The 117934-nt window shown below is 39.1% G+C and overlaps 4 protein-coding genes across 11 annotated transcripts; 1 reads left to right on the top strand and 3 right to left on the bottom strand.

The window, feature by feature from the left end:
• Positions 1–2566: 2566 nt before the first annotated feature.
• heg1 (heart development protein with EGF-like domains 1) lies at positions 2567–18292 on the bottom strand. The gene is made up of 14 exons (XM_042495160.2): positions 17826–18292; positions 10684–12031; positions 9124–9614; positions 8583–8696; positions 8269–8391; positions 8045–8148; positions 7886–7941; positions 7481–7641; positions 5973–6107; positions 5677–5719; positions 5538–5575; positions 5308–5395; positions 4826–5003; positions 2567–3995 (listed from the first exon to the last, which is right to left on the bottom strand). The coding sequence occupies exons 1-14, from the start codon at positions 18094–18096 to the stop codon at positions 3852–3854; spliced, it is 3294 nt and encodes a 1097-aa protein (XP_042351094.2). The 5' UTR covers positions 18097–18292; the 3' UTR covers positions 2567–3851.
• Positions 18293–21119: 2827 nt separating this feature from the next.
• slc12a8 (solute carrier family 12 member 8) lies at positions 21120–41878 on the bottom strand. 3 transcript variants are annotated; one of them, XM_042494081.2, is made up of 14 exons: positions 41723–41878; positions 40936–41070; positions 39437–39583; positions 36954–37145; positions 36175–36406; positions 30447–30560; positions 29777–29864; positions 29178–29265; positions 28166–28312; positions 24270–24921; positions 23851–23948; positions 23629–23746; positions 21738–21798; positions 21120–21633 (listed from the first exon to the last, which is right to left on the bottom strand). In XM_042494081.2, the coding sequence occupies exons 2-14, from the start codon at positions 41062–41064 to the stop codon at positions 21465–21467; spliced, it is 2235 nt and encodes a 744-aa protein (XP_042350015.2). In that variant the 5' UTR covers positions 41065–41070; positions 41723–41878; the 3' UTR covers positions 21120–21464. The 3 variants fall into 3 exon arrangements, with proteins under 3 accessions (XP_042350015.2, XP_087939239.1, XP_042350014.2); XM_088083113.1 differs by having other exon boundaries at positions 41719–41869; XM_042494080.2 differs by lacking the exon at positions 41723–41878 and adding an exon at positions 41159–41313.
• A 2033-nt stretch (positions 41879–43911) lies between these two features.
• znf148 (zinc finger protein 148) lies at positions 43912–57708 on the bottom strand. 5 transcript variants are annotated; one of them, XM_042494669.2, is made up of 7 exons: positions 57551–57708; positions 53428–53801; positions 52294–52419; positions 52063–52186; positions 51853–51936; positions 51410–51528; positions 43912–49252 (listed from the first exon to the last, which is right to left on the bottom strand). In XM_042494669.2, exons 2-7 carry the CDS (start codon positions 53776–53778, stop codon positions 47615–47617), a joined length of 2442 nt encoding a protein of 813 aa, XP_042350603.2. In that variant the 5' UTR covers positions 53779–53801; positions 57551–57708; the 3' UTR covers positions 43912–47614. The 5 variants fall into 5 exon arrangements, with proteins under 5 accessions (XP_042350603.2, XP_087939238.1, XP_087939237.1 ...); XM_088083112.1 differs by having other exon boundaries at positions 52294–52421; positions 53493–53801; XM_088083111.1 differs by lacking the exon at positions 57551–57708 and adding an exon at positions 57385–57408.
• A 968-nt stretch (positions 57709–58676) lies between these two features.
• Positions 58677–117653, top strand: LOC121949546 (polyprenol dehydrogenase). Of its 2 annotated transcripts, XM_042495262.2 has the most exons (8): positions 58679–59380; positions 75285–75517; positions 77403–77510; positions 88245–88313; positions 103356–103457; positions 105200–105407; positions 107432–107639; positions 113039–117653. In XM_042495262.2, the coding sequence occupies exons 2-8, from the start codon at positions 75412–75414 to the stop codon at positions 113216–113218; spliced, it is 981 nt and encodes a 326-aa protein (XP_042351196.2). In that variant the 5' UTR covers positions 58679–59380; positions 75285–75411; the 3' UTR covers positions 113219–117653. The 2 variants fall into 2 exon arrangements, with proteins under 2 accessions (XP_042351197.2, XP_042351196.2); XM_042495263.2 differs by lacking the exon at positions 77403–77510 and having other exon boundaries at positions 58677–59380.
• The last annotated feature ends 281 nt before the right edge of the window (positions 117654–117934 follow it).

The raw sequence follows: 117934 nt of genomic DNA, 5'->3' as shown, positions 1-117934 counted from the left end.
TTTGTAGTACAGTCATTTGATGTAAATCACATTTAAGTTTGTACTATGTTTCTGCTTTAGGGGTTGTTTACTGTTAGTGAATACAATGACAGTATACGGTTACTATGGTAACATTTGTCATGTCCGCTTTCACTAGATATTCTTGATAATGTTTGAAAGAAGGCACAGTTAAACATTTTTGGACACAAGAGTTTTGTGAAATTATCAATAAAATTCTTATGTGTGATTAGGATAGTTAAGCATAAAAACTGTAGGCAGGGAAACAGCTAATCAAGTTGTTACAATGCATAGTAATGGTCAGAGTATTTGTACTTTTAAAATTATTTCTTTGTAAATTACATTTTATACATCTGCCAAGTGCTGCAGTGCAGTGAGTCAGCTTTTTCCTTGGCTACGTCATCATTGTTACCATGTTCTCCAACCCGACTGCCAGAAAAGATGTTGGCATTTTATTTTTCACATTTGCACGTTATAATGTAACACATACATTGAAACTTTACATTTCAACAACACGATGGTTAACACACGGTTATGTTTAAGCACAAAAAACACATGGTAGTGGTTGGGGAAAGATCATGTTTTGGGTTAAAATACCAGGTTTTGAGGCAAGACCCTCACTGTAAATGCAGCAATGTCTGTATAAAAAGTTTTTTGTGCTGCTACTTTTGCAGGAAACGCAGCAATGTCTCAGTAAAAAACAACTTTTTGTGGCATTATCGACACAGTCACTGAAAAACACCAGTGTTTTGGGGCTAAAGATGTGGGAAACAGAGAAACAAATCCCTAAAAAACCACCCTCATTCTGTGTCTGAAAAGCCACCTAAAAAACACAGCAATGTCTCATTAAAACACAAGTGTTTTAATGGTTTTAGTCCAAAAGAGTAGTTGGCAGCTTGGTAGGTGTCTCACTGAGGTGAATACCACCCACCATCCCCTCTACCTACGGATGGAAAATCAGCTTTTATTTTTATTTATCTATATATTTATTGGCTGGGCTCGTTTTCTTCGTTTTTTTAAAAAACTCAAATCTCTCTCTATCTCTTTTTTTCACAGATTACTTTTTTGGGATTTTATCCTTTATTTGTGATAGGACAGCTCAAGTGTGAAAGGCGTAGAGAGAGGGGATGAATTTTGTAGGGTTGCTGGTGCCTGGGGTTTATCCCAGCATGCACTAGGCTCTTAAAGTACCCAAATGAAGTGCTGAGCCACATGTTGCTTAGCCAGGGGCTGTACATCACCCAACAGAAAACCAACTTAAATGGACCACAGCACATGTAAAAAACAACAACTTTTATTATCTTTGTGCAGATTATGGTTGATCTCTTTTATTAGGAACAGATTGCCTCAGTATAATAACAATTAGCTCTAGCATTTTAGATGTAACAGAAAGTACCAGAGTGCTGTGCAGAAGAGACACAAAACAAAACAATGGATTTTCATATCAAGTCAGGCTACCTATAATCATATTGTTGTTTGTGACGTAAAAGCACTCAGCCTTATGTTGTGTTCACACTATGAGCAACACAGCAATGGGGGTGTTTAAAATCTGACAACCTGTCCACAGGCCCAGTAAGGTATTTTTTGATTACTGAAATATGTAAAACATCTGAGGTATTCATTGTCATTTAAGTGGTACAGTCATACAGCATATTTGGGATCCAGGATATTGGATTTTTTGATGAGAACAACAACCAACAAATAAACAGTTATTACTTACCTCATGAAGTGTTATTGTGATCCAAGAATCCACATATGTAACCATTTTCCAACAGAAATGCTGCTCACAAACACTCATGCATCAACATGATCTAAATCAAGTGACATATTTCGTTTCAACCCATTATTACATCCATAGATATCAACAGACTGATGCATCATTTTAAAGATTCATCTTTCTATAACTTTGGTGTAATATATTTTTTTGTTCTGATTCATTAACATTTGAATCATTGCCGCCATATAACAGAACAGGTCATATGCTTTCAAAAGAGCCAGTAGGGGCTTTGAATAGGGTACCAGCTGACCAATGGCCAATCACGGCCTGAGCTGAAGACTGGAAGTTCCTGCAGTTTCAAGGTAGAATTTCACTATAATACATCATACCAAAGACATCAATACAGGAACAGAAATTATAAACACATGGCTCCTGGGTTATTTTAAGAGAAAAACAATCTTTCTTATCATTTGAGCTTTTGTAGACTTGTTTTTTTTATATACTTATTTGCTTTTTATGTAGCTTTCAACTGCATGGTCTTCATCACTGTTCCTCCTAATAGGTCATTTATTTATGTTATAATAATTTCATATTGTAATGAAAGCTTTTTCCATGACAACTGGAGCAGTGAATTTTTTATCATAATGTAGGCTTAAGTACATTTTAATTGTTTGTAACTACTCATTACTAAAACATGAAAAAAAAGTGCAATAACTCTTTGACAATACAATTTTTGAACAATTCTTAACTGTATAAATTCAAATTCAAAAAGTAAAATAATACAATTGTATTGATTACAAATTTTTTAAAAATTATAATTTAAAAACCATTAGAATGGAGCCAGAGAAACACTGCTGTGCAAAAGTATTTATTTAAATAAGCACGTCTGACTAAAACGCCAGAATCAACAGATCATATATAAAAACAAGAAAAAAACAGTCACATAAAAATAATATTCCATGTCAAATACAGCAAACTTATTATGATACATCTTTACATTCTTTACAAACACTCACTGACAGTTATGATCCTTCTCTTATACAGTTAATTACTCCTCACACACACACACACACACACACACACACACACCAGAAACACACTAATACTTAAGACACACAATCGCTCTCTCACGCACTCATACAAACACACACACACACACACACACTTAAAGCCACGTCCCTCTTCATTCTGCCAGTGTGTAAATGAGATGTCAGGGAGTTGGAGGAGGGAATAAATAAATGTTGGCATCAGAATTCAGTCGGTCTTCAGTTTCTATTGGCATGAATCTGGACTTTGTGCATCTTTCAGTGGTTGTTATTGTCTTGTCATATTAATACTTTGTTTTTTAGACAATTATCTAGGAAGAAACTGATTATTTTCAAATCACAGCAGTGGCACGCACATATTCATATTCCAGCACTTTAAGGACCTTATAAGTGTTTTTGCATGTTCTAGTCTCTTTCCTACACATCACATACATTTAAAAAAACTGCTGTTTTTTTCATGTTATCTAAAAGTGTTTTTAATAATTCACATTCCTATCTGTGAGCACAGACAGGAATGTGAATATCTGCCTATATTTATCATTTTGTATTCATGCTATCTGCAAAGCCGTGGTGCATTACCAGGCAACAACAAGGCAGATATGATTGTTTAATGTCATGGATCACCTACCTCAAGCACATTTCAAGCAAACTGTTTTGCATCATACAGTGAAGTAAATGAGAATCAGTGGCTGCCCTGCCTGAAGGCAGGATTTTTTCCTGCACACATTCAACAGCCTTAAACAACACGGCAGCAATATGTAACGTGTGAGTGAAACTTAATGAGCTAAAACATGCAAAAACACTGAAATGGCTGGACAATAACACTCTCAGGAAACATTTTACTTGCAAAAAATGTGCTCTACACAAACTGTAGACACACCCACACACACACACCTGCATTTTCATGGATAATGTGCAGAACATAGATGGTCAAATGGGCTTTCCAAAAAGGTGCAGCTCACACACTTTAGCATTATCACTGTGACAGATAGCCATCATTACACATTACACTTTTCAGTATAAGAGATGGTTTGTGTGTGTGTGTGTGTGTGTGTGTGTGTGTGTTGTGCGTGTGCCTCAAGATGGGGCATTTAGAAGTAGTCTCTTCTTCGTGAATCGTCACTAATGAAGGAGGGGTTCCACTGAGCGGGGTAGATGCACGAGTGGCGAGAACCCGGCAGGCCTGTGAACGGGTACAAACCGTTTCTCTCCAGGTCTGAGTTACGCAACGCAGGCTGATGAAACAGAGAGAGAGAAAATGTTTAAGGTGATTGACAGTTTCTTCTGGTCTAATACAGTGATTTATCAGATGTATCCAAACACAAGGATTTTTTCAGCCTGGATGTTATTTTCCAATGTTTTTGTGTCTAGCTGGCTATTGGGAACAACAGTTTTTAAAATTCGTCCAGCACTGAGTGAGGCTGTAGAGGCGAAACTGGCTGCAATGTAACTACTCAGGGCTTGTTCACACATGTCAGTTTATGTCTACTAAAAGTGCTTGTTTTTGCCACTGACAGGCTCAGAATGTTATTCTCTGTGTTTCATAACATTATCACTACAGAAATAGACCTTTTTATGAAAGAGCGAGATCCCTTTGGCTTAACCTGAAACATCCCTGAAATTACACCAAACCCCCTTGACTCGCATTTAAATAAAAAGTAATTTATCATAAAACACACTTCATTCAAAGTAGACAGAAACAAAAACCGTCTCACGGGTAGTTTGTTTGTCCACTGTTCTAACAATCAGCAACTCTGGTTTGGTTGAAATAAACCCATAGTTCACAAAAAGGATTTTACTCTTTAACAAAAAGGTCTGTCTCTATAGAGATTCTTTCCATAATGTTATCTGGCAAAAAAGAGCACTTTTAGTAGATATAACTGACGGTGCACAGCCTAAGTGGTTACCTTGCAGCCTTTTTTGTGGCTGCAGGCTACAGCACTCTCACTCAATAGTTGGTCAATTTCAAAAACAGATGTCTCCATTAGTAACTTAGACAGGATAAAAAATACTGAAGTTACCCTTAAAGAATGTCAGATAAAATCAAAGTTGTATTTTTGCTTACAGAGTAGTAAATGTCGGTCATCTGCAGCAGGTTCTTGGTGCTGCCGTTCTCTTGCATCTCAATGGTCTCCCTGCCCCACTCTGTGGATATGCGGTTATTTTTGGGGAAGTCTGCATACGGGGACATCTGCAGGTCTCCACTCTTGAAGATGATCTTGTTGATGTCATTCTTGTCTTTCCTTGGAGATTAAACATTTTTTAAAAGTTAAATCTTTGTCACATTTTTACCAAAGATTTTCACTTCACCAAACCACTGGAAGTGAGGAACTGTGTTTTTTGGTAATTTGGATCCTTTAAGTTACAAAATATTCTGTCAAGTGATGATTACAAGATAATAAAAGAATAGGATCCTTTGTTTTTTTAAATCATTTGTAGCTGAGCAAGGCGCATTCTGGCATTAATGAAGTGTGAGTATAAAACTTGACAAGTTGAGCTGCAGTGCAAACCAAGAGAAATGTTTGTCAGCAATAACAGCAGTCTTACTTGCAACAGGTGACAATGAGAGCGATGATGAGGATGAGGAGCAGAGCGCCCCCTGCAGGTGACACCACGACTGCAATCAGCTTGTAAACTGCAATTTTAAATAACACCACATTAACTGCTAAACTTTAAAAACATCATGTGAAGATCATAAAATCAAATTTGTGATTTTAGTTCAAAATATATCTTCTGTTAAAGCTGAATATGTTGTGCGTCATTTTAGGGCCACTTACAATTTCCACAGTTGAATCCTCCAAATCCGAACATGCACCTGAAAATCAGAGGCAGAATCTACAGTGAGAATGTGGACTGAAATCATACAAGTACAAATAGATCAATACTGTAAGAGAAAAAAAGGGAACCTGAACTTACGGGACACAGGTTCCATTTTCCAGCTTGTAGCCATCCCCACATTCTGAAATTGAAAAAAAAAAAAAAAAAGAAGTTCAGAGAAAAAGTAATATTACACAGTTTGATATAAGGAGCAGTATTGTTTTGCTCATAAACCTTGTCCTTAATTTTATCAATTTAATGTGAAATGTCTTCTTTTTCAATAGATTTGAATCAGGTAAATTGTAAATATATGTTTTTTAATTTACTTTTTGTTATTATTTCATTTAGTTATTTAAAAAGCCACATGCACTCACACATGCACACACGTAACTCACCTAGGCATGACAGATCGTCGGGGTTGTGTTTGTAGTATCCTTGAAGACACTGGCAGCGGGCCGTGCCGCTGCTGTCTGTGCAGGTGGAGCGCTCTGTATCACACTGAGTCTTCTGGGCCACACACAGACTTTCCACTGGAACACAATATGGACAAAATTAGTAACGTCAACACTAAAACACTCATGACTTGGAAAATGTGAGTGGCCCAAGACATCAAAAAACACCAAAACAGCTTCCTTTTTTCCCTCAGTTTATTATTAGAATTAGAGCTGAAATCAATTACGGTTCTGGTTTAGTTCTGAACAGTTCTGGTTCACAACAAGTATCCTACAAAAGACTGCTACTGTATCTGTGAGCTCACAGTGGTCTTATGGTGTTTTATGGGATTGCATGCTGTGACTGTAGGACTCCCTGCAGTGTAGGGTTGTGAAATATAGCAGCTGGTTGATGATATTTTCGAGTGATGCAATGATGTAGCTGTGGGTATATTTACAGCTAAACTATGCCCCCTAGTGGCTGTAAACACAACCTTTAGTTTTTTCAGTGTAAAGATCTCAATCGTCTCAGTCACTTCAGTTATGCAAAAGTGTAATGCATTCACTTGAGGAAAAATACTTGCCCTGTTTTTCTGAATTAACAAACTGTTATATCAGAGTTCTAAAAAAGAAGCTTTCATGGAACAACTAAATTACTGCTTCACCACTATGTGCATCTGTGAACTATATGGCTGCGACAACATAGATGCTTTACACACATCTTCCCCTCAGAGGCACAGATGATTTATATCAGTACAGTTTGAAGGTGGGCACCCAAGCTGAGTGTCACCACTTGAAATGTGACCAAATGTCTCTCCTTCTGTTTTTCAGTTGAGTAATAGCCAGAAATGTGTTTTTGAAGAAAATTATTATTATTATGTCACAGTAAAGACCTTTAACCTTTTGTAATATATGTGTAAATATATATATATATATATATATGTGTAAAATATCAAATGTCATTACTTCATCATTTTATCCTATTACACAATTGTGTGAATTTTGGTCATAATTAGCATATGGATTCTTGAGTTAAGGCCAAAAACATGTTTTCTGAGGTCATAAGGACCTGTGACCTTCGACCAGCAAATTCTAATTCGTTCATTAGTGAATCTAAGTAGTCATTTGTGCCAAAATTAAGGAAACCTCATCAGGGTGCTCATTAGATATTGTGTTCACGAAAATGATAAAGATGCAAGGTCACAGTGACCTTCGATCTTCAACCACCAAAATCTAATCAGTTTATAGTTCGCGTGCCAAATTGAAGAAATTTTATCAAGGTTTTCTTGTTGATCTTTTTTTATATTAACATGTTTATTATCTTTTTAATTAAAAAAAACGAACATTTTTTTCTACTGTGAATGCATTATGCTTCCATGCATTTTAAGTAGGTCAGTCAAAAATGTTTAAACCTTTGAGTGAAAAGATAAACCCTGATTATGTTTAATACGATTACTGGCTATTATATTTACCATGATAAGAGAGCTGGTGGTGCAGCACCATCCGGCAGTGGGCCACCGAGGAACTGCAGTTGCTGAGAGACATCTGGATGCTGTTGTAAACCTCTGTGCTCGTCACATCAGCGGAAATGGAAAACATGTTGACAGCCAAAATCCGAACTCCATCCTCTCCTCTGAGGAGAAGAGATCAGAGTTCAACATAGAGGTCTACACTGACTAAATGTTAATGTTGCATCATTTAAACTTAAAAAAAAATCATGTGTTTTCCTGAGTTTAGAATTACTCAAATAAAGTGGGATGTGAACACCAACTATTACCTTATTAAATGGGGTAAATATAATATATATATAACATGGCAACAAATTACAAAACTTTTTTTTTTTTAAATGGAATAGTTTAGCAATGATGAGAACTTACTTCTTACTTAGCGTTGATCGGCTGTAACCTCGGAGGACTGACAGCGAAGCATTGAGCTGAAATGAAGACAGGAAGACAGTGTGTAGCAAATATAATGTACACAAAAAACACATTTTTCCCAGAAGTGATGATGATGCAGTGATGCGGACTGCCTCTCACCAGCTGAATGATCTCTCTCTGAATCTCATGCATGGTGGCGCTCTTGAAGATAACCGGGTCATGAGGCTGTCTGTTAATACTGAAAGTTCCCAGAAAAGTCTTCGCTATGGAGTGGTGAAGATAAAGTCAGTGAATTCATATATATATATACAGTTTAAGTTTGCATATTTTCATCATCTGTGATTGAATTACTTTTCTAATGTTATGTATTAAAGGGGTTTTACCCCTGGTGCAGGTGCGTCCATCCTCCAGGTCAAAGCCGAGCGGACATTCACAGCTGAAGGAACCTCGCATGTTCACACACCTGGAGCCAACAGGGCAGGGGTCCCTCTCACACTCATCCACATCTGAACAGACAAGTATATGCAGGTACTAAAATATCATTTCTGAAAGGGCATGAAATCTTAACACTTAGGAATGTAAGATAAAAAGTATATTTTCCGTGGATGTTTTTTTAATGGATTTATTTCATTTGTTGATACACTAAATACAAAGGGTTAAAGTAGCATGCATGCTGACAGGAAGAAGAGGAGCTCACCATGGCTGCAGGTCGGTCCTGTCCATGCCTGCTGACAGTGGCAGGTGTATTCATGCCCTTTGTAGCTCACACACATCCCTCCGTTCATGCAAGGGTTTGACACACACGGGTTTCCTGTTCCGTTCAGGGAGGAGAGCAGATTTACCATAAAACAGAAGACACTGAACCATTAAAAGAGAGAAAAACAGTATAATCACACAGCAGTGCTTCTTTTGCATTGTTACTCTATGGTGAAAGATCACTGCAGTATAATCAGCATCAAAACCATTCATTTGAAGTTGCACATTAGAGAAGTTTCGAAATGCATCGTCCACAAAATAGCACCTTGCATTTTACTTTTCTCTCCTTACATTGAGTAGTTTAGCTCTTCCTTAGATATTACAGCATACATTGTGCAGGACATCAGTTAAAGCTTTAATCTCAAAATCAAATTTCGTCATATGATCTGAAATTGTGATGCTTTTTTGAAGCGCATTCTTGCTGTGAAAACTGCATGTCAAGGGTCGTCACTTCAAATGAAGATAGAGTGTAAAGCACTGACTTGGCAGTGGTGGTGCCTTGGTTGGCGACGTTGTCCCCATCAGCTGTGTAGTTCCTCTGTCTGTCTGTCTCCTAGTGGTCTGAAGAGTCTCTGTACTCTTGGTTGGGGTGCTGTGGGTGTAGGTGGTAGTGATGCGCTGGCTTTGAGTCGTTGTGATTCCTAGAGTGCTTGTGCTTGTTTCTATCGGCAGGGTGGGGGCGTTTGTGGGGTTAGCCATCCCAGTTGAGGGAGCCTGGGTTTGGCTGGGCGACACGTGTTGAGTTGGGTGCACCGCAGAGGTCAGCAGGGCCAGGGTGGAGGCTGTGGTGGAGGGTGTGGTGTATGGGATGGTAGCCTCAGTAAGTGACTCTGGAGCAGAGCTGCTAGCAGGGCTACTAAAGCTGGAGCTGGAGGTTGAGGTTGCAGGTAGAGGAGGGATGGAGGTGATGGTGGCAGCGGTGGTGGAGGCAGAGGAAGTGGCTTTGAAAGTGTCTTCCTCTGTTATCTGTGATCTGTTAAAGAGAAAATTAATCAATTAAATCTCCTACAGACTTCTGAAAAAAATGAAAAAAGGGCATGAGAACATATTTACATCACATCACTGAAATGACAACTTTGGAGAAGGTACGCTCTCGAAGATCTATACAACCAGCACAGTTTCAAGGTGAGTGTCCAAGATCAGTATCACCAATTCGATATCTGACCAGATGTCTCCCCTCTGTTCCTGAGTTATGATGTTTGAGTAATGGCCAGAAATTATGCCGCAGTGAAGCTGAGCATTGACCTTTTGGATATCAAATGTTATCACTTAATCATTTTATCCAATTAGACATTTGTGTGAAATGTCATCATATATAGCGTATAACTTCTTGAATTATGGCCAAAAACATGTCTTGTGAGGTCACAGGGACCTTTAACCACAAAAATCCAATGAGTGTTCAGTCTTCAGTCCAAGTGGACGTTTGCGGCTATTTTTTAAAAAAAAATTCCACAAGGCATTTTTGGCATACACAAGAATGAGATGGATGCAAGGTCACAGTGACCTTGACCTTTGAACACCAAATTCTAACTAGCTTATCATTGAGTACAAGTGGATATTTTTGCAAAATTGAAATTAATTATGTCAGGCTCATTCACAGTAATGAGACAAACAAGGTCATAGTGACCTCGACCACTGACCACCTACATATGATCAGTTCATCACTGAGACCAAGTGGACATTTGTGCCAAATCTGAAGAAATAAAAACCGTCCCTCAAAGAGTTCTTGAGATATTGCATTCACAAAAATGGGATGGACAGACAAATGGACAACGCAAAGACATAAGGCCGCTAGCCGTGGCCGTCGCTGGTGCAGAGCCATAAAAATTAACATGTGGTAAACAGACACAATTAAAAGACATAACAGTTTATCCTCTTAAGGGTTGCAGGGGGGCTGGAGCCTATCCAGTGATAATAAATTAAAAATAAATATTACATGGCAATAATGATAAATCCTGCTCAGTGCTGCTGTGCTTGTGCAACAACCAAATACTTTTCCTTGAACATTATTCTTCATTTATTTAGAAGTTATAATACCGTACCTTTCTGTTACAGTGACAGGTGTGGTGGTGAAGAAGACCTCAGTGACCAGCACTGGAGTGTCTGTTAGGGAATAGTCCACTTTGGATGTACTGCTGCTGACTGTAGGGGAAGTTGTGGTCACACCCAAGTCCACGCTGTCCTCCCTGGTCTGGGATGAAACCTCCTCAGTGCCCTGCTGGTTCTGAGTGCTGGAGCTGTGGGCTCCGGTGGACGAGGACTCAGTGGAGGTTACAACACTGGAGCCCGACCCCTGCTCTGTCCCTGAGATGTTTGTAGGACCTTCTGCAGGTGAGGTGACAGGTGGTGTGGAAGAAACAGACACTTCAGATTGGTCAGTGCTGAGCTCGGTCACTCTGAAGGGTGGTGTCGAGTCGGAGGTCTCCTCTGCAGTCGATGAGTACTGATGATGGGTGGTGTTAGGTTGTCTGGTTAAACTTTGGGTTCCTCTGGGCCCTCCTGGAGTCCCGGTCTCTGAGGGAATCCCCCTGAAGGAGTGTGTCATGTGCTGGTCTGTTGTGTCCCTGCTGTCAGTTCTGGTGGACGGGGCACTGTGGGTGTAGCCCTCAGTCTCTGTGGCCCTAGATGAAGCACTCCAGGTGGAGGGGGGCTGATGGGAGTTGGAGTCCTCTGTGAAAGCAGAGGAGGTGCTGTTGCTGGAAGAGGAGGAGACAGACAGCAGAGTCCTCTCCCCAGCTCTGGTGATGGTGGTGGAAGTGTATGTGCTGTCAGTGTGGACGGCTGTGTGAGACATTGAGGCTGAGGTGTCTCCTAGTTGGAGGGTGGTGTCTGGGCTATCCTGGGGGAGTCTCGAATCCTCTGTCAACATCCAGGAACGAGCCTCCCAGGACACAGCAGGGGAGGTGTCTGACACCTGGTCTGTGTTAGTAAAATCCTTCCAGTCCCTGCTGCTGCTGCTGCCGTTGCTGCTGCTGCTGCTGCTGCTGCTGCTGCTGCTGCTGCTGCTGCTGCTGCTGATGCTACTGCTGCTGCTGCTGCTGCTGCTGATGCTACTGCTGCTGCTGCTGCTGATGATGCTGCTGCTGCTGCTGATGCTGCTGATGCTACTGCTGCTGCTGATGCTACTGCTGCTGCTACCACCGCCGCCACTGCTGCTGCTGCTGCTACCGCTGATGCTGCTGCTGCTGATGCTACTGCTACTACTGCTACCAGTGCCGCCACTGCTGCTGCTGCTGCTGGTGCTACCGCCGATGCTGCTGCTGCTGCTATCATCACTGCTGGCCTCAGTGGTGGCTACAACAAGGGTGGAGGTGAGTGGCTCAGTAGACAGATGTACTGCTTCCAATGACCTGCTGCTTGTTTCTGTGAAGGTTTGTGTCTGCTCAGCGTCTGTGGAAAAAGGAAAAAACATATAATATTATCGAGTCTGTGAAATTTTCTCTTCAGATAAGGCCTCTTTATTTCCATTTTACCGCATCATTGCTTTTTTGTTATTAACTGCTACTATACATTTTTGGCAAAAAGGCAAACACATGCATTTGCATTTGTATATACACATACTAATCACCCCATGGTGAGTTCATCCATTGGGTTTTAGTAACTGAGTGAAGTTTCTACTCGCAATTATTTTTTAATGCTGTTATATTTAGATCATGAATGAATTTTTTTGTTATCTCAAGAAAACAAAGCCTGTTTTTTCATGATAACAATTTACAAGAAAATTAAAGGCTGTTTTTCTTTTTAAATGACTTTAATTCTTGAGATCACAGAATAAATATGGAGAATTCCAAATTAAGTGTCTGGGTCATTTGATCACAACTGATTTCCGCCTTCAAGATCACTATCAGGAATGTCGGGGAGGATTCATAACTGAACTATTTAAGTTTATTCTCGTGCATTACTGGGGACTCCTTGAATAAACATTTTCAGCTTAAATCAGTTGCTACATTTGTCAAGGAGCCACCCATGCATGCTTGTGTGTCACTCCTGATCTCTGATAAACATGATAAGCAATAAGGGGAAACAAAACAACAATCCATCAATTAAAAACAGAAAACAACAGACATTGATAGTGGCATGGTATAAACTTTTAACTTTAATAAAAAAAAAAAAACAGTCACAAGAATTTGACCACTCATTAAAATTAGGGAGTGTTTGTGTCAATTCTCAGGAGCCTTAATGGCAAAAAAAGGGCATTCAAACCACTGTTACATGAACTGGGCCTACTTTACTTAATGCCCATGCTAACATTCAGGTCTTCAGACTTCATTCATGATGCAGCTGTCTCTGTATTTTCATTTACAAACTGTGTATTGTATCTCACTTCCAGCTGTGGCCCCCAGAGGGCGCTCATCAGGCTGAGCCTGGTCTGAACAGACCAGAGAGGGGGAAGATGCTGTCAGAAAGTTCTGCTGCTTGCTACAGAGACAATGATTTTGGGTGGAGGACAATTGGCAGCCGGACTTGTCTGCTCTAACAAAGGCTTGAGGTCCTAAATATGGCGGTGACTGTCTCCGTTGGGAATTCGCCACTTCCTTCCTAAAGCTGAGTGAGCACGAGGCACTGGCAGAAAACTGTCACCATGTATCTGGGCGTGTTTTCATGTTTAGTGTCTGTGGAGAGTTGTTTTTTTTTACCAGCTTTAAATTGTTGTTACGTCATAAATATAGCCAAAGCAGTATCAGAAGAGAAGCACCATAAAATAATGTTGGTAAAGAATAGGGATTGTTGTTTCAGATACATATATTTTTACAGTTCCCCTCTGACAGTTGACACTGGAGATAGACAAGAATCATGCACAGAGAAGAGCAAACAAAAGTTGCCAGCTGGAAACAACCCAGAAATGTTTCAATTACATAATGTGCGTCTTAGACAACTACAACTCTAGGACCCCCCGAAATTCCTTTTCAAACCTTGTCTAACCAGTGGTTACTGTCAAGTGTAAATAAGACTGTGAATCATTTTTATGTCAACTCATTACTTTAAAGCTGTAAAACAGTGGATAGAAAAAATGACAAATCAATTTTTTTAAACCAAGAAATTAAAGTTCCAGCACACACCAGGACACAAGGAGTGACACTACTTTAATTACAGCCCAAATAAATAAATATATATACTTTAAAAAAAAGGGTTGATTTTTTTTTTTTTTTTGGGCTGTACCCAACTCAGAATTATGCCAGTTGAATCGGATTTGGCTGGTCAAAACAAATATTCGACGATGTATTTTGTCTTCTACACAAAGTCTTAAAGTTTGAACACGGCTCAGTGGGACGTTCAGTGTGACAGCAGCATTATTAAGAAGCTAACAGCCCTAATGACTGTACCTATTTGCTCTGAGCTGTAAATTCACCACTTCTTCAACTTATGGTACGGTCTCTCTCCCTCCATGCTGCTGCCTGCATGTCTGCAGCTTCACACCGCAGCAAAATCTGGGGACCACGTTACCAGAAGTACACTGCACATAAAAACAAACTCACACTCAAGTCTGCCTAGTCTATATGTGTGAAGTCTTTCTTTCTTTCTTTGACCTTGAGGTCTCGAGGTCTTTTCTCTGCCCATCACTGATGCTGTGCTGTCTGACAGCCTGTTTTCTGGCCAGTGTCCAGCAGCCCAGGACTGGAACAACAGCACTCTGAGGATGAGCGTCGGTGCTGGATGGCATCCTGACAGCCAACATACTGCCACCAGCAGCCACCATCCAAAACCAGTGGAGGGGAGAGTTCAACAACAGAGCAGCCCGTCCGCTGGGAGTCTGTGAGCAGAACTGGGCCACTGGACTCTGTTTTTCTAACTCACTTCCTCTGCATGTGTCTCTCTCATTATTTCATTTTCTCTCTCTGGATCCAGTCCGGGCAGCAAAATTCAGACTGGAACGTGGTGTTGGCAACAATCGAGGAACACTCCCAGATTCTCCGCTGTTTATCTCTCAGCTCTTGACTGTTAACACGGCTGTCAGTGTAGTTTTTTTTAACATCTGTTATACACCAGAAGCTCTGTGGCTTGCATGTTAATTTAGGCAAATGCAGTAATAGGGTTAGCATATTAATGAGGATGCTGTGAATATATTGGTTGATATTTTATTGCCAACACGTTAAATAGGTCATTTGTTAAATGCTGCCAACTTTTGCTATATTCAGTGACCAAATTTTTATTCTGTATTCATCACCAGATGACTGTGACCTGAAGACCTGATTTGGGATATTGCAAGGTGAATCTGGGTGAAATCAGGGTGACAAAAGTTCATTTCACTTTGTCATTCTTTAGCAGAAACTAGTCAGATCTCTGTACAGCAGTCAGTTTGTCTCAGTTGTATTGCTGTGTAACGCAGTATATTATGGGTTTAAGTTGGCTTTGAATGCAGAAGCCAGTGATACACTATGCTGTAATATCCCTAGAGGAGTGTAAATCGATACAATATTTATAGTAACGGAAAGGTTTTTAAGTTTTCCTCACAAACCTGCTGTCCTTACATTAAAGTAGTTTCAGCTTGTACGTTATAAGTAGGGTATTTCATACATTCTATTGTGACCAATTTGCAACTGTAGCATGAGTAGAAGTAATGCATTTAATATTATGTTAATAATAAGAGTAGTATCTTACTGCAGTTGCATTGTAACTTTTCTAATCAGCCTATATTATGTAGTTGTGTAAAACTGTAAATCTATGACTTTTACATAGAGCAGGTGGGTCGCCTAAATTCAGTAACTGTCTGTCTGTCATACAGTTCTAGTGCTCTCTTTTTCATGAGGTACAGAGCCCAACCATTATTAGAGTTTTTGGTATTATGCTTCTCAGTGGTTGCATTATGCATCCTAATATTCTAATAATCTTCTGAAAATTATTTGTTCATCTCAGAGCTTAAACTGCTCCGTTTTTCCGCTGGCTGGAGTTAAGTGTGCAGTAAGCTTGTTTTTTTTTTTGCTGATTTTTTTTTAATTAATTATTTATCATTGAAAAAAAGATAAATGTGGTTATACAAACTGAGCAACTGCACAGTAAGCTTCTGAGGATTTTTTGGTCCCCAGATTTAAATACAGAGTGAGCGCTCCTAACTTTCATGCTGCTCTCTGGCACAGGCAGCTGCGGACTTAAGACCCAGAGTGAGACAGAGTGCGATGGAGGGCAGCTGACCAGTAGAAGAGAGGCGTTGCCAGGTCAGGCTCTGAGATAATGGTACTTTCGGCCTTCTGCTTAGAAGTGGCGAATTTACAGCTCACAGCAACGTTATACAAGATTGTCTCTGGCTTTTGTTTGATATCTTGTTTCTGCAAAAAATGTTGCACATTTCTGATCTTCCATTAGCATAGTTAGCACACATAAATTTAAAGGGCTAACTTGGCTCGTTATTCCATGAGCGTCGGTGTCACAATATCAAAATATCACAATATTTTTGACCATATACTTCGTTGTTGATATTGCGACAATATCGTAGGATTGAATATTAGTGCCTTTACAAAATATTTACACAATGAGATTTTTAATAAATAATAATCGGTACTGATTTTTATTTTGAATAAATAATAAACAGTATAATAACTGGTGAACAAATGAGTTTTTGTGACATTAGCAACACTTTAGCGCAAGTGCTAACAGGAAGTAAAAATCTCAAAAAGAGTGAGGGTAGTGATCATATTTATTATTTAGACCACGACAGGAGTGACACACTCATTAAAGTGGTTTCTGGATGTTCATTGGTTTCCTCAAACTAAGTAGACTATGTGTAGGTCTAAATGGGGTTCACATGTTAAAGGTTCAGTGTGTAGAATTGAGTGACTTCTAACTGTGAGATTGCAGAGCTAAAACTTCTCCTGTGTGCAAAGCATGTAGGAGAAACTATGGTGGACGATGTGAAAAAACAAATGGCCCTATCTAGAGACGGTGTTTGGTTTGTCCGTTCTGAGCTAGAACAACATGGCGGAATCTGTTGGAGTCCATATGAAGATATAAATGCCTCATTCTAAAAGTAACGAAAACACAGTTTTTATTTTGAGTTGATTAGACACCACTGTAAACATAGTTAAGTATACTATATTCCAGCTCGGCCAATAGCTGGCCCTAAATCCTACATAGTGGATCTTAAACTGTTAATTCCCAGTCTGCTGACAGTCTTCATTCATTGATGAGATCAGTCAATTTGAAGTGGTGGGAAGGCTTATCCTTCTTTATTACAGAACTACAGATAGGAGCACACAGTACTGTATGTACTACTATAGGCTACTTAAGTAGAAATTAAACAATGAATCAGGAAATTGAGTGATGACGAAAAACGGATTTGCATTCATCAGTTGATCAGAGGGATGTATGTTGTAAAACCCTCTTAGGCAAATTGTGCTTTGTGACATCAGGCTTTATGAATAAAACTGAATTGAACTAATAGTTTCTGATCTTAAAGCTAAAATGCCAGAAAATGTGCTGGTTCCAGCTTCTCACATGTAAATATATACAGTTTTTCTCAGTCGTTTACAAAGCTAAACTGAGTACCTAGGGGTTTTGAGCAGTTGGTTGGATAAATGAAGCAATTTAAAGAAATCAACGTAGCCTGTAAGAACTTGTGAAAGGTATTTCTCACTATTTCTGAAAAAGTACAAAGCAAGCGATAAATGGGGAAAACGACAAACATAAATAGTTGATGAAAATAACTTTAGTTACAGCTTTATACTTACGTATAAACACAGCACAAGTTTCTTGTGTTTTAGTTGAACTTGTGTATAAGCAAAGAGCAATGCACTTGTTTCATGAAACTGTCTATGGATGCAAAGTTGAACTTATTTTCTGCTTGCTATCTGTGGCAGAGCAGCACCAGAGAGTTAACTCTTTACTAAAATGTTTTATTCATAATTCAGCTAGCCTAGTTATCCCACAACAAGATGCATCAGGAAAATCACTGGATGTATAAAGTTTTAAATGAAATGTTATTGATATTTTAAACAAAATATTGGGTTATTTCCAAATGTTATAAATGAGCTTTGCTGATGGATCTCTATTGTAGGCATTCTCCAACTAAAGCCTATTTTAACTACAGTGAAATTAAAAATCTTTGAAAAGACTTTTACAGAGCTTTGCTTTGCTTTGCATTAAGTATAAAATATAGTTTACAATATTCTCATATACTGCGTGTAAACTCAGTAAATTGAACAAACTTTCTAAACAGTTTCAGTTACCATGCAGGCCACAGTGATCTTACCGAGGTTTGCAGCAGCAGTGTGTGTCTCAGCAGTGTGTGTGAGCAGGATGTTCCTCTGTGATGGTGATAAACTTTCGCTGGAGTATGAAGTGGAAGTTGCATTGTTTTCCATGTAACTGAGTTCATCTGTGCCGGCTGAATAATACAATCCTGCCGTTACCGGATCCGTGCTGTTGTTACCGGGGGTCCCTGCCCCGAGGGGCCCCGGCAGACCCAGCAGGAGGACCGACAGAGACACACCGAGGACGTGATTCAATAACCACGTTTCCATGATTTTCAAGACCCCCAAACGGTCGCCGATAGTTTCCGTGAAGTCGAGTAGAGGCCGGGGAGTCTCCCGGGGACACCATGGGAGGAGAGCTCCGGCTATGAGTGAAGTTTCATAAGAATGAAATAAATCCTGGTGCAGGTCCCGGATTGATCCGCTGCTCGGACGGCGGGGAGCGGAAGATAACAGAGCCGAAGCTGCAGCCTGTTATCACAGCGCAGCGGAGTAGCCCGGGCTCCTCCTCCTCCGCAAACACACACACACACACACACACACACACACACACACACACACACACACACACACACACACACACACACACACACACACACTGTAGTGGTTTTTACTCTGCCCTGTTATTCAACCCAGTGGCCGCCTTTGCTGCCTTCAGGTGTTGTCGGAAGTCCCGCATTTAAAAAAAGAGACACACAACACAACGCTCTCAGGCTAATTCATCCTCTCTGGGTGATATGGCACCCTTTAGTTGGTATTAAAATACGGAGAAATATATGCAGAAGAGTGAGAGACCCAGACTATAAAGACCTCCAGAGTCACAATAATGACACCCTGGGTGTTCATTATGGCATGTCCTATAAATGAAACCCATTAATACATTTTAAAGCCATAGGCTACTTTTTATTTTCAGAGCAATTACTATGAAATTTAATTTTAATGTGATATCATTTCTAACTTTAGGCTACTTGTCTTCCAAGTGGGACTGGGCTTGAAAAAGCCCAGACACACACAGGGGTCCACCATTGTAGACAGTGCATATGCAGGGGACCCTGGAAACTGCATTTGACTGTCCCAATAAAAACATGAAAGTAGCAGTGTTTTGTAATGGAACGTAAAGCATTTTTCTAGTTATTCGAACACTCAAAGCACTTTTAAACTATAAGTCGCATTCACCCATTCACACACTGGTGGCTGCAGTTACCTTGCAAGGTGCCACCTGCCTCTAAGTTTTTCAAACAGTCACACACGATGGCACAGCATTGGTTGCTATTCAGGGTTCAGTATCTCGTCCAAGGATACTTGGACATGTTGGCTGGAAGAGCCAGGGATCAGCCCGTTAACCTTTCAATTAATGGATGACCCGCTCTGTTGCCTGAGCCACAACTGCTCATCTATAGTTTTCTATCTATAATTTACACCATAAATTGATGCATGAAAATGTACCAGAATTTAGGAAATTATGTGTTTAATGCTGAAAATATTATTGTAGAGGACCCCCAAATCCGCTGTTTCATATGAGTCCCCCAAATGTTGACTCACCTACACCCTTGGGGTCTAGTCAGAGACAAAAAGTCCTCCTGCAATATCTCAACAAATTAGCTCTAATAACAGTAAAGCACAGTCAGTTTTCAGTGATATTCCCTTCTGGTCACACAGCAGTAAACTTTCACTGTCTACAGGAATTTAGATGAATTTAGATGTTAAACACTCCTTATTTAGGCTATAACAATCAGTTAATACAGAGAATAAATCTACTCAAGACATTCATCTTCAACACTGCATACCACGTCTGTTCGATAACTCTGATCAGTCGATGACAAGTTAACAAGGTACTAGTGTTTTTAAAGATAATTGTGTGCCTGTTGGCAGGTTGCAGTTCTGATAACAAAATGCTAAGAGGAAGTGGTTTTCACAGCTTTGCCGTTGAGCTGCTAGTGACTCTTTTAAGCTGCTCAGCACAAACAGTTCACCCAAACAACATCACCGTATGTATGACTGACATTTATTCAGCATGTTTAACAACTAAAACTTTCAGTAATTTGTTATTCCTTTCTGATACTGGATTTTCTCAACCAGAAATGTTTTTTTAAAAAAACAAGGGCTGTATGTTTGTGAAACAGGATGCTTGCTGTGATTTTTTATAGTGCATTTTGGTTTTGATTTAACCCACTATAAACTTGCATCTATAAAGATGAGTTTTCTCCTTTAACTTATTGTTATTAAGTAAATGTTGATTACACAGTGGGATGATTTTTAACATTTACACAGAGTACAATTAAAATGTTTGGTGATTCTGCTTTTAGCCATTACAAACCAAAACACTGTGTCTTACTATAACATTATTATGTTTTTTATGTGTTCTATTTTTTAAGATCCATTTTTGCTTATTTCACATGCTGTACTTGTTTTATGTCTTCAATCAAAATGTAAAGAACTTTGAATTGCACTGAACTCATTGTTTGAAAGGTGCTATATAAATAAAATATGATTGATGGATTGATATAAGCCTTGTTTTCACTATGCAATTCTTTCTGCCTCCGGTATGATCTCTAGGAAAATGAAGGCTTGCTTTACATCACAAAGGAAGTGTGTAAACCAACCAAAACAGGAAGAGGATAGCACTTTTGTTTTTCCTTAGTTGCTATCAGTGGCTATCCCCTAGCTACCATCAATGTAGTTTCTATGCAGTTACTATTGCAAGTAGCAGAAATGGTGAGTAATTGTGGACACAGTAATAATCGCTGGGCTCTGAGGAAAACAGAAAGTTGTCTTTGAGACAGCGGTGCCAAGGAAAACACCGGCTGAAAAGGCTCATCTGACACCACTGGCCTGTTTTAATCAGATCTGAAGAATGCATCTTTTGTAGCGTTCTCCATCATTTAGATGGCAGATTATGATGGGTGTGCCACTATTAAATTTTCCTTTTATTTGAAAACATATTATCCACACGATCAGTCATTCGTAGAGGAAACTTGGGAGTGGGCTGTTGTGTAAGACAGTGTTCACTTTTTTCTTCAAGCAGTTGGATCTAAAAGTTCATTTTACATCCTGATCTTGTTTTTATGATTTTCTCTAAAACGTTTTAAGTTAGATGTGCATTTTTCTCTCGAGTCTCATTTTGATGATCGTTGAATCAGGTGCCTCTGATGAATATGACAAATCCGTCGTTCCTTATTTCTAAATTACTGTAGGTCTGCTAGTATGAATGGGCCACCTTTGAAATGTGACTGACAACTGAAAGCAAATTAATGATAACCTGAGAAAAAAAATCACTGAAAACGAACTGAATATATGCAGAAGTGGACTAACATATTTTAATGTAACCTTTGTGTCATATTTGAGCCTCATGGGCAGCACATTGACTGGACTTCTTGGAAGTGACCCAGCGGTACAGTAATTTTAACACAAAAACTTGTTACAAAGATTGTGATACATAAGTCAAAAGTTAAAGCCATAAAGTACATCATGGCATAATAAATTAATGTTTAATAAAGTTTTTTTGAAAGAAAAATGATCTGAGCCACTGAAGGCTTGTTAAATACAATACGTGTGTCAATATGAGACACGGTTGGAGGCAGAAGATGTGGTTTGAGGCTGACAGCTATGACATGTAACAGAGGCAGTGTTTCAGTCTGTCAGTGGAGTGGTGGTTGCACCATCTTGCCTGCCTTGATGAATGAGGACTGGTGATAGCGGTGACGGGAGGCAAAGTCAGCATTTTCCTCTGTCAGCTGCTTGGTTTTCAGCCCGACCATGGACAGAGAGGGGGTGACTACGATCTCATCCCGAGGAGACCCTTTCCTCCTGATGGACAGGGAAGTACATTTAAATCTCTTATTCAGCTGTCACATACTCCTTATAAATGGATCCCTATCTGACCATTTTCTACCACAACAACCACACAGTACCTGAAAATGCTATTCAGTGTTGATCTGAGCCATGAGAAAAAGCTGAATCGAGCTGCGATACCTGCAAATAAATCAAAATCCACACTGTTATCTTGAAAAAATACATAATCATATTAAAACGGTGAAATCTGCCATGGAGACCCTTTTCATCGTGTAACGGTGCACAGAAGTACAGTAACAGACCGAGGAGACGCACACAGCAGCGCCTCGACCACCTGTGAGACAAGTGTTTAACACTTGCAGATATTGTGCTCAGAAATGTCGTGAGTCAGACAGCTCACGCACGCTGCACTGTGGTGAGTTTAACACACAGATGCTGGGTGTCGCAGCTATTCCAGAAATCCTAAGCCACAACAGCTGCCAGCCTGCTGGGCAAAAAGACCACAATGAAACTCCCAGAAATGTGCCTCAGTGTGCTACATTAGAAGTACACATAATGACTCAGCATTGGGTGACTAAATCTGAATGCTTAAAACAAAAAACAAAAAATTAAAAAATGCATGTCTTGCTTCAGATTTTATGCAGGCTTAACTTGCAGACTACTCCTACTGTAATAAAATGCCTAAAATTACACAAGTTTACTAAATGAGCTCGTAAACATGCTACAAAAATAACAGCAGACATAAAACAGACTTTTTGTCCTTTCAGCAGACAGTAAACCATTTTAAAAAACAGAGAATGTGAAATGAAATGCGTTCACTAAAAGTATGACTTATGGGATGCAAAATGTAATGCATAAATGGTCAGACATTCTTGCTCACTAAAAGGCCCAAAAGAGTCATCTATGCATATTATGGCAAGGTATAGTAGAAAGCTACTGTAATTATAATGGAATTTTCCTCCTATAAATTACAAGCCATTTTCCCAAATTTGTAAAATGAGCAAAAACTGTCAATACAGTGTCCCATACCTCGTCTGACACATCGAAGCCGTGAAAGGTAAATAAGGAAAAAAAAAAAGCAATCCATTTACTGAGTATTATTTACAAAGACATTTTGCGGGGATTTTCTTATAAGTTCATTCATGTTTTGTTCTGCCAGATAAAAAAAAAAATGTTGCAATTACCCTTTTTTTAATCGGCGAAAACAAGTGGAAAAAAGAGGTCACTAAAAGGCCACAGGAGGCTTAAGTGCACCACTATCCCTTGCTCTGGATAGGGCTAAAACATTTCTTTTTTCTTATCTGTTCTTAAGTCATTAAGAGAATTTTTTTTAGAAAATTTAGAAAGTTGATCAGGAGAGTTAGGGTTTCCATACAAACACTACACTTAAGAAAATAAAAAAATAAACAAAATCTTCTCTGTGGTTATGAAGCTAAGTCATAATTTTATTTCAATACAAATACTAGCCTATGTAACACACTAGCCTATGTAACACACTGTGCTTTGCAGTTATAAATTGCTTGATGATATTTCTTTAATGGCATCAAAAAAGGAATTTCAATAATTGGAATAAGTGTATGTGCAGTCCTTGTCTGTTTTTGTAGTTGTCTGTTTTGCAAAGATCAGATCAAACCAGTTGTACTGGACTATATGGATTAGGCCACAAGAGCAGGCTAACATTAGCTATAGGTGCTAAGCTCAGTGCCAGCTGTAATAAAGTGTCAACAAACTTTGTCCAAATGCATATCATGTCCAAAGCTGTGTTTGGCATTCTGCACTAGAAACTGCTGTACAGGTGCATGCAGTGCATTAATGAAAGACACAAAGACACAGGAAACTCACTCTGTGCTGCTTTATGTTAGTATAGCACATCATCAACTTGGATATCTAATTTTTAATGCATGCACTTTTTATGTTGGACTGTCCTGTCCAAATAAAGACACTGACCAGGACCTCAGCATAAAGACAAGCTACGTGTTGCTTAATGGGAAATGAACTGATTGAACTCACCTATAGGTAGTCCAGGACTTGTTTTCCCGATGTAGAAGAAGAGCAGCAGGGCAACAACTATGTTTGCTAAGGCATAAACCCACTGAATAACAAACATAATCAATATGGAGCTCAATGCCTGAAAGGAAAAAAAAACACACTCATTATATTCCGTCAATATTATCTAAAATGTAATCATTAGAACAAAAAGTAATAATGTGCAGCATGTAATGTGCAACCTACCCCGATAAGAGCGACCCAGTGGTTGGAGAACTTTGCATATAATGAATCCTGCATGGGTTTGATTTCAAAGCTCTGGTGCTCTGCTTTACCTCCAGAACCTGAAATATTAATAAGAAGGGTGACTTTACAAGCAAAGAAATACATCTGGCAAACCTCTACGACAGGCATGTCAAACCGGTCCACAGGGGGGCCGGTGTGGCTGCAGGTTTTGTTTCCAACCAAGTAGCAGCACACCAGACTTGACTCATTTAATCAACTGATCTCTGTCTTCAGACAGTTGATTGGTCAAACTGTGTGCTCTTGGTTGGTTGGCACAAAAACCTGCAGCCACACCGGCCCCCCTGTGGACCAGTTTGACATGCCTGCTCTACGATCTCCAGTATATTCAGGTCTAGTGTTTGATTGTGAAAAGCGATCACCTGTGCTGTGACTGTGAGGTTCAGCAGATGGATCCTGCTCTGCATGGTGCATTTTTGAACAAAATTTGTCTTGTAATTCCTCTTCAGTCCTGGGCTGCCTGCCTCTACACTGCACTTCGGGGTGCTCACATGAAGGAGCTGAACTCTCCTCTTCTTTTTCCTCTGAGAACATATTGCTGTTTAGGTCCAAGCCAAAGCTGTCCATCAGCTTCTGCTTTGTAGTAATATTAGCCTTTCTGCTCTTGCATCGACTGTTTAGCTCTTGCACAGGAGAGACCTTTTCAGCCCCAGCGTCAACATTTGACGCGGGTGGAAAGATCTGGTCCATGTCCTTGGTGAACTCCAACAGAGTGCCTTTACCTTGCGGACTCTCACCTGCACTCCCATAGTTTGGGAGAGAGGCCTCGATCAGGGGCTTCATTGACCCACGCTGGTTTCTTTTGGCTGGGACGGGGGTGTGCTTCTTCTCTTTAGTCTGTAGCTGGAAGGTCATGGCCACACTAAAGTAAGAGTAGTCGACAAAGCTGTAGGTGAGCATGAAGTTTATGGTGACGATGGGTGCCAGCACGTTGACCTGACCGATGAAAATGAAGGCCATGGTTAGCAGGCTGGTCAGAAAGATAGCTGCCACTGGAGTCCTGTTTGGGCCTCTCTGTAAAAAAGAGTGTCACAAAATAGGTCCTGGTTAAATGCCTCCACGAACCCAACAAGTTGCATTAACAGTTTAAATCCATGTGTGTAAAAACATGGATTTTTCACATGCATTGTCTCCCCAGCAACACAGAAGACCGATACAATCATCACAGTTTCAAGGTGGACATCTAAGATTTTTGTCATTAATTCAGTATTTGACCAAATGTCTCCCTTTAAGTTCCTATGTTACAGTGATGAGTAATAGCCAGAAGAGTTTTTATGCAGAATATTATGATGTCACAGTGAAGCTGACCTTTGAGGTTCTAAAATGTCAACACTTCATCATTTTATCCTATTAGACATTTGTGTAAATTTTTTGATATAGCTAGCATAAGAATTTTTGAGTTATGGCCAAAATTGTTTTTTGAGGTCACACTCACATTTGACCATCAAAATCTCTTTGGTTTATCATTGAGTCCCAGTTGACAGTTGTGTTAAATTTAAAGAAATTCCTGTAAAGTGCTCTTAAGATATAGCATTCATGAGAATGACGTACACTAGGTCTAAGTGACCTTGACCTTTGACCACCAAATTCTAATCAGTTCATTGTTGAGTCCAAATGGTAGTTTGTGCCAGATTTGAAGAAATTTCTTTAAGGTGTTCTTGATGTATTGCGCTCAAGAAAATGGGGCGAATGGACAACCTGCAAACATAATGCCACCAGCCTCAGATGTTGCTGATGTGGAGGCATAAAAAAACAAGCAAGTGGTGATTTTTTTTACCTCTCTGATGAAATTAAGTATTCCTTTAGGGGTTGAGAAAATAAAGACTAAATTTGCCTTTAAATTCTTAAGATAAATTTACTGTTTAAAATGGATTATGTGAAAAATGCATCGTCACAAAGCTGAAAACAGACCTGTTTTTAATTTACTCATGGAAAGTTGATGTTTTGGAGAGACATGTGTTTCACGTAACACTATGTAAAAAATGCACATGCTTTGTGTCCCTAAGTCATCGAACTGGGCTGGGACAAAAAAAGACTGTCCCACTCCTCCTGTTAAGATTCTGTAGCTTTTCAACTTGAGCCAAATAAAACTTATTTAACTAATAGAAATTAATAAGAAGCAGCCATGCACAGGGACCCATTAAAACAATCTGAACTAAAAGTTATATTTGAGTATTAAAAAAAACCAAACCTGCAGAAAGTTAGCAATTGTTTAAACATATGGTTTGCTAAGCAGCTTGCTTTCACATCCCAGGTCCTATCACACAGTTTAAGGAGCACTACTGTGTTACTGTGTGCCTGGCGGGCCTCCAGAGCACACAGCGGAGAAGGGCCCTGCCCGTCGCCCTTCCTGCGTTTGTTCTGAGGCTTTGATTTGGGCCAAGATGTCTAGGGCCTCATTCCAGCCTGCTGAGAGAGGTCAGACACTGCTGCCACCCAGGGAAGTCTGAGGAAAACTGGGGGCGGAGGAGGTCAGAGTGTCAATGTGACTCTGTGTTTGTGTACGTGCACAGGTTGTGTGTGTGCATGTGGTTGTGTAGCAGCAGTGAGATGTAACTCTTTGCTGTAATGCAGTCAGTCACTTCACTTGTATGGAGTGGAGTCTGGGCTCTATAGTTAGGCCGTCCTGTCACTGTTTCCTGTTGAGTCCACCCACCACACCCCCCTGACCATCCAGACTACACTTATTAGCAGCAGAGGAGGAAGCACTCAGATCCAGTGCTAATACTACACTGTAAAAAGACTCCAATTAAGTTTAAGTCCTACACTGAAAATGTAATAGTTAAGTAGAAAATATAGTAAAGTGTACTGATGATACCAAAATGTATTAAAAGCAAAAATACAGAATGCAGAAAAAATATTTTCTGTTAATATTGATAAAATATATACTGTATTATTAAACAATTATTATGCTTGCACTGATGAAAAAGAAGGATTTTACATTTGATTTGTAGATGGTTAAAGCTAATAATAATATTTTTTTTAAAAAGGAACATTTCCATTAGGAATTAATCTCCTGAGTATTTTCTTGATTAACTTATTTTACAAATTGATTTGCCAAAAAAAAGAAAAAAAGAAAAGTGATTAATGCCCATATAACTCAGGGATAAAACTGACACCTTCACAATTCTTGTTTTGTTCAACCAGTTGTGCAAATAAAAATACATTCAAATTACTAAAATGAAAAGCAGAAAACCTCCACATTTGTGAAACTGGAATCTATATGATTAAATCAAATTATCAAAATGGTTGCCAATTGAATTTCTGTCAATTGATTAATCCACTTATCATTTCAGTTTTACATTTTCATATATTTTGTCTGAAAAACATTCTACTTTGTAAAGTAACTAGCAATTAAATCTGTCAAATATCTGTAGTGGAGTGAGAGGTAAAATATTTCCCTCTGAGTTTTGGGGAGTAATTTGTACTTGGACCCAGTTTCCCCATGTCTTTGAGACCAGGTGACTAGCTGCAATGTAAACACTCTGAGCATGTTTGACCTATCAATATACGTCCGCTTAAAGTGCTTGTTTTTGCCACTGACAGGCTCAGATTGTTATTATAAATGTCTAGCAAAATTACAGACCCTACAGAGAAATAAAATATTTCCTTTACCATTCACTCAATAAAGTCTGTTTGTTATTGTGTCTAACAAAATCTGGGTCAAGAAGTCTTTCTTTTGAAGTCTTGTAGTTTAGTGTTATTGTCAATGACTCCGCTGGATATTTAACTAATTTGGACAATGAAAAAAAGTCAGATTTCAGAGCGATTTCTCCCTAAACAAGGCTTGGTTACACACACTGACAAACAGATGGTATCAGCAAGGAAAAAAAGTTTAATTTCCCTCTTTGATTTTCTCTGTAATGCTATCAGACACATCTAATAGCAGTCTGAGCCAATCAGAATAGCAAAAAAAAACAAAACTCTTTTGGACCTACATTGATAGTGCACTATTGCCGCAAGTTGTTACATTGCTGCCTGTTTATTTGCCTGCTACAGACTGCAGCTCTCTCACCCCATACAGGATCAATTTACTCACTTAGCCACAAAACATGGGAAAATAGAGTCCATGTTGAAAAATACCAAAGTTTTCCTTTAAGAGCAATTCATCACTCTGCAAATAAGCAAACTCACTAGTGCAGAAACACACACCCTCACTACATAATCTGCTTTTACATCATGGTGACTACAGCTAATACATTGTTAATATCCAGATGTTCCTCCCTTTCTGGCTCTATCCATTCAACAATCCACCCACCCCTTTTCCCAGGAAAGCCAGAGCTGGGATGACCCTCTCTTGGGCGATGCACTGGAGGATCCTGGGTGCTCCGTACAGGCCGCCCATGCAGGAAGCCAGTGAGGAGATGTAGAGGCCCAGCAGAAAGAGGAAGCCTACCAAGGAGACCTGGAGGAAGAAGGAAAACAAACAGAGGGTGGAAGAGGATGGGGTGGGGTCCAGAGCTCACAACAGCTACGCCCAAGTTCAGTTCCGCTGCAGCCAGCCCCTTATGAAAACAATGAGGACTCACCACTGATGGAGTCTGACCATGGACTGGTTTTTTTAAAAAGAGCCACTGATTGGTTAGAGAAAAATATTGAAATAAGCTTGAGATTTGCATTCATATTACACCATTTGTACTACACATGTTGATTTCATTAACATAAGTGGCAACTGGTCAGTAATTTTGATTGGAGCTGGAGGCTACAGAGCGTAAACGATGAGCAATGTGCGATTGTACACCCACATTTTAGTCAGAAATCCACTGGAATAGAACTGGAACTCACAGGAAGTTCACAGGAACTTTCAAGCCTGGCACAAGCCAGGTTAGACAATGCACAATTACAGTTACAATTAGTTGATCTAAACAAAAAAAAAAAACATTCAGGAGCAGAGGACTTATACATGATGTGTACAATAATTGCGGGATACATTTGGTTTTTAAAGGCACTTTGAAGCACTAAATGTACAGCAAGTAGGTGAAGTGAACCATGCCATAATATTTTTCCAATGTGAGACACACGAGACAACTAACCAGCAGTGTGTGAAAGTGCACCTAGGTACTCAAGACCACAACTGTGGGTACTGGGGCAGTCATTACCAAAAAAAGAAAAAATGGAATGGGTCACACATCTCAAGGCAGAGAACACACATCCAGTCAGAACTTGACCACATCAACAAAGTGAGCCATCATGGGGATTCCCCTTACCTCACCCCTCCTGCTGAGAGGGCCCCTCTAACTGGGCAGGATGGAAAGAGAGGGGGAGTTTACCTTTTCTGCTATCAAGAAGTCATAGCGCAGAGCTTCTCTGGTGCAGATGGCCCCCAGAAGGAAGACAAAGACCAGATACAGGAACCACCTGTGGGTCACCAACAGTACACCACATAGCATTATTAATAACTGCTGCTTTCTCACTATTAATAGGAAAATTGTGTCATCACAACTCCAGAAGTGAGTGTGTGATGGGCCATACTGGGAATATGGGTGTGTTTGTTCTCTCCAATGAAGGGGGAAAGGTTATCCCTTTGATAGAAGACACAGCAAACAGATCTGAGAGCACCACATCTGGAAAGTACCATTATGGATGATTCATAAAGGAGAGAGTGTGATAGTTAAACTATCCTTGTAGCATGATGTGTAGTGAAATAAAACTATGTAAGATAGCAAAAAAAGTACGTTCTGACATGTTGGTACTACGAGTTAACAATTTGCCTTTGTTTTCTTACAGCATATTTCTTCCTATGTGGGTCACTCTGTACACTTTTACTGTAGTTGTAGTGTTGTGCACTTAGTTGCGTTTCCTTGTGGTGTTGTTTTTGTTTTATAATGTTGTTGCGTGAGTGTGTGTGTGTGTTAAGGTGTCATCATACGATGTGAAGACAGCTGCCAGTGTTCCCACAGGGATGTTGTGTTCAGGCCGCTGAAGGTCTGAGCTCATGTTGAAGCCTGCCATAACCCCTACACACAAAAACACGCATGCACGCGCACACACATGCACACACACACACACACACACACACACACACACACACACACACACACACACACAAACCACAAAAATGTAAACAACATACTGTTCGATACAAAACAAATTCATGCACAGTTATGTAGCTGTAAGAAATGAAAAGAGCGTTGGAGTGTTGACAGCATTTGTGTATTAGCTGCTCACTCCATGTTATCTGTAATTCATTCATCCAAAAACAGACTTTCGAATTAAGTGGATTAAAAGGGGGCTGCATTTAAGAACAGCATTGAGAGGGATGTTTTCATATAGTTATATGACGCGTATGTGGTTTTGCTGCTGTTTTAAATGACCCCTTTTACTCTAATTCATTAAAAACTGTTGATGACAAATTGATTCTTCGTGTACTGCGGAAAAATGTGAGAAAAAAAAGTTTCCTTCATAAATTTAATGTCACATAAGAAGAGTAATTGATGTAAATGATCATTTTTGGGCAAAATCATTCCTTTAAAGGGCAGATAAGGTTTAATACATACTATACATGATTAGATTAAAAAGAGATGATAGGACCACCTCACCTGTAGCAGCAGGAAAAAAGACCCCGAAGACAGTGAAGAAGTTTTCTCCTGGGCTGTAATCTGGCATCATGTTGCTGCTGAGCAGCCCGGGTGAATAACCAATGAAACCATTTTCTGAAAGTGGAGACAACAACACGCAAAACACATCAGTTCCGAACTTTACATTTTGATAAAATGTTTAACTTTTGAAGTTTTTAATGGCTAGATAGATACTTTTATTTTTCCCATGGGGAAATTGGTTTGAAGCATATCACAACAGAATTTTAGCACACAAACACAAAGTCACCATACTTCACACATACTGACATTATGAAAGCTACATAAAAATAACAGACACACTCATTCATTTGCTCTTTCAAGTACTAGGTGGTGGGGAACAGACCAGACCAGTGGAACATATTTGGAGACTGTTACCCGTTTAAAAACGTATGGGTTGTGGAATAAAATTGTGGAATCGTGGTAGACTGTAGGCCGTTTTCTGTATTGTTACCTGCAGCTAAAGTTCTTCTTTTTTTCTTCCTGGGTGATTACTGAGGAGTTTTTACCCAGCATTTCCTGGAGAAGTTAAGATTAAGTTGAAATGTGCACATCACATCTGCACGAGGGGATTTTCCCAGTAAAGACCTACAATACCAGACACCAGCTGTGTGAAACATTATATATCATAGGTTAGAAAAAATACTGCATTTTATCACTGATAATTAGCTTCTGAAACAAACTATAACAATTGGTACAACTTAAAGATACTGGTTACCAGATAATATTATCTATTTTTATTTATTTATTTATTATTTATTACTCCACATTGAGCAATACCTGAACTGGGAATCCATAGCTGCAAATAGAGACTGTCACGTTGTTTTTAAAATCAAAATAAATTTCAAAATAGATAGTGAGAAAGTATGCAGTTCGGTCAAGGTTTGTTGAACGTGCAGGGGAAGAGATTGTTCTGCACTGGTTGGGGCCATTTAAATCACACAGTCTGACGGGCAGGCCTATGTTACAACACTGGACATTTCCCCCTTGGTTATCTTGCGATGGGAAAGAATGTTCTCTCAGATTAATGACATGTTTATCCAAAAGGAAGTCACCACCCTTTTCAGAAGCTCAGCAGCTTCCAAGTTTGAGTGAAAGAATGAGAGTGAGCGAGAGAGGGAGACAGAGAGTGAGAGAAAAAGGGGGAGAGAGAGAGAATGCTCTTTTTTTCCCCCCATTTTGTTTTAGACAAAAGCCAAAACCATGAGGCCTGGATAGACAAGTTACTCCAAGTGCACATGTTCTCCAGGATAGGAATTTAAGGAGGCTGTAAATACTGACATCAAATGGGACTAGGTGCCCAAACTCCGGTTCCCTCTATGACCCTGCAAGACCGCCCTCTGTCCAAACAATCAGGATCTAACAGATCCAGAGCAGTCAGTGTCTATATCTGCGCCATGGGCTCCCCACCCATATTACAACATACACTCCAGCATCCAACCATGCCTGATTCTCTCTGAGGTTGTCAGAAAACTATTTCTATGAACAGAAATTCATTGCTTGGATACACTGCCAGAGTGTTTGATCTCAAAAACTGTGGTAAAAAAACAGCAAACAAATATGTCTTTTAAGTAGAACTGTTGTGCAAGTTTTCTATTTTCTGTGGGAACAGCATTTTCACATCCAAAATACCACGCTCCTACATAAGGCATGGTCAGATTTACTTGAAGGGTAACCCCAAGGCACTTTCCTTAAACTTTACAGCAACCCAAAAATAGCTAGTCGGTCAGTTGGTGATTTGACGAACCAACTTTTTTTTACTTACATTGTGATGGTGAACATGGAAAAATTATACCTGTTAAACATCGGCATGTTAAAATTGTCATTGGCGGCGGCACTGTCAAGGAGTGGCCAGGGAAGCCAATATTTCCTTTGAAAGTCACTATCTTCTGATACCGATGACGTGCTGGCATTATCGTGCATTCCTATAAAAGAGGGTATTAGAGCGGCCCTAAAAATGAAAATGTCTGAAGTATTATGATGCAGAAAATAAAACAACGGAAACTAGGATTACTGAGTAACTGAAGTTGTATATCAAGCAAGAATGGAAGAGAACTTCACTTCAAAAACTTCAACAATTAGTGTCCTCACTTCCCAAACACTTACTGAGTGTTGTTAAAGAAAAAGGTGTCACACAGCGGTAGACTCAACCTGTTGCAGGCATCAAAGAAAATGAGTGCAATCAATTTTTTTTTTATCAGTTTGAACATTTAATATCTTGTCTTTGGACTGTATTCAATTGAATATAGGTCAAAAAGAATTTGCAAATCATTAGATGTTGTTTTTATTTACGTTTTTGGGGGCATCCCACCTTTTGGGGAATTTGGGTTGTATGTAAGCATATATAAGCATTTATGTGACTGTGTCATATTATGTGAAGGGCAAGTGTACAGGGCAGAGTGGGGCTCCTCTCTGAACTCAGCATTCCTCTGATACGCACTGGAATGTGTAGTCAGATTACATGAGAGTCTGAGGCCTCTCTCTCCGTCCCACATTAACCAGTATAAAGTGCTGTGCATGGAGAGCAGGGCTGGCTATGATGTTACAAGAGGTGGGGCAGGTCCCACTGGGATGATTGAAAACTATATATTATAGTGCGGATCACAGGGAGAGACGATGTGGCGGTCTCTGGAGTCGCAGTGGGCCTCAGATCTCGGTTCCGGCCTTCTCGCTTTGTCATTTTCAAAAAATGTGGGTGAGTCTGGTTAACACCCTAAACCCCAGACCCAAGACGCACATTATGGCTTCCTGTTCTTTGGGGAATAGGCTTCAGCTAAAGGGACTGGGTAAGAATGTCAGATATTATTTCATCTGTGCGCAGCAATCAGACAGCTTTGCGGTTGAATTGTTTGACTGTAGAGACAATGTGTTGGCCCTGTAACTAACTAAACTAAATATTTCACTCCACAAACACATCAGTTATGAACTGTCCTCCAATCAGCACTATTCTGAGCTGCCATACATGTTGCAGCTATGCAGCCTTTAAATTGCACCTGTCACCGCACTGCAGGAAGGACTTGTCATAATCAGTCACTTAACAGATCCTTAAGGCTGGGGATATGAGGAAGCCAGGTCAGTCTAAGGGTCAGAGTTCATCTACATATAAAATATCACAAGATAGTCTTCAGATTTGCCTTGTAGACATTTAGATAGTGATCCAGAGTGTGTTTTGACGGAAGAAGGTAGACAGATGAATAGATTACATTTCAGGCCAACACGAATACCAAATCATCTTGATTTGTACCAAAAATTCCATTAATTCAGTCTTTCCCCTTCAAATATTTTTGTTGTTGGAGCTCAAAGGTTGAAACTGTATCAACAGCCCTTTTTGCTTTAAAAATACCTGAAACCATTAATGACTTATTATTCAGCTGTAAATTTGAAAATTTCAGTTGATGAATACTAAAAATACGATAACCTGTATAGTATTAAATGCCAATATTTGCCAAGCATACCAACAACAAGCCAAAATCCCAGTATCATGTGGCTGTACCATATGGATGTACCGTGGACGTGTACATAAGGGAACTTGTTATCAAACTGTGACCACATGATTTTGGCAGTGGCTCCTTTCCTTCAGGATGTGCCTCACGTTTAGTGAGCGCAGGCTAATCTGGGCTGTTTCAACTAGCTAGTGGACCTGCTGGTCTTCTGCCAACCATGAAGTCACTCAACACACACAGAAGCTCTTAATTGAAAAAACCTGGAGTGGCCATTATGGCTGGTTCTCCCACAGTTCTTCAGGACTGCAGACTGGCCTTTCCCGACTGTAATATGAAGAAGGTTGGGAGTGGCGGACAAGTTGAGTTTAGGGGAAGGATTAGAGTCTGTTTTTTTGGGAGGGTATGGGACCTTGTTAAACTTAATCTTGCAAAAACACTGCCCACGGTTGGACAGGTACACTGAGTTTTCTGTGGTTTGCTGAAGAAAAGAGCAAAAACGGGAAAGTTCCCAATGTGATATACTGTTTTTCTGTTTCTTTGACTTTAACAAGTGACTATTGTTTGCCTTTTATGTCCTATTCACATAAAGACCGGCTTGACTTCTGGAACACTTTTCTCTTCACACTGGACAGGACGCTGATATCAGTGAGAACAGGAAACGTGGGGAATGACTTCCTGACGGCCAGCAAAAGAATACAATCTGCTCAAAAAAGGCAACATTTCCTCACCACAAAGGTGAAAAAAAAAAAGAAAATAAATCCTCTCAATAAACATATTGCCAGTCTGAAGCCACAAGAAAACAACACTTGACCAAAGTTTGTAACTTACAACCATCAACCATCCACTGATGGCAAAGGAAGTCAGTCACTGATGAAAACTAAAAACAAGTTTAATAGCAACAATGGGTAAAATGTTTATCAAAACGTTTGTTACACAGATGCCAGAAGACACTGTAAAGAAATGAACTGTGGAGATCTAACCTCAGTCAAGTGCCAGACTGACAATGATAAGTGATACTACAGCGACACCTACTGGCCTGAAGAGGTCACCACTCAAGTCAACAGTCAGCGGTTCCCAGAATTCCTCTGTCAGCTGTGGAGGCCAAACTAAACTTCACTCACCCCTCCTCAACTTAACTTAACTGCATTTTTTTCAACACATAATAATTATGTGGTATTAGTGTCAAAAGGTGCTACAATGAATAAAAAAGAATAAAAATGTCTTGTTATCTTGAACATGACACACATTCATTCAAATTTTTCCAAATGACAATTACATGTTCAAGTTTTTCCAAATCGCCGACTTGATCCCTACAAAAGATACCTGGTTCTTTTACGGCATTAACGGAGAGCTCAATATTTTAGATTTTGCTCCCATGTTTATAATTGTTTTTTTTTTTTATCTTGTAGTATTCATCACGTGTATTTTACTTTCTAAATAAATCTAAGTTCTTACAGTTCATTAACATTTTATACAGCAGATATTCTGACTTAAAACAATAGGAAAAGTGCTGGTGGAACCAATAATAGTGATAGGCAAAATTAAAAGACCAAATCAACCAACGACTCTTCTTTAAAAGTGTTTGGTATGTATCAGGTCAACATTTCTAACACCTTATTCCTCACGAATCCCAGATTTCTCCCACTCGCTGGTATCATAGATAGCGTACCAGAGCTAAGATGTATTCTCCTCAGACAGTAATTTTTCCGACTTTGGTATATTTGTGAGGATGTATTGTGGAAACGACAGGGAGGCTACTGATAAGATGTGTTGTATTTTATTGCTCAGAGCATTTAAACTTCATATTGCTAACAAGAAGCAAAGGAAACAGTTTAAGTGAGTTGTGAAATATGATCAGGAAATCATTTTCAGATTACTCCAACTCTACATGAATGCAGAACAAAGCTGAGGAGGTAACTGGGATTGTCTGCTACCTGCCACCCAAACAACAACAGATAAGTGATGTTAAGTGATGTTTCAAGCTTAAAAATGTTCTTCCTCATTGACTTTTCTGTAACATATATTGAACTTACTTAGCTCACCTGCATACAAATGGGATGCAAAATTAATGCAATAAAATAAATATTCTAAATGTATACATGATTCGACAGCACTAGCTGTCAAACATGCATGTACTGTTAACAGTGTCATGAATTAAAGTATTAGAAGACATCAGTATGGATTTAACCCTTCCCTTGATCCCTGTTAGCTTCTCACTTTATGTCTTTATTCATATCCCCCAGCCCTACCTGGGTCAAGGTGCGTGAAAGTCCCGATGACAAAGTCCAGTGTGGAGACAGCCAGCACAGCCAGCAGCAGCAGCTGGAGTCTGACAATCCACTTGACACCTGCCAGGTTGATTCCTAGCAGTGCCAGCAGCACCGCCGCCGACATGCCGCGCACCACCCACTGGCTCTGCAGACCCAGAACCTCTGCCACCGACTCAGAGAAACCTGTGATGTACATGGCGCCAGCTACGCACTGCAAGGTGGGAGGCAGCAAGAAAGGGGAGCCAACATGAGAGAATGCAAAGGAGATGTGTAGACTGTAGCACCCAATAATGTAATAATTCCTCAAAAATGTAACAACACCTAAAAATGTAATAACATTTGTTCTTAATATGATTAAAAATGTAAAAAACAAAACAAAACAATAATTCAACAATTTGACCAATAATGAAGTCAAATAAACTGTCTGATATTGTAATGACATTTTTGTGATAATACCTTACAGGTAGCATCTTCTGTCTGTTTAAAACTGATGATATAATAACTCTAGCGGATAAGGTAATAATACAAAAAAGTAAGCTATTTTTTTTGGAAATGTAAAGTGTGTAAGCACAAAAAAATTATAATACTGTTAGTGCCATGTTAGCCCACTGAAAACATTTAACACTTACTTACGGACTTACATAGTTGGTAAAGTTATTACAATAGTGGGTTTTACTACATTTTTGATCAAGTTAAGTCACAATTTTATTACATTTTTAGTGAATTATTACATTATCAGGTGTTTTTTTGTTACTCACCTGTCCAAACACATAGAGGAGGCCCACAGTGCCACCGACCCTGCCGCCCAGGACAGTGGAGATCATGGAGTAGATTCCTCCACTTCCAACACCGCAGTATTCATTCACTCTGATCCCTGACATCACCGTCACCAAAGCAACCAGCACGACAGAGGACACCAGGAGCATCCCAAGCAGCACGCCCGTGTTGCCCTGGATGATGATGGCATGAAATACTGAGTCACCTTTGCATACACGTGTACATCTGCAGGATGTCAGTTATCAGTAATACATTCAATGTTTTTAGTCTACAACTTGTGAGAACTATCTGCACACCTCAACTTTGTATACTGTAGCTACTGTTTTGTATTCACTGCACACTTTGTTCATCTTGCTTGTAGCCTTTTCTTCAATATTTGTTCTGTTTATATGTCTGCACATTTTTCTCTACTTCATTTGTCTCAGTATCTCAATAACATAATAATAATAAACCTTATTTATATAGCACTTTCCTTAACAAGGTTACAAAGTGCTTTTCAGACAAGCAATATATTATAAACAAGGCATCAATAAAACAACAATAAAATGCAAACAACACAGTGATCACATATTGATACTGAAAAAAAAGGATAAAAAGTAGCCTACAATGGCCAGGGAGGGATGACAAAACCTAATAACAGCCACATATTTAATATTCATAAAGGCTTTCCTTTAAAAGAAAGTCATAAGAAAGGATTAAAAATAGGTTGTTCTTAAAGAAACAGTCACACTTTAAGTTTTACTTTACATGCTCTAGTGTTCAAACTGGTGGCGAATGTGTTTAAAAGAATTATCTAGATGAAAACTGGGAGATTTTTTTTACTCTCATTTTTACACTCATTTTTTAAAAAACTTTCTTGCACTCCTATTTGCTAATTCAAAACTCCATTATTGATTTTAGCTTCAGTATTGAGGAAAACTATTAAACGAGAAACATGTTAGGAAAACCTTAAACCCATTAAACCATGGAAAACATACACAATGTGCTTTTGAGCAATAAAAAAAATAATAGAGCATGTAGTTTATAATAAGATGCATGTCACCCTGGAAAACAAACCCTGTCTCCCACATGTCAAACTATATTTTAGCTGTCAAGTAAGACCCTAACAAATGTAGTAATTCTTTGTAGTTGTGTCCTGTGATCACACATGTACATGAAAGTGTTTGGGATCCACTGACAGGGTGACACCTACGTAATGTTGGTTGCAGCTAAAACTAAGAATCAAAGGCTTCAACAAAGTTAAAAGGACGTCCATAGCAGACATGGAACACAGACATGAAGCTGAATATTATAAAGTAAAAAACAAACAAATGAAGTTTCTGTTTTGCTCAATTTCACAGTACTACAATCCACCCTTAAGGGATAGTTCAGATCTTCTGAAATAGGGTTGTATGGGGTACTTATCCACCACACAGTGTATTACATACAGTAGATGGCAGTTGGCTTCTGCTGGTTTTCAAAAAACCAAACCTTTCCTTTAAATTGATGTTTTACATCATAAAAGCACCAGTGTGCAAATGGTGCACTGTGTCCCATTGCTTCATTTTATATCATAAATAAATCTTCACTCTTATCATTCTAATGTATGCTCAGCTGCGGTACATGGTCCGAACTAATGATAACCTTGAGACAGAATCCCACAGGTTGGTGTCCCACAGAGAGGGCTATCTGCCAGTAGAAACCCCAAACTCACCCACAACCAAATTTCTGATTAGTAGAATAATATTCCTTTGCTCTTTAAAAGAGCACATTAATGCACCATTCAAGCACACTTTTCACTATAAATGCATGTTCAAATGCTTTTCCAAACAAACCATCAGTCCCTCCATAGCACCTTTTGTACATACATTTTCTGTCCTTTATATTCTGTCATTTTATATATTTAAATTGCTTTTATAATTTTTTTTTATCTTATGTCCTATTCTATTTAAATTCACTATCTTTATTCTGCCCTTTATGTTAATTCTTTTGCACCAAAACACCAAGTCACATTCCTTGTATATGTAAATGTACTTGGCAATCAAACCGGACTCTGATTCTGATTCTGTTTAATTCACATACAAATGCATAAAAGGAAGAACTCTATCAATGGGGGTAATGGGGGTGCTTGGATTGCTCCAACTGACAAAAATGTCAGACATATGACAAATTTATATTTAAACAAGATCAAATGAGTATTAGGTCAAAGCTGACCCAGACGACAAACTTCATCACTGGATAAACAGCCCAACCCAGAATAAGCTCTAGGATGACAACCTTGAGCAAACAATGACACATACGGATATTGTGGGTTTTGTTTGAGATTTAGATGAATTTAAATTGTTCAGGTTTGTTATTATCTCTTCGATAAACAGATTTCTTCTTATGTTTTGCTTCTCTATTAATACACAAGAAGACGAATATGAACACACAAAGAGTGCAGTCTGTCTGTCAGGAAATTGAGAGTAAAACTGTGTGCACTCACCACCAGGTAGCCAGTACGCAGGAATAGCACCACACCAAAGATGTTGATCATGCAGGTGGTGAAAACTCCATCCCAGGTACCGAAGAGCACCGGATCCCACCCAAACAGTTTGATCCTCCACCACGGCTGGCTAGACTGCTGTGAGCCCTGACCAAAGGAACACAACGAGTAAAGCACTGGCTGAATTTTTTCTTTTTTTAAAGTGCTTCATTTCAACATCAAGAAGCCATTATCATATTCATTTTCAGAAAACTTTCAGGAAAATTATTGTTTGCGCTAAACTGTAAACAACAAACAAATGCAGGTATCAAGACACTTTTAAGGCACCTTTTCAAGATAATTTCAACCAAATTTAAGTCAGATTTTGATCTACATTTCCCAACAGGTGCAAATATAAAGAAATAAATTATATTTGTATTTGTAACATCAGAAATGTCAGAATTATTTTTCCCTTTTTAAAACTGACACTTTCCAAGGCTACAAATATTTTTTCTTGAGCCTCACTGATTGACTAGGGACATATGCATGACCCTCCCTCCACCATAAATAACCACATTTTAAAAAAATATTTATGACAAATGTTATTATTGGAGGCCCTGCGATAGTCTGGCGAACTGTCCAGGGTGTACCCCGCCTTCCGCCCGATGACAGCTGGGATTGGCTCCAGCCCCCCCGCGACCCTTCCGAGGACAAGCGGTTACAGAAAATGACTGACTGACTGTTATTATTGGAGCCAATGCAACGAACAAACATTATGGGAGTGTAAAACTGAACACAACAGTGGCAATATCAGTAACTTGGTGCAGCAGCTATTATTAGATTTAAAAAAAACTTAACCTTTGATGTCTGAAAGTTAAGTGCAAACTGTTTCTTTTTGGCAACATTTTAAATGAGAAATGCAGAATTAAGTGATTTTTAAGACAGAAGCCTACACTGGTGATGATGAAGGACTGTCAAAGTTTAAAAATCAGACAATGATTTCGGTTTTTACAGTTAATGGCTATGGCAACATTTACAATTTTTGAAGAGGGTCTCACAACTGAAATGTTTTTTACTTAATTGTAAAGTTTATCGCAAATGATCTCTTTCTTTCAGTTTCCACCAATGCACCTGTCCACAAATTTTTGAGGGTCTGCATGAGCCTCCAAATTCAAGATTCTTATATAAAACATGCTTTTAAACCCACCACTGTGATTTGGGGATCTGTGGGTATTTAAAATAAATACAGAATATGACCATTTAAAATTGTATGTCCCTCCCTTATGCCAAAATAAAAATAAATCCCTGCCCAGTGCTTAAAAAATGAATTGACATGCCTCCCCTGTTTCATAAATAGTGAACAGCCCCTTAATGATTTAAAGGCCTAATATATTTTAAAACTGATAAAAGGCATTTTAGGACTTTTTAAGGACCCACAGACACCCTGAAATGTCACTCCAAATGCCAAGCAAGAAAATCCTAATAATACAAATACCTGGTGTAATCTGACATATCCATACCTGTGCATCTTCATGAAAGAGATCATGAACACGCGTGCTGGGATCAGTGACTCTCCCCTTCAGCAGCTCTGCTCCGTCTCCCTCCCGCTCACAGGTGCGCACAGTCCAGCCTATCGGCACGGTCTCCATTGCAGCCTGTGTAAACAGTGGTCCAAGTTAATTATAAAGTTTAATGTCAAACGACACCATGAAGAAATTCAGCTTGAATTTATTAATAAGTGACCATATTAGTTAGAGTTTGTGTTAACTGATGGTCCCTCCTATCCCCGTGACACAGCAACAGGTGCTGCACGAGGACACCCGGATACAGCAGGGCGTGCTCCAGACACTGCACGCTACAGTTTTATGACAACTAAAACAATAAATCAGTCAAGATGGTCTAGACAGGCAGCGGTCTACACGTAAGCTAAAATTAGCATCGAACAGCGGTGAACAGATTTTTTTTTTTTTTACTGTTTTGTCTCGATTTACAGCTATAAATCAGCTATTTCAGCACCTGCCTGTTGGTACAATCAGCTGTAAGAGCGACCGTCGACACCGAACCTAATTAATAAAACTGTCAATTTAATGTTTCCTGATGGCAAAAGTAACATTTGCTCCACCACACTCTTTGAGTCACAGAGATTCACTCTAAAATGGAGAAATAAGCAATACGGCATCTTAAGCTAAACGATTTTAGCGTTTAAATTAATTCTTTCTCCCCCAAATTGAAAGGTCTTTAAATTTTTACAAGACAAATACTTCAACTTATGCATGTTAAAGGAACAAAACACTTAGCTTCACCTGCCTTTCATATAGTCCCATTTCAGTCCATGCTGAGAAAAAAAGAGACATTAGTTAGCCAGCTATCAAAATAACAAATCAGTTCATTGTGCCAGTGTGCCTCGGAGGTGACTCCGGTCGGTGTGAACAGGACTCTTAGCTCCTCCTGCTGTTAACAACGTGTGTTTATTAAAACGTCAGCAGCCTGCAGGTAGCTTTACCTTCCAGGGTGTGTTTTTGCTTTGCACAAGGATCCTGTGTTAGTTTTGGCAAGCCCTGAAGTAGACAATGTTGACTAATGATTAAAGCTGAAAAATGCACGTATGCCACTCAGTATCCTTATCTTTTTATTCTTGGATTTTTTTCCTAAAACACGTTAGGACGGCAGGCTCTGGGAAGATTATGTTTTAGGCCATAAGGCTGTTTTTAGGCCTTTATTAGGATGTTTCTAACTATTTCTGCCAGTCCACAGTCACATATAACACAGATAACACATCAACAGTGTATTATTTGTGAACGTAACACATCAGAAAACATACCTACAGTTAATAATGTTAATAGTGTATTTGGATGTGACAAACTAAAAAAAAATGTTCTCCCCCAACCATTCCCTAATCAAACTTTCTCTTATGCAAAGATTTACTTAAAATATTATAAAAATTAATATTTTTGGGTTTGGGGACTGTTAATCGAACAAAACATGACATTTTAAGACTTCAGTTTATATTATGGGATTTTTTTTCACACTTAAAGATTTAGAAAATAGATTTATTATAAAACATAACTGCTTGTTGACTTTCCCTCATTTTTACTGATGACCCCCATAAACTCATTTGACCAAGAAACTGACTTTTTTCATTAGACCAGTGTTAGGAGTGTTACTTAAAAAAACTATTCTAGATTACTCATACCAAATAACATATTGTAAATACTTGGATTACTTTTGGAATATGGCTACTACGTCTGAGTTTGGCAGCCTAAAAAACAGGTTTAAGAACAATAATTATGACATAAAGCATGTTAATAATGGTAAAAACGAAAACATAACCTGAACACAGACATAAGCAGCAATAAAAGCAGAGTAAATGGCAGTTCAACAAAGCATAAAAAACAGTAAAGAACATCTTAAATTACATTTTATTTCAGCTCCGCAGAAACAGACATAAGCAAACGCAGATTTGAACAACAAGAAAACAGCAGCACTAAGGTTAGTCAAGCAACAGGGTAATTTAGCAACATACAAGATGTGTTTAAACAGACATTTGCCAAATGATAAGTCATCCAGACAAGTCATGACAGATTTGGTGGCCTATAATAAGTCATGTTTTTAACTGTGTGAAGAAGGACCTGTAAGTTCTCTGCAGTGGGCAAGTACAGTATTCCATTCATGTGCTGCTTTTATTAAAAAGAAATGTGGAAGTTTATGGGAAAATGTGTGCCTCATCTGAATTTTACACCTTGTCCTAACACCAAGTGAGTTTCATTTTCTGCACACACTGAATCTGTTAACTCACTTACGTCATGTAAACAAACCAGGACTTCCTGTTAACTGTGCGGGATGTAACCACTTAAAGGTGGGCAGGTACTTTCTATCATCCTACATTTGTATTTTTTCAAATAGAAAGCACACATTTTGTAATGTGATACTATGAAATTAACATACAATATAACCAGCAGCAGGTAGGTTGTTATTAGTGATGGTCCTTTATCAGAAACGGTTATGTCCCTGGTGATCTTCCTTCAGTCAGCTGACACCTTATTTAAGTTTTTGTAGTTAAATGAGGAGTCATGCAGATAACTTTTGACTTCACCAATCAGCTGTTCCTGGTCCATTGAGGAGGTTTCGAAGTGAACAATAAGAATAAATCCAAAAAGGGAATCCAACAAAAGTTCACCCCAAAACAGCAGTGCAACAATAAAATCAAACTGCCGCTCTTTGGGTTACATTCAGTTAGGACACGTTGTTAGAGCAAATAAAATATGTTAAGTAATCCCCTTAAGTAATCCATTTTAAAGACAGTAGCTGTATTCAGAATACCACCAATTTAAACTGCAGCTGAATACAGTTACTCACATTTTGCATTCTAAATACTTAGTTACTTGAATTCAGTTACTGCCCAACCCCGCACGAGACCAACTACGAATATGATGTACAGTACATGGCATCAGCAGCAGAATGGCCTTTGCATATCAACAAACAATCCCAAGGTGAAATACTGTGAATTATTTTATTTATAAGGACATGACACACAACAATCAAAACAACAATTTAATCAGATTGTTTACAAATAATAGTATATTGCAAAAATCTAATCATATGGATTACTTGACTGAAATTAATCAGCTACAATTAAAGCTGCACATTATTCATTAAACAAGTTCACTCGACCCAACAAGTTAGAGACCATGCAAATAAACCTTACTGTCTAACTCAAGATCAACCTTACAGCGAAGCAGCAAGGCTTCCTCGTCAAGTCCTTTTTAAAAGTATGAAAATGCCAAAGTCAAAGAAGGAGATTCCCGTCGGCAAATTGAAAGACCTTGTCACAAATGACTTGTACAGAGATAAATGAGGGTATCAATAGTGACTGCATATGATATACTATACATATCAGTGCCTTAAATGACATGTTTCAAAAATAGTTTTTATCAAAAAATTCAATAATTCAGATCTTTTTACACAAAACATTTTTTTTTCTCTAGCTTATACAAGGACACTTATGGCCAGGTTACTGACAGTAGTTAATTAAAAGGAAAAAAATACCATAGTACTGCTGATATAATTCATGAATCTCCATCAGTTCTGTGTCTTGCTTAGTTGAATTTAAACTTCTCCTTGAACAATTCATGGGATACAATAAGCAGAACTATTTATCTGCAGTGTGCTTTCAGAAATTGCTTAAAATGAAATGGGTAGTTAGTGGAATACTTTAACAACATTACTTGTTTTTGAGCTATACTCCACCGAAACGCTGTTTACCGGACACGTATTTAAGCTGACAGCTGCCGAGTTTAAATACTTGATAAAAAAAGACAGATTTCAGGTGGACTATTGCTTTAAAACCAAATTAACAACTTCTGGGGTCTTTTATTACCAAAGTCTGTGTACAGTAATTCCATCATAATGCACAATCAGCTGCATTAACTTACAAAACATAATGAATATTCATTTTGACCAATCATCAATGAAACTGGAAAAAAAGTGTAAATTTCTTCTGATAACAGTGGTGAGATATATACAAACCTCAGAGCGCCACATCATGTCAGCGAGTAAAACTGATTTGTTGTTGAATGTAATAAAAGCTGGAAAAACGCATTAATGTGCCTTCCACTGACAAAAAGTGTCTCTTGCAAAAGCCTTGTCTCTCTACTGACACTAAGATCTAACAGTACTTCTCAGAACATAAAAATATACAATGTATTTACAGCAGGATAGTTTCTATACATTCTAGTGGGAATGTTAAATGAGGAAAAAAATAAAGCATTTTTGATGATTAGCGTGGGTGCCGTCTGTCCCTGATTGTCTGTAAAATTGTAACAAGAGGGAGCTCAATTTACAAACTGAATTTGATGGCGCTTATAAAAAGGGTTTCACACAATAGCACCTAAAACCTCACACGTACATGTACACGTTGAAAATAACAATGCGAGTACAGATGAGATCTTACTCAGTCACATTTTTTTTTCAACAAGGCTGGGCCGATGTGGCTTACTACTGGATTCTAGAAAATAGGTGTTTAGAACTCCAGATTTCTAAGACATGATTCTGTACACTTATACACAATCAAAGAAAATGCTACGTCCTTTATCCACAGATAATAGTCTGAGAATTAAACTTGGTGCCATTTCTTGCTAAAATTCTAATGAGCAAAATTAAATAAAGCTCCCAGATCTCGACGTCTTACAGACTGAATATGTTGCTAGCTTATGTGTTTGTTGTGATTGTGCAAGTGGAATTAGTAGCCTTTGAGCACTGACTAAGAAAAAACACAAATACACATAAAGGAATGAGTAAAGGAAAGCCTAGAATAATAAAAAAGAAAGGCACAAATGCAAAACTAATAAAACTGGAAACTCAAGCACCTTATATCCGTGTATCTTTCATAATATAGCCTTCATAAAACTGAGTTTTAATCAATATGAGGGGCTCTAATAACATTGTTGTTCCCCCAAAACCTGTGCATCATCCACGAAGAACAACAAAGTACTATAAAACTGCAGCTACAGGGGCTACATCATTAAAGAATACTCTACCAGGAAAATTATCATTTGTATATCAATTTCTCACCGTGTGCAACTTTGAATTCATGACGGAAACTTCATTTTTCTCACATGCTTCCACCGATAATGGAGAATCAAAAAAAAAGGCAAACTTTAATCATGAATTGGATTGAAAGGGGCAGTGTTAAAAGACAGCAAAACTAAATCAAAACATGCTTCCAAACTAACACAACTAGTGCAGAATAATCCAAGTCTCATTTATCCAGTCGCATGCAAAAACATTACGATTTAAAACACTTTTGCCTACAAGTGAACATGTGCATGCATGAGCTCTGCTTGAGGAAAGTCCAATCACGCATGCTTGCCCTGGCGCAGTAATTGCATGAGGAAGTGTTTTAAATATTAAGGTTTTAACAAAATGCATGTGTTTGGGAAACACTGAGCATACGACTATTTCAATGACACTTGGGTTATACTGCATGAGTTGTGTGAACGATGGTTGAAGATGGTGTGACGTTTTGGTATAGTTTTGCTGTTGTTTTTAACGCGTGCCCCGTTAACTTCAATTCAGAAAGAAAGTTTGCCTCTTTGGATTTTTCTTTCACTGTGTAGGCATGTGAGAAAAGGGTTTCTTCACAAATTCAACCCAACGTTGTGAAAAACTGATGCACATAACTGTCAACGAGCAACGAGCATCACCTGTAATTTCAAATAACCCAAATCTGAAAGTACATACTACATTCCCTGTAGTGAAAAATTGTGCAAATTGTGCAAAAATTAAGCACAATCCCCTTAACTACTTTCATTACAACTTATACTGCTGAAGGACAATGAATAAATGATGCAGAAATCATTACATGAATGCAGCTATTTGATACCTATGCATCTTAAGAAGTGCGGGGGGGGCATTAGTGAAATCATTCATCTCTTAATTCATAAATTAGAACTACAACTTCTTCCTTTTGGCTTGTCACAGCAACCAAAGTAGACCCAATCTGTAAATGGAAAATAATCTAGTTTCCATATCAGATGAATACAATCAATTAAATGTTTCCTGTAGCATCAAGTGGACACACCCAACTCGGGTAGAAGTAAAGTGACTTCAACATAAAGTGAAGGATCAGTTATGATCAAATCATGGTGTCATTTCAGTAGACAATTTAACAGAGTTACACAGCTATAGTAACAAGGTTCTACGAGTGGACTTAAATACAACCAGCTAAACAGCGAGGGGAGGTAGCTACAGAAAGAGCAGAAAGGCTTATATCAATAGGGCCTGTGTTTTTAATAAGTGGAAATATTGCATTAAGCAGCAAGAGTGACTTGATCATTTTTTGTGCAAGGCAAACTGATTGACAAAGCATCAGACAAACTATGTGGCAATGGTATGAGAATAAATTTCTCTCCATTTCTTGAATTACACTTTGGTCGCTTCATCTCTCAGTGTACATTCTGGAGCAAGAAATATACCCATGCACCCAATTTTTTTAAGGGGAAATGCTAATCATGATTTTTACATTTTTCAGTATTTTCATTCTATGAGGTTGCACTTAACAAAAAAAACAACAACAAAACATTAATATGTTTTATAACAAAATGCTTTAAGAAAGAGCACACAGTTGCAGTGGGACTCGTTTTGGCAAAACAGGAAACATGAGATAAAGTGCTGCTGAAATTATGAACAGAAATAAATTCTTCAGCCAAAGGTTTCACTGGATGAAACATCAGGAGAGGAGTTCAGTTGAGACCTGGTCTCAGTGACTCTGACTAAGGGGAACTCTGAGAAGTCTGTGCTGTGTCCTCGAAGACTTAATTGTCCATTGGCAACGGTAAACTGTGAGGAGGATCCAGATCTTGATGTCTGGAAATGAGATTTGAAGTTCTGATCAAAGGAGCTTATTTGAAAAGTCTGCAGTATGCCTTGAGAAGAGTCTGTCTTTTTGGAGGGCGAGACCTGCTCCAGAAAGTCCTCCTCGGCTGGGGACACAGCGGAGGGAGGGGTGGTGTCATCACCTGAAAATGAAAATGAGTGCTGGGAGTCCCCGACCAGTAATCCAAAGTGAGGTTTCTCTAAAGCGGACCTCAGCGGAGAGCTCATCCCTGATTTGAACCTGCTGGGGGAAGGAAACTGTTTCTCTGTGGAGAACAAAGGTTGTCCGGCTAAGGTGGGGTTTTCGGAGACCAAGCTGAGGCTCTGGCTGGTCAGGTAGCTGTCGTTCTGGCTGGTCCTCTCTAGCGCTTGCTGGAGAAACTTGGAGTACTCTTGCAAGAGGCTGACCTTCTCTGTGGTTGGCTGAGTCTGGGCACTTGAGGCTCCGAGACTCTCCACAGGGCTGCTGTCTGAAACATCGGAGGAGTTAATGGATATGCTTGACGTCACCTCTGTGTCTGCCACGCTGAAGGAAATGTCTGACTGCCCGTTGGCTTTGTTGGAGTAATGGTCCAACAGCGTCTGAAGAACCTCGTCTGGCAAAACACTCTTGTCATGTGTTGCTTTAATCTCTGTGTTGAGGGGCTGCGGCTCCAGAATGGTGGCGGGGACCGTCTCGTCAATGACGGCTGACACCACAGTTTGTGTAACAGGCGGCTGAGAAGAAATGGTGCTCGTGTTCAGGCCATAATCCCGACTGTTGTTGGCCATTGCGGCCTGGAGGTAACGCTTCTTCTTCAGAAACTGCATGGCGTCGTCGTAGTTTGTGCTGCTAGCTGCTGGCTTTGTTGGTCCTACTTGAAGAGTTTCGACTGACTCGAGTTCAGTGTTGCTTTCTACTTCTAAAAGGCCTTGCTTGTCCACGATTTCAAAGGTGTATTGCGTGACCTTTGCATTTTCTTCAAAGGAAGACAAAGTGGGCAGGCATGGGGGAGTTTGTTCACTCGACTGTTTAAGACTCCTCTTGGGGACTTTCTTCAGGACTAGTTTGGGAGGCGTTGTGTCTTCTGAAGATACTTCTCCCTCTTGGTGTTGGCTAGTCGTTTCTTCAGGGAGTTCCACAGAATAATCGGTAATCACATACTCGTGTTTGACTTTGGAGGACACAGCATAGAGAGGTAGACCTTCAATTTTATTTTGTCTCTGCTCCTCCTTCTCCTCTGTTTCGACAACAGCGGCAGTATGCCCATCTGTCTGGGCAGCGGCGGAAGCGCCTGAACTCTTGTCGGCACACTTCTGGCGCTTTTTCTTGGGCAGTGAACACTCTTTGGCAAGAAAGGGGAGGCCCAAAGAATCTGCTTCACGCAAAGGCCCAACTTTACCAGCTGCCTTGCTGGTCTTTCTCTCTCTGTTCTCATGACACATTCTTCTGTGCTTTAAAACCCGGTCTGTTCTGGAGAAATACTGTGGATAGAGGACACAAAACATACATTTTATTGTGCCAGAAAACAGACGCAACGTTGTGACAAACTTTAGGATTTCATTTGCTGTTTTTATTATTCTTTGCAACTCATTTTGGTGTCCAATCAGCATTGATGGTAAATTTAGTTGACTGGAGCAATGAATTCCTCAGTGCGTGCTATATTGACTAAAAATGCTGAGTTTGCAGCTGTAAAATCTGTTGTTCTTTCTGCATCCTGCGCCATCATTTGACTTGACAGTGATGTAGTTGGATGCAATAAGAACCACAGGCTGGATTTTGTCGACAGCTAACCAGGCGACCTGCTCTAGATGCCCTTAAAAAACACATCTTTCTTGTTCTCTTTGCTTGTACTGCAAACAAACTAGGTTTCAAACAGTGATATTCAGACGTATTTACTAGAGCCAGAGTATGTGGCCAAAGCAATCCAGATGAAAGAGAGAGGCTGACACTGCAGCTGCACGAGCCATGCAAGAGGATGTGGCCGGCTGGGACCCTCCAGAACCTGAGCTGCCGAGAGCAAACACCAAGTAGGGGTGCCTTTGCTGATTTTGCCCTCAGATGCTAAAAGAAACTTAATCATCCTACTGCACTGAATTTCAGCATTGTTAGCTTTTGTAGGATGCTGTTACTGATGCTTGGAGACCCCTGAGAAGCCTGTGTGTGTGTAACTATGCATGAAAGTTTTACTCCTCAAGTGAACAGAGGTGTGCTGGAGACCATCTTCCAGATCCAGAAGACAAACGAGACCAGCAGAACCGAGACGGCAGACGACCACTGGGTATTTTTGTTACCTAACACTATTGTAAGCTATTTTATTGTGTTTCCTTTCAGAAAAAGCTTAGATTAATTTAAGCTTTGCCTTAATTGTTGTACTGAAAATTGCTAATATAGTCAAAAAGTAATCAGTATTCATTTATGTCTTGTCCCTTGCAGTTTATGTCTTGTGAGGATGTCACAAGCTTAAGTGTCTTACATATTGTTTACTCTTTGTCAGTGTGTGACAAGCTGTAAGAGCTTCCCTTGATGTCCAAGGACATGACTGGATAAGACAGCCAAAATTGCTCTATCACGCCCTCAGATAGACGCTAGTTTAAGATAGAGGGCAACTAACCCCCACTCTGATCTCAGCAGTTGTCAGTATAAGTATCTGACATCTCCTGTGCTCGTGGGATTAAAGGTAAAATACAAGGAGTGAAGCAGTAATCCACTGCCATGTTGGTTAAAGCTGGTTCAGACTACAGAGCCTCCAAGTTTTTATTTTGTTACCTGTATCAGTATAGGCGCAACTGGTGAACCTCGCCTACACTATGTTTTGGCCAAAAAAGTAATAGCCAAAAGACTTGTAGGTCACATGCAATACATCCAGGAGAACACAGCTTTCTTCATCAATACAACATGTAATGAGGATTTTTTTGCTTCAGCTGACTAAATTTACCATCAACACTGACTGGACATCCATATACAAGGTGGTGGAATTTCCCTTTAAATATTAAGTTAACTATTTAGAGAGTCTAACTAGTATTTTTATCAGTTCAGTCTGTACTGTTAACATCCTACAGTTTAATGCATAGAAAGACCACTAATATGAGCACTTATTCTGATTTTTTGCAGTTTTTAACCCTTTGAAATCTAGCAAATTGGCTTGGTTTCTTTCAAAACGTGGAAAGAAGGCAATGAGCAACATAACAAGAAATGACCCAACAATTAAAGAGAAATTAGTACAAAGTTACAAAAAAATTACCTGACATTAGGAAAAAAAACTAAAAGTAAAAGAATAAAAGCAGAAAATTACCTGAAAAAAGTGAAAGAAAGAAAGAAAAAAACAAATGATGACCGATGATAAATAATGATCGTCGTTCTCTCTCCTAATTTTCAGATAATTTTTTTTCTTTAATATTTTGCAATGTGCAGGACTTGCAGATTGCCTTTTCCCATGTTACTCAAAAAAAAACCAAAAAAAAAAAACAATTTGCCCACATTTCAAAGGTTTAAATGCTTGTGAAAGCTGTCTAAATGCAGCATAAGAAAACTGATGTTTCATCAAGTTTCAGAGCATTAGTACCTGATTTACTGCCATTTTCAACTGTGTTGTTGCTTCCACATGCACTAATTTACTATCAAATAAAAACAGAGCTAACCTGGTGACAGTAATCACATTGGTAGGGCTTCTCTCCACTGTGAGTCCTCTTGTGTCTCTCCATGTGGTACTTCTGGATGAACCTCATCCCACACTCGTCACAGCGAAAAGGCTTTTCACCTAAAACAAGGAAAGCAAAAAGATTTACCTGAGACTAAGGCCAAGTCCATATAAACACGAGTAGTTTTTTAAAACTGCCTTTCCCTCCTTTGTTCTCAATAAATTCCTGCTCACAGAAATGGTTATATAAAATCTCCAACCAAATGAAAACGCAAAAACACAACTGAAGCACTGTCAAGAGCAGCCGAACCAACAGGCAGCAATATAAAAGTAACCCTAAAAGCCATGCAAAGAAAAGGGACAAGGGAGACATGGACAAGGCCTAAAAGGGAACAAAATAAAATCCTACTGATGTGAAACTGATTACATTATCTCCTCACTCACCAGTGTGGATCTTCTCGTGTCTCTGGAGGAGATACTTCTGAATGAAGCGCATATCACACTGGCTGCACTGAAAAGGCTTCTCACCTGGAGTTTGAAGAATCAACATCAGTATATACAAAAAAAATATCTATTCTGTATTTCATCTGACACTCAAGACAATGTATTATTTTAGTATTGCTCATTTTATCTGACAACACGTGTTGCTCATACCAGTGTGAATGAAGACATGCCTCTGTAGATGGTAGTTGGTCCTGAACGCAGCGTTACAGTGAACACAGACATGACACTTAGGGTTTTGTATGCCCAATGATCCATCATCATTAATGGTGAGAATCTGCAACAGCAAAGGGAAAAAAACTTTGTCACTGTGAAAAAACTAATACACACACAGGCCAGGCTATTTAAAAAAAGTATCAATTCTGAGATGAAATTGCTTTGCACCTTTGCTGGTGAGCGCTGCTTCCTTTTTTTCTTCTTTGGACACACCATCAGGTCCTTCACTCCTTTTTTGTCCTTCTTCATCTGGACCGCTGTCTCAGACAGCTTCAGTTCTTGCTTGATGCTCAACTGTGAAAGCAGGACCACAGATAGGGAGGAGATTTGACGAGGCACATGACCTACTTTAAAGCCCACCCTCTTTCCAGCAGCTTATCGGGGTCAGGCAGGTGCTATAGGGCAAGCAGAGGATAATCAACCAATGTGAGGGGACTTCACCATTGAGCAGCTTCTCTTTCACAAGTTAAGAGGCCACCTGATGTGGTTCAAGTATCCTCTGAGGATGACTCCCCCCCTGCTAGAGGCATAATAGACCAAAGGGAAACCTCAGGCCCTCGAAAACCTAGGAAATGCTGAGAAATTGCATCTTGAAGCAGGCCTGGACGCATCTGCTGATCTCCTATACTTATTTTAAATAACGTTGTAATGTTCCAAGAGTTGAGTATATTACTTGGTGAATACAGTGTTTTTCTAACCAACAGAAACAATGGCCAAAACTCAGGAAAAAAAACATCCAAGTTATAATAAACAGGAATTAAACCACCCTAAGCCTGATTCATTGGATTGGTTCAGGTTATCCTCTATGTTTACACTCACGGTATAAACTTGTCTTTTAAATTCACATGCTTTATATTTATTCTTTTGTAATGCAACAGATTAAAATGCATTTCAGGTAATGCCTTAATCTCTGTGAAGGCTCCTGACTTTTTTTTTTTTACTCCGAGTGTAAAAAAGAGGGAATGAGGTGATCCCTCTCAACATTATATTATCCTTAATGTTTAAGAATGTTATGATGTTAAATTCAGCCTTCCATTTCACACTGCTTTTTATCAGAATGTAGTCACTGTTAACTAAAACTTCTTTGGCATTGTTATGCAAAGCGGCTCAAAAACAGTTCATGAGAGTAAAGAGTAGTTAAGTGAGTGGTTCTCATATATGTGTTAGTGTTAAAGAACTGATGTCCCTTAACAAACATTGCACAGGAGGACATAAGACTCACTATAATGCTGTAGCAGTATCCACAAAAATAATGTTATAAGTACACAAACTATTTCTATTTCTTAACTGACATGAACTCACTGGCATATGAAGCAAGCAGGGTGACTTATTGGTGAGTTTAAGGGGGAAATGCGGTCCCACCTCGCCTCCTCCTTCCTCTTCTCCTCTACCATTCTTTGTCATCTCCTCCTGCATCATCAGCTGCTCTGGCGGGACCAGATCATGTGTAACCAGTGAGCTCCCGGTCAAGTCCTCATCGTCATCTTCATCGTCGTCATCCTCAGCCAACAGAGGGTGGTTCGCCAGCGACCGTTCCCCCAGGGTCATCACCACCAGTCCTCCTCCGCTGCCCAGCCCGACTCTCCCTCCTCCATCTATTCCTCCGCTGCTGCACTTCAGCAGCATACCCTCCAACTTGTCCTCAGTGTTCATCTTACATAGAGTAGTTCTTGAGTCTGGAAAAAGGAAGAAATTGAGAGATGGCTCAACAATGTTAGAGAGTTTAATATCAAACAAAGATGAGGAGCAACAAGGATGGAAAGTCATGGACAACAAAATCCAAAAAATATTTCAATTGTGACTCTTGAGGTGGAGATAGTGAAGGAGTTCAGGATATAACTAGGTGGGCCACTTCTAAGTTATAAATCATTTCCATAGTTTCCCATAAGGGACTGTACTTAATTTATCAGAATGGGGGTGACTGGGGTGCGACTTTTTCTTTTTCTTTTCTTTGAGCCTCTCTGAGTGACAGGGGGGAAATGCATAACCCTCCCTTCACCATAATTAACCATATTTCACAGTCCCTAACTATGATAATTTGGGTGATTTTGGAGATTTTCAAAGAAAACATGTCTTTCAAATCCACTTGCAGGTTCTGGGGTTCTGAGGATATTTGTACTTTGGTAATTAATTTATTAAAGAAGGGACAATGTATATTAATCTAGATTTAAACAAATGCACCAGAGTTAGCTGGGGAGCTAGTTTTCATTGGTAGTCCCTTGTCTGATGTCAGTAGGCATCATAAAATTATAAAAAATACAGTATGACCATACAATAGGTAAAACGGTTAAAGACAAACATTAAGATAAAAACACCCACAATATAATTTAACATGTAAATGTTATGAATATACAACACAATTTGACAACATGAGCGGATACAATCTAAAAAGCAGATGAAGCAGGTACAGTATGAGTATAGTCATTTTAAAATAAGCCAACAAAAAAATATATAATTCCCTCCCTGAGCTTAAAAAATCATTTGAAGTGTCTCCCCCATTTCCCAACACCACCTCCCTTCTCATAAATAGCGAACAGTGCCTAACTGACCTTCTTAAATTGTGATGTAGCTTATTAATTGAATGTGAAAGGATATCTTTTTAAAAAAATCCTCAAGGAACAGACACTCAGGTTGGTACTGAATTATGGCAAGTCAGCAACTCTCTAGCCTAGTTGGCAAGATTTCCCCAAAAATACTCGGGGGCTCTGCTGAGATAAATATGAAGTATATTCTAGTGGCAAAAGGGCTTGCTCTGAGAATCTCTCACCATTACAAAACATTAAGACTTATAATCCCACTCGGTTTCATGTCTATTGCACAAACATCTCTTGCACAAACAATGCCCCTTGTCAGTAATGTGTCAACTTTCGTAACTGGGTCAGCTGTTGTTTCTGTGATCTTATCTTACAACATTTACTGTACGGTGTAAAGTGATAGCAAGTGACCGTGAAACAGCTCAGAAAGTTGAGAATTAATTGAAACAATGTCCCGCTTTAACTAAAGTCATAAAACGTTTGTAAGTCATGCTGTATTGGTTAATATACTTTACTCTTAAGCCTGGCAGATCTTATAACGTTATATCTTTCAAATGCGGCTAAATGTCTACCTCGACAACTTGATATTTCTAGAGCCGAAAGACTCGATAGAAAACCAGCAATACATTTTTCAATGCAACAGTACACTGCCTGTACTCGGCGTTACACTTTAACAAGAGCTAATTAGTTAACTAGCTATCACTTGATCTTAAAACGGTAACTTAACGCTAGCTAACGTAGCACTTGTGGACCGCTTGTAACAAGTCTGACAATCTAACGTTAGCTGAGACTGACCCCAGAAGACGGTAAGGCAGGTTAAGTATCTGTTACGGTTTAAACACATACCAACAACCACTTAGTCCCATATGTAAACACACTCACTGTGTCACTTAGGTTAAGTGGGTTAAGTCTCTCGCTAGCCAGCTAGCTAGCCGCGCTTGTCAAAGCTGCTACATCACATTTACAGCAACTGACGAGGAAACACAAGAGAGGAGGCGGATGTGCCTTCAAAATAAAAGCTCCTTCACTACCTCCCACGGATATCACTGGCTAGGACAAGCAGCATACGCCTTAAATTATATCTATTAATGAAAATTGTTCATAAAGATACATGTATCGAAAAAGACTGATGTCAGTATTGTTTCTGTAAACAGATCAACAACCAATGTGTAAATGTGTAATCTATAAATAAGAAAACCCAAACACAGGCACACACACAAAAAGGATTTGTAAACTCAAATAACTATCTTGCAAATATAAATGGGATCTCAAAATACTCAATATGGAGATAGATTTGTCTCAACAATATTTATATGAGGACATCAAAAATCTGCGTTGCAAACATGCAATCTGTTAATTATAAATCTACAATTATATATATATATATATATAAACTCAAAAGACAGTTTTGCGATTATAAAACAGATCTGCAAATACAGCCAATTCCACAAATTATAAAACAAAGACTCCATGTGTGGACAATTCAAATCTGCAAGCACAGAATTTATATTCACAATTAAAAACTTCTCAAATATGTGAGAGTTGCAATTATTTGGAAGATATTGACTAATGTTTTTCATTGGTCTGTAAATTCACTAAATTATTTCAAAGATTTATTTATTTATTTTAATTTATGGTATTTGTGTATTTACGGTAGGTGTCAGCCGATATTGGTTTTTCAGGGGCGATATCAGTAGTTAATGAGACCGATAACTGATATTTGGAACCGATATGCATCTACAATAAAATTGAAAAACATTCTGCCAATATTTCGAATTTGGAGTATAACAAACTCTAACACAAAGCTTTGCTTAAATGCCTTTAACAAATTTTTAATCAAAACTGAAACTTTCAACATCATATACAGCAAGTTCCAAGTAACTTTTTTAAAATAATGTCAGGTGAAATTTATATAAAAAATGAATAAAAAAGAATAGCTTCCTGAGGTTTTACAAAGTAACTGTTCTTGCCATGCTGACACTTACTTTGCACTGTTTGATTAATTAATGTTATTGGCAAATAAAATAAAATGCTAAAACAGATATTCAGCAAAACGCCAAATATCAGCTCCAATGATCGTCTGGGCTGATAATCCATAGAGCCATTATTTATAGATCATTTTTTCTAGTTACAAAATAGTTTTTTTAAGCTTATAATTTTTTTTTGTTGTAGTTAAGGAAGGTGTTTCATATTTACAGATTACAAAGTAACACATGGATTGTTAATCTGCTCACACAGATTATATTAAGACAAATATATTTCTATACATACAAATACTGACACCACAACGGTAACACAAACAATATCTGCCATATAATTTAAAAACTTCCAGAGCATGTACCACTTAATAATGTTTCGGTTAACTTTTAGGTCAAATTGAAACCACTATGGAGGCATGTTTTTCTAACGCTGCCAATCCGATTCGAATTCTTGTCATATCAACAAGACAAAACGCTCCAAAAAGTGCATCGCTTAATATTTTACTTTGTAGGCTTTGACCGGAAGCTCTATTCATTTTCTCCTAGCTTGACAATCGTCTAAGGCCTATATGAAGCTACTTAGCTAGCTGCTAGCAACTTGCTGCAAACATTATTGTGTGCTACTGTAAAATACATTTGACAGCGATATCCTCATGGCATTAAACGTGCAGTATTCAACAATAAATTCTAACTAACGTCGAGCGACATAAATGGCACAAGACACAAGACGCGTTTGCACATCTCACCAAACTTGTCAGCGGGGCTAGTTTGCTTTGGCGCTAGCGCCCCAAGCTTCCTAGTAAAGCTAACGTTCGCTAACTAGCTAGCTCGCCACTAAGACAAATAATAACGCGTGTCTCAGTAGCGCACAAGTGATGTGTCAACTATTAAAGCCGAGTTGTCTCTTCTTACCTGCTACGCGTCTTAAACCCGTTTAGCTGTCATGATTGTTATGCAAGACTACAGTGTAATGATGGTGTGCGGAATAATCAAATACACCATCACATTTCATGAGGGCTGGAAATGTGCTGTTTGTCGCCATCCAGTGGTTAACGGTGGTTAGTGAGGAGCCGCGCGCTCCTGATCACTGCTGCTGATAAATCTTCCCTTAAGCTTCAGTTTGGCGACCTACCTCTATTAATGATCTTTTATTAATAACGTCTACTGTAATTTCTGTCCATCTTTTTTTTTTAGTAGATTGCTTTGTCTTTCTGAAATAAGCTGCTTATTCAAAAATATATATTTTAAACTTTGGTTTACAATTTACATGCGGAAATTAAACCCGGCCCAAGTCTATTAGTGGGTCTAACCCACTTAAAATTACATTAAATATTAATGTAACGTTTAGTGCAATTAATTGTATAGCCTAGCCAATAATAATAATAATAATAATGATGATGATGATGATGATGATGATGATGATGATAATAATAATAATAGTAATAAGTGTGTCTGTTATTGTTGCTGTTTCATTCCTAAATAAAACTACAAAAACTACGAAAAACATGTTATATTTGCTAGATAATAGTGACCACATAAGTTAAAGAAAAGTGATTGCAGGTGTGGCACATAAGCAGACGCCCTTCCATTGAAAAAGATGAAAAAAATAACTATTTTAATTATGACCTCATTACTTAAGGTACTAGAGTATCTCCTGCACCCACAGCTGCATTATTACAATGTACTGATAACAGTTTTCCATGGCATTTCTAGACCATCTGCCCTTTTTATGGGATTACTGGGGGATTACTTCTTTTTTTATAGGGGTGCGGTAAAGCAATAATACATAAGTGGCAAACCTATAAGAATTAGCCTATGTAAATAAGCACTAAAGGCCAAATCGAGTGGAAGAGGGTTTAATGCAAAAGCATCTGGATTCGTCATTTAATCCTTCGTCTGACAGTTTTGCCACAAAAAAAGGATGTTGAGGGTCGTGATAAGATGATAGCCTGTCTCTCTCTCTCTCGTTCGCTCTCTCTCTCTCTCTCTCTCTCTCACACACACACACACACACACACATACACACACACACACATGCTCCGCTGTGAGGAATACTAATCAACCTGTTTGCCGTCAAGTGCAGAAGCTCGGCGCGCAATTTAGGGTCTTCTCCATTCTGTCTGTGCTGGATTTAATCTAAACCCTCCACCTGCTGAATTTCATCGGCTTTTTCTACAACTGCAAGCTTCTTTGAGCGAACTGCGGCTGTTATCACTCCTGTCTCCTCTGATGTGCGACAGGCTGCCGGGAGAGAGTGGATCTGGGGACAGACAGCCTCCACTTCTCCTGCGCCGCTTCTAGCAAGGGAAGCCCCACGCGTTGCGCGCCTGGATCGCCGGTAGAGATCCGCGTCGGGGAGCGCGTGTGCATGTGCGTCAGGCTCTAAATGTGTGTGCTCGCGCACGACAAAGCCCCGGGCTCCGTCCTCAACAGTTGCTACCGGAGCGGCGGAGAGAAGAGGTGGAGAGAGAGAGAGACAGCAGACTGAGGACGGACGGACGCGGAGCCCCACGCCGCTCTGCCCGGCTCTGCTCCTGACATGCAGTCGCTCATCTCTCCGGTGACCAAGGCCATCCTAGTAGCGCTCTTCATCTTCGCCATACTCCTCATCCTTTATGTGATCCTTTGGTACATTTGCAGAGACGTGGACTGCGATCACGGCATTTGAGGATTCCAAACGCGGAAAACGGGGGATTTCACAATGGGGCGCGCAGAGGAGCCCGCAGAGCCCAGGGTCATCCCGTAAGTCTGCTGTCTTCCTCTTGTTTTGTCTTTCTTGATGTGTTTCTAGGTTGTGTGCGTACACGCGCTCTCCTGTCGTGCGTAATGTTAAATGCGCTCTTGTTAGAAGGTAGGTGATGACCGAAGTGCGTCTCCACTTGCACCCGGTATCCCAAAAATGAGCACATTCCTTTCTGTTCAACTTGACAGAGCTCAACCACCATTTCTGGCTCATTTGTAACAGACTCGCTGTTGTGGGACTCACAGCGAATTCTCAAAGGTGATACAATGTCATCAGGAGGATATCGAACTGGTGTCAAACGGAAGACGGTGCGGACGCGCGTGTGTGGGCTCTCAATTGATGGAGTACGAAAACCGCCGGTGACATTGCGGTAAACGGCGTGGGTGTCCCTTAAGGTCAAGAACAACAGTGTTTACATCAGGTTGCCAATATTGTTTTGTCCCCCCTCTTCTCCTCCTCCTCCTCCTCCCCCTCCTCCTCTTCCTCCTTCGGTATATCTGCAGCATTAGTTCATGTTCAGTTCATCTTGGTCTCTGAGGATGCTTCCACATTGGCATTTTACATCCAACGAGATAACAGGATTATCTCTATTGGCTCCTGTGCGTCTTATTCCTAATCTGCCTTGTGCCATGTTTTTGACTCCTTATCATGAGTAGCCCGCTAATGCTTTTACGCATAGCGCATTTATATTCCCCGTGACATCAGTGAGCTTGTTCAACATGTCCGATCTTAGTTTAGGAAGACGCTCTTGCATTTACTTTCACACACATACACACGCACGCGCGGTCAGCATCTAATGGCCACGCTTAATGAAGGACTTCTCAATATTGCAGGCACGTTGGCCCCCAATGCCCACATGCTGCCACATGGTCCATAAAGCTATTAAATATGTGAGATATGATATCATGCCCTCTGTCATCTGCATCCAAAGCATTTTGTTTTCATCTCCAGCAGCCCAAAACCAGGAAAATTAACACATTGTGCATGTTTTAAAGTGGATAATGTGAAGGACACACCAAGGACATGTTGCTTTTTAAGGGTTTTTAGGACAGGGATGTAATGAGGAGGATGCAACATCCAGTTCATGTGTATCTTTATTTGCAGATCAGAGTTAACTAATCTTTTTTGCGTTCCTGTCAGACTTATTGATATAAATTTGTTTTACATAGCTTGATTATACAAGAGGATGGCCTTTTTTGCAGGGGAAAAGCAATCCCGCATAAAATGTCTTGGTGAGTGAGTGATATTCACTGACTGCAGCTCACGCTGTAGTGTAGTCACCTTTTTTATGGAACACCACATCACTATTTTCCCACCTTAAACAGCCCAGAGTGTTTTTTATAACCCAGTATCTCCCCTCACTCACCAAGAAAGTGCATGTTTAGGCTTAAAAATTTTAAACCTTCTTATTTTGAGCTATGGGCACCACACTCTAGTATTTAAAAATCCATAAGCAGCCTAAATGCTGGATGCAGCCATGAGGAAGGAACCCTGCAGCCTCCCTAAACTGTTGTGTGTTTCTCCCGCGGAGAAAAGGAGAGTCTGGTTGGATGGCAGATGCCCTCTTTGACATGAACTACAAAATGATTCCTGTCAGCCATGTGTAGATATGAAACCAGCCTGGATCACCCCTCACAAATGCACATGCATGCGCGCGCGCACACACACACACACACACACACACACACACACACACACACACACACACACACACACACACACACACACACACACACACCCCGCAAATGATAGTCCAGTATCAATCAGCCCCAGTACTGACAGAAAGAGTGAAAGAAAGAGAGCATAAAATGTGTATGACAACTCCTTCAACTGCTGGTGTCTGTCTGTTTAAACCGGTGCCCTGGATTGTCTGTGTATGGTGTGTGTGTGTGTGCGTGTGCATGTTTGCTTGCATGCAAATGTGTGTGTTAAGGTGGGAAGAAGGGAAAAAGCTGTGTTGACCAGCTGTGTATGTTTGTGCAGTTTGTTAAAGAAGAAAGGTGTTTTGTGTGTGTGTGTGTGTGTGTGTGTGTGTGTGTGTGCGCGCGTGCGTGCCAGCGTGGGAGGGGGTTAAACACTGACATGCTCCAGAATGACAGATGAAAAAAAAAAGTGGAGCAGGGAGAGCTCAGAGGGACTCAGCATGGGAGACAGGTGTATGTGTGTGTGTGTGTGTGTATGTGTGTGTGTGTGTGTGTATGTGTGTGTGTGTGTGTGCCTTTGCATGCGTACATCAGAATGACCGAAATTCACTCAAGTTTATTGAAAATGTTTTCCTTTATTGAATGCATGTGTAAACTGTAATACTGCAGTGTGCTAACCGTGTAATGGCAAGAGTGTTTGACCCAAAATGTGAATTAAACAATTCTAATCATCCACACATTAAGAACTGATGGTGTCAATGTGACATAGAATATAAAACACAGGTGTATTCTTCAAGTCTGTTATCATCCCCAACCTGTCAAATACCACTTTGTCAGTGACCTTAGCGTCAGATTCCCATGCATGTAGACAACTTTCACATTGGTTGCCTAAATTTAAGGACGTAAAGTCAAAATGGAAGTGTTTAACAAATGTTATCAGTATATATTGAATAAAACTGTATGCATGTAAAAGGCAGAAACTGTACATTTCCAAAAGACGCAATGCATGTAACAAGTGTAAATTGACATGCCAACCCTGAATGTTCAAAAATTAACGCAGGAGGTTACCTACAGCATCATATTTCGACTTGCAGGTCTTCTGATTGGTCTGAAAAAAAAACAATTGTCCAAATGTCAGCTTGGCTTACATTAAGAAACAAATTTGAAATGACACATCAAGTTAAAGCATCTGGCCAGTCTTAGGAAATATTGTGAGTGAATATGAATGTAAACTAGTTCATTTATTGGTACTTAGTTCAAAATACATGAACTTGTTCATTTTAATTTGTCAAAGTGTGTACCCTCAAACAGGCTTCTTAAGGAGTGAAGACTGGTCAGGACGACCTGAGGTCACAAATACGTAAGAAGCGTAAATTCCTAGAACATCCAAAACAGACACGGGAGGGCACCTAGCATGTCATATTTTGACTGAAAGTGATTTTATTTGACGAGTTGGGTTGAGAAAGCATTTTTTTTTCTGGTTTGCATCTGCTTTGTCATAATTAACATGCATGATATAAATTATTTTGTAAAAGTTACTCATGAGATGCTAAGTAAAAAGAGCAGGTATAATAAGCTTACAGGCATCAGCCTACTCGTTTTTGGTCAGAAATTTTTTTATCCTTTTTTTCTTCCTTTTAAATTAATACTTTGATGATATTTATTCCTTATTAGGTGTGCTCCTCTTGGAAAACTGTTAACAAGGACCTAAAAAAATTACCACTAACTAACAAACTAAAAGATTTATCCTCCCAACTCGACAGAATAGTTGTGATGGTGTGTGGGAGGCAGGCAGACGCTGACAGAAGGGCTTCTTTCAGAATGCTTGAATGTTAATACACCTTGATAGATTCAAGTTCAATTTAGATTGAAGTCATAAAATATGTAGGAATAAAAGTAAATTATTGAAGCTCGAGGCAGAGGAGAGGGGATTTGTTATCCTATTCTGGCCTCACAATGTTCATAAACTACGTATGAAAAAGTGTGTGTGTTGCCATCAGCCATTCATTATCAAGTAATTCATAATTCACAGAGAATGCTGATAAATTCTGCAGTCCTATACAATACTGCCTTCAAAAATATAGATATTATCAGAGAAGTTTCCCATCATCAAACTATGAATGTGACTGTAAAGGTCAGGATTTTCTGTTTGGGTTGCTGAGATGTGACGTTTAAGGTCACAGAGCAGAAGCTGCACTAACAACTGGCGGTAAAAAAAACCCACATTCAATAATGCTTTTGTTTGGCATTCGCTGTAAATAATTCATACTTTTGTGTAATTTCCATTTACAATATTTGTCCTTCAAGTGTTGGACAGCTACAAATACTATTTAGCATACTGATGATTAATTTAAATTAATGTTGCAGACCTCCACCATTACTTGCTCCATAACGAGAGCAAATGTACAACTTCTAGCTAAATGAATGAAAATATCTCATGCATGCCTTATGGAAAACTTGAATATTGAACCTAAATGTTGCAGTGTTGAATGCTTGCAGTTAGAATGGATATGAACCCTAAATTAACAATATAAAGTAGTTACTACTGTAGATCTAAGTAAGCTCTTTTCTTGCTTGGGGGTCAGAGGTCAGGGTTAACAAATGACAGAATAGTACTAGAGCTGGAGGCTCGGTGTGTTGCTCAAGGACACTATAGTAGGACTGGATACTTACTAGTTCAGGGACATGGACATGACTCATTGAGTAAAGGGATTGTCTCCGTCAAAGACTTATTTGGGGTCTTGGAAGTGAAGCTGGTGTGGAAGTGCCTTTTAAAAAGTCATTCTTCCCAAAGGTCAGTGGGGGCAACTCCATTGCCTCCAAAAAGGAGTCTGATTGTACAGAGAGCCCCCTGACGTTTTTCTGTTAGCCAAAACGGAAGTTAGCTTTGCCCTGGTTCCATCATCAGAAAGCCTACGGGAGTTTTCCATTGAATTTTGGGTCATTGCAGAAAATAAGCTCTGTTGCAAACAAACCCTTATGAGACTTACAAGTTTTGTTCAGAAAGATAATCTTCACAAATGAACACTACTTTTATGATTTTTGAAGCATATATGCAGTGGCCAGAAGTTCTCAGTACATGTCTAGGTCACAATTCTACTACATTTAAAGGGTTACAATCAAAGTTATTTAAACTTTAAAATAATGACCTACCTAAAAAATATCACTGTGCTCAATTTGGTAATTTACTCACCCTAACACAGCGGCAAGTTAAAAAAACAGGACAGACTGGTGTTGTGGGCAGACATGAACTGCTTTGATGATGTGCCATGTTTTCTTTTTAACTTCAGTTATTTGATTATTAAGGTTGGCCCCCACTGTTTCTCTCTTGGCTGTTGGGCAGTTGGGCTGTTGTTGTGTGTGTGTGTGTGTGTGTGTGTTCTTCACCCTAACTTATTCACTATTATCAACACTAAATGCCCCCCTTGTCTGTGTCCTCTCTTTTCCTACTAGCTCTCTACTGTATTGTTGTCTTTAGTGTATAGCCCTTTGAAAAAAAAAAATTGAGCTGCATGGCGGACCTGAGTCTGTCATGTTGCACTGGCGCGTTTCTACAGTAATTTGCAATTTACTGTTTTCTTGTTGGCCACTGTAGTTAGCAGCCCCTGTATGACAAGCCCAGCAGCACTGGTAAAAAACACTGTTTTTTACATGACACTTCATACATTTGTCATACTTCACAGCTACCAGGCGGTCAAAGACCGTGTCTCAGCTTTTATTGAATAGCCTTAGTGAACTTTGAGCCGAACACATAAGTTTGCAAATAATGAACTTGAACATGAGTGTCGTTCAGTCTCGCAACAGTTAACAATACTTGTTTTATGGCACCCAAGGATTTACGATACCTGGCATGCAGACACAACACTAGCACGGCTAGTGCAGCTGACAATTCAGACGGCAGCTACCAGTACTGCTGAAGCCTGTTCTGTTACTGGATATTTGAAGGACTTTGATGAACAAATCTTTTCAGATTCCAACAGAAAAATATCTCAAATTTATATGCAAAGTGTGCCGGCCAAGTCGGAAAAAATATGAAGAAATAATAATTATATCAGCTACTTCGAGAACAAATTTGAAAGGACACATCAAGTTGAAGCGTCTGACTAGTCTTGGGAAATATTTGCGAACGAATATGAATGCAAACCAGTTCATTTTTTTGGCACGGAGAACTTAATTCAAAATTAAAATTGTCAACTGTGAACTTGGACTAGTTCATTTTAATCTGTATTTAATCTGTTTACCTTAATCAGTCCATTTCTGAACCCTCAAAATGAGCTACTTCGAGGATGAAGCCTAGTCGGGACGACCTGACGTCACAAATATGCCCTCATTCTGAAGGTCTAAAACTGAAATTGGCTCTTAGAAAGACACAAGCACTGGAACGCACACACACACACACGCACACACACACACACACACACACACACACACACACACACACACCTCAAAGCCATAAAAATAGATTGTGAGTGACTCAGCCGTTATGTAAAGTCCATCTCTGATAGGGCCGCCTGGGGCTGTTTATGTCAGTTTAGCTTGACGGCACTGGAGCTGAGGTGACACGTGTCTGCTGTGTCCGAGTTTCAATACACACTCGCACACATTTATACAAAACACACACACTTTTCCCAGAATGTGCGTGCAAGCCTCTCCCCCTCTCACTCTTCCTTCCTTTCTCCTCCTCTAAGTCGACATTCCCCAGTGTGTGTCCCCCAATGGACAAAGATGTGATACAGTCAGCGTAATGGACTCCCTCCAGCCCAAACAGCATACATTATTAGCATTTCAGCGCAGTCTGGGAGGGAAACACCACGTTAGACATGAATCACATCCGCCATCCCTCTGGCCAGGTGGACGGTTCAATCAATACTGGTAAACACGAGCAAACCGGGACATGAATCCAGAGCTAGACTGATGCAGCTTGCTGTTGTCTTCATTTAACATGAGATCTGGTCCAGCTACTTTGCATAAAACAGATGTGTTGCAGGGAGTTTGATTATATATTTCTCATCTGCACTGGTTTCCTCTGGGAAAACATTAACTTGTATTTATTCATTTTAATCATCTTTCATGCAAATACTGCTCTACCCCCTTATTAACCTGAGTACAGCCTTTCCATCCTCACTATGACTAAAATTCATGGGGTAACTCTACAGGATGTTTTAAAATAATTGGGAATGCCTTAGTTTGAAAATGGTCACATTTAAATATCTAAATTTAGCAAAAAATATTGTTTGCCACCCTATAACTAACCCACACTGGTCCAACCCTCGTCTGCTGTGAGTTGGATGCTGTAGTGATCATCACAAATAATCAGGGGCTGCATCACATTCAGACGGGTGATATCTGATTTAATTTTCTTTGACACAATCATGCACCCAAAAAAAAATCTGAGTGTCTTTATGTGACTGCATGACCAAGCTGAGGCATCATCTGAGATAAACTGAGGGATAAGTTAGGAGTTAAACCCAAGAAAGCCAAACACACACCACATTAAAGTCTCTCTGCATGGCGTGAGAGTCGGAAAGAAAGGAAAAAAAGCAGAGGGAAGTGGAGGGCGAGAGAGCAAGAGATAAAAGAGTCTCCTCATAGTCTTGCCTCGGTGACAACAGGTTTCAGATGGAAACAGAGGCACACATACTGTCTCACAGACTGTTAAATGAAATGTGTTAAATACTGTGTGTGTGTATGGCTGTACATGTGTGTTGGACAGAGTTAATGACAGACTTAATTGGTGCAAGCAAATATCCTTCCCTCTGCTTCTCATTCTACATCTACTAATGGAAAGACATCCACTCCCTTAAGACAGAAAGGAGAAACAGTGTTGGGATATATTTGGTGAACATGGGCATGCACGCACGCACGCACGCACGCACGCACGCACGCACGCACGCATTCTTACTGTCACAACATAATGAATTAACAGCACTGAACTTGCATGCATTATATTGACATTTCTGTATCAAAATATATATAAAGATGAGAAAAAAAAACATTATTTCAGGCATACATACAGTAAATGACTCTCTCTCACACTCAGAAATGCAACCTGCTCATGTTTTGCAAGAGATTTTGATCTAATAAGCATCCGCAGACAGTCAATTGAGCCTGATCTTTTCCATGTGGGAGCTAGTATTTAAATTGAGTTAATGCTGTGACACACTGTTTTTTGTGGTTTTAGAGTAGGTGCTATATAAAAGGAAACATTATTGTACATGTGCATGATCTTTTCCATAGCGTGGCCTGCCAGCTAATGGCTGCCCTTAGAAACATTTTGTGCACCCCTCCGAACGTGACGTGAAATGCATGCATTATATTTGAATCATCTACATCCTTTCAATACTTTCACTTTTAGTGGCTCACATTTATTACACTTTTTGGCTCCTGCATCAGTCGAGCATCTGTTGGGTTAGGAGTGACATCTTGTGAAAAACTACTTGTTGTATTACAACTAGTGGCACCTCACAAGTGCTCTGGCAATTGCTCTTTGTCATCAGTGCTACTACTGCTTTCTAAAGTAAGTGATTTTGGTGGACAACGTGGCAGTTTTATGCTAAAATATGATATGTGCCCTGAAGAATATGCTGGCTTCCTAAATTGGCCTAAATTGACACCTGTCCCCAAAACTTTGAGCACTTCTGGTTTATCCCTTCCATAACTGTAATTCAGATGTTGAAGAAAGACTGAAAACGGAAAGCAAGGACCAATTACAGTTCAAGAAATAGTGCGTTTAAATGGTCATGTGGAAGGACGTTAATACCTTGTAAAGCTGTGTGAAGCTCTCAGTCAAATTGCATCAGGTAAAAAAAAACCCTCACTGGATTTAAAAAAAGTGCAACTGTCATAATTGATGAAGAAAACCATCAAAAGCATTCTGTACAACTTTGTGGCCCGTTCTAACATGCTTAACACATGTAATGTAACCACTGATATATTGCTTGCTGAAGCCAGTTTAAGCCAGGTCCAGGCAACATTTTGGCTCTCTTTATCAAGATATGAATGCAGTTAAATTAGAAAAAAGCTAAATCATCATCCGTGTCAGATGATGGGTTCCAAGATTGCATTTTTGGCCAATACATTCCACCTCTTTTGCTCTCCACATAGACTGTTTACGTGCATGCAACCAAAGCCTGATTAAGCTTGATACTACTCACTGTCCGAATGGACCTTAAACATAAAATGGAACTCTTCTGCAACCAAAGTCTTTTGCTATTGCATACAGATTTTGCATTCATATTCAGATATCTATTGATAGAGATTACAACTGTCCATTGCATGGTTACTTACTGAGTGACTTTTACCTAATCCCAAAAATAAACATCTAATTTATCACCTTTGGTGCATTTGCGACTCTTTTACCCCTAAATTAGTGGGTGTATGTAGGCTTTTTAAACATGTGTAAACCTGCTAAAAATAGCCGGTAAACTCCTTTCCCGTTGCCAGTACATTAGAGCGGTGTACACGGCTCTGCAGCAGTTGAGTATACCTTTCTCTGTGTGTGGGTTGTTTTATTTTTGGTGTGTCACATTCAATATCACGGACAGGCCAGAGCACAGGTTAGCAAACAGTAACAAGCAGCATGAAGGTGGTGGTTACTTCTTTTCATATACAGTATCTCTTACTTATATAGTCTGTCTCTGAAAGTCATTGCAGACTAATTAAGATCGATGTTTGAGTGCTGCTTAGGTGGAGATGGATGTTATTTAGTGGTAGCTCATCACTGAATCTTGGCATTTAAGGGGCTAAAATTAACAAGTTCAACCGGACGTTGTGTTTCTACGAATGCCAATCAGAGCTGGAGGTGATAAATACTCTTGACTACTGCCGAGTCATTTGACAGGGGTGTGAATGCCAATTGTTTTTGTCACAAATCTTGTAAGTCAAAAAGAGGGACGTGAGTCCCAGACCAGATGTCAATCCAGAATGTTGTTATATGCTGTGTGCAGTCGCCCACTGCAAACACATGCAGAAATCTCAGGTTTCACTTTCATGTTTACAAGCTGGCCTTTGGCTTATCTCCCCATGGAAAGCCTGTGGCGGCTGCAGCTGAGGCGACACAACAATTACCAAATCTGCCCACGTACAGTCCACTGCCTTCTCCCACCCTTGCCTCCTACAGTAATGCACATCCGGCCATCTGTGAAGGGGGATCGCTCTCTGAATTGCCTCTCTTGAGGTTTCCTCTATTTTTTTTTTCTCTTACTTAGGAATCAAGTGTTGGTGTTTCTGTTTTGAGTAGTTTTCCCGTCTTCATAGAGAGCTGTGGCTGGGTTGTGAACCCATGCGGGTGAATAAAATCCATTGAGACACTGTATGTGATTCTGGCCCAAAGAAATACTCTTCATTTTACGTAAACAGGAAGTGGAAGTATGCATCATCTCATCATCTTTATCAGATGAGATGATCAGAACCCCACCCCATGTCTGTATGGTGGATGTGGTGGACAGTAATGAAGCGCCAAAGGAGACAGCTCAAACTGAAAGAAAAAGACAGAATCAATTCACACAAGCTGTTACACTTTGAAGCCCAAATTGCCCATAACACACCCGGAAAATCCCCTTTCTTCACAATATGACACTTCACCTGCCATCTCCTCAGGGTGGCAGTTGATCAGTAACAAAAATGAATGTGGGGTAAAGTGTTAAGAAATAGTGTGTCAAAACTGTCCTACATCGTCTCCTCTCACCAGGAATAAATCTATGTGAAACATGAAATAAAGATTACATTTTAACTGGCAGCGCACACACACACACACACACACACACACACACACACACACACACACACACACACACACACATCCTGTAGAGCTGTTGTCAGCCTGGATTTACAAAATAAGACAAGTTGGGCTTTGCAGCTAGCCAGTGGTTGTCATATAAGACTAGGTGACTGTTGGTTGGAGCTATTTTGATGCTGTTCACATGTTATTTACATCACACACCCTCCTGTCATGTCCTGTTCCCAGCATGTCTTGTGTGTGTGTATATATGTACGCATGTCTTCATTTATGTGTGTGTGTGTGTGTGTGTGTGTGAGTGTGTGTGTGTGTGTGTGTGCATGTGTGTGTGTGTTTATGTGTGAAAAGGACTGTCTCCCTGATGTCCCATCATCCCAAATAATCATCCCATAGTCATGCGTGAGATGCGATTTCCTTTAAACAATAGCAGGCCAGCTCGCCTCGCTGACCCACAACCTCTCAGGCGGCGGCACAACAAACGCTCACATGTGCATGCAAACACACACGTCCCCTCAGCTTGCTTTAACAACAATGCATGCACATTTAAGTACACACTCCACAGCTCAGCCTCCATCAGGGCAGTGGTGATGGCACAGTCTCTTTGTGCTGCTGCTCATTTAACCGCCTTCTAAGCAGACTTTAATAACTGGGGCCAACTGCTTGTCAGTGCTGCAGTTTTACCCTGACCTTAACTATGGGATGGTGGGCAAGAGACAAACTAATACTAATGATTTCCCTGCCAAACCGAAAAAAGGAGGTGATTGTGAATGCCCCAAGACATGTCTTTAACAGAAATTATTGTAATTTAGTTGAAAAGAAGGACTCAGAGAGTTTGGTTGACCTACTTTAAGTGCCAGTGATAATTCAGCTGGCTCCTGCCCTGCTAGCCAAACACAGTCTGTCACAGCAGCAGCTGTCTGTTCAGGTTTGTGTGATACAGAATATAGCTCCTATATTGTGATTAAAATCTTTTTGATAAAGATAAGGATGTTCGGATGTTATCTCGTTCTTTTGGGCCAAATGTTCAGTCCTGTGGTGTATGTCAATTGCCTATGAGTCATGTGTTGCCCATCCTGTTATGTTTATGTTGGATTTATGTAAGTGTGTGTTAGTGGTGCTCATTCTTTGTCTGTTTGGCTGTTGTGGCTGTAACTGCTCAAGTTCCACTTCAATCCACAGTCTTTTTTAATGAATAGAGACGCACCAATATACAGCCATGTAAAAATACTCCACAAGTGAAAAATTCTAAATTCAAAATCCTAATTAAGTAAAAAGATGGGGAAATCGGGGTTGGTTAGGCAATTTTTGTATTGGCATGAAATAACCATCCATTACTTGCACACTATTTTAAAAGAAATTAAAATACTTTTATCCCTGAATAGCTGCCAACAATTTATTAAGTTTTTTTGGAGCACAACCAAATGAAAGGCATAATTTTGTTAAATGTGCAGGGAGTGCATTTTGCCTCCCTGGGATGGTTGGGACAGTCCGTAGGGTTGATTGGGACATGTTTTAATGGGGGGAAAAATTGCAGTCTAAGTTTTAACACTTTTATATTTACAATGTCTTTGTTCATACATTTCTTTGAGAAAACAATAACATTTGTAAAATTCTTTCAGTACAATAAATTACTGTGATATGGAATGTGTCTGTCTTCTGAGACTTCATCACCTATCATCTCAATGTGGTTATCAGGTTTAAAAAAAAGTCAAAACAAATAAAATGATAAGAAAAAAGTTAAATATTTAAATTCTGCACATTCAGAATATGCACAGAGGTTTAAGTGTAGACCGATCAACTGAAAGGCCAGAAAATCAGCTTTCCAACAGTATGCTAGTAATAATTTAGCCTGTAGATTAGAAAACTGTGAATAAAATTTGCAGAATAGGGGTGCCTGGTGGCTCAGTGGATAGAGCAGCAGCCCATATACACAGATTGTATCCTCGCTGCAGCAGCCATGGGTTTGATTCTGGCCTCGGCCCTTCACTGCATGTCGCCCCCTATCACTCCCACTTTCACATTCAAACTGTCCTGTCCATTAAAGACAATAAAAAACCAAAAAAAATAATCCTTAAAAAAAAATAAAAATAAAAATGTGAGGAATAGTCAGTCTCCACTTTGATGCTGAAAGTCAAGAGGGGGTGGCCATGAGCCTGGTGAGACATGCTCTCTAACAAGGTGCTGTCCTAACCAACCCTGCTCTCCCCTACAAAAGTGTTATCAGCAAAATATACTCAAAGCATCAAAGTAAAAGTTCTGCAGAAAAATGGCACCTGTGACCATTTATTATAATATATCGCTTTATTAAATAGCAATACTGATCATGCATCAGTGCACCAGTGTAGCTTTTTACTGTTATAGCTGTCAAGGTGGAGCTAATTTAAAAATAATTTATATAGGCTACAGCTCAGTGGTTAGTCTTTCACTAGATGAGGTGTGAGATGATTAATGGGGAAAAAAAGGAGTGAAAGACAAAGAAACAAAGTTCTGCAAGACAATTTTAATAGAGTTTTTGAAATTTTCTTTCATTTTACTGCTCTGGGTTGAACAGTTATTTAAAATGGAACCATCAGAGAAAGTTTAAAGGGGAAATAGTGAATTGCTTTTTTAGTTACGTTGTTGTGTCAGTGTAATTGCCACCTGGATTATGTTCAGAGACAGTGTTTCTTTCAGGTAATAACACAACATTCATATCGCATGGGCTTCATGTGGAGGTGGTGCTAAAGGTGTAAATGCAGAATCCTGACACCAGGACCGTATGTTCACTTCCAGACTCATGTCTTAGCTTTCAGCAACAAAAGTGCTTTGGTGAAGGATAATGAAAGATCATGATTTCAGTTACAAGTATTTGCTTTTTAAATAAGTTTAAAACAATACAATTAAGACACTAAATGTATTACTGACATTTGAAAGTTTTGGCCCCAAAATAACAATAAATATGATTAAAACTTAGTAGATGTAGTAGCAGATATTAGTAGATGTAGATGTTAATTTCTAAATTGTTTTCCAGAAAATCATATGTGACCATCAATCACTGTAGAACTCCTATGGTGCAATTGGGCTCTAAATATTTTGAGAACCAGTTTTTTCTTTGGACCATCAGTCTACTTAGAAGTAGATTGAATGAATTTAAACTCTGATTTGTCTGTTCATAATATGTTCAGCTGATATCCTTTGATCCTATTCCAATAATGCTAAATCTACTCACTTTCTATAACTAATGTAAAGTCTTGCTAAAGCAACATGTTGTCTGCCAGTTCTAGCTCGTGGGCATTTTTGCACACTTGACACTGAAAAAGGATAATTATCATATTTAAATCTGACCACATCTCGATGCAAAGCCCCCTAATATATTTTACCTAATGACTGGTGATTTTTTCTACCCTTATTAAACTGTTTCCTTGGAGGTATCTTTGTCTCTTTCTGCCCTTCAAGTCGTCAGTCTAGTTGAACCACTGTCCAGCATTTTGTCCTCCATACACAGCTTTATTTTTGCAAATCCTTCATGCAAAACAACATCTGTTCATGAGGAGGACCTTCTACAACCTAACAGGACAAAAGCTTTCGAAATATAGAGTAGCTTTCGCTCCCATCTCACTGTCTGGACCAAATCAAGTTTTTGTGGCAGGCGATTCCAAACTTTGGAGTGGTAGTGTAGATTCAGTGATTACTCTTAATTATTTTCCACTCTCACACAGGCCTTAACACTTGAATTGACTTAAGCATTTTAACATTGTGCCATGGGAAGGTGACTCAGTGCAGCAGGTGTCCTTTCATGGTATTTCCAAGAGACCGAAATAAACATTCATTCGACTTGAAAAGGTTGAATGACAACTTTGCTCTTTTAATCAATCCCTAGTCGCTTCACAGTCATCAATTACGCACATTGGGGCATTCATGTTTCAGCTGAGCTTTTGTGGGAGCCTTGCTTGAAAAGAAGTCGACGAATGAATTTCATTTATTTTTTATGCATGAAGCAGATATTTACAAGTATGCTCTCATGTGTGAAGTCTAGCTTTAATTGGTTACTCTTTGTATTTGATATAGCTGCTCATATAATTAAATGTTTCCATTTATATACAGGTAGAGCATGTGACAAGTCTTTTAGCATCTTGGCAAAATGTAATCCCTCCAGCACTGAAACAGCTAAGAGTCACTATTCTCCAAAGCATCAGGGGGCTGAAGTGGAAGTGACAAACTCAGCTTCAGAAAAATGTGAGAAACGATTAAATCATTAAAAATGTCATCTTGACATCTGACATCTGATACTGACTGGAAATCAGTACTGGGTCTGGCATATTTGGCACCCATGCAAAAAATAATAACAATAATTGCATTTATTGTATTTATTGTTGGATTATGCCTTAGTTGTCTTTTTACTACGGGACAAGGCACAACCGTTCCTGCACCATAAAAAAAAGCATATTTAACAGTTTCTGGCCCTGATAAAAGGTGTGATTTTGGAGACTTTTAAAGTAAACAAGCCTTTAAAACACACTTGTGGGTTTTGGGAGTCTGACTATTTTAAATAAATACAAAATACAAGTATTTATAGCTGAATGTTCCTACCCTATGCAAAAATACCCCCCCCCCACACACACACACACACACACTCCTCGCAATACATATGGATATGTTTGATTTTTTTCTTAGTTAATTAGTTAGTTCTGCAACATTTTTCAATTAGGTGAGTACCTGTGTGGCCTATAGGAAGATCTGCCACTGTTGGAAGGTATAGTGTGTGACATGAAGTGTCAGTAGCTCATCTCTTGAAATGGAAAAAGATTTGCTGAAGCAGAAATCAACACTGGTGTGATACATTTTTATTTTTAATTATCTATACTGAATTTTGAAAATTGTATTTATGGAATACACACATAGATATAAACATGCCACAAACCCAAGTTACATCATAGTTTCATGCATTATGTAGCATCTGTTACTAGAGTGCCTGCACATGTCTTAGGGGAAACCTTTGTTCTGATTAAATCATAGAATCAGTAAAATAGTTATGATTTTCACAGCTGAAGTCATATTTAACTAATTATTACAGCAGCATGACTGGCCACTAACAGGAGTTGACTGGTGTGATGGATTCAAGTGATCCCAGGAGGGGAAAACCATTACATTCAGCAGTCAGCCAGCGTGCAGCTGGAGAGCAGCAGACATGAGCTGCACTGCTGCAGAGACATGTTCTTAAAGCCCATCCTGGGAAATTACGGATCATAGTGGTGTGTCATCATGCCTCTGTTGCTTCTATCGTGTTTGACCTCTCTGGCAGCAGCTAATGAGGTAGTGAGTTAACTGAAAGGAGCAATATGCTGGATGGCTCTACATATAGGGGTCACATCAAGCAGCAGCCAGTCCCCTCCATCTTCCACCTCTGCAGAAAAGTGATGAAGAGCTTCAAGGTCAACTAATCAGTGCGCTGTCAGAACATTTAGTCAATCTCAAGAAAACCCATTTTTCTTAAATTCAGTACGACTGTATTTCAAAATAACGTTTTCCGCTATTTGTTAAAAGGTACGACAAGGAGCGATGCGAGGATGGACGACTTCATATTGGAACGTGCCCCATAGACGGAACTGCACTTTTTACCCGGAGCTGCTCCTCTTCCGCACTGCTCCGTCCATAACAAAACCAGGCAGAGATGTTGTCTGCCATCCTGTCTTATCTTCTACCGATTATCAAACTGTACTGGCTGGGTTTGAAGGTTCTGCTGGTGCAGCTCTTCAGCAGACCTTTCAGGTTGCCAGGTTAGTTCAACACTCAGAAGTTGCTGTGGTGCACTTTTGTTGACGAGTGACACATTCCGCAACGGGTATGAGTCATTGACGCTGCAACACAGTAGTTACCGCTTCATTATAACACCCCGTGTTGCAGGTAGCAGTTCCCATCTCCGTGCGTGCTGTCATTGTCACCGTGGTACAGTAACGTTAACGTAACTTTATGCTAGCAATATCAACGTTAGCTAACAGTAGCTGAAGTGTTAAAGCCGAAAACCGAGTGAAAGAACCGGTTGTCTTGTGTAGTATTATTGCCGAATACACCGGAATAGCTTAATGGTTATTCTTCTACTTAATGCATGTTCTTAAAAGTGCCTTCATTGGTCGTTTATTGATCTGCGTTAAAATGTCCACTTTTTATAACGCAGTTTGGTAAAGAGACGCAGAACGTACCTGTGATTTCAGGTCAGTGGAGACGCTTGACTGACAGTACAGCGGACTATCAAACTAACACACTAACGTTATAGTGAGACAAGTGTGGCCAGGTTGTACGCTTAATAGATAGGCTAGTGTATGAGTTATATCAATACAATAGTTTTATAGGAATATTTTAGTATGGTATTAAACGGGTGATTAACGCTAGGTTAAAAGTCAAACATGCACTATAAAACAGTTTGTTTTTAATCAAAATTCAGTGTATTAATTGTGATGCAAACTTGATTACTAATCAAATTAAATTAAGTTTTATTGCCATGTAGATGCAGAGCAGAATGAAACAACATTTCTCACAGATCTGAGGTGGAGAATATAAAAATAAACAACAATAAACACTAAAACATCCTTGAAACAACCCTAATAATAAACACTCACTAAAAACAATATGAAACTGAATAGTTTTTGCAAAAAAACATACACTCGGTGTTAATCACCTCCTGCATACACATTTTCCCCCTTTTTTATTCACACAATGGTTATGTACAAAACATTAGGTGAATAATAAAAGCACATGTAAAAAACCCAAAATATAAATGATATATATGAAGAATATAAATGATAAAAACTGATTACATAAAATTAAATGAACTGAAAAAATAATAAAAATTAAAAGGAGTAGAAAAACAGATTTAAAAAAAGTATACTTACTCAGAGTATTAATGGAAATATATTGCATAAATTTATAAAAGCTTGACACTTTTTTTGTTTTTTAATAAACTGTTTTGAGAAGACCCTTAAATTAGAGGGGAAAAGATAAACATTGAGGATGTGAATGAGACAGTCTCTGTTTATGAAAAAAGAAATTAGTATATAGAATAATAATAATTGGATATTGAAGACCACTAATGTCTGGATTATCATAATAACAAATTATATCCCATGCATACACAAAAATAAATTACACAAAATGATTAGTGTTACCTGATGCATATCAATCCCATTTGAACCACTACAATAGTTACTGACCAGGGAACATGAATTAAGAAAAAATTCAAACAAAACAAAAAGGTGTGAGTATTGTTCAATCAGAGCCTAGAAAAAAGTGTCCTTTATATAGTTTATTTTAGATTACATTACAGAGGATATATAATGTAACAAATGGGATTTTTTCTTCAAGTAAGTGACTCTTTATCAGTCTGCCCGTTCATGATAAAAAAAAAAAATCTATTTTAGACATTCTGTACAAGCAACACAGGGAATAAAAATGTAAACTACAAAACTATTTTTTTAAAATGAAAGGAATATTGTTACACAATACCTCAGTAAAAACCCAGATGAAGTCCTTTTGAGTTTCACAGACCATCTACAGGTTTTACTACTCGGACTACTAATGTCTTCAAAAAGCGGCCCGTCTTGAAGCAGCTCCCTTATCAAATGACATTCTCTCTGATATCTTTGTATCCTCTTCTGCCTCTGCCAGTGATGCCCAGACAAGATGGCAAGGTTGCCATAGTGACAGGAGGAGGCAGGGGAATCGGCTTTGAGGTAGTCCGCCACATGGCAAGGCTGGGGGCACATGTTATCATAGGTACAGTATCAAGCACCACACCACCGACATGCACTGGGATTAAGGGGAGGAGGTAAAACATTTTAACAGGACAAACTTACATGTGATATAAAGAGGTTGGCTTGCACATGTTTACCCCCAAATTTACAACTAACAACACAGTGATATTCATATTAATGCTGTTATAGCTGTTGTGCCTTTCAAGGTTACAAAGTGCAATTTTACACATTAGACTAGACGCTTTGAAAAGTGATTAGTTTGAATTTGCATCACATAGAAATGAAATTATCTGCACAGAATGCAAATTGTTTCCCGGTCAGAATCACCTGTGCTGAGCAGCAAACATGACAAAGCAATCTGTCAAAGCACTCGCACGCAGACGCGAAAGTGATGGCACAATTGAGCCTCGTCTCGTCACAGATAATGGTGCCTCAATCACTGCTAAACTGGCTGAGATTAGTTTCGCCCAGTTGTGCAGCAGCAATGCAGGGAGAGGTGAAGAGAGGCTTCAGGCTGCGTAGAGGACAGCTAACTGATGGTATGACTTTAGAAAGTAAGGCAATTATATGTTAAAAAAGGATTTTTTTTTCTTGTTGAGTGACGATTTAGATAAAGTGATGACAACTGTAGGAGAGCGATGAGTACTTATTAGAGAACTACTGGTCCAGGATACACAGTATGTCCACAAAGCTTATCAATATTTTTAGTATTACACCTCGATTATTCTTAAATCAGGGTCTACCTGAAAACTGTGGGAAAACGTAGTGCATCATTTAGCTGAATAGATCATGATCCATGTTGTTTGGGTTATTGAGCAACAAACTCATCTTGTTCTTATAAAGTGTAATGTATAGTCAACAAAACCACAACCTGTAGTCTCAGTCATATTACTGGCATCCCCTATGTGTGCCAACTTAAAAGGCTGTCGCTGTCAGAGATCCTTAATTATTATCAGAGGGTCAACAGCACACTCAGAGGCCTCTTGACACCCCATTGATCCGTCTTAAGTTTTGGACTAACATCAAAAACTGTTTGTTTTCATCATTAGAAGATTTGTGTGATGCTCCACTGTGAGATGAAGCGAAGACTCTTTAAGCTCTGCTGAGATTAAAAGGCTGTTATCAAACCCAGTGCTGAATGCAAATTTAGGATTATGAGATGCTTTTTTGCATAAAACAAGGCCTGGGATTGTTCTAGTAATTATTTATTAATATTTAGTGTTGGTAGATAAATGCAGTATAACCTGCTTTATAACATGGTTCATTTCAGCTTCTATGAGCAACGCTATACACAAACACAGAAATACAAACAAACTGCATACAAAGTCTTACATATGAATGTTTTAACATGATGAAAATGTTTCTTAAAATTGTTAACAACATTGATTTCAAACCAGAGATGCACTGATTGTGAAATTTTGGGCCAATCGATGTTCAAATGGCGTTTTGGACCAAAGCCTATTCTGACGTTATATCGTCGTTGTTGTTTTTCATTTAGTTTTTTTGTTATTTAGTTACCCTTTTGTGCCAGGGGAAAAAAAGACATCTTGATTATAAAAAAAAAAACATAACAGTTTCAAAATCATTCTGTCCTTCATTATACTTACTATCTTTTTTATGTTGCTGTGAAAATATTAACAAATTTCTTCTTTAACACTTTGAAACCTGAGAAAATTGTTTTGATTTCTTTCAAAAACATGAGAAGAAGGTAATGAGCGACAAAACAAGAAATGACCCAAAAATAGCAAGAAATTGGTAAAAAAAAGTTCAAGAAAATTACCTGAAATGTAGTCAAAAAAGGATCAAACAAACAAACAAACAAGGCAAACAAGATGATGATACCTAAAGGATATTATTGACAAATAATAAGTCTAGTCCTGAATTTAAAGCTGTTACCATTAAAGTTTTATACAAAAAAGAGATGAAGACTAAGAGCATGTATAGATTCAGCTGAATGAACTCCCGTCGTGCATATACACTCTATCTATATATATCTCCTTATTTGAAGTGCCGTTGAGTCCCTACTTACTGAGGTGACGCACTACATTGATCACTCACTCATCCTGTGTCCCCGGAGCCACTTGCTAAAATATGTTGATCACTAAACCTCTGATGTCTTCCCTGTCTTTCTCCTTAATGTTATGCCATTCAAGGCTCCGGCTGTGATTAACGGTTCAGCGTCTTCACACACTACAGCATTTGTTTAGCCCTCTGACTCCAGGCTCTGAAGTGTATCGTTTGGTGCACATTGATGAATCTGTAAATACGCTTCTTTTTGACCAAAGAACATCTTTTTCTCTTAAAATGATTCACTGTCATATATTTCTGTGCTTGTTGTTGTTTCTAATTACAGATGACTGTTACACGATGAGCCTCTTTGCTATAAGAGAGTTTTGTATGCTGGGCGTAATGCTGTTGTCAGTGAGCTAAGGCGAGGAAGTTTCCTTGGAGCAATAAATTTCGTTGTTGATATATGATGTGCATATTTGTGCAAGAGTTAGTTGGAAATCTATTTTTAGCTTTACAGATTTTCTTTGGCCTTTATGTGGTGTTGGAAATGCATCAAAAAACTCAGTTCTTAAAAAAGGATATCATTATCATCTCTCAACTACTTCTGACTCAGACATGTTTTTCGGCCTGTACACAAGCGAACATGCACTGAAGTTGTTCGGAGATGTTCCCACCGCTGATTCTTTTGTTCATCTACATACAACTTGAATAACATGTACTTTTTGCTGAAACATTTTGTTACAACAGTAGAGTTTTGTCAATTTCTGGTTTTGTCTGTTAAGCTTGGTCTGGTGTACAGGCTTAAACTCCTGTCTGCTCCTCCTCCCACTGTCTCTGTGGTGGTAATGTTGTAGAGACACAGGAGTTATAAGATGGCATCCTGTTTAATTGTTTATATTGTTGTGTTTTGTTCTGTCTTGAGGGTTTATTTTGGATTTATGTTTTGAGCAAGTGCATTTTCGTTTTCATCTAACATTTCTCCCAGCAACACTCCACAACTGGCAGCTGAGCTAACTGCCATTAGCGTCTCCTCAAATATACACTCCCGTGAAGCTTGATGTCATTTCTGCTGCTCCCTTTAAACTAACAGGATCAAGTTTTACTCTTTATTCTCTGGTTGTAGTCTACAGTTACTGGGCTTGGTTTCAACTTAAGTTAATCATCAGATCATTGGAATAAACCACAGACCTCTAAAAGAAATGTTGTCATGCATGCATCATGTGTTTCACTTGTAACAGCTTAACAGGGATTTTGCATTTTACATTAAACTTTAACTTGTATTACCTTATTCACAAATTACAGAGAGGTTGTACGTTAAAGTGCCAAGGTCAGACATTATGATCTGTGTTTGCAATAACGACAACTCTAATGGGTCAAACTTACTAATGCTTTTATTTTATTTTAGTTATTTCCCCAAAGATAAGACAGCATTGGGTTTAGGCAAAAAGGATCAACACACAGAAAGACAGAAAAAACATATAAATGTAAAGCAAATTAATGCAGTACCTTTATATACCATATTATTGCAACTTCACACAACTTCCATTGAGAGGTGTGGAAAACCTAACTCACTGTGATTGTAGTCTAACTATTTTCTCTCACAGATTATTTACATATATCTTTAAAGAATTTGATTTCATGGAATAAAGCAAATTTAGTCTGAAATTTAAAAATGATTGAAGAATTCACATTAGTAGCTGTAGATTTCTGTATGCATTAAGGAGGACTCAATCAGTCAATAAACTTCTTCAGATACGTGTTGATCAACAGAAAAATAATCACTTTGATAAGTGAATAATTGTTTTTTGTCCATTTTAAGATAAAGTGCAAAGAAATGCTGGTTACAGCTTTTCAAATACATATGAACGTGCTTTCACACCTAACCTGACTGGTCCAGATAAAACTGTTTCAGTCAGGTAATATGTTTTGGTTGGCTGGTGAAAGCTGTTAATTGAACCTGGTGCAGACCAAACAACTGAACCGAGATCACCTGAGAAAATGGGCTTCTAAGCAGACTCTGCTGGGGTTTGTTTATGGTAATAAAGCAGACGAACCAAGCAAAGGATTTTATGACGACAGATATGTGATTTTAGACTATCACTAAATCCATCTGCTGATTGTGAAATCTTTCCATTATCGTACAATTAATCTGAAAAGGCAAAAAGCTTTTTATAGAAATAATTTGATAACCAAGGTAACACGTAGGCATATGCTCGTTTTCCCTGATTAAAAAACGATTAGAACTGCTGTTCTTGTATCTGACTCTGTGTACATTTTCAGTTCATCAAGTCAAAGTGTGTGATAGTGATTCCATAGTAATAAGCCCAAAATCATTACTGTGCAAGATCATTTCATCCTGTCTCTTCTTGTTAATTATTAACATGCGGGCAATTTACAGTCTAACAATACTAATTGTGCTTATGATAACTTTTTTTGTGAGCTCTTCGAACATAAAGAGCATGAACATCAGAAGCACCAAATTGCTGTATAAACTCTATTAGTCACCAGAATCTGATTTCCCCACATGGGTCCTGTTGATGCAGGGTGAAAAAAGCCCAAAGAATCCAAATAATTTACCTGTCAGTATGTATAACTGCATGTGTGTTTGTAAAAAGTCAGTGTGAACTGGAACAGAATCAGAACTACAATGCACCAGTGTATCATTTTTCCTTTGGTCCGGACAATATGCTGTACATAAAAGATGGACAACATTTCACAACTCCCTCTTTATGAAAACGAAGCCAAAATATAGAGTATGGCTGCAGCCACCTTGTGCTGGTAACATAATTTGGGGTCAGAGTCTGTGCAGTATGAATCTATGTTGTGTTGGGTTCTTGCCCATACACCCTTCCGACCAGTCGCGAGCAGCGCCATTGATCTCGAGCACGCCAAGTGGCCCCTACAGCTGCGAATCATGTTGTCAAACCCTCTTTTCATAGCATTAAATAACGAATTAATACCAAACTTTTCAGAAGAATGAACACTTGATCAAACATCAGATTGATGAGAACTACCTAAAATGAAATAAACCATCATTAGGAAAAAAAAAATTGACATGCACTTTAAGTTTTTAACGAAACTACAGGTGTGAAAGCACACTCGGCCTGGGCTAACAAGCTATTTGATGACATCACACTCGGCCTGGGCTAACAAGCTATTTGATGACATCAACTTGCCCTTGAGAAAACTGCAACAAGCATTTTTCACTGTTTTTGAACATTTTAGAGATTGAGCATTCAATGTGTTTATTGGATAAATAATCACTGAACAGCGTACGCACCAACGTAGTCTGACATGGATTCTTTATATCCCAGCTGTTAAATTGTGCAGAGCAAGACAGCAGTCAGAGGGGAATATGAGGAGGAAATGTGTTGTTATGCAACCCAAATAGATCAGTTCCACAATAACTAACAGAATTTTGAGCTGACAATTACAGACAACAATTAAAAATTGGCCATATACCGTGAAATTATTCAGTTATTTTATTTTTTGGCGCAAAATTGTTTTTTCATGAAACCCCTCTTCCACTGCAGGATCGAAACACCTGCAAGATGCCGTGCACAGAACAGCAATATGTTTTCTTACTCTTGGTTTCCAGGGTGAGACTGCGTTTTCCATTCAGTTCACGAGCTTCAAAACTTTGAAGAAAACTCTGCTTTATTCATTCAGCGTGTATACTGCAAAGTCAATGTCAGGGTATCCTTGGAGACGGTTTGAGCAGAACATAAATGAGACTTGAGCCCTACGTATGATTACACACACGCCAAATCAATACATGAAGAACTTGGTTAAGTGTCTGTTGTACAATCCTATCTGTATTGAAGCTGCTGATCCCACAGGACTCTGCAGAGTGCATCTCCATTTCAAATATCCAGACCTCTTGATATAATTCATGAAGTGAGAATATTTATGGTAAAGTGGATCCGTCTGTGATAATGGAGTGGATGCATTTTTTCAGGTGGAGTGGCAGCACAGTGCGAATGTGAGCAGAGTTTCTGGTGTAAGCAATGTTAAATACCAGTTGGATATTAACCAGGGTCCAATTGCTGTTGAAGTGTTTTTGAACCAGTTTTAAATTAAAAAGGCCCCCTTTTGAAGTGTTTTTAAGATGAAATAATAGGCTTGAATTAATTCATGTTGGAAACGGTAGTCTTTGCAGTTGCAAAACATGAATGGAATGGAATAAATAAAGCAACTGGAAATTTATGTATTACAGCTTGCGTGCATGTTGTGCAAAGCAACACCAGTAGATCCTACCAATAAAAAGAATGAAAATAAAGAAATGACGAAAATGTAAAAACTGAAATTGTACACAAAAAGCAAATGTACAGCATAAGTGTTGTTCTTCAGTAAGTAAATGCAATAAGCCTTATTTATTCATTCATTTTATTTTATAAATATTAGGTCTCAAAAGTCTAGTCTTATATTTGAATCTGTGAGGTCTTAATTGCCATTTTATCCAATTTTCTTCTAGTTTTTGCCAATATGAGTCATGCTCTTCTGCATGAAAGTCCACATTTCTAAAGTTACAAATGTTTAAACCAATCATTTAACCTAATACTGTCTTTTTCCTTGCAAACTTGGACTTACCTAGCAAAAAGTAGTTTAACCTAACTCACCATATCATATTCCTACATTAAACCTACTTCTGCATGGAACCACACCTTTATATCAGGCATTCCCAAAATCCAGCCTGCGGCTAGTCTTTTTCTAAATATACTGTGGCCTGCCACACATTATTGGTTAGTCAAGCAAGATCACTTTGCCTTTTTTCCATTAACTTCATGATGAACAGGCAAACAAATAAAGAGCGAAGCATTAAGTCGACAGTGAGCTTTCAAAAGTTGAATGAATGTAAAAAAGTTTTTCAATAGAAGATAAAACAGTTGCGCTTGCTTTAGATTTACCTTCAATGCTTTAATAAGGAAAAGATGATTGTACCAAAAATCAGTCTTCAATTTTGTTAAAATTTACCTTGAAAGGTCTTAAAAAGAATTACTTTAATTTCCGATACCTGTAGACACCCTGTGTTTATGTTGAGAATTTGCTGTCTTTTTTACTCACAAATGGGCAGCAGCGCACACATGGCAGCCTAAATGATTTGTATATAACTGGAGATGCTGCATGTATGAATAGGAATAGCACCAACATGTGAGCAAAACATCAAAATGTATGAATAAGACATATAATATAATAAGTGTCTTCAGCTTTCTAGGTAACAGACAGACATGTGATTAATATTGAACTTATTACAGGTGGGATATTGTTCTGTAAGTGTGAGTTGTGTGTTAGAACTTTTTACTCTGTGTCATGCTCAGTTTATCCATTTGTTCAGCTGCAGCAAGATTTTTTAATTAAATTAATTAGGTTACATTTTTAACCCCCAGCCAAAAATATTTAGTAGGCAAATTAATACCTCGGGGCATATTTTTAATCAGTGGCTATTTTAATGGAGAGCTTTGGCCGAAAGCACTTGTACAGAAATGTGTGTTTAATGACATGCAAGCGTTCTCAGTGACTGTTGGTTCATGAGCAGTTTTCTGTTGAAGAGCAACAATTTATTGAAAAGAATTTATTAGTCCGAGATCACTGTGTGTCTGTCATGTTTGTGTGACCTTTGTGACATGTCACCGGGAAGAGCTGCATCCTTGAGCCGCAGTGCATCAGGGTAAATGATGCTGTGCCCTTGAAAAGGTCTGCGTGATAATCCAAGATTAGTGTGTCTGTGTGTGGGTGTGTGTGTGTGTGTGCGGAGAGAAAATGAAAGTGTGCAAGTAGGCTATTTGTGTGAATGAGTTTGAGTAAAAAAAAAGAGTTTGCATGTGTGTATTTATAGAAACTCTATGCAGCAAATCTGCATGTTTGATTAGTGGAAGCCTGCTAATGTTCGACTAATGTTTCATCAATCAATGTTTTGTCAGTTAAATGATCACTTAATTGATTAATTGTCAGCACTAATTTGTAGGAACTAAGTACATAAGGTTTATGTGTTTGTCAGTGTCCTTATGTGACTGTCTTGGAGTGGTTCCCTCGAAAATGCGGCTCAGTAAATCAGGCACTGGGCTGTCTTTGCCTGAGCTGACTTGACAAACCCTAAAGTCTCAGTCAGATAACAGGTACCAGAAAGGTAGTTATCAGCTGTCTCGGTTAACTTAGGCTTTCTGCTTCAGGCTCTGAAATGACACATTTAGCACATCCTTTGATGCTTAAAAAATAATTTATTGTGTGCTGCCTACCTCCGCCTTTTAAGAATATTTAAAAAGTATTGCAGTTAAAAGCAACACTGTCTCTTCAGTTAAGCGGAGAGAGGAATGTTGGCAAAAAATTAGTAATCGTGTGAGTTCACAAGTTAAAATAGTCAATTTATTTTATCCTTCCCTTATTGCTAATGTGAAAGCTGCACATACAGCAGCTCTTAAACTATAAAGTTAATACAGGAACTTTAAACATTATAATCAAGAACTGTATTTAGGTCTGACACTGCCCCGTAATGAAGGATAGCCTATGTATAAATTGCTTTATGGACAAGTCAAAGTAAAATTAATTTCACTCATTGAATGTCATCTGCAGTCAAAACCAGTAGACTAATCTATCAGCTGTAATATACCAGTGGTGTAAAACAGACTTCAGCAAATCACAACTAATTAGCATATTAATTTAACCCAAAGTGGCAATGTTATGGTATGATTTGAAGGAATTATGCTGCATTTAATATTCAAGTAAATGTCACCCTTATTAAAAAATAAGTGAACTATTTATGTATAATGCTTCCTGTGATTTTTTAGGAGGCTTATTTTATGGCCAGCATGGGCAAATGGACCAGAGAATACTACAAACACATAGGCTAAAGTGGTTCACTGAGAGCAAAGATGACCTTGCGAATAAAATAAAGTCATATTTTCTAAGGCTCAACAAGTTGGATAAAGTGCATTTATAATGTGTTTCTGTCTGTATTGCTCATGCACTGACATTGGTTGCAGAGTAACACAACTCAAAGGTGCAGTGAAAGCCTCTTGTTAGCAGATTTCAAGCTGAAACTTTGGACATTTACTGGTGCGTTTAGGTTAGGTTTGCAGCATAAGTTACCACAGCGATCCAGCCAGGTTAAAAAAGCCACCCTCGTAGACCAGAAAACCCTGGCTAAAGACTCAACATGCCTTCCTAACCTAGTAATCTTGCTTTGTGCCTCACCCCTCAGCTTTTATCTCCATGTGTCTTTCTCATATTTTCCCCCCGCTGATTGTAAATCATTGCTTCTCTCTTTCATAGAGGCTTCATTTGTATGCAAACATCCTCTGTGAACAGAAACTCTGTCCCAACTCAGAGAGACTGTGACTGTTTTTTCACCAGGGCATCTGAACGTGTTGAAGAAATGTAAAAATCGAATGTGCTGCATCTCAAGTAACACCAAGGTTTTTTTAAGTTTCTGGAACATTTTTGACGTCTCTGTTAACTAATAAAAACACAGACACACGATTGGTATTGTCAGGATTTTTTAATACAGCATGCTTATTAAATAATTGAGGTCATCGCACTTTATGTTACTTCACTAATAGAGTGGAAGTTAGTTCTGCTTTACTGATGTTGGGTGGAGATGTTTACTGTTTCCTATCAACACTGTATTTTGACCTCTGTTTGAGTGCTGGTCCCTTCCTTTTAAGACGAAAATATTAACAACTGTGTTTTATTCACAACTGGTGGGTCTCTCCAACCCCCGATCAAAATCCAAAATGAGACAACAGCTATTTTGAAAATGTTGCTTTTTTTCCTTGATTGCTTGAATCATAGTTCAATCAGAGTTTATCTGTTGGTGCATCAGTGTTGTGCTGGCTGAATGTTGTGTTGGTTATTTGTCGTCGTTACAGCTTTTCAGCTCTGTTTGTCACATCTGGGATATGAGGAATTAACTTAGCAGTAGAGAAGTCTTTCCCTCAGTAGTTGTAGTTTGTAAAATTTTAGGGCTCGGCATTAATGCTTGCACATGGCAGCTCTGATCTCAAACACAGTGCAAAACTGAATAATATCGTTTTTGGCATAAAATGTTCCTACAACCACCTCAAACTGGCCAAAGGGCGATGTTCAAGTTAAAATCAGACAAGCCATGCAGTTGTTACCTATTAATGATATGTTGATAAACTGTAAGAAAAAAAAGTTTTGCCAAGTACTTTTGCCAGTACTTTTGCCAACTAAGTTTGGCTATCAGCAAGTAAAAAGCTTTATGTCCATCCCTATAGTTGTATGTAACAGGCCAAAGAGTCTTTTGAAGTGGTTATTTATTTATTTATAAAGATGAAGGAAATTTTTAACGTGAAAGAAGGATATGTTAAAGGTTGTTTCATAAATATGTATGACTGTATTTGTGGTTATTCAAAGGTAGTGTAACGAAGGGCTGAATGACTTTAAAACAGTTCACTCATTTTTTTAAAAAAAAGTTCTTTGTTTCTCCGGCACAAAATTGTGTCAGTATTCTCCCAGAATTTCACAATTGGTGCATCTCTAATATCTTATACATAATTGATGGTAGAATTCATTGTATTTTTTAAGTCCTGAGCATTCTTTAAAACCAGAGTTTTTCCTTCAGGGTTAAATGGCTGTATCAAGAATTCTTTTTGTTTGAAAACCCTTTCTTGGAAATGTGTTTTTACTAGATGAAAGAACCTGACTGAGAAAAAGATTTAAATCAGTAATACTTTATTAAAAGCCTCCTCAGACATTGAATTAATCTGTGGGTCTGCTTCTCTTTCAGGTGGTAGGGATGACCAGGAGGGTCTGGCGGCCGTCGGAAGGATCTGTGAAGAGTACAAAGAGGCCAAAGGTAACTTTGCATCTCTAAAAAACACACATACACACACACACACACACACACACACACATGCTTGCGCACATGTGTACTTGTTTTGTATGCCAGTGTTGGAAGATAAAGGGCAAAGCTGCAGCAGCGTGTCCCTCAGGCTTGTTTGTACAGTTTTTACGAGGCACACACACATAATTGGACACTTGCAGGTGAGCACTCACATGGAGACACACAGAGCTTCCATGCTGGCTGTGCAATGTCAGGAGTGTTGTTGATGCAGCGTGAGGAAGCAGAGGATACAGGAGAAAAGGCTATGAGAACAGGATGAAGGAGGATAAGTCAAGTGAAATGTGAGAGATGCACATAGAAGAAGGCAGAGAGGTGGAGGAGAACAAGACAAATGGGCAAATAAAGGCAAATAAAAGGGTAAAAGAAAGACGAGGTGGAAGGAAAATGGAGGTGCAGGGGAGGTGATGGAGATGAGAGGAGACAAACGATAGCAGCAAAGAGATTTATTACTCCATTGACTAACACTTACAGTGTTCTCTGTAACTCCCATGTTGAGAAATTGATTTGGCTGACCTTCACTGCACCATAAATTCTACCATAGTCTCATGACTAATGACTCTCATAAGTTATTCTTTTCTGTATACAGCCTTGAGTCTTTATCTCTGTGCAAGACTATGTAGGTGTTTACCTCGGGGATGTTCAAAGATTTGTACTAATACAAAAATCTGTGATGTTTTAGTTATTATTTTTTAAAGAAAAACTGAAATTAGAGTTCTTTTCTTTTTATTAAATTATCACAAAGCATACGTGCACATATTTACACTACATATTTTTCTGTTTCTTAACCCTTTGAAACCAGGAGCAACATCACTTCCTTGTACTGCTTTAAGACACCTTTCACAAGTATTCATATCTTTAAACCCTGAGTTGGTGCAGTTTCTCTCAGAAACATGGGAAAAAGGCAATGAGCAACTTGGAAAGAAATGTTCCACAAATTGCAAGTATAATAAGTAATAATAATAAGTGGATCTAGCACATTATTTAACAAAAAGGGAAAGGTAAAAAGCTATATTTATATTTATACATATTTGAAATTATGTTAAAATATTATTTTAATTTCTTGCTCTTTCCAAGTCTTGTTTGCCTTGATGTTTTTTTCCGACTTTCATTTATGTGTTTTTGTGTGTGTGTGTGTGTGTGTGTGTGAGTTTTACTCATTTTCAGGTAATTTTCTTTTACTTTTACCAATTTCTTGCTAATTTTTGGGTCATTTCTTCTTTTGGTAATCATGGCCTTCTTCCCATTTTTTTAAAGAAATCAAGCCAATTTGCATATGTTTCACAAGATTAAAAGAGAATACAACATGGATAAGGCATTTTTGTTGAAACAGTGGCTTAACCTCGAGCCTCAGATGTTCCATGACGTGCCACTTACATATATAGTCTCAAAAGCTGGGAGAGAGATAGGCTGCTATACTTTGTGAGGAGGACCTGGTGTTGCAGGCTGCTGAGCTACAGACTTTTAAAGACATAGTGGCACTTAAGTGGAAGCTTGAGAAAAGCTCAACTTGATGAAAATGTGCTCCAAACAGTTACAACGAAAGCCAACTGCATCCAGTCTAGCAAACTATGTTATCTTTGATGGGTCCATTTTAGCAATGGTAAATGTCCAGACTGTCGAAACACTGTCAGCAGTGGATAATGGAAATACAATGAACAAAAATAAAGAAACAACACTTAGTTTTTGCTCCAGTTTTCATGAATTAAAATAAAAGATCTGTCCATCCCCCTGACAGTTGGGGTATATCATGGTACTGAATAAACAGCACCATCACTACACAGGCGTGCCTTCGGACAGACACAATAAAAGGCTCTAAAATGTTTTATCACACAACATAATGCCACAGATGTCCCAAGTTTTGAGGGAGCGTGCTCACTGACATGGTACTGCGGGAATGTCCACTAGAGCTGTTGCCCATGAACTGAATATTTGTTTCACTACCAAAAGCTGTCTCCAATGTGTTTTCTGAGAATTTGGCAGTACATCCAGATGGCCTCACAGTCACAGACCATGTGCAACCACGCCAGCTCAGGACCTCCACATTCAGCATCTGCACCTACAAGATTGTCTGAAAGCAGTCACCTGGACAACTGTTGCAGCAGTTGGTTTACAACACTTAAGAGCGGTCTGCAGAAGCTGAAGCTGGTGTTGTGCTGGCTCACTCGACCGGTTTGAAGGACTGTCAAAGAAAGCATTTAAGGCAGCTTGTGGCAGTTAAATAAACATTCAGGTCACAGAAACACCTCAAGGGGCATACTAATGACACACTCTCCAACCCAAAATGTGACATCTGTGGCATTGTGTTGTGTGATAAAACTGCACATCTTAGAGCGGCCTTTTATTGCGTTCATCCCAAGTCACACACGTGTAGTAATGATGCTGTTTAATCCCCATATTGATATGTCACACCTGTCAGGTAGATGGATTATGTTTGGAAAGTATTTGTGGATTTCAACAATTTGTGTACAAAATTTGAGAGAAAGATTTTTTGTGTGCGTAGATATTTTATTTCAACTCATGAAAAATGGCAGTGACAGCTAAGTGTTATATTTATGCTCGGTGCACCTGAGATGGTTTAAACCAGTACAATGGTTTGTTCAAAACTGTCAATATTTTATGATAACCAGGTGGTGTGGTGTTTAAAATCTGAGCAAACAGTGGGGATGTTGAAACATCAGCTGTGTTTGGAGACCAGTTAGTTCTCTCTCTCTCTCTCTCTCTCTCTCTCTCTCTCACACACACACACACACACACACACACACATACGCACATACATGCACACACACACAGGTACACACAAACTTAGTCAGGCCTCTCTGATCTCTGCCTGTTTGGCTGTCCAAAACGAACCGATAAACACAGTGAAAACAGATATTTCCTCAGTTAATCGACTGCACTGACATCATCATCAGTCAGTACAAAATATTAATGCTCACTGCAGTGCAGCAACACAGGGGGCACTGTCACTGCAGAAAAATGAATGAAAATTGAATTTACTCTTTTTCTGAAGGCAAGCACAGTTATGTATTTAAGCCTAATTTCATTTCATGCAAATATACCATGTTCATAGCTTGCAGAATAATAAAAACCCTGCACACATACTTGCACACAAAGACCAATTCTTACTGCTTATTTTTTTTTACATCAGTTAGCTTTGGTGTGCGTTATATTTCTCCTCTCCTAAATACACTATCTCCGTCTCTTGTAATTGAACACAAGTCAATTATTTTATCACTCAAGTACGGGAGATTCATTAACTAAACCTTCGATTTTTGCTTTGCTGAATGACTAAGTGAATGAATTTTTTAAATTATTGTATCATGCGTACAGTTACACAGCCAGCCAGCACGAGCTTACAAGACATTATAAAATTCAAACAAGCCAAAACCAGAGTTTGACATACCTGTTTTCAGAACAACATTAAATGGAAAGAAAAAGACACAGAACAACAAAAGCAGCGTACATAAAAAATTACTGTGAAGGGCCAAGTTAATTAAGGAAACTGTCTTTTCATGTCTTCCAGGCTTTAGCAACAACATTAACGTACTTAACACATCAGTAAAGACATCATAGTAAACCTCCGTTCTAGCTTTCGGTGAAATTAAAACAAAGTACAATCCTCACTTACCTGGTGATTACAGATAATTGAATTGATGCTTATTTATGCTTATTTGTTAATGCTAGATCATTTAAAAAGATACATTTGCACTGAAGATTTTCCAATCAGTTTATTTAATACATTGTTTAAATGAATACGTCTTTGAAGTCAAAGTTCAGTGAGTAAAACACTGATCATCAGATGGTAGCTATCTGCTGTAATTGTATCAGTTAGTACTTTTCAAGTCCTCACTGGTGAAGCTAGCTGCAGATTCTTTATGATACTGAATGAATCATTGTCTTCTGGGAAACCAGCGTAGTTTGTCTTGCAGTGGCAAGCAGCAGAAAGCCGGCTGGCTGGGTCCCTGACTGTGTGTAAGTGGCTGTCAGGTACAGAGACAGCGACCATGTAGCTGGTGTCATTGAAGTCGATTTCCCTGGACGGGGCCGTGGTGGAATTGATTACTTCTTTTGTAATTGGCAGGCACTGAGGCATAGGGGACAAGGGGGGTGTCTGTAGCCAGATGCTTGTGCACTGAATAAGAATGTGTTAATGTGTGTGTAAGTGTGTGTGTGTGAGTGTTTGTGTGTGCTTGAATGAGACGGTAATGGATTCTCATTAGTATGTGAGGCATGAGCTTTAAACATCTCTGTCCAAACGCCCTTTGGCATCCTTCCTAGTGTTTGCACATTTGTCTGTTATGAGAAATGGGAGGCAGCACATAATAAACACGTAGGCTGCAGAGGTGGTTCTCAAACCGGGGACCTGTAGACAATTGTTGAGGTCCTTGAGGGAAGTTCAAGGTGCCACCAATGACAAAGACTTTAATTTCACCAGAAAGCTTTCTGACATGTTTTATAGATTATAAAAGATTGTGTTCATTGGGGTCACTGTGTTCACTGGGGAAAATTCTGGTGTCAGACTGGGTCTTTTCTCATAACTCTGACTAATCAGAATAGTTATGCATATTTTAAACTTACTTACTCCATTGTAGAGATTTGGGAAATCAACTACAGCAAGATAAGGCAAGCAGCTTGAGACTCCTAAAGCTTTGTTAATAAAATTTAATTTTACATCAATCATTTTGAGGACTTCCTTCTTAGTCTGGCTAAATGTTGCTCTGAAATTAGCCCCCTGAATTACTTAATATAACTAACTGCATAGGGATCTACTTAAAAACAGTTTTGTTTCAGCTGTCATCACACTGGTAAACAAGTTGTAGAACATTTGCACACAATTGCACAAGATCATTTCGTAGCCTGTATTTATGATTTATTTATTTATGGTTTTTAGTTATATTTGAGGGTTTGTTTTGTAGTTTAGTGTTTTTATTGGTTATTTTTTTTAAACTTGTTTAACATTATGATTAGCACTGGGGCAGCTTAATTGTTTTATCTTCTATCTTTGTGTCATGTTTTGTCCTGTATGTTGTCCTATGTTGTGGTGTCTGAAACTTGTCTTGCACTTTACACTGCAAACCAAATCTACCTACGGGCACATGTAAAATAACCTTAACCTGAACCTGAACTTTTGGGCAACTTGCTAGAAACAAGGTGCTCATCCTTGTTAAAGCTTTCACTGTGAGGGTCACAGGACAGTGGGATGTCATATGCTGTAAAGCCCTCTGAGGCTAATTGTGATTTTTGATAATGGGCTTTATAAATACAATTGGCTTAAAAAACTGACTTGACACACAGTGTGGATTTCAGTCTGTCCTCTAAAGGACTGATTCAGCATGTTGGGAAATATCCTTATTCGCCATTCTTGCTGAGATTTAGATAAGATTAATCCAGCTCTAATATCTGCCCTGTTAGCTTAAAGCCTCTGGGGTCTCAGGGTCCTTTGATCATTTTGGTATGCGTTGGTGTTGCTGTTAAAGTTACATATGGTCTTTAGGATCTCATGCAACATTCACTGCATTTTCTGTTCAGTTGTTGGAACATTAATTTCTGTTTGTCATTGCTGACTTCAATTTCTGTTTGATCGTAGGACCTTATTTTCTTTTAAACATTTTTTTAAGCTGGTCTTTATTGATCTTACTTTCTGTTTAGTCTTATAACCCTTTATTTCAGTTTGGTCCTTACAGACCTTTAATGTTGTTTTACATATAGTCCCTTTGTCTTTAAGACCTCCTGCAACATTGACAGTATATTTTGTTTATATTTTTAATGTTTTAATACTAATGGAAATCTAAAAAAACCCAAACAAACAAACAAACAAAAAACAAGCAAGTAACCTAAAGTCAAAGTACAAAAGAGACATGAAACCTGGCTAAGCTTAATCAACAAAGAAAACACGAGGAACACAGTGAGGAACACAGTGAGGAACACAGGGAGGAACACAGGGAGGAACACAGTGAGGAACACAGGGAGGAACACAGTGAGGAACACAGGGAGGAACACAGTGAGGAACACAGTGAGGAACACAGGGAGGAACACAGTGAGGAACACAGGGAGGAACACAGTGAGGAACACAGGGAGGAACACAGGGAGGAACACAGTGAGGAACACAGGGAGGAACACAGGGAGGAACACAGTGAGGAACACAGGGAGGAACACAGGGAGGAACACAGTGAGGAACACAGGGAGGAACACAGTGAGGAACACAGGGAGGAACACAGGGAGGAACACAGGGAGGAACACAGTGGTGACTACAGTGGTGGACAAAGTAAAGATCACAGACGAACTGACAAAGGGAAAGACAGGTATATATAGACTGTGAAGTAATCAGAAGAAGGAGACTCAGGTGGGGTTGATGAACACGGGCAAAAAGGAGGGAAACAGGGATTTTCTACCAATGTTGTGTCAGGGAACACAAGGGTGGAGCAAACAAGACTAATACTGAACAGGTGTGCAGGGAAGACTCTGGGGTCAGGGAAGGACAAACGCGACTGATAAAAGACAGGTGTGACAGAAAACAGGCAGGAGACAGACAAAGGCAGGAAGTACTCAAGACACTGGAAAAACGCAGGGGAAAGTGAGGACATGTAAGAGGACAGAAGAACTACTGAGGGACAGGTGAAACTAATGAGGGCGGGGCAGACAAACACTAGGTGGGAAAACACACAAATACAGGAAGTACTACCAGACATGATGCATAAGATGTGATTCCACAAAATAAAATGTTCAACATGAAACAAGCAAAAACATTCCAGACAACCCCAAAATAAAGTCAACAAGAAAACAAACAAAACCCAGGATTATGACAACTAAATACGCACAGTAGTGTTTCGCTGGCCCCACCCACGAGTTCCCGCTCAGCTCATAGACTTAAATTGTGGTGATGCCGCAGATGGTTTTTTTGTGCTTTAGAGGTGCTTCCGTTTATTATATCAACTAAAATCAACATACAATATTAGCTGTAGCAACATTCATAGATATCCAGGGCAAGGGAGACCTGATTAAGAGTAACATTTATTTCGACATGTACATAGTTATACATATAATTCAAATTACAATCAGAATCACCACAGTTTAGTGTCTACTTTTTAGTTCAACCATGTCCAAGAATCCAGTCACTATACAATAATAATATTACAGGCTTTTGTTTTTGTTTTATAGTTTTTTTCATAAGTATGGATTTACTGCTTTCCTTTTTCTACGTAAAGTTGTGAAGGTGTTTTTCATCCCATTTGGTGTCATGTTGTGGTGTATTGCCTGAGGTAACAGAGGCACTGTCCCTAGAAAACCTTGATTACAATCCTGTGGAAATATGCTAATGACTTTAGACTGCAAGTGGGCTTTAGTCAATGAGGCTTAAAGCATTTTACCTTAAATTATAAACACGCACGCACGCACACACACAAATGGTATTTCTGTATGTTTGCCAAAGGCAGCGCTGTCTGTCCACTAACTTTAGTCACGGTGCACTTGAAAGTAACACTTTGTGCCTCAAACCATGGACCCAGATTAACAGTGTGAAGCAGGACAACCTGTGTGTGTGTGTGTGTCTACTTAACACACATTACATTTTCTCTCGCTTAGGTAACCCAGCTGCTCCCTTCCCTACAAAAACTGTTAGCATTATACCTAAGCTCTTTCACTCCAATTAACATCAGTTTTAGTCGCCTCTGTTTTTATTTAGTTCATTCATAAAAGTAATTGAACCGGACATTTCCGAGCTGAAAGATCATGAAACACTGACCTTTTGAGAGTGTCTGTGTATTATTTTTGAGCTATTGCGTGTGTATACTTGATATGTATGTGTGTGTTTATTTGTATTGGTGCTTTACAGTACACACCATTGACTGTATAAAGGTACAAACAGATTTAGATGCACAGCAGTCTTGACTTTATCATCCCTTTAACACAACATGCTGGAGCTGACTGGGGCACCAGCCAGCCTCCTCTCTCCCACATCAGCTGAATGAAAATGTCTTTAGAGGAGCTCACACTGGCACGATGCCCAGACTTAATATTCTTAGATATCACTGTGTTGTTTATCGGGAAGTTCAAAGTGAAACTATTTATAAATCCTTGTCACCTCATAAGAGGTTACTTTAGGACGGGGCACTCCATTCATCTTTAGTATTTTCATTCTTTATTTAGACTATTGTAGAGAGGGAGAGAGGGTAGATGAGAGGCTGCAGCACGATGTGATACAAGAAGATTACAGCTGGCTTCAGATTTTGGTGAATTCATGACTTGACAATCATCTTTTACAGTTCAGGCCAGCCATTGGGATTTACAGCAATGTCGTTTCTTCACTTGCTAAAATTTAGCATAATTTTGGAGTGTTATTTTGCCGCCTTCCTGACAAGTCAGCATGTCATTGTTGGTACAAAGGTCTGATTTTTAACATGATCCCTGTGTCTTCACTTAAATCTGAGCCCGCAACAGCAGGTTCACCATCAGCTCCGCCTTTCATACCTGGTGCCTCTTCCTTTTTTTGGGCCAGACATTTGGCATTGCCTCTCTACTCTCTTCGTCTTCTTGTTCTCTCTGTAATGTGGCTTTTCATTTTTGAGTCTCGGATTTTCGGCGAGGCATTTTGAATTAGCGAGTCAGGCTGCAGTTCGCCACACATCTTTGCATTAGCAGCGTCTGTGTTTTCTTCACATCTGACCCACGCATTCAGATGGACCACACCATATTACTGTAAGTAGGGGTATCAGCTGACAAGTTGAAATGTGTGCACATGATAGAAATTCATTTATTTATCATGTAAATACATGTAACTTGTATTGTCAGTGACATAAATAAGGCCTTGGGCTGGGGTCATTTGTAACCTTCGTCCCTCCTGAAGGAGGGCCTGGTTGTTTTCACTGCATAAATTATTAAAACAAATCATCAAAACACATGTGAAGGACAGTAATGTTTGATACATTAAGACTTTACAATCCAAACAGTCGTTAGATCTCTGACAGTAAAGCATCGGCCAAATATGACTTGTCAAGTTATTGAATGCGAATTTTAAAGCTTAGAAGGAATGTAAGATCTCTTGCCTCCTAGCAAGCAAAAGAGAAAATTTTATGTGTTTACCTGAGATGCATTTTAATATCAGATTTAGTTGTAATCCAGCTTAATCACGTCTACTGTAGTCACATTCAGGACACAAGATGCATGTTAAAGGCAGGTGGAGAGAGGTAATTTATGGTAAGAGAAGCAGGAGGTCACCCCTCATCATTTTTTAAAATTGTTTTTTTTAAGTTATTCCTTTTTGCAAAGAACCAAATACCAAATAGAGAAGACGAAGATTGAACTCTTGTTCTATGATGTGGGAGTATGAGGCATGGGCATTAGCCGACTTACATATTAATTACCTGCTGTTCAGGGTGTAGACTGTGCTCATATGTGAAAGTGCAGCAGAGCGTGTAAAAGTGAGATTTTCATGGATGTTTACTGTCCCATGTTGAAGCCTGGCTGGAAGAACAAAAGAGTTTGTACCTTTTTGCAATATCGAACCACACTTGCACCAAGCTTGATGAAACAGGATGAACTACTGAGAAAGTGGCACAAGATGTTTCAGGTCACTGTCTGAACTGCTGTGCCTGTTGAAATATTTAGTTCAAATAGTTTCGACTTGGAAAATTGTTCAGGGACTTTCCACAGAATTTTTCAGGCTAAAACATTAGTGCACACATTCTCTTGTTATATACATTTAATGTTACCAATTCTTATTATTTTTTGTATTATTTATTAGGCCATTTTTACGTTCCCTCCTCTGTAGTTAGGGGGCTCTTTTCACCCCAAGAACGCTATGAATAGTTGAGGGATTTTCATTTGAAACAAGCTTTTATTTTTTTTTATTTTTGTCTCTTGTGGCACTACAGTGACTCTGACTGTGCAGTGATGTGGCAGGACCCATTTCTAATCATATTCAGTGTTCAAAATTACAGATGCAATTACATAACTCTCTTGTGTCTGCTTTTCCATTCACAAAGAGCAACTGGTTGAGATGGAGCTGTTTGTGTAGCACAGAAAACCAAGAGGGGGAAAGGGAGGTGTTGGTCCATGAGCTCTGCAGCAGGGTTAGAAATCTCTACTCTTCCATGAAACCATCCTTTGACTTTTGCCCCCTTCAAGGCTTCACAAGTCACAAATGTGACATGGTGCATTCAAGTGTCTTTATTTGGAAGTAATACCAAAAAGCACACTGTGGCAAAAAATCTGTTGTTTAGGCAACAGTTAAGTAGAAGGGGGGGAAACAATAACAAAAACGGCCCCTTCACCTTTTTTTCACTGCAGATATTTTGACACAAAAAGCACAAGTGTTGTGACAAACATCAAACATGACAATCATGAATCGTGTTCTACTGGTAAGTCAAGACAGTGTGACGGTAATCCTGCATTAACAATACCAGGAGTCTGAAACTAGAGCAGCTAAATGGAATTCAGCCATCATTGATTTTACTATTTACATCTGTGCATTTCCTACAGAGACATATCAGAATCTGTCTGTAATAACATGATTGAACATGAACAGAATGTATCAATGAACAATTAAGATTGGAAATGGAATTTAAGGGTCCCATAGTGTTAAAAGTCAGATATCTATGTCATTTTTATTATAAAGCAGGTATATCAGCTGTAAAACACTGTTAAAGTATCAAAACACTCAATTCCCAGAGAAATGCACACATTCTGTGTATTTAGAAACTGAGCGTGAATACATATTTATTCAGATGGGCAGTGTGACAAAAGTAAAGTGTTTTTCAAACATTAAAGCATGTAAACATGTTCTAGTAGAAACCCAAAATACAAGTATCACCCTGAAAATGAGCATAATATGGGACCTTTAATATATTTTATTAAATCTGCATTCAGTATAAAACTACTTTATCAAACCTTTATCCCTTTGAGACCTTTCTGTGGCAGTTTCTGTCTCTGGTAGTTGAGGATGAAAAGGACGAAGACACTTTAAAATCACGGCACTATAAATTTTGCACAACTCGAGCTAAGTGTTTTCCCTCTACCCTTGAGCAGTCATCCTCTCCCCCACCTGTTTCACCAACAGGGATATGCCACAAATATTAATTTAGCAATAAGACTAAAGTGATTTCAATACATGTTTTTTATTATGCAAACTGATTATGTATACCTGTGTATATTGTTTATCAAATAAGATAATTTTGTCATGTCATTAAACTAAAAATGATTGTACAGAGTACATAAGTGACAGCAATATATTCTAGTCAATCAGATTTTTTTTAAAAGAAAATACAAGAGAATGGTTTCAAGGCATGTTTTTATAGGGTTTAATCCATTTGAAATGGAGGAAAGTGCAAGTGCATTAAAAAACCCTCACAAAAAACAACAATCAAGTCTAGTGGTAACAGGAAATTGTAAACAGTAAAATGATATACAATTTACAGATAAGACAGTTCTGTTACGCAGATCCCCATATGACAAACAACAGTAAAATGTATTTTTCTGTTTTTTTGTTTTTTTTTTCCTTCATGGCTTTAAAGTGTCAAAATGATCATCTAGGATGCCATAGAAAATGTCTTTTATAAAACCACTTCAACCATTACAAAATCCCTTTGCGATTACATTAGCAGGTAGTTGTGTAATTTGCAGTTTGAAGTTTAATTTAATATTCAGCTGAAATGATAATAATGATAAATTAGAAATGGAGACTGTGAATGAATCCAGTGGGTCTTAAACAGCATGTGTGTGTCTCCAAAGACAGTCCCTGCTGTCAGTTTCAAGTAATTCCTCTGTCATAAAAACACAGTCAGTATGTCCGAGTCGAGGAAGCCGGGCTTTATAGAAGATCCTGGGGTCTTAATTGAGGGCTGGTGGCAGCCGGCCCACGCCAGATCGATGGCATTTCACCCCCAGTGGGCTCTCCAGATATGACTGGCCTGTCTGAAAGGGCTTGGCCCCAAGGGAGTCCACTCAAGAGGACAGGAGAGGACTGACAGGCAGGACACACACACACAGACACACTCATGTACAATATCTTCCTGTGGTCTGGCATATTTGCCCGCTTGTACACAATTCAAATGCACACACAGTCTGACATATACGTGTGCTTACCGACATTCAAGTGCATACACTTGCTTTCTCTTTTTCTGTCTTTATTTTCTTTTAGTTCTTTTCTCCCTCTCTCTATCACACACACACACACACACACACACACAAACCCTCAGCAGGAGGTGAGTGGCATGGCTTGAAGATAACGCTGCTATCAGACCTTCATCAGTAATGGCTGTACTCTCATCTGTCACGGCGGCTTTTTTCTCTATCAGCTCCATCAACTCTCCTTCCTCGGTCCTCTTCCTGACTTTGTCCAGTATAGCCTATTTGACCCTCTACAGGCTCACTGCACTTATAGGGAGGAATATTATATTATTTTCCTGATGGTGGAAAGACCTTTGTCTTGACTATAATACTTCAGTTAGTACACTTCCATGTATTACACTGTGTATACTATGTACTTACGTAGTGCTAATTTCGACTTGCTAGTGTTGGCTCAAATCTAACATGACTCTACTGCATTTAACATAAATGATGATTGCAAGCAACATTTGACTGCTTTTGTTTTTTTTTTAATGGCAAATTGCAACTGGACAGAGCATTACTGACGACATTTTACAGTGATTGTCGCCTGCCAGAATATCTGCCATTTTTTTAGCTTGTTCACTGGAGCAACCGCATCCACTACTACTTCCTTGGCCACCATTTTCCCACATACATTTACAGAAACATACATTTATTTGTGGCGGCCCACCACGATCAAAACATCTGCCACCAAGTGTTGGTTTAATATTTTTGGAGCTGGACCGTTCATTAGTAGTGCTATTGGAATATCTATACTGTTCGATTATGCATTTCTCCACACTCTTGGGGTGCAGAACGTACTCTGTGTACAGACGGAGCAGAAGAACAGAAGGCATAGTGACAGTGAAACTTTCGTTAATTATGCTGAGTCTAAAAGTTTCCATTCACTCGCCTCTACAGCAGCTCCTCCTCTCATCTATCGTCCTCATCTGCTGAGCTCTGACCAAATCATCACATCAATCATCCACCCTGTGACTCAAACTTCACAAACTGCTGCTGAGGAAAAAATAATTAAAAGTTCTGTCTGTGCTGTGTTTATGCAAAAACAAATTTTGAGAGGGGACACAGAGTGGTAAAAAAGGGACACACGTGAACACAAGATACATTTAACAGGTTTGCTGACCCTTGTTTCAGTACTTTGGCAGCAGTGTGAAATTAATTCAGAGCCCAACAAGAAACAAGGATCTTTACATATTTGGATGATGTTCATCTTGAAATTACCATGCGTTTTGTGGGTTTGCGTTGGATTGAGGGCTATAATATGACATAATTACTGTAATATAAAAAAAGCAGGGTCCAAAAAAGTGAATGGTCTTGAGGCTTTGTGCATCTTGAGACAGACTTGTCTGTATGAATGACCCCCTGGTTCCTCATTTCACATTATTGTTCACGCTCGTCTCTTTGATACTTGTATACAAAATATTACCCCTTGTCACCTTCCTATTGGGAGTTTGTTGGAAAGGAAAACATTGCCACCTTTGAGTATTATAACTCTACGGTTCCTCTGCCTGCCCAAGGAAAAACCTCAAATTAAACACCTCAACTTGTTGCCGTTGCAAACATTGCACTCATTAGCAAACCTGAAATATGGCACAAGGGAACCTCATTCAGTTAGTGTGTTTTATATTCTCACTGTGTTTATATTGCCACACTGCATTTATATTCCGGTTATGTTTTTGATGAGGGATTGGTAAGTGTTGTTTTTTGTGATTTGGTGCTAACCAGTGCCACTGACGTTGAAATTACACACACACACACACACACACACACACACACACACACACACACACACACAGACACACACATGCACACGCATGCAGTATTTTTACAGTCTTAGAATTTGTTTTTCTAGTAGAGAAGTGCTAAGAGATGAAATGAGATTGTGTAATGTGCACACAGAGGAGAATGTAGGGTCGAAATTTAAAGCCTTGCTTGATCAAATGAGATTTTCAATTTACTGTTAAAGATTAGGAGTGACTCTGCCCCCTGTGGATTTTGGAAGGTCATTCCGCCAACAGAGAAGGAAACACACAGCTGGGAAAAACAGAGATGAACATCTCTACTTTCATTTATTGCAATAGCAAATTAAAGGGAAGACAGAAAGAGACAGCGAAGGACTAAAAAAAAGAAAAAAAAAATTTAAAATGCAAAGCTTCAGAGCTAAAGAACAGTATAAGTTGTAGAATTGAATTTGCAAAACTGTGCTTTCAACCTAGCATCTCTGCTTTCTTAGTCAGACACAAACATGGTGCCAGAGTAGTAAAAAATGTGACATCTCAAGTCAGTATTGTGTGACAGTTCAGTATGACACTCAGGTTGGAGCAGTGACATGACTGACACGAGGGAATGACACGATGACACTGACAGAAATCCCATATAATTAATTGACAGCTCAAGGGGAAGTCTCATTTAATTACTGTCTTATACCTCTGCAGGTATTACAATAATATTGCTGCTTGAATGTTAACACACTGCGTATTATGCTAAGTAGGTGACCTGTCTGTCAAGCTCTTTATATTTAAGTATTTCTCTGCATATAGTATACAGACACTTACACTTGCACAGAGTCACTTTCACGCTCTGATGATACCAACTCCTGGGCATTGCTGTCATACCTGTGTCTTATTGTACATTAGACCTGATATAACGGTGTGTTAAGCTTTGATGGCGCTCAGAAAGAAGTATTAGGTTCGAAATAATGTGCTGGAGCAACAGAAGCATAGCGCTGCCAGTATTGTAGTTTAAGAACCCACTGAGCCCGCTGTAAGAGATGATTAATACACTCTTTGATGTCTTACAGCCAAAACGGCCAGCAGAAATAATCCGTTTACAATGGCTCTGATGTGTGTGTCTCTTTGTGTGTGTGTGTGTGTGTGTGTGTGTCCATTCCAGTGGAGTTCTTCAGACTGGACCTAGCCTCTTTGCAGTCAGTGCGTCAGTTTGTGCAGAGCTTCAAGGAGCGGGACCTGCCGCTAAACATTCTGGTCAATAATGGTGAGTTGAGTTAATGGGCTGTATTCTACATAACAACAAAGTCCAGTGAGAAAAGCAGAAATCTTCTACACAGGGGTGTAATTTAGATGCTGTCAGCTGACGGAATTTAAGAAGTTTTAAAGAATTAAACTCAGCTCCATAAAAAATCTTTTACATGCAGTATATTTTAGTGTTTTTGCAAGTACTGTGTTTTGCATATGCTCCATCAGGCTGGCTCAACAATTAGGGCAACATTTTATGTCTTATATTACCCCACAGCCCTATCTGATGAGCTCAAGTACGCCCTCAAAGACACCACGCTTCATCCTTCAAATGTGTTCGATTGAAGTGATTTTAAAAGTTCATGTTATTTAACATGGTTTAGGATATTAAAGTTGACATTGTTGAATACTTTTTTCACACACTGCTTAGCCCTTTCCACTGCAATTAGTGCATATATGCAGGCTTTTTTAAACCTGCAGTTTTTTCAATGCTAGAGAAAGACGGTAGACTTCTATCCCATTGCCATTATTCGAGTTTTTTTTGTTCTGTTGTGTCATCTTCAACATCATGAACACACCAGAAAACAGAGTTAGTTAACAACATGTAGCAGCATTAAGACAAGTGAAAATGTTACAGTGGTTGCTTCTTTTTCATATCTGTCTCTTTCAAACTCAGTACCAACTAATTTAAAATGATGTTTAAACAGAAATTGTGGCTGAGATGACAAAGGGTTGCAGAAGTTACTGACGATCGCGCTGCAAAAGGGTAGGGGGGGATTGGTGTGGTCACCCGAATGTCTGATTACATCACCGCCAATCAAAGCTGGACCGATAAATACCTAGTGCACAGTCATTTGTACCTGGAGTGAATATTGATTGTAACCTTTCCCATTAAATAAAAAAAATCCAGATGGTAATGAGTGTTAGTGGGCCTTTTTGTCCAATGGGAAAGGGACTATAGAGATCCTGAAACTGTCAGTCTTCAAACTAGCTCTCTTTTCTTATATTATATTTTGACAAAATTACATTTCCAAATTCTTTGCTCACCTGCTAGCTAGTTTTCATGCACTCTCAATCTCAGCATGTCGTGTTCAGGCCACAGGTTTGATCTGTCTTCTTCCTGATGAATCAGCCATGGATGAGCCACTAAAGACAGATCACAGTTGTTATCACACATAATGAACTCCGTCCTGAACACTGCAGACACATTACAGACCCCTGTGGTACAGTTTATTAGAGATATTATTCATGGCTATGTGTGCAGTATGGGCTGTTTTCACATTATGAGTGTCCTTCTGGTGTTACTTACTGTTGGGTATACATTTAACTTCATACACTAAAAAAGTAGGGGTGTAATGATTTTCCAAATTCACAGTTTGGTTCAGACCTCCATTTTTGAACCATAGTTTCGTACAAACCTTTGTTTTTTTCCTTTGGAAACTTAAGAAAACTGAGGTAGATTACCTCTATAAATTAATTTAACTTATTAACTAAATAAAGAATACCAGTCTATATAAGGACAGAGACAAGGACTGAGCACTGTGGTGCACGCTTGTGTGTGTTTAGGTGAGAGAAAGAGAGAGACAGTGTTTGTAAATTATTCATATCTTACTTGGAGCGCTGCTTTGTCAATTTTTGACCTGATCACACAGAGTGATAATTTCTACTTTCGCGATATGGTTTCAACACCATTACATCTCCATTTTAAATGTATTTTGTGTGCTTTTATATACATGTGTTTGTTTGTGTTTGTGTGTCAAGCGGGTGTCATGCTGGTTCCTGAAGGCCGTACTGAGGATGGCTTTGAGCAGCACTTTGGCGTAAACTACCTAGGCCACTTCCTGTTGACCTGGCTGCTCCTGGACACTCTGAAGGATTCTGGGAAATGTGGTTACTTCTCGCGTGTGGTCAACGTCTCCTCCTCCGCACACAGCATTTGCGAGATCAGACTAAATGATTTAAATAGCTGGTAGGTTCATGGACACACATCACAACTCTGAAAACTTATATATTATACCACAGAACATTTATGATAAGAGTGATGTTATCATTATGATGATATCATGCTATCATTCCTTTTAGTAATAACAACACTGGAACAAGTTAATCGATAAGATCTGGGAACATGGTAAAATTAGATAATTGGACAGGATGTAAACAAACCCCAATGTACAAAAGTACAAAAATAATACCATCGTTGTACTAAACAAGAATTAACCGTTAATGGTTTTATTTGATTGTTGCAAAAACATTTAAAATCCCAAATTGTTTCCTCTCCTGTACCTCCTCTGTGCTGCCATCACCAACACAAGTGTCTCATTTTCCTTTTGGCATTAGTGGCCAAGTGTTGGCTCCAACTGGCTCGGTATAATTCCAGTTAGCAGCACTGCTGTCCAGAAGCATTAGCAGCCTGAATATCTTCATTGTGTTGTTACATTACCCTTGTGGTGGGCGGGCAAAGGCACATACCAGTGTGCTCAGCCAATCCCAATGTCTTAAAAGTAATGTAAAGTATCCTAATTGTTTTTTTTAAATGTTTTTTTTAAAAATGCAGTTCTCCACAGTAATAGCTGGCAGGGTTTTGGTAATGCTTTCAAGGGTCCTTAGATGATAACAGAAAAAACAGGTATTCTTTCAAATCTCTTCCCTCATCTTAAAAGTTATGCACAACTAAGATTCTTAGTTTTGTGGTCCCTGATGTAATGCCTTGTAGGTAACTGACAAACTTGGCTACTGTAAAGGTAAAGAGAGTCACAGGAACAGCTTAGTCTCATAACTGACATGTACACACAGTACGTTAGTGTTGTCAACAAGAGGGAAAATGTAAGAGCTGCTAAAAAAGGAATAAATCAGATTTTACAACTTGCTGTGTGTGTGTGTGTGTGTGTAAGAGAGAGAGAGTGTGAGGCTTTACATGTTGCACTTGCACCACCTGCTAAAATAAAAAAGATAAAGTGGAACATCATTATCCTCAAGTGTACATATACTCAGACAGTCTAGTATTGTTTCACAGATGTGTTTCAAAGGGAAAAGCTTTACACGTAATTATGATCTCAGTATAATATTATAGAGAGTTTCTGCATCAACGATGTGAATCAACAGATATGCCATTAAAGTCATTGACACAAAAGTGATGTTAAAATTACTTTGCTAGATAAAAGTCTGAGCTGTTAATCCTCTAACAAGCGCAAACTGCATAAACAGCAGATGATAAAAATGAAAAAGAAACCCCAGTGTAGCAGTTACTACATGGCAGGTGTGAAAATCACTTTCTTTTTTTAGATACTTTCTTTTCCTGTAGATGACACACATGTGTACACCTGCAACATTTTACACTTAGTTTGAAAATGTTATTGACAATCAGGTGAGTCATTTGGCGTAGAGACACTGAAGATGGGCAGCATTGGTACTGAATGTCAGCTTGGAAATCTCTTGTGTTTTTTTACAAAGTGTAATGTTGTGATTTACCATAACAAATTTTTGTTTCTGTAACCTATGCATCACTAATGGCCTTTGCCCAGACACAAGAGATGAAAATTAGCTTTTAGCTACATATATCTGGTACAGTATATGTATTGTGCATTGCTCCTGCTAAATCAGCAATAAAAAATGCTCTTGCTGTTTACTTTTATTGCAGATGTTTGGTGCAAGCTGGACTAAAACTTGTTGATCATTTGCTGGCACTGCTCTCTAGTCGAATGATGTCTGGTTTCAGATGCTTCACATCAGTGACACTGTGCAGCCTTGTTTGGCAGTTGAGCGGATGAATCAGACATGTCTTGTTAAGTTAGAATTGTAAGAGGAACTTGGCCTTGTTCAGCAGGACGTGGAAAAATACTGCCTATTGTGGCAACAGTTTATTAGAATAAACAGAACAAAACTGAAAACAACAGCTGTTTACCTTCCTTTTCTTCTTGTTACATTTAAACAGAGGCTCATTTCATGGTTGTATTGTAACAGTCTGACAGTGTTTATTTCTTTCTCTCTCTGCAGCCAGCATTATTCAGCCCATGCTGCGTATTGTCACAGTAAGCTGGCCCAGCTGTTATTCAGTTCCCACCTCCACCAGGAGCTGCAGCGTGGAGGTTTCCCACTGAGTTCAAGTGCTGTGGATCCTGGCATGGTGGATACAGCGCTCTATCGCCACCTCTGGACACCCCTCTGCTTGGCACAGAGCATCATTGCTGGCCTGCTTTTCAGGGTAAAACACTGTCCTGACCTTCATCTTTTTTTATTCACACATTTGATTTATGTCATCCTATGAGACAGCAAAGCAGACACGATATAAATATTAAAGTACACTTGATAATTATCTGTGGAAAAATAAAGTTTTAGTTTGACCACCATTCCACCATTTTTTAAATCAATAACTTAACAAATAAACTTTTTTCCTCATTAATTTTACTGTACACTGTGCATTTTCCTTTGACTGAATTACTTTATGGTTACAGAGATGTTTTAAGACAATCAATGCCTTAATCTTTATTACTTACATTTTTTCTTGATCCCTCAAACTACAGTTTAATCTGCAGTTGTCCTTGTTAAGTTTCTATTAGTGCAGTGTCTTTTCTCAAGGTCTGTGAAACATGGAAGCGAGAACAACTGTGCTGACAATTATTTTTCTTAATGCTGTTAATTATTTTGTTGTCTCAATGTAACAAAGTTCATTTTCTTGTTATGAGCTTAATTATGGCTGATGTCTTGAGATATCAAGATAATTTATTACAATAAAATGTTTTTTTTTCTTCTCAAGATCACTGGATAGTAATGGAGATCTCTGGTTCATCTGATGACATGTGATTTCAGCTTTTAAGATCGCTGTTGTGACTGCTGGGAAGGATTCGTTACTGAACTGTTAGACCTTGGTTGATGCACAGTCTGATGCGTCGATCAATAATGGCTACTGCCTGATCTGACATTTTCAGATTCAATCAGCTGCTACAGTCATGATATCATATGCATACTGGTATGGCACTCCTGATTCCTGATAAAAATATAGTAATAAGAGGAAACCACCTTTTGTTTTTATGATATAACGGTTTGATTATATAATCATTACAAGATATCAAAACTTGTGATCTTGAGATCATGACATTTAAAAAATAATCAAAAGCATGGCCATTCTCAGCTTCCATTGTGAAAGACTTGCAAACCTTGCAAACTTGCAAAGTTGTTTTTTTTTTTTTTTTGCTGGAAGATTGGACTCCAGATCTTTTGCTGTGATTAAACACATTACGAGTTTGTAGCCAAAAGACATGCGGTTTCCATTGTACAATTAAACCTGTGTGTCAAGTGTAGATCTCTGTAGCAAAAGTGCGACGATGAATCATGTTTTCCTACAAACAGTCATATGTTCAACATTTAAAAAACTGTAATTCTGCAGTCAAAATGGTCTGTTCTCTTTCATCCTGTGAAGGAACTGTGGCTGCATTAAGACATACATTGTTCAGGATTTTATTATACAAGATGAAACACAAACACTCATGCATGCGCACACAGATACACACACTCTATCCACATCACTGGAAATGGAAGTGCTACTTAAAATCAAGGCAGGCTGTTCACTGTGTTATATTTTAAAACGCTTCTTGCTTAGCTTAAAGGGCTGGCCACAGGCTACTGTTAATGTCCCTGGGATTTAATGGGAGGAGACGTGTGTGTGTGGTATTTGAGCCCAAACTGCAATTGTCACAGGCATTTGCCTCCAAGCACAACCTCTGGGATGGTTCTGCCCCACATACACAAACACATTAATCACACAAACTCATGCATGTAATCATTAATACACACACACACACACACACACACCACTACAGCAACTTTTTTTTGTAGAGCCTTAACATTTAGGAGCATGCAGAGCCAAAGGCTAGAACAAAGAAGGTGAGGAATAAAAAGACAGAGTACTTTATTAATACAGGACCAAGACAATCAGGACGGTAGATACAAAATACAACAAACAGCCACCACATTAAAACCGCTGACTGAATAAGAGAATAAAATTGATCTTTTCACTACAATGCAATATTCTGCTGGGAAACATTGGGTCCTGACGTTCATGTGAATGTCACTTGACACACACCCCCGACCCACACATCATTGCAGACCAAGTACATTCCCTCATATGTTGTACATACAGGTACCTCAGTGGTCCTGCTTCTATGCCTGTTCTGGAACAGATTAAATAATGCAACAGAGAGCTCAAGGCATCGACCTAGCCTCTAAAGTCCCCATATCCCTGTCCAATCGAGCATCTGTGGAATATAGGGTACCCCATAGGTCCTGTATCTCTGCCTCGCCAGATAAACGGCCCCACTGTGGACTTGGCTTTGACCTGTTGAGGGATTGACACAGGATACGGGGTTGTCCTGTGGTGTCTGATAGTAGAGCATTCGTGGCAGATCCTTTGAGTCCATTGCAACTTTTGTTCAATATCTAGTTTCATTAATAAATGTTTTTTGTGATCAGTTGTTAGTGCTGTTAGCATGTTTAATATATCACATGAATGCCACTGTCACACTAAACATGCTGAGCCCTGTTCAAACTATAAAACTTAATATGGAAAGACAAACTGAGGAGACAAACATTTGTATTTAATGGCCAAATCTGATTTCACTGACATAATTCTGACTTCAGAATTCAGAATATGTGTTTGGGTGGGTGGAATGTGTCAAGTGGCATCCACACCAATGCCAGAACCCAACGTTTTTCAGAAAAACATTGCATTTTAATAAGATGATCAGTATTTTTCACTTAATCCATCAATGGTTTTAATTTTGTGGATGTTCTGTGTAATTAGTAACAAAGGCATAAATATTAATAATACAAAATAGCAATGTGATGCTCTTAAAAAGTTGATTAAACAAGCAGTCTTTTGGCACCACGAGAGCGGTTCAGTCACATACAGCAGAGCAACAGGTGAACTAAATGAGGGTTAAGGATAAAAACAATACCTGTGAAGTACAAGACACATTCACGAAACAACAGGCAGTCACATACGGAAAGTTGGGGAAGAGGGGTGTCTAAGCTGGCACCCTCACAGAGGGTCAGAGAGTGCAGAGTAATACCCTTTACATTAGAACAAATCATCAACGTACTGACTACTGCGAAAATGATCTAACTGATGGGAAAAATATTCAGAGATGACCTGATTAGAGTCCAAGTGTCTGTGAGACTGCTATTCCTCTCCTGAAGAGCTGTGGCTGCTCGTTTCACTGATATTAAATCAAAATAATCTGTAAGCCACTTCTCCAGGTCAAAACAATTTGGTTTTCTCAATTTCAAGTGATCAAGTATGGTCCTCTCTGCTGCGAGAACGATTAGTCTGTGCATCACCGATGCTGTTATTCCACGTACCTTGCTAACACAGTTTGATTAATAATTTTAATCTGTGGTGAGAGAGTGATCTTATGTTTATGCAATAGCAAGAAAAAACTTTCTGACAAGAGTTTAGAAAACTTAAAAGCTCTTTGTAACTCACTGCCTCTCTATTTTTATGTCAGCAGTTGTTATGTCTGAAGGTAATGCCTTCAGTGATGTATCTTCCTCTGACTGTATGTACTGAAAGCCATGGGCATCAACTAAATTAAACTGCATTTTCAGTTCATTAAATCCCATATTATTGCCATCAGAAAGCAATTGACACCATTTAGTAATATTTTTTCTGCTGCCAAACCTTATTAAAAATCAGTTTCCCTCCAGCTGTTAATAGTGAGTTCTTCCAAATTGTACATCAAGCCAGAAATATAAAGACATCTATGAAGTTCTTTAGCTATGGCCAGTGAAAGGAGAGCCTTATCCCACTGTAGATACAGTGGGCCAAAACCAAATTTTAAGTATTCAATATGGAATAAATATGGCTATTCTATCCTGTCAATTCATGTTTTAGTATCCATCCACATCACCACAGCTGGACGTTGAATTGCACCGCTTTTGACATCGTATTTAAAAGCATCCTCTTTGTACTAGAGGTGAGGCGGCCAGCAATGAAATCCACTTGATCGACATGAATTAAAGATGAAACCACTCTCTCAAGACGTATTGCAAATACCTTTTCAAACACATCAGTATTCATCAGACTTAGTGGACGGAAATTATTCATCTGCAAATGGTCTTTGGCTGGTATTGTTGGCAACAGAAAAATCACAGCAGAACTTGTACTGTGCGGCAGCTACTGATTGACAGTAATGTTGTTATTTAGTAAAAAGAGAAAGACAACCAGTAGAACATTTACAGAATTCAATACTCTGACAGTCACTCTCCTGGTGCTTTACCAGAGGCCAACATGCTGATCACAGCCATCATATCTGAGTATCAGAAAACATCTTTCTAAATACTTTGTCTCAGTTTCTTTAAAAAGGCAAAGACAAGACTGTTTTTACATTGAGATTCATATAGTTTTGAGTGATATTTTTAAAATAGAGTTCTTTTCATTTAGTTCAAATACGAGACACCCCTTGCTGTCATAAATAGCAGAAGTTGATGCCTTCTCTGTTTGTTTTTGTCTTAGGGCTAACATTTTGCCAGTGTTATCACTACTGTCACAATATTTTCTTCAAAGTTTGTATAGTGCAAATATGTTTCTGCATGCAATATAGCTTGCAAGCCACCCTAGTGAGTATTACTGATGCCTGTAGTTCTGAATGGCTGTGGGTCCTCATATACAGTTGTTCTACTTTCTTAAGTTCAGCCATCAAAGTGTGCTTTTTTACACACACTCTCCCTATTCTTGGTCAATAACCTTACAGCACAACTAGACAAGTTTTAATCAAGAAAAACACAAGGGCAGGCTTACTTTTGCAACTGGAAAGTTATAATCAGACAAAATTAGCAAAGAAAGGATTTGTCTGTTGCCATAGAAATTAGTTGTTTTATTTTCATCTCACCAAGAGCAATTGTTTTCCATAAAACCTCTCAATGTGTAAACACACAGCAACATGAATAATGTAGTAAAAGCTGTGTTTGCCCATAACGTCACTTGTACTGAAAAATACAGCCCTGCAAGCAAAAATAATAATTCATTTAGAAGAACAATTAAAATTCATGTTTGGAATTATTGTGGAGTACTACAACAGAGAGAGAGAGAGAGAGAGAGAGAAACATACACACACACACACACACACACACACACACACACACACTGGTTCACAAACAAAGTATGCAAGTGTACTGTTGATGCTTGCAGGATATGATCCCCTCTCTGCTCTGAAACCTGCTCCTGGTCTCACAGCTGACACTGAGATCATTGTTAAAATGCATCAACACTAACACTCTTGCACACACACTCTTAGGCATACACAGACACACAGACTCACACACGGGCACACACCCTGAGCCTTGTTTTCATTGACTCTAACATACAGTGACATCAGCCCTCCTCTGGCATTCAATCACACACACACACACACGTACAGACACACACACACACGCACACACACATACAATTTGTTTTCTGCAGTTCTAACTTGTTGTTGAACTTGTCATCATGCAGTCACACCAATTCCTTTTAATGTTTTTGTATCTTAAAAAATGTATATTTGTATGTATTCATATATATTTATAGGTGTGTGTGTGTTTGTTTGTGTGTGTGTGTATTTTCCTCAGACACCTGCAGAGGGGGCTGCCACTGTCCTGCATGCTGCTCTGTCACCAGCCCTGGAGGGGGAGTGTGGGGGGGGCTACTGGGTAAATGGGCGCAAGGAGATGACTACGCCACCGACCTTTGATCCCCAGCTGCAGCTGAGCCTATGGGAAACCAGCATCCAATTGCTGGGCCTGCAGTAGCATGGGACGAAAGGACGTCTTACTGGACTAAACCATCTGATAAAGACCCTTGACTTGGACCAAATTCTCCCTCTCTTTTTTTTCTCAGTATTTTTTTCCCGTTCATACCTCACATCAAGGTGTTTGTAGCGATTTATGTTGACAGTCTCAGAATCCACTGCTGGACTGTGATTGGTTATAAGTGGAGTGGAGACCCCCTTTTTGTTTCAGACCTGCCAAAGAAGGTCTACAGGGGATGGTTTTTTTTTTCTTCTCGCTATGAGCAAGCAAACATACACAAACACACTCTAGGGTTTTATCGATATATCATTTTGCTGTCATAGAGACTAGGCAGCTGATATTAAGTTATGAACAGATATCAGTTGTCATCCATCTCTGATTCGGTTAAGTTTACCTAGTCATAACTAACCTGATGTCTGGCCCGAGAAATCGTTCCACAGTGTCACTTTCAAAAACCTGCAAAGACACCTGTCTCACTCTGCCTTAACATCATTAGTCTGACCAGCAGTGAACTAAATGCTGTTTTAGAGGCTTTTCCATCATGAAAATAAAAATCTCAGCATACAATTAAAATGCATTTTGGGCGTAATGATGGGTCACTTCAAAAGTTGAATTTGTGGGTTGTACACTGGCTTCAAAATCATGTCGGTCAAGCCCTAGCACACAGACAAACAGAAACTCACACACACAGACACATTCATGCACCACAACAATGAGTTGATTTTTTAAGTCTAAACCTACCTTTCTGTGGCGGGGGAATGTGATGTCATTAGTCGGCGTTCACACGTCATGACAATTGAACAGATCTGCAGTTCTGCATTTTTTGGTACATTCATGGGCTTTTACTGGTTATTGCTACATCCTCATGCTAACTGCTGGTAGTTGTGTTATAAGCTGTGTTTTAGTTGAATTTTTGCTGTTCTCATGAAGTCGCTGGGAAATCAACTTCTCTTCTCTCTCTCTCCACGGCTCAGCAATCCAACTAAGGACGAACCAATCAAGGGATTTGGGACAAGACACTGAGATATCATGTAAAAGTAGGCCTAAATTTGGAATAACTCCCCCCATAGACCTGTGAGTGATGAGACATTGGGTTTTGTTCTGGGGAATTTTCGTGCTGTTGACATTCTCTAAAGCCAGGATTTTCGGACGTTTGTGTCCGCATTTGTCTGCTCAGAAACAAAAAGGGAACCAACGGCTGCTCTACTCTGTCCCCATTTTCCTTTGTGATCTGTGTTAATCGGTTTTACTGTGTCTGTGATACCCGTGTGTGTTTTAATGCACATGAGTTAAGACTTAACTCGTGCTCTCGGCCCAATTCATGTTGACGGATAGCACAACGGTGACCACTGGACAAAGTGAGAGAGAGAGGGAAAGCACTTTATTTTCCTCCCAGTATTTAAACTGTGATTGGTTCCTCATTGCTGCTGTTGCCGTTTCCTCATTTGGCGCCATTCCCAGTGCATTGTGGGATTGAGATTTCCCAGTGGTGAGAATCAAACTCCATCTGCTGAGCTGACACACACATTCACACGGAAACATTGGAAGTTGTACATCCAGGCACAGGCTTATCTAAACAAGCACACAGCAAACAAACATGTCTGTTACTCATGCAGGAAAACACACACACACACACACACACACACACACACACACACACACACACTGCGCCATAATGCCATCTCCACTGTGATAAACCATTTTAGCTGTGAAGATGAAAAGTTTGATCTCAAATTAACAAGTTTTGGTAAAAAAAAAAAAAACCTGCCCCACATGCCATCCCCATCGCTGTATGTGTATATTGATGCTTTGAATACTGCCACTGAGCATCCAGCAATCGTTACCGTATGTGAAGCAATAGTATCACTGTGGTAGCTAATTCAGCCAGTAGCACAGAGCCAGACATTCAGAATAGGAACCCAAGAAAGTAAAAGTATATAAATGAAAAAGATACCAGCTTCAAGTTACCCATAATATCAGGAATTCAAAATTTCTCTGTCTTCATGTGTAAAAAAAAAGGTGTTTTTAGTGTGCATTGTTATGAATGGTTAAATTTAAAATTCTGTTGTTTTTCAAGCAGTTTGAAGATGTGTCGGGCACTAAATCTTGTGAAGGGTGCAGCCCTCTAAAAGGTCAGGTCCTCCCCCACTATATGAGGTCTAGACTCAGAGATAAAAACTAATGGTGTGTTCAGGCACTCCTTGTCGACTCAATCATAGGATTTTGTCAGCAAAGTTTGCAGTAAAAGCGATGTTGATTAACCCCAGGCGAACCGAGTTAATGGTAAATATCCATACTACTTCTTGTAATGCCCTGTGAGTAACACATCCATGCTGCAAATAGCGGAGTTCCTTCCATTATTTACAACTCATTGTCAGTACAGTCCATGTGATATGATTAGCTGTGGAAGATCTCTTCAACAGAAGTACCTGGTAAATCTGACAGATGACATAAACTTATGAGTTGACAGTGATTGCCGGAATGCTTCATTGAACAGTTGACCAGCACACAATAGATTGTTGAATCTTGAGGGGCCAGTTGTGGAAAAAAAGAAAGAAAAGTGTTTCCTGGCCTTTTGTGGAGGAGCCTTTGAGATGTAACAGGCATCTTTGGCTCATTTTGATGAAATACAGAGTCTGAAGGGTTTAGAAAAATGCTGCGGTCATGTCATATGGGGTGTATGGTGGATAAGGAGAGGGTTTCCATGCTTATGACTTTTAAGCTGATAATTACAATAACTGATATGAAATAAAAGCAGCATAACACCAGGAAAACATGCCACAGCTTACTTAAATCTGTCCAATCAGTTCAATTTTCAATATTTGAAGTAGGGATGGGCAAGGGTACACGGGTCAGTTTTTCCCACAAAATTAAAAAAATGATTCCAGTGAGCCAGTCAGGACCCTGTGTGTTGAAGATTAAATTAAACAGTGTCAGTAAAACTTTTGACTTAACATTAGTTTGCGAATATCACAATGCTTAGTGTATTTAAAAAGAGAGTTGAATTCATGTTTGAAATTCTAAGTTTGATGTTATTTTCTGGTGTAGAAGTTTTGTGTAAATTGACTCTAAATGCCAGCAATACTCCTCACTTCTCGAGCACCTTTTCCTCTACTCAGTGTTGTCAAACTGCTCGGAAACAAACTGTTTTATCGCCTCAGTGCTTCCTTGTTTGACTGTATGGTTCCCCGAAGCTACTGTAAGGTACTGACTAAATAACAGAATAACAAACAACAAAACCTAGGCCCGTTTAAACAAATGCGCTCGCTTCCCTTCACACAAAAGAAAACACCAGCTTACTACTCAGCAGCGCTCATTTAAAAAGTACCATTTTGGGCTACATCCTGTCGAAGAGCTACCGTGTTTTCACAGTCCAGCTGCCACAGTAGAAGTAATGATACCTGAGGGGGAGAGACGGAGGACGTCATTAGCCGTCTTTCCCATCTGAGCACAAGGCTTTCCAAAGACAAGGCGAGGAGGAGTGTGAGCCTTGGTGTTCTTGTTGTATCAGAAGAGGGCTGCTAAATTATCAATGATTACCTTGTTATATATTTACCGTTACTTCTGAAGCGTTCTATACAGACAAGAATACACAGTGAACTTTCTGAACTTGAATATAGAAAAAGAGCAAAAAAACAGCTCAAGTAACTTGTCTGTGATATTGTCTGTATGTGATTTACTCGTATATGATTATTTCAAAGCCGCTGGACGTTGACCAGTGGAGCTGTATGTAGACTGAAAATGTTCTAATAGCCATTCTTCTTTCTGACGTGGGATTACATTTATATTAAATGTTTCAGTCCCAAGTTCTGCAAATCCTAAATGTGTATATGTATAGGAAGAGAGATAATATAAAGATGTATACAGGGGTTGAACAGATGGACTGAGTCCTTACGCTGGTAGTAAGAGAAAACACATCTCACCTTTATGCCCCTATACCATTTTCTCCTTTGGCTGCAAGTGCAACCTTTTCACTTGCGTCCCTGCGGGCTGCATATAGAGCATATGTTCCCACTTCAGATCCAGTGTAAATATTCAGTCAATCTGCCTCCCCCCTGAGGACTTAAATGGACGAAAATGTTTTATTTTTATCATTATTTTGTTGTTGTTAAGACACACATCTTATTGCTTTTGCCGTGCCTAAGAAAAAAATCTCCCTCATATATGTGTAACTGTGAATTTTTTCATGTAGAAATGAGCTTATAGAAACTGTGATTATCGTCTCGTCCTGTGCATTGCCGTAAGTTTTTTCTCTCTTTGGGAGTGATGGAGGTGACGAGTTTGTGTGCATTGTGAGAGTGTGTGAGTGTGTATGTGTGTGTGTCTAGATAAGGGAGTTCATGTCCATGTTTTTTGTCAATGGTTGTGACATTCCAGCAGCAGCCACCACCTTTTCTATTATCCAAAGCCTCTCAATAAACATATCATTGTGCCACTCTGGCTCTCTGTCCTTTACACTGTGTGTGAGTGAGAAACTGTCAGACTGATGACACGCAGCATGAGACAGCGAGCCTCGAGCGCAGTCTGAACTTTGGAGATATTCTCAGATCCACCAGTGAAACTCACACACATACGCCGACATGCACACACACACACACACACACACACACACACACACACACACACACTCACACACAGAGTTGTGATTCCATTACGTAGGACATGACATTGACTTACATTTTCTGGAGACTTACCCAAACCATAACCACTACTCAC

This window comes from Plectropomus leopardus, chromosome 10 (genome assembly GCF_026936395.1).
Source record: "Plectropomus leopardus strain MGB_pleo_1.0 chromosome 10, ASM2693639v1, whole genome shotgun sequence".
NCBI classification, from domain to species: domain Eukaryota; kingdom Metazoa; phylum Chordata; class Actinopteri; order Perciformes; family Serranidae; genus Plectropomus; species Plectropomus leopardus.
This window is presented reverse-complemented; position numbering and strand designations above follow the sequence as displayed.

Excerpts from the sequence above, each read along its gene's own strand:
- znf148 (XM_042494669.2), bottom strand. The coding sequence starts at position 53,778 with ATGAACACTGAGGACAAGTTGGAGGGTATGCTGCTGAAGTGCAGCAGC. Across the intron at positions 52,187-52,293 it reads AGCAGCGCTCACCAGCAAAG|ATTCTCACCATTAATGATGA; the intron begins GTGCAAAGCAAT and ends TTGCTGTTGCAG. Across the intron at positions 51,937-52,062 it reads GCATGTCTTCATTCACACTG|GTGAGAAGCCTTTTCAGTGC; the intron begins GTATGAGCAACA and ends TTCAAACTCCAG.
- LOC121949546 (XM_042495262.2), top strand. The coding sequence starts at position 75,412 with ATGTTGTCTGCCATCCTGTCTTATCTTCTACCGATTATCAAACTGTAC. Across the intron at positions 88,314-103,355 it reads AGAGTACAAAGAGGCCAAAG|TGGAGTTCTTCAGACTGGAC; the intron begins GTAACTTTGCAT and ends TGTCCATTCCAG. Across the intron at positions 103,458-105,199 it reads AAACATTCTGGTCAATAATG|CGGGTGTCATGCTGGTTCCT; the intron begins GTGAGTTGAGTT and ends TTGTGTGTCAAG.
- heg1 (XM_042495160.2), bottom strand. The coding sequence starts at position 18,096 with ATGGAAACGTGGTTATTGAATCACGTCCTCGGTGTGTCTCTGTCGGTC. Across the intron at positions 12,032-17,825 it reads CACTGCTGCTGCAAACCTCG|ACGCTGAGCAGACACAAACC; the intron begins GTAAGATCACTG and ends CTTTTTCCACAG. Across the intron at positions 5,720-5,972 it reads CGACGATCTGTCATGCCTAG|AATGTGGGGATGGCTACAAG; the intron begins GTGAGTTACGTG and ends TTTCAATTTCAG.
- slc12a8 (XM_088083113.1), bottom strand. The coding sequence starts at position 41,769 with ATGTCTCTTTTTTTCTCAGCATGGACTGAAATGGGACTATATGAAAGG. Across the intron at positions 29,865-30,446 it reads CTTTTTTCCTGCTGCTACAG|GGGTTATGGCAGGCTTCAAC; the intron begins GTGAGGTGGTCC and ends TTTTGTGTGTAG. Across the intron at positions 28,313-29,177 it reads ACTTCTTGATAGCAGAAAAG|GTCTCCTTGGTAGGCTTCCT; the intron begins GTAAACTCCCCC and ends TTCTTCCTCCAG.